The following is a 144,179-nucleotide window of genomic DNA, read 5'->3' as shown; positions in this document are numbered from 1 at the left end:
ATTTAGTATTCTATGGCATCCATTGATTGCAATGTAATTAAGACCACTTGGTAGAATTTAAATCGTCCGGGTTTTGAAACTCATGACCTTGACATAGCCTGCTTCCTGTTAGAGTAAAACTCAATAAAGGGATTGCTCGATTTTCTAGTAAATTCAATGTCATCATCAATCTAACAACTGCACATTCTATTGTATTGGTTGAAACTCTCGCTTTTTACACCCACATTTAACCTTTGTAACCGACAACGATGACGAAGTATGATTATTAGCGAATTGCTTTTCAAGTTGTCTGGAAAAGTCGGACGAAGGTCAACACGTGCTGAATTATAACCTCGCACAACTTGATACGGAGGAGAATTGGGGATATTTGAATCTAGATCTTGAAACGTACTGTCATAAAAATGTGTCAATTGGTATAAAAACACTTCAAGTTTCCATATTTTTTTTAATTTTTACTCCTTACAGTTAAACAATGCGACAACCAAACTCTTTAGTATATATAGAGATATAAAAACGAGAGTTATGTTATAAATATATGCATTTGTGAATAAATGCATGTGAATCGAGCATAGAATTAACTCGATTGGAGAAGTCTCTTTTACAAAAGTGTGGAGGGGAAAATCGGTTAAGGACATGAATTATTCATAAGATCCAAACAAATTCTCGAGGTGAACTATGGTCAAAAGGGTATTGGGAAGGGGGGGGGGGTACCAAACATGAAACAATCAGAAAAAAGATGAATCAAGATTTATCATTCATCCAGTTTATATAAGATTTATCAAATATGGAAATGAAATTCTTTCTCCAACCTTACAAAAAATCGTAATTATTAATATATAACCATGTCCATGTTAGGCAACATCAAGACAGAATGAATTTAATCAGAATAGGTATGCCATGTATACCCATATTTCAGGATAGGTAGGCTTAATTTCCCAATGGATAACTGATGATGTCAAGCCAAAATTCTCCTGCAACCATATGTACATGTCTTAATTTCATAGGTTACTTGTTTGCCTTTCGGCCAATTACAAAGGGAAATTGGACATATATACATGTAACTTATTAGAGTTTGGAGAAGGTGGCAGGCTTGTAGGCGTTTATAAAAGTTAGGACCTTTTTAGGATTATAGTATTCATTAAGATTTGTAGTATCAAGTATAATCATAAAACTTAAATCATTAAAAGTTCATGCTTTGAAGGTCCACTGTTGGTTCGATAGCGCTGTTTTGAAAAATGTTGTTTAACTTATGCTAATTACAGTTTTTTCCCCCAAATATCTGTTACCATTAGCAAACAAAAGTTTTTCTCAAATATGTTAACATAACTAATGTTTAAAAACAAATGGGACCCCAGATAAAACCCAAGAACATGCAAAGACGGCATAATAATGGCGTCAACAATCCGTTTATTCAATGTTCAGACTTGCTATGAAAGAGAAATATTCATTTGGTAAACGTAGAATGGCTTTTTCTTCCACATATTCCATCACCCCTTTCTATATTTTCCATCATCGTAGATTAATTTGAATGTCTTGGGACAGCCGAATAAAATCCCGATTTTCATCTTTGTAGGTCACTAATGGAATTTTTCATGCATTTTACACTTTGCACAACTTTTAACTTTCCGAATTCGGAATATCAAAATGGAGTAGATGATTACAGAAACCCGAGTTTTATGACGTGAGCAGTTTGATTCATTCGTGCTAATTACATTACAAAAACAATTTAGTTACACCGAGCTCGAAGGTAGAAAAAACTAAATTGTTTACGAATGTAGATGTACAAAAATATCTCCGAAATGGCTCTGCATTTTGATAAAAATTAAACGATTTTTATAAATCAAAATAATTTACTTAAACTACATTTTATTTCATTATACCCCCGCTCCGAAGGAGAAGTGGTATACTGTTTTACCCTTGTCTGTCTGTCCGTCCGTCCGTCCGTCCGTCCGTCCGTCTGTCTGTCCGTCCGTAACAAAATTTTCTGTCGCATTTATCTCAGCAACTATTTATCGCAGATACTTGAAATTTTTACACACTGTTTGTTAAGGCATGCAATATCGTGGGATAAATTTTTGTACCAATCAGACGTCAACTTCCTGTTAAATGACAACTCCGCTTATTTTTTAACCAAAATTTTCAAACAAATTTTCGTCAAAGATTTCTAAGCAACTATTTATCGCAGATGCTTGAAATTTTTACACAATATTTGTATAGGCATGCCATATCGTGGGATATATTTTTGTACCCTTGTGTGTCTGTCTGTCTGTCTGTCTGTCTGTCTGTCTGTCCGTCCGTCTGTCTGTCTGTCTAGCCGTCCGTAACAAAAATTTCTGTCGCATTCATCTCAGCAACTATTTATCGCAGATGCTTGAAATTTTACACAGTGTTTGTTAAGGCATGCCATATCGTGGGATATATTTTTGTACCAATCAGACGTCAACTTCCTGTTAAATGACGACTTTGTTTATTTTTAGCAAAAATTTTTAAACAAATTTTTGTCAAAGATTTCTCAGCAACTGTTAATTGCTGATGCTTGAAATTTTTACACAGTATTTGTATAGGCATGCCTTATCGTGGGATATATTTTTGTACCAATCAGACATCAACTTCCTGTTAAATGACGACTTTGTTTATTTTTAGCAAAGATTTTCAAACAAATTTTTGTCAAAGAATTCTCAGCAACTGTTTATTGCAGATGCTTCAAATTTTTACACAGTATTTTTATAGGCATGCTATATCGTGGGATGTATTTTTGTACCAATCGGACATCAACTTCCTGTTTAATGAGTACTTTGTTTATTTTAAGCCAAAATTTTCAAACAAATTTTCCTCAAAGATTTCTCAGCAGCTATTTATCGCAGATGCTTGAAATTTTTACACAATATTTGTATAGGCATGCCATATTGTGGGAAATATTTTTGTACCAATCGGGCGTCAACTTCCTGTTAAATGACAACTTTGTTTATTTTTAGCCAAAATTTTCAAACAAATTTCCTCAAAGATTTCTCAGCAACTATTTATCGCAGATGCTTGAAATTTTTACACACTATTTGTTTTGGCATGCCATATTGTTGGATATATTTCTGTATCAATCGGATGTCAACTTCATGTTAAATAATGACTTTGTTTATTTTTAGCCAAAATTTTCAAACAAATTTTCCTCAAAGATTTCTCAGCAGCTATTTATCGCAGATGCTTGAAATTTTTACACAATATTTGTATAGGCATGCCATATTGTGGGAAATATTTTTGTACCAATCGGGCGTCAACTTCCTGTTAAATGACAACTTTGTTTATTTTTAGCCAAAATTTTCAAACAAATTTTCCTCAAAGATTTCTCAGCAGCTATTTATCGCAGATGCTTGAAATTTTTACACACTATTTGTTAAGGCATGCCATATTGTTGGATATATTTCTGTATCAATCGGATGTCAACTTCCTGTTAAATAATGACTTTGTTTATTTTTAGCCAAAATTTTCAAACAAATTTTCCTCAAAGATTTCTCAGCAGCTATTTATTGCAGAAGCTTGAAATTTTTACACACTGTTTGTTAAGGCATGCCATATTGTGGGATATATTTTTGTACCAATCGGACGTCAACTTCCTGTTAAATGACGACTTTGTTTATTTTAGCCAAAATTTTCAAACAAATTTTCCTCAAAGATTTCTCAGCAGCTATTTATCGCAGAAGCTTGAAATTTTTACACACTGTTTGTTAAGGCATGTCATATTGTGGGATGTATTTTTGTACCAATCGGACGTCAACTTCCTGTTAAATGACGAATTTGTTTATTTTAGCCAAAATTTTCAAACAAATTTTCCTCAAAGATTTCTCAGCAGCTATTTATCGCAGATGCTTGAAATTTTAAGACACTATTTGTCTAGGCATGCCATATTGTGGGATATATTTCTGTACCTATCGGAAGCCAGCTTTCTGTTAAATGTCGACTTTGCTTATTTTGCATATTCACATCAGAGCGGGGGTATCACTAGTGAGCATTGGCTCACAGATATCTTGTTTTCTTAGTTTTAGCCACTACTGATTCAGTTAATTATAAGCCAACTTACTTTTGAAAAATATTTGTTATGTATGCTAATACAAGCCGATAGAATTCATAAAAATAGTAAAATTATGTTAAAGGTGTGTATAGTGTAATCTTTAAAAAAATTGAATCATATGAAAACTTCTCTCAAAGGCATATGTACAAAGTAATTACAGAATGTAAATAGATGTACATGTAGATGCTTTAATAACATATAAAATTTGCGTGTAAAATTATATATATATATATATATATATATGTGTATATATATATATATATATATATATATATATATATATATATATATATATATATATATATATATATATATATATATATATGCCATAAATTTAGGGGGATACATATTGGTGTTAAAGTTTTACAAATGTAATGTATTTAATAATACATCGGAGCCTCATAACTTTATTTAGCGTCTAATTCAATTCCTTTATGATCGACTGCCTCTGTTCTAGATACACGATAAAAAAGTTACAAAAACTCTGAAACTGTCTATTAATGGAATAAATACCATTTTATCGTACTAATGATTTATTAGTTTTTGTCTATTTTCTAATTCAAATTAAATATGACTGTCCATAATTATAACTCTGCAGAAACACCCAACATTTAATGAAAACTCGACCTACCGCCTAATGACGCCCGGAAATAGCATGATCACGTGACAACAATCGACGTATCATATACAAGTACTTTGGGAAAATAAGATACTATAAAAATATGAAATATTTCAGAAGGGAGCCTGTAGGTGGTAAAATCAGGTCAATGGTCAACAATTCTCAAGGCAGTTCTTTGATATGAAGGTCAATACAAGTTATCGGTAATATTGTTCAGCAGATTCTACTGCTGACTGCGCTGCTGTTATGTAGGCAAGTTTTTTAACTGACAAGAGCCAACACCTAACAACTTTTTGCTGCAGTTAAGAAAAGGGTTATTTATTGGCATCACCGTGTCCGTAAGCGTTTTTTCTGTAGACGTAATTTTGCCGAACCATTTTCAAACTACAAGTGCATGGACTTTTCAGTGTTCTTAATCTGGGTTTGAATATCTGATCCTGCTATTTTATAACAAGTGCCTATTAATTTTAGAACTTTACACGTAACATACGTTTAAAAAATGTAATGATACTGTCATTAACATAGACAAATACATTAGTTTTGAGTGGGAAATTGTTGAGACATTGTGACAATTTGTTTGTCTGTTTGCCCATTTATCTACCCGTCCAATTTGAATGTCTGATACTTTACTTACAGGAGAACAAAATATTATAGCCTCATACAATGTACGTATCAAACGTTTGCTTTTGACATGAGTGTGTCATTATTGTTACATGTATCTGATACCATTGTATTTGTTTCTTACAAGCTCAATACTATTGATGAAAAACAATAGTCACAGTTTCTATGTATACACAAATCATGTATTGGGAGCATTTATAATATATTACAGCAAGAGTGTAAATTTCAAATACGTTTTATTATTGCTAAGAAACTTCCACAATAATTACAATTAAAGCAAAACAAAACGAGTATAATACAAACTGTTAAATGAACATATATATAGTAAATGATTCATATAGTAAATGATTCACAAATGGTTCAAATTCTTAGAAGACATGTATATAGCTGCCTCCCGAACTAAACGATATAAAAATTATGCAATATAAATGTAATACCGAATCAAAACGAGCATCTCTTCGAAGCATTTTACATAGATTTCCCAAAGGTAACATAATGATCTTTGTACTTCTCTGAGACCAACATCACACTCACTTCGTAGATCACGTGACTTTTCTGTGAATCGGATGAATTGAAAGCACTCTTTGTTATCTTAAGAAAACACATAATGTAATCAATGAAGATATCGCGTAGTCGAGATGTCGCTCGCGAAAGCCATTCACCCAAAGTGTAAGGACAGACACGCATGCACCAAAGGAACTTCAATATTTGCATATAGAAGTGTGAAAACATCACGATTTTAATTCATTTACATAATCACTCAACTCCTTATCAACCATCCAAAGCAGTATTCCGAAGAGATATCATTGAAAGAATGAGCTCTATTCCACACAAACACTAAACAACATAATGATTGTGGGATAAGGATACAGATGATCATCAAGTCTTGTTGTTGGCCACTGGTGATTTTGAGGTACATTCCTTCCAATAAAATTTCAGCTAACCATAATAAATAAATACAAATAAACAATGTGAAATTAAGTCTGACAAAATAAGGAAATAAATAGCTTTCAATTGCAAAAGTACATGTTGTCTCTCTTTATGTGACCCTTTACGTGAATATTCTATTATGCTTTCAGTGAATTAATGAGAGACACTTACCGGAATAAATGTCAACAAAATGCATAGAAGAAAATAAATGAATAGAGCATCACGTAGATAGTGTTTAGTATTGACTCTGCCCCGTTTCGCACGCCGCCCTCTTGATTCGGAATCCCTGCTGAAACAAACAAATGTTGGCGATTTCTATAAAATGACTATGGGGGTGGAATTGCCATGAGTTGTAGAGTACAATTAATACAGTCTCACAATTTCATGTTTGGTATGTTTTCTTTTCGAATGTAAATTTTATTTTTCACTACATCTGGTTTTATTTGAAATATAGATAGAATATAGGATTTTTACAGGCGATGGATTCACTTTTAAAATGTACATGTAGTTCTTCTGCTTAAAACTCTTAAATCAAAATATATAATTCATTCTTAGAAAGTTATATAAATTGAGATTGAATGATGAAAATAGCTTGGAGATATGATCCAAAAACATTATGCTGATTTTGAGCTGCTACTTAAATAGTATAAACTGAAGAAAGACCTCTTTGTAAATGACCTTTACATTAAAAATCATGGTCAAGTTCAATTAATTACACATGGAAAATAATTGCTTTGATGTGGAATTTAGTTTGATGTACCATATGAATTTAAAAAAATGGAAATTGCTAAGTGCATCGTTAACAAAGTTTCAGAAAGGCAGGTGTTCATTTAGAAAATACAATGCTATGTCTTTCTTTGGACGGGATAATGCAAACAAATTGGTTTGCAATGGTCGTAAAAAATAACAAAAAGAACGAGCTACATGTTTTATAATTAAAAGAAAACAGTCATATCTTTATACCTTTCGATATATTATCCAAAAGAAGAGTTTTTGACCAGTTTGGAACACTGATGTAAAAGCAAGTAAACTTTTGACTTCTGACACGTTCACATTCATTTTCAATTATGAAATACAATTTTGCATTTTAACAGGATGTATTCAGTTGGACACGACGTATTACTCTAACTGAACGAATGCAAATGCATCAATGAATTTGAATTTGAATATAATGTTAAAAAGGCAGTTAGTTAGATTTTCAAACAAACTTGATATTAGGGAACACCACATGTAAAATTATTAAACTTTTCAATTTGAAAGTTAAATGTGTTGAATACAATGATGAATTTGAGATTTATATATTTCCCCATTTATATCAATCAGTACCATAAATGTAATTATTAATAAACAGCACTTATATTTGCTGTTATTTATACTTGCATATATTTAAGTGCCAGTAGATGTCAATATTTATATACTGTCACCACATAATTATAATATTATATTAATTAATATATAAAATTATATTCTGCAAATGTAAAAAAAAAAAACACTCCAAAAAACAGTAAGATATTCTACAGTGTTAAATGTCCACCGAACATCGAGTTTCCATCAATTTTGCATCAAATGAATTTAGTACCTTTCTCATATTACTGTAAAATGTACCATAGTCTATTAAAAATTTGAAATTCCTTAAGAATGTCTATGCAGTGTCGTGCAATTGGTCTGAAATAAATTCTCCTTCTATATGATGATCCCATCAGAAATAAAATCTGACAGAAACCTTGTGAATCATTGAAAGGCTGTCCATAAACCCGGGGTCAGCTTCAGGTGACAGCCCCTCCCGGGTTTCTGGAGTGATAACTGTAAGTCCAAACTCAGTACCGTGCGGAATCAATAGACACAGAAAATTATTATTTCATTACGATCCCGACAGCTCGCCTAGCTCTTAAATCTGATGCCACTGATGAGGTAATTCACAAATGTGAAATGCCAGAGTGCTATAGTCAGGGCATCAATTTTAAGTCCAGCAATGTAGTTAGATTACATTTACTTTGGTACTGTCTTCCCGAAAGTTTTTATTAAAAATAGAATTTGGTGCTATGACTTAGTTTTAATTTTGGTAATTTTATAGTAAGGAAATAGTTATCTCTGAAAAGGTACCACTATGCATACGAAAGCAGGCCATACATAGATCAAAATTAGTTTTGTTTTAAATTAAAATTCTTATAAGATCTTATCATAAATATATTTACCATATGTATTCCTTTGAGGAGGAGTGCGAGCTGTAAAACAAAAGACTGTTTAAAAATGTATTTTAGAAGTTGAAAATGGTCTGTGTGTATTTTCATTTCTTGCAATTAGTTGTCTTTATCTTTGTTTATATACGTAATTTACAATAGTTTGATAACCCAATGTGTGTTTATTAAAATCAATAGATGTTAAGAATCGTGCGTTTCAGTGCATTGACATCTTCTTCAGTAGTGTAAATATATAGATTTAGAATGCATTTGCAGTCTGATGATATTATCAATTATATCATCGATGTTCTTCCTAGTTTGATAAACTGATTGGTTAATTTTTTTCTAAAAACCAAAGATTAATATTTACCTGGACGGTTCGTGGCAACTTTTCCCATTCTTAAGTTTTCCATTTTAATTGTTGAAACTTTCAAAGAAATAAATGATTTGTTACTGATAGTCAAACAAACTTACTTACATATACTATTATGCAAAATCCAAGCTTAATAAAATCTGTACATCTACCAAAGCCTAACATTGTTGATGGTACTGGTATACTTATTGAGATATTGGCTTAAAATATATAAATTATCACAGTGCTAAAAGCCATTTTTGGATAAATGCGAATTGTTGAGATTGGATTTTTCAAGAGAACTGTTTGATATAAAAATGTGCGGTTTTTTGTTTTTTGTTTTTCTTGTTGCATAAAGAATTATTGTAAATGTCGCATTAAAATACACTGTGTACATGCAATTATTTCTTTCGGGAAAAAAAATTGGAAGGAAAAGTGTAATTCTGAGTTGAAGTGTGCTTCCATATTTCAAGTACGATATTCTTGTAAGAATCGCTTTGTTCTATGTTGAGAATTGTCTTTACCTTGACATTCTCCCTTTTGTCCCTTGGGTCCCGGTAACCCCATTGGTCCGGGGTATCCTGGGTAACCTAAACATAACAATATAGAGGTTGATCATTATATGAAAATGTAACATAAGACTACATTTAATATAAAAGAGACCAATGAGTGGGTATCCGATTATATCTGCGTTCGGGAAATTTAGCGGAATTCAAAATTCAAGATACATTGTATGCATAATCTCAAACCTTACATGCGAAAACACGCACGTTTATTTTTTTTTAAAGCATAAACCCTGTTTTGTGTTCAACTCTTTTTAACTCTCTACAAACTTCATTTACACAAGGTCGCGATTTTTTTGGTTTGATTTACAGGTACGGAAATAAAATGAACTTATTAGGTGTTCTTAGGTTTCGCATACATTTTGTATCAATTCGATTTTTTGGAGACAATTTTTGGCACAAATTACCCGGATGTCGATGCTTTATGCATGATTTAAGACCAGATACAAATTGTTACGTGATAGAGTGTATAGCTCTACGACTTACAAAGAGAAAATACGCAAAAAATGTATATTTTTAGTATTTTCTCGTCTCGAGCAGCTAGATTGTATATAAAACGAATTTGCCCGCTCGAAATATATATTCCTCAATGCCTTTTATTAAATTTTGTTTGAATTAACAGCTTTATTTGACGCGTTGATGAGCCGGAAAGCCTTCCGATGCTGATGTGAATATCGATTCTAATTTACTCTGAGACAGGCCAAATTTCATTAATGGATGCATGATTACCTCTCTCGCCTTTCTCACCAACCTCTCCTACAAATAAAATAAGAAACCTCTGTTTATACGCGGTCCTGACCTGAATTGAAATCGACAAAACATGGATACAGTTCTTAAAAGGAAAGAACTCTTGAACATGGTAAAACAAAATTAATCAAAAATAGTTGTTCACATGCCCTTTTGAAAAGGTTACTAATAAAGTGCACCGAAGAAAAATGTGAAGTTTGACTACATTCCAACCGTAAAAAGAATATTATTTAATTTATTCACGTTTCATAGTTCCTTACCTTTGTCTCCGGGGTAACCATTGATGCCAGTTGGTCCTTTGTCACCTTTATATCCTTTTGGTCCGGCTGGACCTGAAATCCAAAATAGTTATGACTGCAACACAACGTATTTTTAGACACAAATAATTTGCGATTGCAACATCTGATGCAAGGTTAAAGAACAGTACGAAAATTTGTTTGTTTGCGTTATCTTTGAACAGTTTTAGAACTTTAAATTAAATCTTATTTTCTTTTAAATCACGATGCTGAAGTTTGACTTTTAATCTGAGGTTGTTTATCCATGGGTACTAACCAGGTGGGCCAGAGGGTCCATCGAATCCCATGGGACCAATGAGGCCTCTCTCACCGGTAGATCCCTTGTCACCCCGGGGCCCTGAGAGGGGATTGAAATATATATACATATACATTAAGTTACCGAAAAGAAATAGTTTTTCCAAACAATTTTTTATCCAACGAAACGTGTTTGACATAAAAAAGAATAATTGAAGAGGTCTGGACGGGTTCGGTTATTTTAAAACTACATATTAATCTTCCTAGAAGCGCAGCTCTGTGTAAGAATTGGGAAAATATTAAAAGTTTTTAATCTAAAATATTTTGAGTTTTTCTTCTAAATAGAAGAACCATGTCTTCTGGTACATGTAGATCTGACGGATAATTTGTTTATCACCCAGCCTTCTTAATACGCATATTCTCAAGTTTTAATAGAAAACGTTATTACATAATTATCTAAGTTACGCATAACGAAAGTGTAGAGCATACTAGTAAATGATTACTTTTTCTAAATAACAGTATAACAAAAAGTCGCAACGTGTTAAGTTTACAGACCTGGCTCCCCGATTTTCCCGGGAAATCCCAGAATGCCCTGTTTTCCTTTATCTCCTTTGGCACCTGTTAATCCTGGAAGTCCGGGACGTCCTTAATGTTGTAAACTCACGGTATCATACATGGTTATTTTCAGATAATACGCGTCACACATGCAAGGCCGAATTCTTAAATCCCAAATGTATTTTATTGCTTAGTTTTACAGAAAGACTTTGAACTATTTACAGTTATAAGCCGTATTACTGTACCTTCTCCCCCTTGGGGTCCTCTCTCTCCAGGTAGACCTCGCAGCCCAGGTAGACCTTCTTCTCCCTTAGGACCCATAGGACCTTCAAGCCCCGGGATTCCCATATCTCCTATAAATCAAAAGTTTAAATCATTTAATATAATTTCTTTCTAAGGTTGGTACAAGTTATAAAACTTGATTCACATTAAAGAATTTTATGCATTAAAGTCATAACAAAGCTTAACTTCAGGTACTGAAAGAAATCTTACAACCCTCCTTCCGAACAACATTACGTAATGTGATGGATGGACGGGCAGACAAAGTTATATCTACGTTCTTCCTAAATACTTATTTGCAGAGATTTTTTATATACTGGTAGTCATTGTCAAAACAAAATGTTATCCATTAATCCGCTTATTTCGATACGGCTTTGTTTTATTATCAATATAAAGATTGAATTATTGATTCAACATAAAAAAGAAAATTGTAGGTATCCCATGTAGGAACATAGTAAATATCTATTGATATTTTTAATTCTATTGTTACATATGCATGTTTATTTTTAAGAGTTCATTGGAAGTAACCATAGAAACAAACGAATAATTAATTTTTTTAAGTTGTCAAAATTATGAGTTGTGTTTTACAAATACCACTGAGTGAGTCGTGACCATTATACCCAGTGACTGAAGAAACTAGTGGGTATTGTTTTTTTGTTTTTGTTTTTACAAAAAAATACATGTCTCCCCTTCTCCCCAAGGATTGTAATATGGGGCAAATTTAACAATTGAAAAAAAAGGATGTCAGCTATATGTTACCCAGACCTAGAAAATCTTATTATCTTTTTCTTAATTTGACCTTGATTAAAACATAGTCAAGGTCATATATAAATCAATAGTACACCTAAGTGTATTATTATTGTTCTTTGTTTAAAGTTTGAAGTCCTTCTGTCAAAGTATATTGAGGAGTTTAACAATTAAGTTTTTTCTAATTTGACCTTGAAATAAAAATTCTAGGTCAAGGTCAAAAATGTTGGTAAGGTTCAACTTGGTTATATACCAACTATCTATGATACAACTTTAAAGTCTGTATGTGAAAGGAGTCTTGTGTTATGGTCCGGACAATATTTTTTATGAAAAGCTTGACCTTGAAAAAAAAAAGGTCAAGGTCAAAATGTTTGGTGGCGTGCACTCCTTCTCAATACTATCTAACTTTGTTCCGAGTTTGAAGTCTTAATGTCAAAGGGTATTTAAGTTACGGCCTGGACAAATTTGGAAGAAGAAGAAGAAGAAGAAGAAGAAGAAGAAGAAGAAGAAGAAGAAGAAGAAGAAGAAGAAAGTCGACAAAAACAATATGTCTCCCCTTTGAAAGGGGAGACATAATAAAAGATGATCATCTTCTACAAAAAGGGGGGGGGAGGGTACACGTTTTCCAAGTTTGATTTAGGAGGTTAACATGGTGCAAGTATAGAACAAAATTATCTTTTACGGGAGATATTACACTTTAGAAGGTTCTAGTATTCTAAGTTTGATGTCTGTCACTCAAGGGGTCCAAAAGGTATTGAGTAAAAATATCTTTTTCAGCTATTCTATCCATAGGTTTGCCTTTAGCGAGAGGGGCGAAAATAAATTAATTAAATTTGAAAAATACGACAATGTACATTCCCCCTTAATAATTAATCTTTCTGCCGCTGTATTACGCACCTTTGGGTCCAGTTTGCCCTGGATTGCCCGGGGCTCCAGAAAATCCATTGTACCCTCGATCACCTTTGTTACCTTTTATTAAGAAAGAGTCTGAAAAACAAGCAAGCATTAAAATAAATCGCACCACAAAGCTTTATCAAAGTTTAAAGTGTGTGTGAGGACAATGATGAAGGCTTTTCAAAATAGATGTACATGTACTTACTCCCTAGTGAACTGCGGCAAACCCGGAGAAATGTTTCACAATTTTCGTCCTGTAGAAGCTATAAACATAACAAGCCGTCATTAATCTTACTCACAACGAAGTCACAGATGGACTTGGAGTTTGGTGCATTCGATTTCAATACTGGTGATGAATGGGCTGAAAATTCTCGAAGGGACGTATATCAGCAATATATCAAGCAGTGTTAAACGTAATGAGATTCCATGACCAGAAAAATCGACACATATATATGGTCTACAGGTCTTGTATCGGGGGATTTCGAACACAAAACCCTTTAAGAAATCTATTAAAAGTATTTTCTTATTGAATCAAGGCCACATTTTGTAGGATTTTGTTTCAGTTCTGATCTTAATGTTACAGATGACTATTTTAAATGCATTAGTTCTTTAAACGAACAAGAAATTGCAATATTTGCATTAAATTCAAATTGCAAGCAGACAAGAAACAATAAAGTACATTCATAATATATATTTAAGGCTTTATACAGACGGTTCTGAAATCTAGATAGCGTTCGTAGCGGTCAATCACTCGTTAAATACTGTATGAAATTAATGTATAAAAGTCGGTGGATTTATTTAATGAAATGGTATAAGGATGGGACGAACATAAAGTGTTCATTTTTCCCTACAGTACAGAAATGGTTTGGCACAAAGCCCGTTGATATGAATTATTGACGCGGAGCAGGGTTTGATTGCGTCAGCAAATAGTCTGACACTGCGCGCACCTGTTGGCATACAATGTTCACTTCCGCTTTCACGCCGATCCGAGCTTAAAACAAGCAGTAGTTTAACATTGTATTGTCTTTTTACATTTCAAACCTTTTTTTCTTAAAAGCTTTATCTGCAAAAGTGTAAATTATGTTTGGTTGGTATTGCTTTACCGAGCCTTTTATTTCATGGCCACATAAAATCACAATGAGTTTAAGATAACTTTGTTTATCTGCTATAGTTTTCAAATAGAGAAGTAAAATAGCTGATCATGAATAAAGTGAAATAAAATTATTATCGTTGTTTCAAAACTCACATATCTATGCGTTATATCTTACAGTTGCTCATTTAGAACATATGCCTTTTATGTATTATATTGTTGGGAATCTTTTTTCATGACGGGAAATCACCGACAAATGCGGTAACCCTTCTGTGACGAATCTGCTTACAAGATCTTCAGGCATGAGCATATATGCGTCCAGCCATTTTCCCATGCTGTAAGTAATTACCGATATTCTGTATTGACGAGGCATTCTTGTAGATTAAACAAAGCACACTAGGGAATTTTTCAGCTCAAATAATTTTGGCGAAACGTTGCCTCTCGCTCAAGACTGAAAAATTATTTCTTTTCAGGTTGAGGTCTGCTGACACGTTGATAATCGATATAAGTTTGTAAGAACATAGCCAGAAACTCATTTGATCCGACGAAATTAATTCGATGTTACACGCAAAGAACTGTGAATGTCCACACTTCTGATGGTGGGCAATTGTAATTGGTCTTTGCCAGTTTTTTTTATTAAACTTTTTGGGATGGCGTTCTTGCTGAGCAACTCAATGTTTTTATGCGACATTCTGGACTGTATAAATATCACCTTTACGTTGAATTGAATGTTATTCGATGTGTGAAAACAGACTGGAGTCCATTAGCTTGCGAGTACGAGGGTTTAGCGTCCATCTATCACGAAAAATTAGCCCTAATATCCGGAGATCGGATATAAAGAAACTACCAGTGGTCTAATGTTTACTCATGTGATTAACCATAAATATTCTCCCTGTCAAAATACTCTTTTCCTTGTCTTTATCCTCTATAACATGAAATAAAATGCCACCATCTCGTACTGCTATGGTTTCCTAAGTTCTATCTCTTTTTGGAGTTAAAGGCCACACATGGGGGGATTTCATTTGTTATTAAGTTTTTGGCTGCAAGCACATTGGAATTTTTTGCAATTCTTTTTAAGACAATTAAAACTATTCTAATAAAGAGATTGTTATAACGTAGGTCTTGCGAGTTCCTCCCCCAATAAAACCATTCCAAAAGAATGGAATTTAATTAGGCATCACTTTCTAATGAATAGCTTATACGGTGTACGTAAAACATTTTAATTTGTAAATTTTAAATTATCTATCCCCATATGTTACATTTTAAATGCCATCTCGTCTATATCACATATCACACACACAATATATATATATATATATATATATATATATATATATATATATATATATATATATATATATATATATATATATATATATATATATATATACACGTGTTTGTGTGTGTATCACATATCTGTGTTGTTAATAAAGCTCAATTTTTAACGCAATGTAAGATTTTTGGATCAGCAACGGATGTTTATAACATTAATACAGAATTATAAGATTGTTGTATGATTTCAGTGATTGCAGACAAACTACGCACGTATATATATCCTTAACTGTGTTATCCTTACACAAGGCATCTTGATTTTACTGGAGCCGACTTGGATTCTTGTTCCAGAAAATGCGCTCCCACGAGCTAGAAGATTAGTTAAAGATTAGGTTTGATTAAATAATTCTTGAATTTACACGGTACTCGACGAACGAAAGCTAATCAACCTCATTAATTATTGATTTTGTTGCATTTTCATTGGTCTGATGTACGATGGTATTCGATTAGTCTAATTGCGGTCTACTTAGGTGAACATTTCTGCAACTCTCGGTCAAGTTGCAAAAATATGTACCACGATGATCCAGACAATCAAAAGTCCACTTAGGTCATCGCTTTTTCCAAGCAAATTTGGAAGTACTTCTCTAAATTATGAACAGTACTGTTAATATAGGCAAATATATATAAACCTCGTAAGTTTATTCTTATAGTAGGGTGAAAACGCAGCGAAACTTCATTTTCTTAAGTTCAAATTAATTTATCCTGATTCAACAACACCAGATGAACTGTTTTATACATGTAACAAAAACAAATATACCCCCCTGGAAAATGAAAATTTATTAAATTTACATAGTAAAATTATCGCGAAAATATGCCTCGGACCCCCCCCCCTGGCAAACACAATTATCCTTCGGACCCCCCCTGGAAAAATTTTCTGGATCCGCGCATGGTAAATACTAGTGTGCCCGTTTTCTAAGTTGTGCAATACTGATGAGAAGAATAAACGGACAGGCACACAAAAAAAGATAGGACACAGAAAAACAAAAGCATTATATTTCATAAGGGCATTATAAATAGGGCATTAACGACGGGCATTAAGATGGCGGTGTACTTAGAAAGAATATTTTGTTAAAAAAAGAGCTCCCAGAACGAGTTTTAAATGCATGTCAATAACTACAACACTTGCTTTTATACTGGAAATATACAAATTTTCTTTTAAATACTGGTAATGATCAGAACAGTGAAAGGCGAACTTGATGAAATTGACAGTTTCATTGATTGAAAAATGACTGTAAATAATAATTTACTAGAGTATATTAAAAATAAAACCATTTTAATGTTGTTAAGCCAAGGTTTTTTGCCGTTATTCAATTCGGAATCTAAAAGGTCGTAAAAAAATCCCTCATAGTAAATTCTAGCTTAGCTAAAGGGAACAAAACGGTAATCCCGAAGGGACCGTATGCACTGCGTCTAGCTTAAGAATGACTTTAGATTTGTAAAGGAGAAAATAGGACGTCTCTTGTAATAATTTAGTCCTCTTTCTACCATTGCATTGCCTTAGAAATCCAAACTCATCATACAATGCATCTAATCAGTCTCTCTTGAACACTCAAACAATTTAAAAAGCAATCTGAAAAATCCTGACTGATGGAATACCTTGAATGCAACATTTACAACAATTCCTTTCATAATAAGCTAATGGGAGTTCAGATTTTGCCTGAAAGTCAATTATCTGATGAAATATCAATACAAGAAAAAGAAGTATGATGGAATAAAAAATATATATAAGATAATATAACAAAATGTATATACACGAGTTTTCAATTCATTAAAGCGTGATTTCTGGCAACTTGGGAGTAGCCGTAAACAATATTTTTTCATACATAATGCTTAAACATGAAAGTTTATGAAAGTTACTGGTTACTTACATAATACGACCTCCGAAATCGATGGACCCAATGAAGGTTTTCTTCTGTATTCTCACTATAAGTATTTTTGGTCCTATGTGAAGCATGGAACCCTTTCTGGTCAGTGGAATTCCCGACGTTAGGAGTCTGGTCACAATCCCGACTTCTGAACAAGGTAACTGCCATAAACACGGACACCGAAAAGTGAACAATCAAACATCCATACAGGACTTTGACATGGAACGCTATCCTTGTAACTTCCAATATCTCACGGCTTTTCTCCATTCTTTCATTTTGCAGACGACATTTACAATACTTAAGGTAAATTTGTTTTGATTTTAAAGCATGTTTTTGAAAATTCTAATGCTCCTCGTATGTTGATGAGTTTTAAAAAAAAATGATTATAGCGATATTTCCGTGTTGTCGTTCATTACAGATGAAGGTGCCCGGATCTCTTTACGCCTTCGGAAGTCCATTATCTAACACACCCAGAAAGTCACGGAATAACCCTTACCTCAGACTAAGAGGTCCATCTTAGAGCGCAGCCAATATGCCTCCGAAGTCATTCCCGTTATACGTACATATTCTGCACAATAAATGAAATCAGACGGTGCCCGCTACAATCGATAGTTTGGGATGTCGGTGTAGGCATTTAAAGTTAAAACAATAAGAGTTGGAACAAAATTCTAAAAGAATGACAGGGGTAGTTTATCCAATTAATGTGATTTGGTTCAACTGTATGCGAAATCAGCTTTCGAGTTTGAATTCGATTTGTGGTCATCAAAGTACTCACTAGATCCACCAACAGTTAAAAGTTAAAGTAGTCATTGTTTTTTAGCCATATTATTATTTAATATTAAAAAAAACTTGAAAGATTATTATTGGAATTTGATTGTTGAATATTTATCTGGATATTCAATCAGAGCTCTTTTTCAGTCACCTCAAGGTCTTTTTAAACTATATGTACAAATTCTTTGCCCCCAATAACTGTTCTGTAAAGTAAGTTACCGTCAAGAATAAAAAAAAATCCTTCTTTCAACAGTTAATTAATATTTTACTTGTAGTTATATGGAGCTCGTGATATGCATGTATACAAAACGCAATATCCATCAATTTTCGCGTTACTTTTAAATATTTAATTACCATTAACGTAGAGGGGTTAAAAGAAAACTTTAAAGATGAATAGAAAATACAAAAATTAGGGATCGATGTGTTTATTTCGATAAACTTTGTAATAGGGCTTTCATCAAAATTTCATTATAAATAATTCTAATAGTGGCGTGCCCACGATAACAGCTAAGAATTTTCAAATTTTAATATTTTTTATGTTAATTGTCTAGAATAGTGGGTTTTTTTCTATGATCAAAGTTTGATTTTAGAAAATCGAGTCACAACGATATACAAAGCCCAGATTTTTTTTCGCTGAACTTTCGCTTAAAGTTTTCTACACTGTACCACATCGATATCATTTAACGTGAAACTTGGACCTATTTAATCACATTTTTAAAAAGTTATGATGTATATTGTATCAGATAAAAAGGCCATGGCATCAGAATTGTCAATATTGTGGTACCAACATATAGCAACACTTTAGGGTATGCAAATTGCGAACTATTTGCAGAATTAATTGAATACATCTGTGCCTATCATTCTGTATAGATATCTGTTACAGAAAAGCTCAAATTAACCATGTTCACACTTCTATATAAGCAGCAATACTAGACTAAACTCGGTAACTAGTACATAAATTTCCAATTCTTAAGATCCATTCAAATTGCATTCAGATTAAAGTATGAATGCAAATACATGACTGTGATCAGAGAGGAAAAAATTCGTTAACAGATCACGTCAACATCAAAATTACAGACTTTGTTTTTCTTACAAAATTGGAAAAAGACAAATACCCCAATTCCGGAAATTCATATTCCATTACTTCCTTTATGCTGTATAACAAAGCTGTTTGTTTTTGCTAAACATGCGTTAACTACTTTGAAGCTCTACTTAATTGTCATGAACAAATGATGAATCCTTTGTAAGAGGTCTGTTGGGCCCATCCTCTGAGATTTCTTCTTTTTTGTATTAATTTTCGAAATGCAAAACGAATGCACGCATTTAGTGGTGACAGCACATAATCAATATAAACTGAATTAATCAACTACCAACTTCTTTGTTCACAAGCCATCAAAAATTATATTTGCAGGGCTATGAGGATTTTATTTAAATGTTATGCAATTTTATTATACGCATCTTTTGCAGACAGCCTCACAGTTATTAAATTAAATAAAATGTATTAGTTATAGACTTGATAAAAATGTCGATGAAGTATACACATTATTATACAAATCACAGCATCGAATACTCGAATAGGTAGGTGTCTTCCAGGGGTTAAAGGGGCATGGTCACGATTTTGGTCAAAAATATTTTGTCCTATTTTAATGTTTTCAATGCTTCGGTAATTCATTTTAATAGACAACCAACACTTGAGTGTCATTCACTGAGTTATAAGGTAGTTACAGAGCTTACAGTTCTTTGGTATGCAAACAAATTTAAAGCTTTTGTTTACATTTTGAATGTTGAAGTGAAAATTCCACTTTTAGACCTAAAATGAATGTGTTAAACGTTAGGAACTGTTTATGCATGCTTAAAATGAATAAGAAGATTTTTACAGGTATATTGAACCTACGTAAGCAAAACAGGGCACAAGCCTTGTTTACATGAGAAAGAACTGTGAGCCTTGTATCTTGCTCACAACTCTACGCCTGATTCTTAAATTTGATGATCATTAGAAATACATTCCTAAAGCATTGTAAATCATAAAAACAGTAAAACTGAATTTGACCAAAATCGTGATCATGTCGTGGTCATTTTGGACTTTCTTAATCTTCTTAGGAATAAGAGATCTACATAAATATGTAAAAAAAAAAATCGAATTTTAATGCCAAACTATTTGTTATTCTCTACTAAATAACAGCTTATTGCTAAAATATACCTAAAATTTCAAGAAAGGTCTGATTGATATTTTATAAAATTAGTTGAACATCGACCATCCTTAAATATACAAACTTAAAACAAACTTAGTAACAATTAAACAGCTGATTTGAATTCATTGACCTTAACACTTTTATCATCCCGCATTATCTATCGCCATGGCTTTGATTAGGAGCAGTTACGTACATGTAAAACTTAAAGTGATTGGATTACATGAAATTCTAACGATGAATCGGAATACAATTTGTTTTGGAGAAATGCATTTGATTAAAGTCTGCAGGTTAAAGTACTTAGAAAGTTATAGCTGTGTTTAATAAAATCATTTGCAAACAAGAAAATCGATGATTACAGCATCTAGAGGCCATAACTTTTAACACTGAGACAACGCTTTAGTCAGGAACTCTGGTCAATTCCAATAGAAGAACTGTTTATCTAACCGGAATTCACTGCAATAATATCACAAAAACCATGTTAAAGGAATACGGGACTACATTTTTATGGCCAATTATTCTCAACTACACGATTTCTCACAGCAAAAACAACGTACATGATAGCACACAATAATCAGCAAGGTTGCTTTGTTACCTTTACAACAAGCCAATAGAAATATTATATTGATAACATCTATTTTTTTACAGTCTCGATGCTGTGTAAAGTTACAAAGTTTTATTTTGTAGTGATGCGAAAAACCTGGAACATCTTACATTACTGTGTCCAAGTCAGAAGATTTTTGACATTTTCAAAACACTGATTAGGATGCAGGGAAAGAAAATATTTTCAGGGCTTCTCAGTACTTTGATTCTTTCACTTAAATAAATCTTCAGATATACAATAGATACTGAATAGAATAGTTACTTGGTGAATAATCCTATTCCATTTTCTCGATACAAGTATTTAATGGTTGTATTAATCATGGTTTGAAGTAACTAATCAGGTTAATGATCTCAGCTCAATTAGTAAAACATAATGTTACAAATATTATAAATAGAAACGATTCCATGATTTGCCCATATTATATAATGAAAAGATGCCGATTTTTCAAGTTATATGGCCTTTTGTACAATTTCATGCAAACGGTTCATCGTAATTAACTTTCTGATGTCTATCATGCTTCACTATAGGCAAATGCTCTTTGTTAGGGTATCACATGTTTGCAATGATAATCCCCTTATAGTCCAAATAAAGAATTGCATAAATGCAAGGCTAAGCTAATGTTGCTAAAGTAAAGTTTCCAGAATACCTCTTTTCTTATCTGAAGCAATCAGCAACAGAGCTCTTCTCGATGCATTAGCCATTGTTGATTACCCTATCACTTTAATATTACAGTACGCTTTCTACGTAATTGAAAAGCCCAGGCGCCGCGTCCGCAGTGCTGATTAAAACTTTCATCCCTTACTTCTGATAGATATAGTTTCTCTACTCTGACAAAACATGTAGATTCATTTATAAAGATTCGTTTCTCCTTCTACTTTTATTTCCCAGGGTTCCATTTATCAGTCTCTTTTCCAGATACGGACCAATCCTCAATCGCTGTCAAGCTAAAACTCGTTTACAAAAACTTCCAGAGTCAGCAATTTGTGTGACATGCCAACTAATTCTAATTCATATGGATCAAGGAGCTAAATGTTTGCTTTGCTTTAATGCGACTGAAAACAACAAATAGACGATAAAATAAAAATTCAAATCGTATACTTATTAATTGTATTTCAGGGGAAGGGTTCTCGATTCAATTATTTTGCAATTTATTTTCATCATTATACCGTTCATGGATCTATGAAGAATTGCCTTCATGAATACAATAGATATTTCTCTTCAAAATTCCGTATTTCTTACAGTATGCTATAATGCTCTTTCAAGTAAATAAGAAGCAAGAAGAACCAATTGACACCTTGCATAGTTTTCTTTCTCTGACTTTACGCCTGAACCTTAATAATAAAAGTATTTTTCGATCCACTGCATCTTGTGGTCATACCTCCAACACCTTTGTAACAATAAAAAGATCAAACCCAAACATCGCATTGCATTAGCATTCTGCATTTAATGCTTCCAGAATTGCAACAAGTTATTTAGAGGTTGACGGAAGTTCATATCATTACGTCATTATTTATGTAATGCCTTTCAAACATAGCATGTTCAAAAGGCGTCGAATTTGAATTCAATAAAAAACATACATTGTACAAGCTAAAATTAAGGAAGTAGATTTTATTAACCGATAATTTTCCTCGACAGCAGGGTAGATAACTTAGATGGCGTCGACCATGAAGAAATCAATGTTCTAAAATCTGCAAATGTAGTACCTCTTGACCAATATGATTTTTAACAGCAGTGTTACGTCTTCAAAGTTCTATACTCTGATTCCTATTTCCATTACTATTTGACAATATAGAAAAATACACCTACCACCAACAAATCGGTATGAGGTACAAAATCCAAAATTTCTTCATTTAGTCCTTCCTTAGTGAAACCCAAATATATTGACAAAACGAATACGGATTTTTTTATCATGATGTATAATACATGTAGAAATATGACACCATTTAAGATTAATTTTGTTCTATTTTGTTTTTTACTCTTTTAATTTTTTTTAATATTCTCCCTCAAAGAAGATGGGTGGATAGGGCATGTAAAATGCCTTATAATAATAATAATAATAATAACAAATAATAATAATAAATGCCTTATAAAGAAGGATACAATACTGAAAAATTTAAAAGTCAACAGATTTGATGATTTTTTTTAAAAATCATTCAAAAACATTGTATATTTAACATATTTACATCTATTTGTAATCCTTAAACATGTTAAATCTGTTCAATACTTGGAGTATGCTGGCTTTAACTGGTGTATGCATATCAAATCCTCCAAATAGAGTCATTTTTAGAACTTCAATGCCTTATCTTTCATAAAATGGATCTACAAATGTATGCTCCATATTTTTGTCATAGTCTAAATACGGGAAAACAAACAGATTCTAATCAACAAAACACGTGAAGAGATGACCCACTCTACATTAAAAATATCATTTCCCAACAATTGAATCCGTAAATTCGTGGCCAAAGTCGCTTATAGGTTTCAAACAACACATGTTGTTTTGAATGAAATGGCTGAGTGGTTAAAGCACCATTCCTTACGTAACCTTGAATGTTGTGGGTTCGATGCTACCAAAATGAACACTATATTTTTTTCTTATCGTTTGTGAAAGTATTTTAACTGAATATTGTTAGAAATTGTGCTTACAAACTTGTATTACTAGTATAACATTATCAAATAGATTGGATTGGGATTGGAAACTGTATTTTACGACTAAACCAAAAGGGCATTTTTGCTATCTTATTCCCCAACTTCTTTTTGTGTTAATACTACAGTCCATTCTAGTCTTCCTACAGGATAATATTTTTTTTAAATTAATTATGTTCTGCATTCGTACGCGTCCCACTAACTAACGCACAGAAAAGTATCCGAGTTCAAATCTTCTGATATTCTTGTACTTTGACCATGCATGAATTCGGCAAAAAGCAAAGAAAAAAATTATTTATTTTGATTTTTGTAGACACAATACAACAATTTCAACTAATAACTATGATAAATGATGTATGTTTTATGCAAAAATCTATGATTTAATCTTTATTTATAACCAGCCAACAGCATTTATCAGTGGATGTAGCACACTTTTGGATTGGCACTACTGACACGGACACTATCCATCAACGTCTTACCACTACTTCGACACCTCCATATTCTTTAAAAAATTTAACTTGTATGGGTTAAAATATCTTTCCAACGAGCATTTTTTTTCCTTTTCACTTCATGGAATGTTCTTTATGTATTGTCTATTCCTAGGCACAGGAACAAATTTAGGAAGTTTAGTAAAAAGACTCATGAAAAAATGAGTTTAAAGACTCGTGTAAATCATACCACAGAATGAGCTACCATCAGACATCTACCTGAATTATGAGAAGAGGGGATTTCATAAAGAATTTTAATATCAAGATGTGTTTTGCTATCAAGGTACAGTCATCTTTATACAAAACCAATATGTTTGTGTAAGTTAAAGTCTTTGAACAGTGTAGTTAAAAAAGGTAAGTCTTGGAGCTGGTTGCGTGTATTGAAGAAAATGCTGTTAGAACCCATTAAGACAGTTTCAAGTTTTTTGTCATACGGTGGTAGCTTTAGATACATAGCATGGTATCGATTATCCAGATGCTAGCAAGAGTTGGGCAAACTAGTATTTGATACCAATAAGTTAACAAATAAGTTGTTTTAAGTAACCAGAAAAATATAGTTTCATTTAATACCCGTCTCAGTATTGATATTTAGTTACTTTTAGAAAATTTATATGTATTTCATATATAGTATTTGGACATGAAATAAGCGATTTCAGTTAATCTTTAGAATGTTAATTTTTATATTCTTTTTTATCGAGTTAAATTCGGTAATTTAGTAAAACATTCCACAAAATTATGTTTGAGCTCAAGCATTGAACAGAAGGATTGCTTGCGACATTATCCTCTTTCTTTAACATGATGTCATGGTTTCAAATAAGTTCTTCTTTCTTAATGTCATCTTAGGAAAGATGGCATTAAGACATTTTTGCAGACAGGTCACTGATCATTTATGCCTTATCATTTTATGAAATTGTATTGAATTGTGCAATGGCTGCTCCATGCATCCATCCTTTATTGTTTAATAAGCAATTTTGGACACCAACTTGCATGCTGCAATACCCATGAGAATCATTTAACTATCAAAAGGACCTTTGATCGTTGCCAAAAGTATTTACGTTACCCATGTGGTTTCCATATATACTTCTAAAATGAAATACTGGTGGCACACTTTGCCATGTGTTTATCTTGCAAATAAATTTTGTTGTCTCGAAAATAATCCTTCGTAAACAACGGATAGGTTCATGTCTAACCGCAATTCTTTACGTTGTCTTGCCATCTATTCCCTGCTTTCATTCATTAACGTCTGTCTAATTTCTGCCAAATCAATTTCCCAGCTCCAGATCTCTCACCACGGCAGTGTATTCGTGCACCGTATCATTAACACCCCACCGACGCATTCTGAGACGACAAAAAAGAGATCTCGACTGAAGATGCACAAAATAGGGAAACAGTAATGTGTTACTTCTTTATTAATTCTCTTTCATGTAACACATTTTCCACCAATATATATTTCGTTCGTACATGTTTATCTACAAAATATATATTTGTCCTTTATATTGAATGCGGGTCATTTTTTTCTTCTTGCTAAGTTTCTGTCAAAATTCCGACAAATGTTCTAGACCCTATAAATTTTAATTGATTTTAATGTTATGGCTGGATCTTATGTGTACGGTCTCTTGTTTATTCGCAGTGTTAAACATGATTAGTTTTATACAAAGCCAAATATTCTGAGAAATTTGTGATCTACAGATGCAGGTTTTTTTTTTAAAAATAAGATCAGATACTGTTCTTTTAAAGATATAACGATAGACTTCGTTCGGTAGGACCATACTGTCCTTAAAATGGACAGTAAACTTTTTTTTATGAATTTTATTCTGATTTCTTCAACAAAATTACAAGATTACCTCTTGTCGTTCATGGGTTCCTGTGACGAGACGATTTAACATCAGAGTTGTTTTAATGATCAAAGGTGGTAGTTATTCCTTTGAAAATTCATTACCTGGAAAGTTTTTAGGCAAGAAGTAAGTATACTGTTATCGTAACAGCATAAACATAGTACATTTAGAGGTAAGCATTATATGTACTAAGTGTTATGATATGGAGGAAGCATATTCAATTCATTTTTTCTAGATGTTCGACCTTTTGTATCATGCCCCATGTTTATAACTCTTTTTACTATAGCCAACAGGAGGAGCAACTGTGAATTTGAGCTTTGAATGCTTATTTTTGGATGTCGTTGATCCTATGACACACCAAGCGGTGCAGACAAATTGAATACCGCGATAACGCGCGGTGTTCAATTTGTCTGCACCGACATGGTAAGTTATAGGACTGACGACATCCAAAATAAGCATTCAGTGCTTATATTTGTATTTTCATACTGATGTCTATTTGTATGAAATATTGTGTATGGCCGCTATAAAGCCATTGTTTGCGTTTTAAGTCAGGTATTTGAAACATACATGGAACAGCTATGGTAACATGTTATTTAGTTAGCTTCCGCGACAAAAATATAGTGCCAAACATTTGTGGAGAAAAGTCTTTTTTATTAAGGAGTAGATATATATTAATGATTGTTTTTTTCAAAAGTAAATAACAAATTGGTTATGTAAGATTAAAAGTTTCATTTAATCTAACAAAAATAAATATATTCAAAACACGGAAAGACGTATTCATAGAAAATTGAATGTCGCAGATTTCCAATGCAAAGACAAGGGGAAATATCTATACTACTATATTGTAACCCTATCGTGATTTATTTTATTGCAACATTTAGATTTGTTATTTATAGTAAGTCTTCACGCAAAATCATTTAAAAAGTACTCGGTAATTTCCTATAGTTACATGACATAATTTAACGAAACATGTGCATGAGGAACAAGTAATTTGTTTACATTTATATAAAGTTTACAGACTATATGACACACATACGGTTGTGGTTTAACACTAAAATCACATAAATTACCTTGTTAACTTTCATTTAGGGCATTTCTTTCGGCGATAAACGCAGTTTGTTAGGGAATATTTACATTTTAACTTTCTGGCTATCATCATCTTTTCGTGTAGTCTTCGTCACTTCCGGTTATCGATGTTTGCTAATTAAATGTTTTGATTAATTTAATTCACTATTGAGCGTGTTTATTTATCATCATGTGATGTCTTAGGAATGGAAATTAATGTTAATTTGTTGATTATTTGCTAATATTCAGTCTTACTCGTGGAACTATATTTGTTTACCCTATCGTCGATAGTTACGATATTCATGCGCAGATTTTCTACAGAGAAACTATAATTATACAGATGATTTTATTATAAGTCCTGTTCATTAAAGTACTTAATTTATTGCATATTTATTGCTTAAAAACTGATTTTTACATGGTTGCTATAATTATTTACCATTTGCCTTTGTAACGTAGCCCTGTGTGGTAGAAATAGTTCTGTGTGGGAACTTGTGTGGGAACTCAGCTTCCCGTACAGGTCGCTGATTGGTCAATAGCTTGTACGGCGTATTTTTATTGGTTAGCTTAGTTCACGTGACGAATAATGGGAGGTTATATAAGCGCGCGAGTACTACGTTATGTCAGATTTCTGCTAGTTGTACGGCGGTAACATTTGAAAAGTACAAAAAGGTGAGAAAACTCTACTATGTAATTTATAGCTTAGTTAGAAATCTCCTACCACACTGGACAACCTAAACTTGTGTTTCTGAATTGTCAGCTGTATTTATATGAATTTATACTAGAAGAACCTGTTGATATTTGTGTGCCATACACTGTTTACGCCATTATGCCATACTGATGTGTGACAATAAATGAGTAAGACTGATCATCTATCTTGAGTATTATTGAATAAAAAGATAAAGTGTAATGGAGCCTGGCCAACTTGAATTTAAGAAGTAATATCTATTAATCCATCCTGATGAGACGAGTTATTGAGACAAGCAATAGATGATTTGTATATATGCTGAGGATTCAGAAATTCTAGCCAACCCCCCCCCCCCCAGATGGCTTACAATATTAAAATAATAGACTCGAATTTTTGGTCTTTCATTCTATGGATTAAAAGGTTTGTTGTGATGAATTTGACTGTTAATTTCAAGGCAACTTCATTAACTTTCTCCAAAATCGTTCCAGGGCGATTCTGCAATTTTCTGCGACATTACGGGTATATGGGAGGCATTCTATCTGTGGTGAGTGCTTTTTTCCGAGACACAGTTAGATTAATCAAACTAAGGAAAGTGTAGTGAAATTAATTAAGAATGTAAATATATTAAAATGACAAAGCGTAAATAGTATTTTTTTGCATCGGTTTGCATCGGTATCTATATACACAGACAAAAATGTGTCAAATTTGACGTTATTTAACTTCTTACTCATAGGCAGTCTTAGTGTGGGCGGATGTAATTGATTTTGATTTATCTTTCTTGCACAATAAGCCTAACCTTTATCATTGCTCTGACTACAATAATAAAAGACGACTTATTTATACAGTTTTAAAAGGATGGCTATAAAAAAACATCCAATAACCATTGAGAATAACATGAGCTCAAATAAAAAACCATTGATTTTGACAAAAGAGATAATTTCTAGACACAATTAATAAGCAAATTGCTATAATTATTTATTATAATATTTTTGTTTACACATTTCCGGTTGGGTGTGACCAAGTTAAATGTATATTCAGCAAAACCATCAAATAGTTGGATATATAGCGTTTAATTAAACGGTAGTGTTTAGGTTAGAATGAAATTAAATTCTTATGCTTTAAAATAAACAAGTGATTGTTGCTGCTCAATGCTAACCATAGCTCATTCCTCTCAAATATTAGATAAAAAGAAAAGGTTGTCTTATGTCAATAACAACGTTAAACTCTATTCACCAAGAACTTGCTAGAGCTGTGGATCTATATTTGGATATCAGATCCAGCTTACTGCAAGCGAAAAGGCTTTTAAAGTTTTTGCTTTTCGTTGTCTATAACAGTGCTGTACCTGACCTTTTTGGCTGGTCAAAAAGAACTATAAACTTCACAACGTCTTTCCTATTGTAATATACTATAAAAATGGAATGTCACACATATTTTAAGATGAAATTTTCATCAGGTGCTTTCGTTGAGCCTTGAAGACTGTGGAGGGAATGAGTGTTGCGGACTAACTGGCGGAATTTGGTGCATTAATATATTGTCTTCGTCAAAGTTTTACTAACAAAAAGAATCTGTTCAATTGGGCTTCATATTAACGTATTTGTGATCAGATTTTGCTCTTCTTTGATGTACATGCTAGAAGATGGTACTATTTGTGTATGAATGATTCGCCAAAACACGTACATACACATTTGTATAGTTTTAACCAGTTCTCCACTTCAAGGCGTGTGTCTGATGCATGATGAATTCACCTCAATATTTACAAATGTTTTCACTGCATTAACAGTGAACCATGAGATAAAACCAGAGGTCATGAATTTCTCATTTGGTTGACCTCATAGATTTGAACATATTTTATTATTCAAAAATACATTTACATAAATGGATTAGGCAGGAGGCAATGCCTATGTAAGCCTTCTCCATGGATGACTTGATGCTGGTCTTGATCGACTACTCTCCAAACAAGGTCTTTCGTCGTCTCCAACTCTCTTTTCTCTGAAGGTCTCAAGTTAGATTGTGGCAGCTAAGCATAACGAAACTGTGAACGAATCATTTTTCGAACACAGTTTAGTATGTTTCATTTGCTAGTGCATATTGAAGAGAAGTATGTTACATTCTATTAGCAGAAATTTTGGATATCGTTTTGGAGTTATTTAGTTTCACGAATATATACATACATGTAAACGTGCCACTCATATCTTGAACTAGATAATGCATTAAGCACTGTGATGCCTAGAACCCTAAGCTCTGGTCAAACGACGCAATTTGGGATTATGGTGGGTCGCAACCGTATTATGAGTAAATAACTATGTCCTTAATGTGAAGTACATCTTTATTGTCATGCATTGACACCAACAAAAGGATACAATGGACAGTATTTAACAAATTATATGCCGTTCTATAGATCATTTACAATGATGTTCTATGCTTGTTTTCAGGTGAATCGTTAAGGTCAAGGTGCCTCATTATAAAAGCAAACATTTGTAAATAAATGACAATTAAAATGATTATTGTCTTTTTCAACTATTGTTTTAGAATCGTAAAGAACTCTTTCAGTATCCATTATAACGCAAAAATGTTCTAAACGTGTTTATTGAAAACAAAAAGAACAGATAAAAAGCAAATAAAGAAAATCTGCCCATTGTGAGATTTTTTGAAGTGTATTGATGTTTCCATAATTAATGTAAATCGACAGAATACGGTGAACTTTCTGAATAATAGAAATTTATGTTAACAATAAAATCACGAAATCCGGGGTACACGAATAGGAATGATTTGTTTTACTACCGATTTAGTGTCGGAATTTCCGTCAACAAAACTGATATTTTTAATAACCAATATCAAAATTACTAAGATGATTTAAATACTTCAGTGAGTGTCAAACATATTCTTTAAACTAACGACACCTGAGTACTACAGACATTTCTGTCTAAGTTTTAATGATAAAAATGACACTAATTAAACTTCTTATAAGATGCACTTTTTAGGTATCTTGCTAGCTGCCGAACTGTAGCTCTCCGGGGAAAAAAATATTGACAGACCGGAGAGCTACAGGGCCACCCATTGAAAAAACTGTATATTTATTGCGCAGAAAAACGTGCGCTAGTTTTCGACTAATTTGCCTTATTTATTATTATTATTTATTAGTCCCATTAAATTCTTCATGCAATTTACTACTGATATCGTCTCTTCACTTGCCTCGGATAGTCTTTAAAACACCATCACCAGTCCCGTAAATTCATGTGGTGCACTTTGTTTACATGTAAAAATGGCGACTCTCGATCTCGATATAAATTCAACATACTTGATTTTCCGAGATCGGTAGCGTGTTTCGGAGAAAGTCTGAGCCAAATAAAGAGGCGATATCAGTAGTAGTTTAATGGTACTTATTGTTTTCACAGAATTTGAGTATTTAATTATATTTGAGTATAATTAAGGTAAATCAGTCCAAAACTAGCGCACGTTTTTCTGCGCAATAAATATACAATTTTTTCAATGTGTGGCCCTGTAGCTCTCTGGTCTGTCAATATTTTTTTCCCGGAGAGCTACAGTTATGCAGCTAGTACCTTGCAAGTATTTTCAGGTCAACTGGGTCACTCAGATGATCTATTGCAAATGGTCGTCGTGCGTCGTCCGTTAACAATATTACATTTCTAACCTCTTGTTGAAAACCACAAAGTAATTTGTCACTTAGCCGTTTTAAATTAAATGTGTTCTGTTAGAAAATCTACATTGATTCCCTGTGCATTGTAATTATGCTTGTTGAAATAAACCGTTTACATATTTAAAAAAATGTTGATCATTAATGGTATCTTTTAATCAAAGTTTACTATGCTTGGTCTCTGGAGCTAGGGTATAGTTAATCCAAGATTCCTCCGACTTTTGCCCCCCCCCCCCCCTTTTTTTTAAAAATAATTTTAAAGGGGTTTTCCAACGGAAAAATCCGGTTATTGAAATGGTGAAAATGGCGGGCGGGCGGGCGACTGCCAATAGGGTAACCTCATTGTAAGGATAACTCCTCCTACAGTTTTAAAGATAGGAAGTTGTTCTTTTGCAGATCATTGTTCATATATCAGAGGTGTGCATATTGCAAGGATTTTGATTTCTAATATTTTTTGAAAAAAATACCAGCTTTGGTAAATATTGCATTAAGGTACCCTCATTGTACGGATAACTTCTCCTACAGTTTTCAAGATAGGAAGTTGTTCTTTTGCAGATCAATTGTTCATATATCAGAGGTGTGCATATTGCTTGGATTTTGATTTCTGATAATTTTTGGAAAAAAAATACCAGCTTTTGAATTTAGTCATTTTTGGCAAAATTTTGCATATAGGGTACTCCATTTCACTGGATACGGTAGGTAGTGTTTATCAATTCAGGGTTGACATGGATTATGGATACAGTTCACATAAAAGAAAACCCAGTTTGCTGTCACATTGATAGCTTTTCACTTGTTCAAACATCAAATAATAAAATGCGGGGTAACAGGTCAGAGGAGTCTCGAATTAGGGTTTACAGTCCGAAAGGAAGCTAACAAAATGAGATGTGAGATCATCTGATAGGTCAGTCTAGGGGCTGTTATTATAGCATTGAATCATGATTTATTGAAGTATACACTCTCATAACTGCAGCGGTGTGTGCATACAAATTGAGTAACGCGCGTTAGCGCGTTATGGAAATTTGTATGCACACACCGCTGCTGTTATGAGAGTGTATACTTCAAAAAATCATGATTTAATGCTTATATTTACATTTTTTTTATCTTCTTGCCTTGTCTGCAAATGTGATTTATACCTTAAAATTCCTATCTTATCCTGAGGGTAAGTTAATATTAATGGAAGAGCCACAGTAACAGCCACAAGCGTGAACTTTGATTTTCGCTTGTGACGTTGCAGTTTACAGCGTTCAACGTTTGTGACGTCATAATAAAACTCGTCAATTTGACCTTTGACTACTTGTTGCATTTAGAGGCATTTGAAGATCACAGAATTTAATGGAAAAACACAGTAAAGTGTAAATATACTCAGGTAACCGACAAGGCCTGTAGGCCTCTTGCTTAGTATATCTTTATCACTAGTACTGTTACTGATTATTTTTTTCAAACGTGGTACTTAAATATATATTTTTGTTCCTGTTGGGTTTCCCCACAATATTATTTTTTGCCCTCTAGCGGGGTGACTGTCAATCATACAAACCTTTGATTTCGGTGGTGTTCACGTCTAAACTCGTGTTATTGCTAGGCATACATTTGCTATTTTCCCCTGAGTATTGCCGCACGACTAATTAAAAAGGGGGTCAAGTCTTTTTGTCGCCAAATATCGCCGACACTTCTGAAACGTTGGTTTAAATGAGTAACATGGTGTCATGATGATGAACACAAGCATTATATTATAATTATATTATGGGGAATTTCCTTTTGGCGAGTATAAATTTAAATTCTCCATGGAAATCCTTTTTTAAAAGCATTTTACTTAGAGTCATGCTCTCTACAGTTTTTTAAAACTTTCGTAAATCCTTTCGCCGAAATTTTGTCTACGGGAATTTTAAAAGGCCACTTTTTTATAATTTGTTTTCCAAGACGGACCGAAATTGGAAAAAAAATGAAATTTTGTGTGTGAATCAGGTGAATGAATTTATCAAAACTTTCACGCTGATAGGAAAAATCAGGATATATAAAATAAGATTTGAACGAGTTTTCAAACAGAGAATTTACAATTTTTTATCAAATCTTTGGGAAAAAAGTTTTGAAAAAAAATACAACTTATATGGCATAAATAACAACTAATACGTACATGTATTAAAGTTTGCCGTGTCTTTTACATCAGAAGTAATCGTAAAGTAAAGACATGTATTAGCGCATATTAAAGGAGCATGGTCATGATTTGGGTCAAATTTTATTTTTATTTTTTTATTATTTGCAATGCTTTAGGAATGCATTTCTAATGATCAAATGAAATTTGGGTGCTAGTCGTTGAGTTTTAAGCAAGATACAGGGCTTACAATTCTTCGTCATGTAAACTTGGCTCGTGTCCTGTTTTTGTTTACATAGGTTCAATATACCAGTAAAAAATCTTTTCAAAGCTGGTTTGTCTATCTTATTATTCATTTTATGCTTAAATAAACATTTCCTAACGATTAACACATTCATTTTAGTTCTAAAACTGGAATTTTTACTTCAACATTCAAAATGTAAACAAACGCTTTGTTTACATAGCAATGAATTGTAAGCTCTGTAACTCGCTTATGACTCATCAAATGACACCCAAATTTTGGTTGCCTATTAAAAATGCCTTACTGAAGCATTGTAAACATTAAAATCTAAAATATAAATTTGACCAAAATCGTTACCATGCCCCTTTTAAGCGCAGTCTCAGAATATGCGCATTTATCTCAGTATACCTTCCATGCTCATTCCGAATTATCCGGGTTGCGCAAATAGTTTATTACTAAGCGCTTTTCTGTATTAAGTCATATCTTCCTTTTTAATCTTCACGTCATACAAACTGGTAAAATAAAATTTTCTCTGTTAAATTATCATTATTTGGCTAAAAATTTCTAAAAAATAACATTCAAAATTTGTCTATTTGTATACGCTAACTTTAAATTATTATTCGTTGTTGGGATATGCAGATGTCAGTTAATTTTATCGGATTGTTGTCTTTTATCCAAACTTGTTTTACCGTGACCTGTACACAAGCATCACAACAGCTGTAGACAACATACTTCGACAAGAGCAGGCCGGATGTAGAAAGGGGAAATCCTGTGTTGACCATATATTCGTACTAAGACAGATACTGGAACAGTCATGTGAGTGGAACAGCACACTGTATGCTGTATTTGTCGATTTCGAGAAGGCTTTTGACAGCTTACACCGTGAGTCTCTCTAGAAGATCTTGCGTCACTACGGCATACCTCAGAAACTGGTTCACATCATCCAGTCCCTTTATGAAAACTTTGAGTGCCGAGTGATTTATAACAACCAGCTCACAGAGCCCTTTGCAGTGAACACCGGAGTGAAGCAAGGGTGCATTCTGTCACCTGTGCTATTTTCCCTCGCAATTGACTGGATCATGAAGAACACCACAGAAGGCAAGAGACAGGGATTACAATGGACACTGACCTCAATCCTAGAGGACCTGGATTATGCTGATGACCTGAGTCTCTTATCAAGCAGACACCAGGACATCCAACAGAAGACAGAGCTGCTTGGAGCAACAGCGGGCAAAATCGGATTGAAAGTCAACACCAAAAAGACACAGGTTCTTCGAGTAAACACTACAAACAGAAATCCAGTACTTATCGATAGCAAACAAATAGAGGATGTTGAGGAGTTTACCTACCTGGGCAGCAAAGTCACCACAACGGGAGACTGCAACAAAGAAATCGACACCAGGATCAGCAAGGCAAACCAAGCTTTTGCAATGTTGAAAACTATATGGAGATCTACTGCACATAACAGCCTCACCAAGATCAAGATCTTCAATAGTAATGTACTCAGCGTCCTTCTATATGGTTCAGAGTGCTGGAAAACCTCTCTACTGATTGAAAGAAAACTTGAAGTCTTCCAAACCAAATCCCTCAGACGCATCTTAAAGATCTTTTGGCCTAATACCATCTCAAATGAAGACCTATTGAAAAGAAGTGGGATGACTAACATATCAGAGATCATCCAAGCAAGACGCTGGCGATGGCTTGGTCATGTCCTGCGCATGCCCCCAACTCACTGCCCAGGGTCGCCCTTAGATGGACACCCCAGGGAAAAAGAAATAGAGGCCGGCCAAAGGAGACCTGGAGAAGAACTGCCCTTAAAGATCTTAAAAGCAGAGGCCTGTCCATGGAGACAGCACCTAGAGTTGCTGCAGACCGAGCCAGGTGGAAAGCCTTGTAGACGCCTCAAGCACCTGATGGCGCAGAGAGGATTGAGTGAGTGAGTGAATACACAAGCCATATTCTTTGTTACAACGTGGGCTATCGGGCCACGCTTCTTTTTGATTACGTGTCAGTAGTTTATTTACTTGTTTAAATAGACACCTTTTCATTTAAAATAATTTAACAATTGTTTCTATATTTTTATGGTAATACCATCAACGCAAACTATGCCTAAGACTATATCAAGGCCAGCCCCCACGGAGCGGACGTCCAGGCGACCTCGACTTCACGCCGCGGCTAGGGATGAGCCCCAGACAGTAGTGCAGGCGGCAACCCCACTGGCACTTACAAGCCCAGTTGAACAGTCAGAGCCACAGGCGCCCACAACCAGCGTTTGCACAGTACTGGTCACTGAGCCAACTGTGCCCACAGGTAATTTACCTCTTGTTCCTCTTGACTCAAACCACACAATCCTGCCCCTACCTGTTGGGTCTACACACTTTTCGCTGGGATACTTTGTTGACCCTAGCACTAGGGATAAGATCATATCTGGTAAATACATTAACTTGGGGATGTTGCTCTTTAGGGACCAATACAAACCTCATGTTTCCTCCACTCTTGCAATATATGCAACCGGCCAATTAATTGTCCAACCTAAACTTCAGCACAAAATTCAAAACATTGATCGTTTGACAGATGCATTCATTATCTTTATGAGGATTTACACAGCAGCACATCCAGAAAAAATACAACAATTCTTAAAGTACATGCATGACATTAGGCTAGGAAGCCAGAGATCACAGGGCTGGCTCACATACGACGAACAGTACCGCCTTAGGGCCTCCATTAACCAAAACACAGATTGGGGTGTAGTTGATCCTGAGTTATGGATGATTTACATGACACCCACTGCACCCCAGACCCACACATACAACCAGACTTACACCTCAAACAAAAGGGTAAACAGTGACAAATGCTTTGACTACAACTTCAAAGGTGCATGCACCAGACCAAACTGCCAATATGTACACAGATGCCTTAGGTGCAATAATGCACACTCCTGTAACACCTGTTCTTCGGGTACACCTACACAAGCAACCAAAGTTAACAGACCATTTCGCTTCAACACATCAAACCAAGGTCAACCCCCTACCATTACAACAACAACCCCACGACCAATTTCCCTCGACACCCCAAACAATAATAGCCTTTGGTCTCTGGGATTCACCCCAATCCTCATTAAGTCCATTTCACAGTATTTACAACATTACCCAGATAGGCAAGCCGCATAAACTTTGATACAGGTTTTAAGGAAGGATTTAAATTGAGTTACGCAGGACCCAGACTTCCTATTTTTTCCCACAACTTAGTATCAGCCAATCAATACCCAGATATATTGCAAACAACAATCTCTAAGGAGTTGGATTAGGGCCACATGGCCGGCCCCTTCCTACAACCACCTATGCCCAACATTCATGTCTCGCCAATCGGTTTAGTTCCCAAAAGCGACGGCGGTTGGAGAATGATAACACATTTATCTTACCCACCGTCGTCCAGCATAAATACATACATAGACCCTAAATATACAACAGTAACCTACACTTCCTTCGACACAGTCGCAAATACCATTAGCAAATTGGGAAGGGGGGCCTTGTTAGCAAAAGAGGATATAAAAAGCGCTTTTAGGCTAATACGCGTACACCCTGGGGACTTTGAATTGCTAGGACTTTTCTTTTTGGGTGCTTACTATTTCGATAAAATGTTGCCCTTTGGCTGCTCGATTTCGTGTAAAAATTTTGAAACATTTTCTACATTCGTCGAATGGTTGGTCAGAAGGCAATCTGGTTTAGAAACCACCCACTATTACCTAGATGATTTTATTTTTGCCGGTAGGTCTGATACTAACCACTGCCATATGCTAGTCGACACATTTCATAGCATATGTACAGATATGGGGATTCCACTTAATAAGGACAACGCACATGGGCCTACAACATCACTGGTGTTCTTGGGTCTGGTCATAGATACAGTTCAAATGCAAATTCGCATACCACCACCAAAGATTCAAGAAATGTTGTCAATTCTCACATCATATTCAGAAAAGAACAACTACCATCAATTTACTGCAGAGCATTGTAGGCAAACTTAATGTTTTGGCCAGGGCCATACCAGGTAGTCGAGCATTCAAGAAATGTTTTTATAATGCTATGACTGGTAAGGTTCAACCCTTTCACCATGTTAACGTTACCTCTGCAATGAAATTAGATATGCAAAGGTAACTCGACCTCCTGACCAATTTCAATGGGGTTGTATATTTCCCGGATTCCGAATGGAGTTCTCAAGAAACACTTCACCTTTTTACAGATAGCTCTGGGACAGCTTTATTAGGATGCGGTTCATATTTTCAAGGGCAGTGGGCCTATCTCCAGTGGCCATCGTCATGGGCAAACAAACCAATCATTCATGACATTACATTTTTAGAATTAGTCCCCATTGTTTTGGCATTCACTATTTGTGCTAAAGCACTCGGAAACAAAAAAAATATCTTACATATAGACAACATAGCTCTTGTACACATCATTAACAAACAATCATCCTCATCTGATTAGATAGAGTAATGTTTCTCATTAGGCCACTCATGCTTGTCACTATAAAACACAACATTCAGTTCAAAGTTGAGCATATTCCTGGCAATCAAAATGGTATAGCAGATGCAATATCTCGTCAACAGTGTGACAGATTCAGGGAACTCGCTCCAGCAGCAGACCAGCTACCCCAGCCCATACCAACCTCCTTCTACAACGTGCTCTTGAAGATGAATTGAACCGTCTTCTCATGTCATCTCTAGCCAGTAACACTACCAAAGCTAACGCTGTGGGTCTGCAAGCTTTCGACCAGTTTAGATTAAATCAACAGTTGTCCATCCTTTTACCACCATCAAATCACATTTTAATGTTCATAGCTCACTTGTCTATACAAGGCTGCAAACAAACCACTGATAGGGCCTATACATCTGCAATTGCATTTAAATGTAAAGTATTAGAAAATAGTGACCCAACAAAGCATTTCCGTGTTGGTAAAGTATTAGAAGGCATGAAAAGGCAAAATTACAACAGGGATGTGCGCATGCCCATAACACTAGACATTTTGAATCAAATTCTTCATAAGTTGCCTGTGGTATGCCAGGATACATATGAAACTTCACTGTTTTCTGCTGCGTTTACCTTAGCATATTATGCACTATTAAGAGTGGGGAATTGGCATTATCTAAAGGTAACTCACCCGATAAAATTATCCAGGTTCAGGATATTTCAATTCAACACTCTATTATCAATCTGCTTATTAAATACTCCAAGACCGATCAACTAGGCAAAGGAACTCCCTTGCGCATCAATGCCAATGACACCTAATTTTGTCCGGTGAAAATAATGAACAAATATTTACAAGTCTGGCCAAATGTTACAGGCCCCCTGTTTTGCCACTACTCCGGCCAACTACTAACCCGCTATCAGTACTGGCAAAAGCCCTACAAGTTTTGGGAATCAACAGTAAGTATTACAAATCTCATTCATTCAGGATAGGGACAGCTTTGTCTACGGGAATTTTAAAAGGCCACTTTTTTATAATTTGTTTTCCAAGACGGACCGACCCAAATTTTCAGAAATTGGAAAGTAAATGAAAATTTTGTGTGTGAAGTCAGGTGAATGAATTTATCAAAACTTTCACGCTGATAGGAAAAATCAGCATATATAAAATAAAATTTGAACAAAATTTTAAACAGGGAATTTACATTGGATTTGTTTTCAATCTGTTTGGGTGTGTGAAAGGAATCGTTGATGGTATTACTATTATATACATGTAATTGATCAATCAATAAACAAATCAATTTGTGTCTTTAATTTTTTTAACAAATCTTTGGGGGAAAAGTTTTGGAAAAAAAATACAACTAATATGGCAAAAATGACACCTAATACATGTATTAAAGTTTGCCGTGTCTTTTACATCAGAAGTAATCGTAAAGTAAATATTATAGAATAACTTATTGATATATCAGAGAAAAACAATGTTTTCTTTTTTTGCAAAAATATCTCGCATCAGAACCGATTGTGCGTTATTTTTAATTTCCTTGAAAAATTAAATATGCACACAAAATGCAGTGAAAGAAAAGTAACTCTTGTTTACTCTTTTTAAATACAAAAAAGACTTTATTTTATCATTTAAAGATTGTGAATATCTGTCTCATTGATTTGTGATTTGAATAATAAATTCCGTAAAGTGTGCCGGTATTGGAATACAATAACATACATGTACATGTTTATGGCATCTTAAACGTTGCAAAATTTGATCTTGTCCATTTGTAATGTAAAAGTTTTCATTTTTATTATAAAATGTTTATTTGTATTGTATAATATTTCATTTACATAGTATAATTTTCCATTTTTAGTTTTTTTAATTTTCATGTGTATTGTATAATTTTACATTGTTTGATTTTCGTTTGTATAATTTTTCAACTGTATTGTAGGGATTCTTTTTGTATCGTATAATTTCCATTTGTATTGTAAAAAAATTTATTTGTATTGTAAAATATTTCATTTGTATAATTTAATTTTTATATTATAAACAATAATTGGTTTATTGTCTGGCAGTTATTGGGCACAGTGGTCAGGACTTTTACAACAATTGCAGGACCCCTGAAAAACAGAGCACACCATCCACCAACAAATTATGCGTCAAGTAGCATGCCAGGTTGATCTACAATTCAATTCAACTCAGATTATTCCATGAGATCAATCATTATATACAGTTCAAAAACATAGGTACATTTTATAAATGCATAGATAGGTAATAAATGAATAGTAATTAAGTATAAATATACAATATATACATGGAAATAGGATGAAGTAGAATTATTATAGGCTATTATATCCGACTGCATGGAAATAGGATGAAGTAAAATTATGGAGGACAGACTATTAAATCAGACTGTATATTTTGATAATAAAATAACATATTTTTTTCAGATTTGTAACATAAGTACAAGACATAAGTTCATAAAACTTAAAAGTATTTGGTGCTGAACAGTATTTATCATCAAGATATTTATGTCTAAACGTCAATAATTCTTTACATTAAAGGAATATTGTACAATCTCCTAGTCTAAATTTCATAAAAATCTTTCTGAGCTTATGTGGCAATATATTAATGTAATTTTCATAACTAAGATTTTTTTTTTAAATCTTGTAAATTTTCCCTTTTGGCGAGTTATTAATTTCACTAGACCACTTTTGGATATATTGGTTTTGTAACCTTTGTTTTACATTGGCAGAAATCCACTTTAGATTTACACAATTTTGTTCAGACCATGCATATATTTGAAAAACCACACATAGTTTGACATATTTCCCCTTTGATATTGCAAAGGCAAAAACTTATATAAAACGGATCGCAATGGTGTGTTCCCGTTTTGCTAGATAGAATGTTCTATCGTTAAAATGACAGATGTCCTACGGACCCGGTTTAAATAAGCGATGACACAAGAAGAATTTTGGGATTGTTTTAGAAGTGTTTTAGGGTTAATAATTAATAACTATCAGCATTTCTTCTCATTTTATTAAATAAAACTGTTATTTTTATCCGAATGTTTTGTGCCAGTTTAGTTTTGATTTGAAATACCAAAAAGTGACCAACAATATACTAAAGCGGTGATGTCATAAGAACTACTGTCAAAGTCGCTACTTAAAAGATTGAAATACATGTACTTTGTGACAAAGATCCATTTTCTTACATAATTTCCTTTCCGTTGACACCAAACAACCAATTACAAACATGCGTTTTGCATATATTGCATCTAAGTTGTAAAAGGAGATTCGGAGTACCCAAAACGACTGCACTTTTCCCCCTTTATCCTATACTTATTCAGCTTTCAATTGGCTTTGGAACAGCATTTATTTCCTCAATTCATTCAGTTTTATATTGGGCCAAAAATGTTAAAGTTGAATCATCTATCATTATTTTTCTTATCAATGAACGGAAATTTAAGGACAAAAATAATATTTCTAATATTGATTTGAAATACCCCAGACTGAGGAGGGATGAACATGCATAATTCAGTTTCACATTTGATAGGTTTTGTGGAAAAATCTTTACAGTTCTTGAAGCATGTAAAATTGCCAATTTATCATCATACAGTTTGGGCTGCCCAAAATTAATTCTACGTTAAACGTCACTTCAAAATACCAAATCAAAGAGGGGAGCGATAAAATTAAAACAAACAAAACTTTCAAAATACTTTTTTATTCATTTACATTAATACAAACACAGTGAGTGTTCAAACTACTTATACGTTATCCATAAATAATTCATCGTTAATAGTGATCTGAGAATCCCATTGAGTATCTGATTTATAGTCCATAATATGCTCTAAACATTTCAAATTTCACATTACAGTATTTAGCAAATCAAACTGGTAAAAATTAAATTCCAATAGGAATTAAAAAAAACACAATGTCTCCTAAACCTACGTTACGTTAAATGTAGAATTAACTTTAAACAGCCTCAAAACGGTCTGGTAATTCCATTTGTTGATGTTTTGAAAATGCTGTAATTAGGTCTACATTTCATAAGTTTTTTGAAAAAATCTTTACAGTTCTTGAAGCATATAAAATTGCCGATTTATCATCATACAGTTTGTTAATTTCTTCGATTATTCAAGCTACACCATAAATGAAAAATATTTAACAGCGTTTCATCCTAGATAAATCTCTCCTGTAATGTCAGCAAAACATTAAATATGTATTTGATATTTTATCTCCACACTTATGACTGTAAGGTAGTTTCATCTGTTGATTTTTTTTGTACATTGCATAGCGACGCTTCAAACGTCCGAAAACACGAAACGTGATGCGATTAATACAGGTACTACCAAAAGACTGAAAAAACTCCTCATCCAAGCTTGACATATTATCTTATATATAGAGTGTCCATCCTAATGTAATTATATGAATTATTATTTTTATTTATTTTTTGCATCAAGTATTAAGGCGTCAATATGTTGTAGCATAAACAACTATCATTATACAACAGTGTTAAAGGGGCATGGTCACGATTTTGGTCAAAAATTATTTTTCCAATTTTAATATTTACAATGATTAAGAAAGGCATTTTTAATAGGCAACCAAAATTTGAGTGTCATTCGTTGAGTTATAAGCAAGTTACAGAGCTTGCAATTCTTTGCTATGTGAACAAAGCTTAAAAAATTTGTTTACATTTTGAATGTGGATGTGAAAATTCCAGTTTTAGACCTAAAATGATTGTGTTAAACGTTAGAAACTGTTAATTTATGCTAAAAATGGATAAGAAGATAGACAATTCAGCTTGAAAAAGATTTTTCCTGGTCTATTGGATCTATGTAAACAAAAAAGGGCACGAGCCCTGTTTACATGACAAAGAATTGTGAGCCCTGTGTCTTGCTTATACATGTAACTTTACGACTGACTCTCAGATTTCATTTGATCATTAGAAATGCTTTTCTAAAGCATTGTAAATAAAGAAAACAGAAAAATAGAATTTGACCAAAATCGTGACTATGCCCCTTTGAATTGTACAAAATACACACTCAACACATATTTGCTCAATGCTAAATTGTCTAAATTGAAATTCATGTAATAGTTAACGTCCACAAATGAAACATTACTGGAACACATTTTCCTGATTAGTACACTTAATTAACTTTTGATAATTTAATAAACAACTATTTAATCTTTGGTAGAATTATGATGCTATGATAACGACATATTTACAGACAAGCTGATATATGTACAGTTATAAGTTATGCAGATGTTTAACTCTACTTTAGAGAATTCATGACGGTAACGGATGATTTTTACATTCTTAAAATTCTCCCCGATATTGTAGCAAGTACATGTATGTGAGTTAGGACCTTAATTCATGTACTGAGTGAATACAGGGAAATATTCGCCCCCGTTTCATTTTCGCTCCGTTCGCCCTTGTAGTCAGCGGGCGAATATAAGATAGGACAAATTCAAATGCAAATTATCTCTATTTTAGCACAACTGTTTCTGGGCGTATTGAAGACGGGCGAAACCGGTTGCAAGTTTAGAAGAGCGAAAAAAAATTGCCCTGTGTACTGATTTCGCAAAGAGTATCTTTAATTTCTATATTTAAGAGATGGGTTCTGTGGGTATAAAAAGTTATTATTAAGTTTTGAATGTTTGATGTAAGAATACATTATATCATTGTAATATCATCATCTACATTCACCCCCCCCCCCTTTTTTTTATTTACTCATTTGTATCTGTACCTACAATAGTGATTGAAGAGTTGACGTAATTGGAATTTGTAGAATGGACACCTCAATTAAACCATTCTCATTATAAAACTGTAAACAGTGACTTGAATGATGTATTCATCGAATTGATCTACACATTAATGAAAGCTGGCCTTTAAAATTTTTTCTCATTTGAAATCACCGGTCTTTTCCGGTAGTTAAATCCACATCGGATTATAAAACTGCACACTGTTTGATCCCTAGTATAAATCAGAGAGCGAATGGCCCCATGTAATCCATTCAACACTGAGTATACTTTTAAAAATGGAGAAATTACTTTGACTTAGAAAAGGGACAATGTTTTCGGCTCCTGACATTTAAATTCCACAAGACAAGAAGAAACAGAGATCAAATATGGTGTCTTCGAGGTTCTTACGGTCAGGCCGGTGTATAACGTACGGCCTATTTGTGCTTCTGGTGCTATCCGTTGTCTTCATTTTTCTGGATGAGAGTAAAGTGAGTCAGATACGCCAGAGACTTCGCATAAACGTTACGGGTAGTGGTAGTTTGATGATCCTTGGGCGAGTCAATCAAATGTTGGATGGCAGCGAGAAAGTCAAAGTTTTACAATGGAGCGGTCAGTGGGTTGAAAACTTTGAGGTGTGCGATTCCAGTCATCCTCCAGCTAGTGTAGTCTCCTACAGACTTTACTCCGGCAAACTTCCGTTTGTTTTGTACGGCGTTGGGAATAGCGAAGATGAAAGCCTGCACAGGAAAATGAGCGAGCTGAGTTACCGATTTTCGATGAAAGTTGATGACTTCATATCGATGTATTTAGAAAATTATCCACGAACAACTTTTGTTGACATAGGAGCTAGTGTAGGTGTGACATCATTACGTATGGCGCGAAAAGGTCATCACGTGATTTCTGTGGAATCGGACAGTGAGAATGTTCGTGGACTTTGCATGTCTGTGGCAGAAAATAAAGTCATGGAGAATATGACAATTGTTTACCATTCAGTAGGCATCGAAGACTTTACGAGTGTGTTGCCCGGCGAGCAGAAGGCTGAACCACATACTATAACGGTAGACAAGGTCTTGTCCTTGTCCAACCGAAATGTTCTAGTCAAAATTGACACTGATGGAAGTGAGCATACCGTGGTTCTAGGTAGCAAACTTCTTCTCATGAGTAAGAGGACGCGTGCAATAGTGGTAACATGGGAAACTCACAAAGGACAAAAAAGCGGCGAAGACATGTTATCTCTTTTTAATGCATGGGGATTTCATCCGCACGCCTTTCGTGGGTCGGGGTCTGTCCGGCTCGACACTAAAGCACGCGCCCCTTCTTTCTGGCCCAGTGATGTGATATTTCTTCCCGTGGAATAAACCGCTTAACTTATGCAGGGTTGCATTTAATATTTATATTTTGACAGTGTTAAATCTACCAGTATTTATATTTATTTGAGAAATCGAGTTTTGTTGTTCTACAGTTTTTAGTTGCAGACATATTTGTTCCTTATATGCTGTGCAAAATGCTTTGGTTTCCTGTTGAAACAACAATTTTGTAAACACATATATTTGCATTTTCCAGTGTCTTTGCCTGTGATAACACTACGTATCGATTTTGTACTATATAACCCATAATACAAATGACGCCAAAATGAGGCGCCAGCGGGGTTTGCTTATTTTTATTTAAGTATTTAATCGTACGATGGCTAAAAATTATATAAATATAAGTAATAAGGAATCATTCTTTGAATATTATGAGGTGATAATTTTGGTCGGGGCGTGATCAAATCTATCATAAAGCCCTTCGGGCTTTATTGGATTTGATCACGCCCCGACCAAAATTATTACCTCATAATACTCAAAGAATGATTCCTTATTCCTTATGTAGAAACAATACTTTATTAACAATATTTAAGTACTTATACCAAAATACGCTCTAAATAGCATATTAAGAAATCATAGCTATGGACGATTGTTTTTCTATGAATTAGGTTTCTTCATCAGTCCCTTGATATATTTTCCCACAAGGCATCAATCGGCTTCCCTAATATGTATGGAATAATTATTATTTGAGTATTATAAGGCTATAACTTTGGTCGGGACGTGATCAAATCAAATAAAGCTCGAAGGGTTTTATGATGGATTTGATCACTCCCCGACCACTATTATTACCTCAAAATATCAAAGAGTGTTATCTTATTACTTACATTTATGTAATTTTCAACAACTTCACGATTAGATATGAAATAATTGACATTTTTACGTGTTTTCCAATTCGTATAGCAATGCAAACCATGCTTAAGCCCCTTACTACGTCATTTGCGTTACTGATGAATTGTATTGAACTCGAGGTTACTATTTAAAAATAGATTCCTACCGATATCACAGACGAAGACACTGGTAAAAGTAAATATTATACAGGGAATACATTGTATCTTATGAAAATACTAGTACAGAGAAAAATTTAACCTTGCAGTATATATGTAGATGAGAAAATCAAAATAACAATATTAGAATCGTGTAGGGATTTGGCTTTTCTTAGATTTAAGTAGAACTATTTTGATACAAACAACCTAAGTGTCCTTGTTCTAATTATAGAAAGAACAACGCCTTACATTGACTAATAAATACGATTGTATAATTACTTGTAGATATGATAGAACAATATTATACAATCTTGCTGTTTTTGAGGTCAATACGATGATTTAGTACCTTCGAAGCACAATATTCACCGAGCCGGAGGCGAGGTGAATATCGTACTTCGAGGGTAGCTAAATCATTGTATTGATCGAAAAACAGCAATAATTATTTTATTATATGATATGCCGAACAAATTGAGAGACGCGATGTTTCATTGGACAATCTATTTTTCGTCCAATGTAGTAAAAATCAAATGTTATATTGACCTCATATGTCACGTGCAGGTGAATATTATACAATTATTTAATGCTTTAGCAGTCAATAGACCAGAATATTTTTCCCGAGGTGCAGGGAACAGCTCAGTATGATCTATTGCCCGAGGCCAACGGCCGAGGGCAATAGATCATACTGAGCTGCTCCCTGCACCAAGGGAAAAAATTCTGGTCTATTGACTGTTCAAGCGTTAAATAATTGTTTTATTACCTAATTCCTTTTTTAGTTTTCGGGGTTTACAATTTGCATATTGCAGTTGGTTTTCGTGCCATTATGCAATATACTAAGATTTTTTACATCTTTTACATGCACAAAACCTGTTGCATGCATTACAACATCTCAATTTAATATTAGTTTACACAAAGAAGGGGGAATCTTCAACCCATTAGATTTTAAATACATGTAGTCTTTTACCTTATATGAGGTTTTAAAACTATTGATTATTTGATACTCCATTTTGATAACATTGAATTTGGTTTCACCAAGTACTAAAAACAGCGTTTATGTAAAGTAATATACATTCCATGAGAACTATCGAAAGGATGTAACATTAACATACCCGCGTTCTGAAATACGTTGCCGGTCCAATAGATCGCAGTCTATTGACCGGCGGTCCAATAGATCGCAGTCTATTGACCGGCGGTCCAATAAATCGAAGTCTATTGACCGGCGGTCTAATAGATCGCAGTCTATTGACCGGCAGTTCAAAATAGACGCAAATATTTAATATAGAACAACAAAATCCTTTTGATTAGGTAATAAAACGTTCTGTTTGTTTTTTTTTTCGAGATAGTTGGATATGAGACAATCAGAGGGCTAGGGATTAATCAATCATATAATATACAATTATTGCTGTCTTTTATATCAATAAGATGATTTAGCTACCCGAGAAGAGCAATATTCACCGAGCCGAAGGCGAGGTGAATATTGTACTTCGACGAATTGATACAGACAAATATTAAATTGAGTGTTATCAAGCAACGTTTTCGTCTGAAGCCATAGCCGAAAAAATTGAGAAACGCGATGTTTCAATAGACGATCTATTTTTAGTCCAATGTAGAAAAAATTAAATGTTATGTTGACCTCCTAGGATTTGTTTGCTAAACACAAATGCCTCGTGACTTAGTCGTGGTGTTAATACTAATGTCCACTGTAAGTCTCTTTATATGGTTGAGTACTGAAATAAACAATAAAATGCTTTCTTTGAGTGATTCATTTGGGTTATGAAGGTGGCGACATTGAAGAAAAAATACATAACTCGCGTTAGCGTGTTATGTAATTTTTTTCTGCAATGGTCGCTACCTTCATAACCCAAATGAATCGTCAATGAAAGCATTTTATTGTTTATATTTACATCTTCTTTCTTTTAACAAATAATGAATTGATTGTAAAAAGTAAGTAAAATTTACTAAATTACTGTTAATGTACGTCGCTACGTTAGCTAAAAGAAACAGCTAAATCGTCTCCTATATGGGAATTTGAGTCTGACATCATCATGATTATTTCGTTCAGTCCTTGATTTTCCTAGGGTTGCAGTAGGTTTCGACCAATCGATAAACGGGGCGTGTAGATTTCAGTCTGGTTGTTTCTATTATACTATTGCATCACAGTGACGGAATCGATTCTTTATTTTGTTTCTAATTGGTTTGTATTTATTGTGCAATCAACGTCTTCCTTAGTGTATTCATCACAACAAATAGACAAGACACATGGTCATTTGAAATGACATTATGAGTTGAATATGCGATCATTGCAGAAAAAAATTACATAACCCAATAGCTCAGATTATGTATTTTTCTGCAATGTCGCTACTTTCATGTCTCGAATGAATCAATATGTCACAGAGAGTAGATCGGATATAATGCCCATGTGGTCATATCAAATCAGTCATTAAAAAAGGACTACCGGTATTTGCCCAATCCCACTCTTACGTATAGAAAACTTGTCAGGCTAAGGTTTAGTATTTCTGGGATTTTTTAATAATTGATTTCGGCACTGCTCAAAATATATTTCACAATAATAAAATTACATGTTTAAGTATGTTTCTATTGACGAAAATGGCGGTATCTTTTGCAGGAGGAAATATCAACACAATTAATTATTCCGAGTACTCTGTCGTCGGATTGATCGATTAGATTTTCATTATTTTTTTCATCGATTAATTCCATTGTCAGTATTTGGCCATTCTGAGATTTTAACAATCCTTTTTTTTTCTTTTTTACGATTGTACTTCAAAACTTACAAAATACATAGGAAATTGATATTTGGTCGCGTTATGTCAGCCCATTCCAGACATGTTCATTTTTTAAAGAGTACATGTATTAAGAACTATAATTAAATACTTTTTAAAGCATTTACTAGTTCTCATTACAGAAAGATTATTATTTCAGTTTTACACTCTCGTAGTCGAAATTTAACAAGTGATGGCCATAGTTGTAAGGCCAATTAAATGAATCGAACCTTGACGGGACATGAAACATCAATCAATAATCAATTTTCACGTGACGTCATGTATAGATTTCTATTGTTGTACTATAAGTCGGAATCTTTTTCGGCATGGTTCTAATTAAACAACCTTTCTATTCTTGATAAAAGAAAAATATACCTGTTTAGGTGGCTCATTTTACGAAGACTTATACTTTTTAAGACATGTTACAAGATGGTGATTCAAACGTTTGTTATAATCGTTTGCATGAACATCACCATAGCTCTGTGGTTAAAGTATCAGTGTTGTAAACCACAGATCAGTGATGTCAAATCACTTTAAAAAAAATAATTATTAGCATATATTCTAACCACCAAAAATATCTAATTGATTTCTTGGAGCACTAGTTCCCTGATACTTTACATTCCTTCTAAAGAAAACCACAGAAATCTGACCCACTGCTTTGTGTTTATTCCATTTTGTAACTCGTATACATAATATTCATGTTTAAAAACATGCATGAACAAATGTGTCAAAGAAGAAGCCGTTCAAGTACAACATCAAAATATAAGAAAAAAAATTCTCAACAAACATCAACAGTTGGAGTTAAATGTGTAAAAGGTCTTTAGACAGACCCTGGAGACTTATAATGACATAATAAACAATTTATGCCAAAAAATATTTTATTTGAAAAGCATTAAAAAATCAAGAAAGACAACTCCATTTATTTCCTGAAGTTTTTACTGGTTTAAGTTCTATTCTGCATTTTCTTTCTTTCTCTGAAATTTTGTTTCATAAATTCTGCAGCAACGTCCATGCAAATTGGCACACAAAAAAATGAACAAAATGGATTTCTCTAAATAACACTCTAGCACTCTATATAAACTTCCGCACACACACAAGCAAATGCCAATAGAGAGTCTAAACCAAAATGGAAAATTATTGAAGAATGTACAAATTCTGCGTGTCTGAAAAAAAAAGTCCAGATGCATTTCTTACCCGATTTTCGAACTACATGAAAGTTCAACATCATGCTGAATAAACTGAGAAAACTTGCAAAATAAATCATACAAATTAAGAATTACAAACTTATTATGAAATGCAAATACTACAATGGCATTGTGTTAAAAAATGTTACAGCAAAGAAGTTCTAGACCAGACAAGAACAGTATTAAGCCTCGGTTTGAGATCAGTTGGGGTATCCTGGGTAGAGGTAATGCCAGGGAGTTGCTAAAAATATCCGCCTTCTAACCAGACACCTGGCTGAAAAGGAAAATCACAGCCAAAGGTCAGAAAAAAAAGAGGCAGGGTTCCCTAAATAATCTCATCATTAATAACTGTGTTATTGTGCACACAAGTTTAACTGATTTACCCCAGGAAATACATAATATGAATGCCAATTAGATATTAAGAATCCCAGATAAAAAGCAAAACAGTTAAAATATTTAAACTGTATTTGTTCTTCCTTCTTAAGGCATGAAATTATAAATCATTAACCAACAAATATCTTTCACTGTAAAATTTCCTTTGAATTTTTACACATCCAATGTCTGACCTACTTTCAAATGAGTTTTCACTGCCCTATATTATGCAGAAACTTCTTCGATGTATCATTTACAGGATAACTTTTCTGTCACCAAATACTAATACATTTGTACATGTACTTCCCCTTTTTTCTTTAAACAAAATGCATATCTCTGGAAATTAATGGCATGCTCTACATAAGTTATTGTTTTTTCATTCATGCATTCTAACATTCAATCTCCATGCAAACAAATTAATATGAATGTCAAATTCTAGTTTTAAAATGAAACATTTCATCAACAAAACATTCTAATGACAAAAATATTGGGGATCAAATGGCTTCAAACGTTTGATATCCCCTTTTTTGCAAGATACATGGTGATAAAAACATGCAGTGATGAAAAATAATAACTGAGAAATGAGAAAAACAATAAATGTCATTATTAATACACGTATTAAACTTCACATAAAAACTCTATGATAAATCAATTCATTTTTCTATGACAGCAAAAAACTTCACATATATTATACATGTATGCTTGAAAAATATCAACACTCAATAAATCTGGCTATGGCCTAACTCTGTAACTATTCAGTTACCATTAATTTTTGTTCACTCCTAAATAGTTTCCTTTCAAAAAAATACCAAATTTATATTACAAAATCAGCATTTTATAAAACAATCATATACAGTTTATGCATTCATATATAACCAAATTTATTTGTTTAATACATGTGCATGCATGATGATGCCTACCCTAATTAGTCTTCATACGGAAAGACACGCTGTTTTGAACTCATCAACATAATACAAATTCATAAACAAACTTAAATTTCTTAATCTTTATAAACACAGGTATCACAGATATATAGTCCATAACAAATCTTGGACTAAATTGATTGTAACTTTCTAGTTAGCATCTGTTTCATCCTTTTTTTCTTTAAACATCAATTTAGTCCAATTAATTGCCAACGGTGATGTCAGTTCAGCACAAACATTAGCGTCTTTCGACAGTGTAAAAAAATATACATATCACCTTGCGGAGCTTGAGCATGTGTATTTCAGGTCAGCAGACAATGACCCCGTAATGTAAACTAAAAGCTTTACGGTGGAGAGGGGTCAAACATAATCTAGTTGTACTTCACACAAAAACTACGCTGGTGATCAAGCTTAGAAAACCAAATATTAAATGTTAACATATTTCTTGCAATTTTATCAATACTGTCCAGGTGGATACAAAATCTGTTAAAGGGTAACTCCTGAGGGGCTGAAAAAGGTAATCAGGGTCAGTTACAAAGACAGAGGGAGGAATTAAGAGGAAGAACTATGTGCTATATGTACATCACATGTATTTCTATCCCACTGTATTAAGTCTACATCTTCCTTTTGACAATATTTTTAATAAATCAAGAACAATCTCAGAACTGTTAAAGCAAGCCAGTGTAACCAATCTAAAATAATTCCATTCTAAAACTCAACAGTAATCACAAGTAGTCCAGCCTACTCTGTACACGTCATAAAACTCACAAGAATCTGTAAATGAATTGGTCGGTGACCAGCACACACACGTGTTTGAAACATGATAACAATTATCTATCAAAATAATTTGTAGAACATGATAGAAAGAAGAATGAAGGGAAAAACAGATGAAGATGAACATAACATTGCATATAACAACTCAAATCTAGATCATAAGGAGTTCTCTCCCTTGGTTTGGATGTTGTGATCCTCAGTGATCATTAAGAGTGGTATTAATAATGGAGACTGCGCATGTTTGTACTACATGAGTACAACTGGAATGTGCTGCCCTTTCTCTCTCTCGTTAATCCGCTGATGATTATCGTTTACCTGAGGACTCTTAGAGATTGCTATAAAAAGGAAAGACAACATAAATAAATACTGAGAAATTTGCGGAATCATGAAAAGAAATGCATCATTGATATTTCATAAAAGACCGATGCAATTGACACTTACAATGTCTTACATGATTTACCATATATCAAAGTTTTCTAAGATTTCCACATATTTTATATCTCATATGAAAGGATGAACTTTTTGAAAATTACAGTGTTTAAAAGTAAATAAATCCGGTTAAAAAGCAAACAAAGAATTATTCATTGGCCCAACACGTGAATATTGAGTTTCCTTCCACTTCATAGTCACACAAGGGCAAAGGAATGCAAGTACTGCAGCACAGCATAGAGTATGAGCAAGCAGGCTCTTAGTGACACCAGACGTTTTCAAGAACTAATATTATTTGTACATTTATTAAGATGTACCCTCTATGAATGCATATTTTTTTACTATAGACGTCGAAGAACTTCAAATTCAAATTCTTTTCTCATTGTGTCAATACCACTGTACCTATTTTTAGACAGCAATTGCAATTGTGTGACACTCAAATCAATGTCCAACTCTGCTTAGTTTGTTTACATGTATAATTCCAGATAATTTTTAATGACTTAACTGATATGTGAAGACTTGGAAAAGGCGAAACTTTCTGTATGATAATGTTTTTTTATATATATTTTTTCTTATTTCTGTTGTCATAATCAAAAAGTAAAAAAAGTTTTCTGAGTCACTGTGTCACTTTAAAAATCAATAAATCCTTTGTATTGCCAACTTCTGTAGATAAGAAATTTGTATTAAAAGAATGATTCTTGTTGCCTATTTAAATACATGTATTAAGTAATACCAAAGTAAATAAAGATAAAATACAGTGTTTTTAAATAATCACCTACCCTGCCTCATCTAAAGGTCCTCCTGCAGCAATGGACTGTAATGTATGCCTTTCTCACTCTCATTTCCTCTAGACCACCAGCTCGATTTTTTGAGGACCATGTAAACGACGACCAACACAACGAGGACAATGAGAACGGAGCATAGACCCACTAGCACGGTCACCAGCATCCCCGACTGTAGCGCCATTGCTGATTTGGTCTGGGGTAGAATGCACATGCCTAAAAGCATAAATAGTTACTTAACCGCTTCGTGTCCCACTAGTCAAGCAAGGGTTGTTTTAATATGCTGCTGAAACCCTTTTCGTCCCCAAAATTCATTAGGCAGCCAAATTTGTTTTAACTGCTAAATGCAATATCTTATAAGCTGTGTTAGTTTATGTTAACGCACAAAACCACAACTAGATTTCAATCAAGTTATTAAAATCTACCAAACTCTATACAAGTATTTGGTGAGTTTGCATACAAATACGTGAGAGTGATATTTGTATATTTGTCGTGACTTTATTACTGTATATTTACTAGGATATACGTCTTCAGCTATTCAACATTCTCTCCTGTTAGTGCCATTCTTGGATACTGTAGAGCTTCTTACCGTGACCATCACACTTGCAGCATGACCCCTCCTTTTCGTTGTCTTTACAGCACATAACACAGGTTTGTAGATAAGAGTGATAGGCATACGGCGGCTCACAGGACAAACATTCATGTGATCCAGGCCCGTAACACGTCTTGCATCGGTAATGACAATTTCGGCACTCCTATTAAAAGCATTTATTACAATGCATAGATCATAGGACAATTCACAGGTATTTAATACAGTAATCAGAAAAATTTCAAATTCAGCTACAGTAAACTATGGTTAGAGTATCAAAACATTATAACAAATTCTCAGCAAAGTCAGTTTCATTCTCCTATACTCTGTCCCCAGTTTTTGCTTCCACCACTTTTTGCATGATATTTCAATAATAGTAAATACCTTTGTGCTCAAACTACGTTCATTCACTAATATAAAAAATGTCCAGATTATCTGTTTTGAAACGCCCCCTCTACTGCTTCAGTTTTCAATACACATCCCGAAATTGAAAGTCTACAGAGATTTTGCATTGCAACAGCCATTAATAAGCCCGTATGATAACGTTAAGAAATTGCGCGATGTAATCCGAGTGTATTCTGACAGGTATTTGTAATTAGGTCTTTCCACCTTTCAGGTGAAAGACCTCTTGTTTTCATTATGTTTTTTATTCTTCTTCTTTTTTTCTATTTAGCTCAGGGTGACTTTTTTGTTATTAGAGTTATCCAAACAATTTAAGCTTTATGTAATTGCTCATTAAAAGTTATGGTACCAATTGACCCTGTGTCAAAGAACTCCGAGAACTTACAGAGTTATTGCCCTTTGAGAAGGAAATGCTTGTTATCGCTACTCCTCTGAAACCATAAGAGATAGAGATTTGGAACTTTTACCAATGTCTTCATCACACTTAGAGGGTTCTTCAATCTATTCATACCAAAAGGATCTGAGGCCCCCTTGTAGTAGTTATTGCCCCTGAAAGTATTTCCATAAAATCACTTCCAACTTTTTGATTATTTATCCTATAGAGACTTCGGACCACTTGGGATGGAAGCGTCTACCTTGGCCAAACAAAATGACATAAAGGTCAAAGGTTAAGGTCATTTGAGAAGCTGTTAATTAATGAGTTTTTATATCTCTTTTGTTTAGGGTGGTAGAGAAAAACTTTTTTATGGATGTAGTAGGACATCTTAAGACATTTTAAAATATAGCCCCTTGGCTCATACCTTTGAATAATTACAGAGTTTTAGCCCCTATTGTACGAAATGCTTGTTATCGCTACTCCTCTGAAACCATAAGAGATAGAGATATGGAACTTTTACCATTGTCTTCAGTACACTTCTTCAATCTATTCATACCGAAAAGATCTAGGGCCCCCTTCTAGCAATTATTGCCCCTGAAAGTATTGAAACTTTAATATAATCACTTCCAACTGTTTTACTATCTATCATAGAGAATTCGGACCACTTGGAATAGAAGCGTCTACCTTGGCTGAACAAAATGACATAAAGGTCAAAGGTTATGGTCATTTGGAAGTCGGTTAATTAATGAAATTTCATATAATTTGATATACAGAATTATAGTCATGGTTTCAATAGCTTGCTGGATTGCGCAATAAGGTATTCAATTGGGTCAGCCAGGTATCACATCAAGTCCTGTGGTTACTCAAGTGGAACTTGTTTTTACAGTTAACTCATTCATTTTGTACAAAGACAGCTAGCCTGTAGAACACTCTCTTCTATTGTTAGGTTTACTGTTTATATGATTGTGTAAAGAATATTACCTTGGCTCAGTTTTGTTCATAGTGGAAAAAATTCAGAAAAGTAATTCAATAAATGTTAACGATATATACAACATGGAATTCTGAAATAAATGGCTTGAAAATTAAAAAAAATCTCTTTTAAAATCATTTATCATTTTATGGCTTAGTAGTTTCCCCATTTTATAGTACAACATGTATCATAGGTATAATAATTTTTTGTATACCTTATTGAGCAATCTAGCAATTCATTAAAAATATTAAGGTGGAAAGACCTCTAATTGTTCGAGAACAATTAGCCTACTAGTTTTATTAAAAATCATCAAAAATTGATGGAAGCAATAACCTGGGACAGACTATAATCTTAAAACTGTCTTTAGATATTTATGTACTGTCTTTGGATAAAACAATTTATGTTGATAACAAATCAAAATTGCTCAGCTTATCCCTGGCCTTTATTGTAATCCTGTTTAACTGTATGTGTACGTACCATATTGATGAAATCATAATACTGTTCTCTGAAGCAAGAGCTCTGCTGATGGCAGGTGCCCTCTCGCTTCAAAAAGTCACCGATGCAGTTGTTACAGTTCCCTGGAAGCAAATGATTCATGCAAGTAACAGAGAAACAGAGCATGTGTATGTAAAGGATAAAACAATCCATATATAAAATGAAATACATATACAATTTAATTCATTGTTTGTACATGTATTAAGAAACACAAAATGGTAATGATATGTGACAAAAACAAGATGGAGATATGTGTCTATAGAATAATCTTAAAAAAAAAAATAATCTTATAAAAATAAAAATATATCTATAAAAATATAAATATAAAAATATATATAAATATATAAAATAATCTTATTGTCAAGAAAACTCTTTGTACATGTGAGATATGTCCTTTACAATTTTGTACACTGTGTGTTTCAGTGTATACTGTTCATTTTCTATAGGGTATTCAACATTCCTTTTATATATCTATAAGTGTCAGTTTTTTCTTGTTCATTGCTTATGCAGTAAGTACAAATAAAAACACACATAAACTGGCTGACTACTAAATGGGTTTTTTTTAGTGAATTACAGCTATGAACTAATTACCGTGTTGACAGGCGTGGCACTCTGTATGAGATGTTGATTGGTCCATCTTAACAACATATGGTAAAAATCCATTGGGACAGTTTGGGAGACATTTACCATTATGAAAATAGCTGTAACAAAGAAAAAATGATGAACTGCTAACTGCCTAGATTTTGCTGCAATTAGTAGTGACAGAGCAAACTAAGTGCAGAATTTGTAAAAATACAAAACTTTGTTTTTTAAATGAAAACTATAAAAGCAATATGAGAGCGATTGTTAAATTGGTTTCATAAATATTAATGGATATAAGTTTTCAAAAATTTTAGGAAAAAATCACAATATTTTAAGCAGTATGGATTTTATCATCTTTTTTACTTTGATGAACAATCAATTTGAAGAACTGACTCAACAACAAAACCCACAAGATTTGGTGCTCAACAAATAAACTATGACACTGCAGAAAGCATTATCATATGTTGTTCTCTTGCTTTAAAAATGGTCTACATACATTTATAGTGACTATTTCAAGAGATTGGTCAGTTACTGCGTACCTTCCTGGATCACAGAGAACACATTTGTCATTGTCCTGACACTGTAGGCAGTTCTCGTCACACTTGACACACTGCTTCCTGAACCTGTAGTAACCCTTGGAGCAGACGTTCTCGGGGAGGTAGCACTTGTTGGACAGGAGGGTCAGGGTCTTGGGACAGCTGGAACACTTGTCCTGATTCTCCTCGCATGTCTCACACATGTTGTTACACTTCTGGCAGATTCTATGACCTGAACTCTCTGTAAAAGTTTTTAAAAATGTTAGTTTTTACAATCACAGAAACAGAGAGAGAGAGAGAGAGAGAGAGAGAGAGAGCCAAACAGACAGGCTGGATGAATACCTAAGAAATATCCTTCAGGACATTCCACTGAACATTTTCCTTCTTCCGGTAACAGGAAGTACCCGTCCCGGCATGCGTAACAGTGAGAGCGATAGCCATACTTAGATGTACAGTTCTGACACTTGGGGTCGCATGGAAGACACTTCCTCTGGAACTCCATGGTTCCATGGGGACACTCCTTCACACAAGCACTGAAAATTTTTGTTGTCATTCAATTAACACATGTAAAATACACATGTAGAATGCTTGGCATCAGTTTAAAATATTTCAACAACTATAGTACATACTTCTTACTAAGCTAATTAAAATCAATTTCTACAAGATCCATAAAATACAAAAATCATCATTCAATGAAGAACATTTGATAAAAGAAATTTTGATCACTGATGTCAGATGGCAGAATAATGATGTCCTAAATATATATATATTTTATAACAATCTATAGTCTAAGAAATTTTTGATACAATTTAGATTAAAGTAAAATAACTTTCAATCTTTTGATAAAACATACAGTGTTTTTATCTTTCTTCACAGTTTAGACCTGACTGACAACTTACCCAGCGTCCCCCATCCGTAGATTTTTACAGAGTCTGCAATCCTCCGGCCGACTTCCTGAACACGTGTCTGCACACTCATCGTCACATTTCTAAAAACCACATGTGCAGTAAATGTAGACCAAATATGCAGCCATTTGTGCCTTTTGTAAAAGTCACATGAAAAGGGCATCAAGAAAATCTCACTTAAAACATGAATTTCACATAAAGTTAAAACATTGTTGCAATTTTATTTCATGTAAAATTCATGTTTGACAAAATTGCTTTTGTATTTCCTAAATACTTTGAAAGGAAATGTGTGTTTCAATTCCCTTCTTTTAATTTAATAACAATCTCTTTTAGATGAAACCTAGAGAAGTTTTCCCAGTAGGCTGACTTCTGACTTACAGGGGGGAGTGTAGTTCCTGTGAAGACTGGTGTTTCCGTCACCTCCGGTTGAGTATTAGAATCCGACTGCTTCAGCCGGATCGGATAGTCCTTTGTTCCATGCAGAATCAGTGACCAGGATACAAGCGTTCCTATAAGGTTCATATGTACATTAATCTCTTCAATTTCATTTTTATATCTATAAAAATATTTAAAAAATTTTATTTCAATGACAATGGTTCACTTTATTGAATATGAATGCAAGGTACTTGATTTGTATCCATAAATATACATGTAATTACCTACACTGTCTGCAGATATTACAGATAATTTATGATAAAGAATCTAGTATTGCCCATTCCCACTCAGAGTATTTACTTTAGCTTGGCCCTAACACCATACCTTTGGCCCCATTGGGGGGTCTCGGCCAGCTAGAGGCTGGGTGCTGATCCTCGATCTCCAATTTCCAGGTCCCCCTGGGATTCTCCTCCCAAAAGTGGACCGACAGAAAAGCCCACTGGTTGAAGCCCCCTTTGTTCATGTCCGAGGGCCGCTTAGGGAGTAAGGTTGATCTGGTGCCACTGGGTGAGGTCAGGTGGATGACCAGGTTACCACGGCGATAGTATGTCAGGGTTAACTTGGCTTGGACGTGTTCTAGGTAATTGACCTCATTTGCTGTGCCTTGGCACCCATCAGTATTGACTGAGCTTGAATATGGTGTCCCCATCAAATTTCTATAAAAATCAGATACATATATTTAAATTAAAAGAACTTCTGATCAATATAATTCATAACAAACCAGTGACATACATGTATGTAATTAAACTTTTGGTAAAATAGTATTATATAATTATCGTACAAAATGTATAATTTGTACATTTAACAAAAAACATAGCTTTCTTCCTTTTATGAAGAATTTAAGACTTTTGCTTATTCATGGGGATGTAGTTTTGTGGATAGGTCAGTTTTTAGTTTCAGTTAGAAAACTAAAACTTTCATAAATGGTTTTCATCGAGGATCTAAATTTTTGGGTGAGAGCTACCCACAAATACGACGAAAATTGAGCCACCACAAATTCTAATGATTCCACAGTATATATCTAGCGAGTAAAATGATTGAATAATCATTAACAGAAAACCCATTTTTAACAGCTGAACTTATAAAAAAAATATCTGCTTTTAACTGCTATCTGTTACATTGTATGATAAGCTTACACATTATTGTCCCCATTCAGAATTGTACAGATGTGTTTTGGTGGAAGATTGGTCCATCGTAGTCCATAGTCTACCATAGCTGTAGCATTCATCAGTCCGTAACCATACCTTAAGCTCACTGGAAACAGAATTAGTTTGTTTAGCCTATCATCCCTTTCAGCAGCTTTATGCTAAAAATTATGTACAGTTTTTCAATTTAATACTTACATAGTCCTTCTTTACTGTATCAAAATGGTTAAGTCATATACCGATCAATCAGATAAGCTTTACAAATTCTTTCTTCATTGAATCAAAATCATTAAGTCATAGATGAGGCTGACCTTTCCTGTTTTTGCCATTAGTAGTCCACATTCCGTCCTCCATTGGTTCAGGGTTAGAGGTCAACAAGGTTATATACTGAACATCTCTCCAGGTCAAGGATGGACTATCAAAAGAAATGATTATTTCTAATATCTGAAAGCAGTCACTAAAAGTTTCTTTAAAAAATAAAATCTTATTTTTCTATGCATGACTTGATGTTCTTATTTTGTCTGTATCCTAAAACAGTGGCCACTAAAGACTGTTGTCCTTCTTAAAATAAAAGAGATGTCGATGCAAGTACATTTTTGCCATGCTGATGCTATACCTTACAAAATGACACACAGTTTGTTACTAAAATCAAACTGTCAGAGACCCCCCCCCCCCCCCCCCCCCCCCATTTATCTAAATTTTCCTTTCTATCAGAACGTGAGGTTATCTTACTTGGCCTCTAGGAGCAGGGCCACTAGCCCCGCTGCTAGTGGTGCAGAGGCGGAGGTCCCCGTGTGGCTACTGGTGCACTGGTTGTGGAGATCTGTTGATATCTGGAACAGCAAGATGTGGGATATCAGCAATATCAGGACACACTGTACATGTATTTCTTACAAATTACATCAGGAATACATACTTCTTAATAAAAGCCTAGTTATTCCTCCTCAAGAAGGTAGGGAAAAAAATTGTATTGAAATAGAATGGTTGTATTATCAGTATATTATCAGAACATGTAATGCATCAGCCCGCCAATTGTTTAAATGTACCACCAGTACGTGTTCTACATTTTAAATCTTAAGGTCTCAAAAGGTTTGCTAAATGACCTCTCTAAGTACCATTTTAATACTGAATACATTGTGATTTTGTAACAATTCTTTTTGTACTGTTTTTTCAGGCACCTCAATGAACTAATGCAAAAGTAAATGCAATACCTGTGGTAATATAAATCATGATGCGACATCACATAGAAGAAATGTTGACACATCAACCAGTGCTATCTAGATTTAATATTTAATCAATATAGTTTTGTGTTGTTAATATGGCACTTAATTTCTGATGACCAGCATCAATATGATTAGCTTCTAGTGGGTGATAACTTTTAATATGATTCTGTGTATTTGCTTTACATGAACCTACAAATATCACATTGCTTATTTATTGCAAAAGGGATTAAATATAATTGTAATATAAGCCTACTTGACATATGCATAAAAAAGATAGGTCAAAATAAAAATAAAAACAACCCAAGAGAAAATACTTTATACGGTAATTCTTATCTCACTGACAAGAGGCAATAATTAAATTTCATGTGCCGGTAGTTAGCAAAGCGTAATTAAAACATTTAAGACTCATCTCTCCTAATACATAGATATTTTCCTCTTTTTTAAGAATCACAATTTTTTATTCAATTTAATTTCTAATTTTCAATATTTCACGCTTAAAAAGAACTAAATTTATGTCTACTTAATATTTCTGTAGCTGCAGCAAATGCCATTAATTGGCAAAAATAGAAGTTACACATTAGTGTACAAAACATGGCACACATGTACATGCATTAATAGCGTGTAGAAAATCCCACAGGTGCAGTATGCAACACAGTATTGATTATGGTAAAACCTGTGCTAACATTTTACTTTACGATCTTGATCTCTCTCTCTCTCTCTCTCCCAGTGCATCATCAATGTATAAATTTTCTTAATTGTTGAACAAGCACCTTTTAAAATTTCTTCATGATGTATTCTCTCTCTCTCTCTCTCTCTCTGAACAAATACATACACTGCAGAAAGATAAAATTCCAAAGACACAACAGAGAAGCACTATTGGATTTACTATTTGGAGTTAAAAGCGGCTTACGATTTGTTTTTCGTTGTAGGCGCCGCTGCTGTATGTGGTGGCGAGGGTGGAGGAGCACTCCTCCAGGTACCACGGTTTACGGCCGTGCTCCGACGTACTGCTGATGGACAGGGTATAGATACTGTTGGTGTATCCATCACAGTTACAGCTGTCAAAGGCACTGCCTCCATTACCTGAGGCCCACACAAAGATGTTACCCTTCCCGCCTCGACCCTACAGAAAGTCAACACAAACATTCATCTCAACAATAGTGCAACATGTACTATTTTACATGTGTATGAATAATAACTATCAATAAAATGATGTTCACGATTTTGTTTCATTTATATTTCCAATAAGAATATTGCACAACTACTACTTTCAATAGACTTGCAATGCAATACCTTTAAAACTTCAGTCTGAGAATAGAATTTCTAGAAACTTTGTACAACATAATGTGTAGGTGTCCATATTTACAGAAAATTTGGATTGCATTATTTTCCCAAGAATTTTGTCCCATATGAACATACTACATGTAACAATAAATGTTACCTAAACAATTCATAATGTTTTTCATTTATGTCACAGTAATTTTAGGATGCCTTTCTTTTACATGTGCATTACAGAGCATACAAGGTAGGCTAACTTGTTCTATGCCGGTGATGAAGGCTTTCTTGGCCAGGGGGCCCGGCCCGTCCACCACCCGACCGTCATCATCTGGCCCCCAGGAGGCCGAGTAGATGTCAATGTGGGTTCTGTTAAAGCTTAGGGAGGCAGCCTCCACTGCATCGGACACATCTCCGTCTAACATACGAACACCTGTATGCATAATTAACATAAAAGCATGATAACAAATAAAACAGGAAAAAAAAGAAACAAGAATAAACATCCAACAGATGCACGAAAGGTGATAAAATCTGTTTTGTTTGAAGCAAAAGTATTCTGGGGCCATGTGGGAATTTTTACGCATTTTTAAGTCTTTTCAAGCTTAAAAATAAATGTCAATGCAAGTAGATGTAGTAGACAATGTCAACATTAAATATTTTCTTGGAAGGTTGAAAAACACGCTAAAACAAATTAGGTTTTATATTTGGTCCATTATGCAGGTCTCTTTTGCACTGTTTATTAATAAAAGAAAATCAATAGCTTTCTAATCAAGATATTTATGATTCATCTACTCCCTCTCTTCAAAGGAAAATCTTAAGTTCTGTCTCATTCTAAGCATGAAAAGAACTATAGAGTTTTTCTTTAGAAAGAGCTAACATAAACACGGTACTTTAAATGCAACCTCAGCTTTTGTTTGCTGTTGATCAAGTCTTATAATTAAATACTCTGTAGACATAATCACTTCCTTTTCCAGAATTTAAAGAAAATGTTTTTTAAATCTCTTTTTATCCACTTTACACTTCCTTGGAGCATAAAATATGTTCACCAAAATGGACATGGAAATTTTCCTAATTCAAAATGACAAATCCTTCTAGTAGTAGTTGTATTATTATGTGCATGTACTTAAGATTCATACACCATATGCATGCACATTTTCCTTCTTCCTTCGCACTTTTTAAAATACAAACAAATAAATTTTCATAAACAGCTAATCAATATATATATATATAAATATTTTGAAATCTATATTTTAATTCATTTACTAGAACAATTCTCAAGGATTGTCAATTTTTTTTTAGGTTCATTTGGACGTTTTTTTTTAGGGATTATGTAGCCATAAAGAGAAAAATGACATTGTTTTATAAATTATTAGGTGTGTTCATTTCTGGAGGAGGAGTACCCCATAAAATCCATGAAAATTGAGCCATGATAAATTCTTATGATTCAACAGTACTTAAAAATTTGTGTGCCGAAGTCTCCTTCATCTGATTCTTGGTGATTCATAGTTCATATTTTCATATGTCATATAATTTTCCTTGAACCAATTAGGTGTTGTATGACATTATATCAAATAAACCTCCAAAGATATAACCCAATCAGCAATTCTGTTCCAAACCTTGACAGAGTCTGCAATATTTCTGTCATAAACAGTCATTTTCAATCTGAAGTTTAAGACTTCCATCACAAATGCCAGTAAGTTTTTGCCACGCAATACCTGACAAAATGACACACAGTTGGCTACTAAACAACAGCTCTTTGCAGCACGCCTCGTAAAACTCATTTCCTTTTCTCGTTGGTATGATATTGATTCAGTAGATGATGGACAGAGAATTAATGTCACAGCGTCGACACTAAGCTAACACGCGTTAAAAAAGTCTTCTAAGGCTTTACAATATTCTGCAATAAAGTGCACCAGTTTAATTTCATATTCAACGAATTACTATCCGTTTAATGTCACTATTAACATCTAATGGGAGAGAGCAATAAAGTTTCTGTACAAGCAATATGGCCCCCATTTCTATTCACATCACTCCAACTGCATATAGCTGTCACTCGGGACAGAGAGTATCTGAGAGTTCAGAGAAATATTTGTGATTATCGTGCTGATGACAGAAATATAAGGCTGATGTCTTATACTTTGTAGATACAATAAAACCATCATTCAAAATAACTCAGGGCATTCAAAGAGCAGACAGATGGGGCATACTGCCACTCAAAACCTACTTGATGTATCTCTATATCTATACATATTGTAGCTATATTTATATGTACAGGTTATTCTCAGCTATGAAGAAAGATTGGTAGCCTTTCACATATACATGTACAAATGACCTAAGTATTTGATCTAAATCAGCATTTATTTGACACGAGTCAATTTCTCTATTTCAAACATAGTAACTGATCATGAACTACACAACATACAGAAGGTAATGTGATAATTATCTGATGAAAGCCAAGGGCTATTCTCCTTAGTGTACTCACCCCCTATCCTGGAGTTGTAAGCTGCCCCCACCACACATTTGTTATTGTTGGCTTTTGCTGCTACCTCCCCAGCACAACGTGTTCCATGTCTATATACAAATACAAACAGAATTTACAGAATAAAATTACCAAACCTTGGATGTATAAAACATTACATTTTCTCTATGTCTTTGTGCAAAATATCACTATTTTGTAAGTTTCATGAACCGGTATAAATCTTGATGGACCAATATGTAGCACACTGCACTTATAAACATGCAAAAAAGTCGCAGTGTATAACGAAAAGAATAAGTTAATGACAACTGTCAATTAACCAAACTATAATCCACTGGGGTTTGGATACATACCAGTATACAATAAAAAAATACATGTATATCTAATATTTTCAATCATACAGTACCGGTAATAAAAAACCCATTTTGATACAGTAAATAACCAAATGTGAGGGAACATTCTAAGGTTTAGGGGGTTTATGACAGTAATTTATCAAATGTAACACATCATCAATAAAATACATAGACAGTTCTCCCTTAATTGTTGTAGAAAACATTAAATACTGCAAATAATACCGGTATATTTAAAAAGTTTTATTATAGCACTATGTCCAAAAATAAATTTACAATGTTAATTGGTATAAAAATGTGAGAATTAATTAATGTACTTAAGGTTAAAAAACTTCATAAGGTACAAATTAAAACAAACATGACAAATTTGTCAATCACAAGCATACTAATAAATGTTTCATTCTTAATTTCATTGATAAGTGGGTTTGGGAAACTTTGAATACTAGCTGACAAAAAAAAAAAACGAAGCATGATTTGCAACGTTTCATAGTTGTCAATGATAAGGGTAAAGAGTGCATATTGCCAAGAGGAGTAGATAAAAATATGTATTGCCTGTTAACATATGAATGTAGGGGGTTTTTGCTAGGATGTACATCTATCGTTTAAAGTTTTTCTAATGTTTTTCAAGTGTGAGCATAAGGCAACCTTAATTAGTCTGCAATTGCCGTCACTAGTGATACTAATCTTTTATTGATTGACAACTATTTAGTCTTTATCAGTTACATTAATACTTAAGGATTGGGGACTTGGAATTTCAAGGATTTTTTTTTTCCCTATACAATACTGTCTGTTATATCATTTATTTTGTCCATCACTGTCAGATCAACTAATGTAACAGCAGAACATAAATCACAGCATGTGCAGTTATTAAAGAGTTTCAAACATAATAGACACTAGATTTCTCATCAAAGACAACTAAACATTCAAGCTCATCAGGTTTCACAAAAAAAATCAGAGTGATGAACAAATAAGCAGAGCAAATGAGAAGTCCTTCAAGTTGTTATTGATAACTCTACATGTTTTATTAATTTACCTATTTTCGTTGGACGGGTCGTATCGAGGAATCGGATCTGGGTCATGGTTGTTGACATCGTAACTTGCGTATGGATCCTGAAATGACAAACGTTTTAGTGCTGTTGTATCATGATTCATCTAAATTCTTGTCCACAAATTTGTTTTTAATGCATTAAGTTTAAATGTTAATTGTTCTTGAGAAGTACTATCTGCCAAGATGCATGACTTTTAAAGGTTTTGTTTTTTATGCATGCAGTGTTAACTTTTGACATAAAACAGAAAATCAAGGGCTTATAAATCTAAGGAGAAAATTCTCTTCAGAAGCAAGATATCATCTTTTTTCTTGACATGGTTACCCTTAACAAAGATAAATCACCAGGCATTATGCATCTGACTGGCATTATCCTACATCAATATCGAAATGCTACTCAGTTGTAGGGCTGCAGACCAATCAGTTAGTTTAACTTCATGACATTTCCTTTCTGGAGAAACATTATGTCAAAGCTAATTATCAATTCTATTTTGAAAATCTCTCTCTCTCTTTCTCTCTCTCTCTCTCTCTCTCTCTCTGAGAGACTTACATAATTCTCCTTCAGGTCATCATGGGTGCGCTCAATCCCGTCATCAAGGATACTGACTACCACCCCCTTTCCTGTGTACCCCATCTGCCACGCCCCCTTGACTGACATATCGTAGTAACCACTGTTTCCCCTGTGGCCTCCTCCATTCTGAAATTGAAAATCACATCAATTATTCAAAAACTGAAATAAAAATTGGTCCTTCATTAGTACTAATTAGTGGTAGTACAACGATATTGCTTCAACTATGCTGTTTAAAAATTGCTGTCACACTAATGCTTTCTGGCTACGGTGGTCTTGTGGAAAAGAAAAAGTTGGGAAATTTACTATAGAGCAAGAACTACATAATAACCCCCTCCCCAACAACAAAACATGGTTTATGAACTACTAGTTAATGAATTGTTCTATAGATTTTTCGCTTTTGTCCTTTTCCATTTAACCCTTCTATCCTCTTCTTTGAATCTGTTAACAATTTTATTTATAAACCATTTGAATAAAAGTTTTGTGAACTAACAGTGGCATAAAGTTATTCTTAATACATGTAATTAAGCGAAAAAGCAGTCTCAGAAAGTTATCCGTAACACATATAATATGAATTAAATGCAGGCATCATTAATGTATATATAGATGATATACCCATATTTGAAGAGTTAGCCACACATATCAAGACACACTGATACATGACTCGTTTAATTCACAGGTTGCTTGACTGCTCATACCGCTTAAAATGCTTTTCCTTCCTTCTTCAATTTTCAAAATTTTCAGAAACGTATTCAATCATTTAATGCTGAATAATAAATAAATTCAACTTAATTTGAATTTGTTTAAATCACTTTTTGGGTTCACACTAACTTCTGTGTACTTTTAATAATTACCTAGACTAACCACTCCGATCAGGGAATGTGACTAATACCTTTATTTAGAAAATTACAGTATTTATTTAGAAAAATACAAATTGAATCAAATTACTGTTAGATTCATACTACGCTCAACTTGAGTTCAGGAAATGTAACTTAAGCTAATAAATCAATCACAATTACTAATAATTGTACAATATTTCTGGAGGACGATTACAGCTGAGATCGGTGTTTTCCCGCAGAGACTCGGGGAATAAGATTGTGCTAAATAAGGGTTATTCCATCAACTGTTAATTGAGGAGACACGGACGCACACAGGCCAGGCAATCAATGCGAATCTTTTCTGTATCAATTCTGGCAGATCTAATTTACATACGATGATGACCATGGCAAAGATGGGTTTCTAGGTTGTATGTGAAACTTCATGCTTTTCTGCTTAGCCATGATTTTTGAAATGAGAATAGACAGCTGTAGAAAGTGAAGATTAGGCAGATTGGTGAAGGAAAGTCAAAATCATACTGATACATTTGTTCAATTTTTCCTTAATCATTCCTAACCTTAACATTTGCAATAAAAAAAAATCATCATATAAAAGTACTGTATTAATTTACAATAAAAAATATCAAAAGGAATCCTGACAGAGATCTTTCTCTCGCACGTCTTACTAGAAGGTGTAAAATCTGGGCACATGTCACAAAAAAAATTGAAAAGACAGCCACATTTTTTTTTAATACCAATATGCTTCGAGTCTTGCCTGTCAATTGTCCCATCTTTCTATCAATTTATCTGTCTGTTAAACATTAGCTATGGTTTGTCCTGCAGGGGCTATGCACCTACAGCCCACACTTATAGTACATGTATAACCAAGCATCTTGTATACTGTCAGACTTCATTAACAGCTAGTCAAAAAGAGTGTTCAGGAAATTGTTTTGGAGGAATCCTGATTGCAAGTTTACAATCTTTTACCCTATCTATCTACAGAGGAATGTGTTTGTCACCGACTGCAGTGTTAGGACACGTCAAGGATCCCCTACGCCTTCATCATTACAAAGTGTCTGGGGGCAAATAAAACCGACCACATTTTGTCAGTTGAAACAACATCAAACTACTGTTTATGTTCCTGACTACACAGTCTAGAGATGGACACTGACTCCGGTGATCTGTGGTACCTGTTCTATGGGTTGTTATCATTGACATGTCTGATCAATTAATATACATACCAGATACCACTGCGATCTCCACAGGCGGTCATTAAAGTTATTGAAGTCATTGAAATCTCTCTTCACCCTGCTCTTTGCTCTCTGTTGTTCAAACCAGCGGATCTGAAATTTCAAAAGAAATAAGGGTTACTGTCCCCTATCTGAAACTACCAGTACTGGTATATATTGATTCCACACACAATACTTTTTATAAATGTTTCATGGCCATTCAGTACATAATTCATCCACTACATGTTATACCAACAACTATTTAGAAAAATAAAAATCAATCCATCAAAATAAATGTATTGTGTCCCACGAGAAAAATTGTTCTTATTAAATAATTTTACAAAGGAGCAAAACAGCTGTGTTATAAAATCTAATACATTAATGATGTTGAACCAAATTTTAAAGAATTATAAATAGTTGCATAGAATTTCTTCAAACAAAATTCATATACAAGTGATATGGAGGGAGAGACTTTTTTGCTTTATTTATTTGCTACCATCCCTTTTCAGAGAGTTACCGGTAATGTCTGATCTCAAAGATACTAGCTGATACAAGTGTAGTAAGATGTAATAAAACTTCTTGAAGGTTTCTGAACGCTGACTGTCTATTCCTGATACTTGGTGTTCAAAGAGAAAGATATGCTACAAGATTTAAAACCTCTGACAACCTCTGAACTGCCTACATGCAGGCTGCATGACAACCCTAAATTGTTAATGATAGTATGTGCCAATGCTGTAGATAAAAAGCCTTCTTTACCTCGGGTTCCTTCGATAACTGTTGATGGTGCTCCAGGCTTGGATTTGCAGATCTTTTACTAATGCGGGGATGGTGAAATAAATAATGGTCTTTTAAATCTCCTATCTGCAAAAAACAGAAAACACAAATAGGTTCAATTACAAAATATGTGTCACATTTTGTAAGCTAGGGCTGTAGCAAGAGAAGCAATGATTAAGCATTATTTCCTGGGGGTGCTGATGAAAGGGCTGATACCTGTAACATGTACTACATGTACAATCATTACTTGCCTCACTACATACCAGTACATGTCATACTTGCCAACCTCCAACATGTAAAAATCTGGTCATGACCAGATTTGGAAAGTAAAGAATCTGGTCATAGCGCGTATCAACATTCACGACATATTTACCATGCATTTCATAGGTATATACTGTGCAATAGAAATATGTGTTAAAACTTATGTGTAATACTTTATTGCAAAGAAGCATTTTAACTAACAGATGCTGATTTTGAATTTTGTAAAGTGATCTGACACAGAAAATGGTAGGTTGTGTTCAGCTAAAAAAGATGTAAAAAGAGTTTCTGCTACATTAACCTTGCTTTTGAACTCTGTAAATGATGGCATGAAAGTTGTAAGTGACTTGGAAGACTTTTGTGTATTAAAAAGGATTCTATACATGACTTAGCGTTTTTGAATGTTTAGTCAGATCATTTTGGGCACAAAATCCAATATTCAAATGTGCGTTACATAGAACACAAAAGCCTCGTTTTGTACTTGATTACTTTGTTTTACCTATGGGAATTCATTTTCTCAGATATGTTGATAGGTACAAAAATATCGTTTTCTTTTTGTTGGTTTTGATTCCGCTGGCCCCGATGAAGACCTTTCCTTATTGGAAGCCATCACACTTAATGATTTAAACCTTCGCTTAGTCAAAACAACTCACGATAATGATTACACTTAATGTGTCTGTTATAGCCATCGGCATTGTTTACGCGTTACATAATCCAAGCTCAGCTTGGGTTCATAACTGGAAGTCAAACGCGCAACGTAATTTACGAACCAAATCCGGAAATCGGGAGATTTTCGGGTTGTTCGACAAAAATCGGGTGAAAAGCATGACCCGCCGGGTCATAAAAAATAATCGGGTGAAGGGTTGAAAAATCGGGTGTGACCCGACGAAATCGGGTCAGTTGGCAAGTATGGTACATGTATTATTGTAAATACCTAGTTATTAGTTAGTATATGTACATGTACTCAGTACACCTGTACCTGACCAGATTATCCTCTCAGATAATCCTCAGTATTTATATACAATTCAACATTAGATTACAATGAAGTTATCTGTAAAACTTCCTTTTTGAAAATATTGAATTAATATTCCTGATCCTAATGTTCTCAAGTGTCAAGTACAACATTAATCATCTAATATTTTGAGTTTACTCTAACAATTCTGTAGTGTCAGTATTTTTACCATTTTAATGATGATCAAAATAAAACTTTTTTACCCATTAATGTGTAAAAGCATCCCAATCATTTTTTGAATCACTATGATAATCAAAAGATGACGTTACATGTATATTTGGAATCAGTATCATGTGATCCACAGATCAAATAGTCTTGAATTGATCTTTAAAAAGGTCTATCTACAGATATAATTTTAGACTGCAGAAAAGTTATGGGTACATTTAATCCCCATTTCCCTTTTATTTATTAAGTTAAGGGAAATGGTTTCTTAAGTTTTATTGATCTAAAACAAAATGAAAAATATTATTTTTCTGTTATAATAATCAATAAGAATTTTAAAGTAATTTTGTCATTCCAAGTATAATTCTTAACATACTTTTTTATCCAGAATGAATACAATAATGAGACAGAGTGAGCAAGGAGAGAGAGAGAGAAAGAGAGGTAGAGAGAGAGAGGTCTACAAATAATATTGCAGACATTAACAGAGTACATTCTTTATTTTGATTACATACATGTTATGACTGTGACCTTAAACAATCCAACATGAGTTGTGTGTATTAGCAATGGTACTGACAAATCATCATAAAACTTGTCAATACATTGTGATTTTACATCAATTGACCTAACTTGATCTACAACAGCCATAAAAAGGTCAATCACTCCAGTCATATAGGGATCATCAAATCATCATAAGGCAATCTTATGGGGCCACCATACAAATCCTAACAATATGTACTTAAATACTGTCTATACAGAGTTATGGCCCCTTGTGGAAGGTAATGACTCAATATGTGAGGTGCATTTCCTTAACAATGATTGCTATATTATCTGCTTTATTCATCGGTCATGTCTGAAATGCAGGAAATTCATGAGCTTGCTTAAGGAGATATGGGACAGCCTTGACTACTAATTAATGATAATTTTACTTCTTTTCTGATTAAGTAATCATCAAAACACATTATCTGGTGTGCAGAAAGTCCCAAGTCATTTCCTGAGGACTACTGTAACATTTACTAAAATGACTAGTTGCAGTATCATAAAAGATTCTGAATAAAATCACTGCTAATTACCACTAGTTTAGACTTAGTCTTTTTAACACAGATGTTAACTTAATTATTGTTAAAGAGGAAGAATGAAATAATGAATAATTGCTTGGTCGCAAATCACAGCTCTGACAATCATTAATTGATAAATCAGTCAAAATCTACCAGATCAAACAAACTCATTAACATTCAATACACATTTCTAACAAACTGTCTGTCTGGGTGTATAGTTTCATAATGTGTTGACTTTACTAGTGCTACGTGGAAAACATGACACAACCCCAGACTGCTTTAAGCTGCATCAGAGAGAACTCACTTAGAGAGGCAGTGAGGCATCACAGTACGGGAAATGATCCGTGAAAGTCTGGATAACCTTTGGATAAAATTTCAAATAAAACAGCCCACTAAGGCTGTTCTTGCTTTGATAGGCTCAAATGTTTCAAGTTAATTTCATCAACATTGCAATGGGAAAGAATTACACAAGTAAATGTATATTATAGACATTGTAATACGGCTCACATTGATAAGATAAGCCTATTCCCAGAATGGGATTTGCAATATGCATCGTGTAACCTATCCTACAGAGGAAGATAGTTACAGAAATAGAAAATTTCATGAAAAAAGAACATATTATTTGTATATATCTAAACATTAATAAATGATGATTTGGGCAACATGCTGGTAGTTATTGAGAATTGTGATCTTCAAAGTGCTAATATCAACTTCATTAAAAATTAATGCTTCATTCAATCTCAGATGATATGAAGATCTTGCACATATTGGTAAAAGCTGTACATGTATATATGCATGCATATTAAGACTCCAAATATCTTATTAAATTCATGTTGTAATCTTCTTTAGGTCTAACAGACAAACAATTTTTTTTTGACAATGAATTCTGCAGTTCATATGACTTGGAGTCATTAATTAATAATTAGCGGAAAATGGAAATTCATTTTTCAGAAATGAACAGCACAGAAAGTACACTTCGTTATATAATTGTGAAGCTATGGTTCATAAACATCAAATCGTTGAAGGAACTTCATCTATCAGTGTCGGTAACCAAGAAAATACAATTAATGTTAAATTAGTATTTTGTTTCTTAGCTACATTTTTCTACACAGGTGTTTAAATGCTTAGAGTTCAGGACTCTCTTATATTAAGATCTTTCACATATTCATAATTGATAAAAGCTGCATATACATAGACTCCAAATATCTAATCAAATTAATGCTGTAATTTAATTTCTTAAAGTTCAATAGACAAACAATTTTTTGGGATAATGAATCTTCAGTTTATAAGACTTGGAGTCATTAATTCATAATACATGTATGTGGAAATTCATTTTTCAGAAATTCAGCACAAACGTACACTTTACTTATACTTTGGTGAACCAATGGTTTGCAAACATCAAATCTGTGAAGGAACTACATCTATCAATGTCGAAAACTAGCAAAAAATCTGTTTTCTGTGGAAAATGCAATTTATGTTAAATTAGTATTTTGTTTCTAAACTTGATTTTTTTACACTGGTGTTCAAATGCTTAGAGTTTGAGTTTGTCTTAAATATTCATCAATCAAAGCTAAACAAAATGTCAATACAAGTACTAATTGTTCACTTTAGTCAAATATTCAAGTCCACTGGATTCACCAACTTTCAATTTATCATGACTTATAAAATGTGTATTGCAGATTTTGAGGGACACAATTGTATGCATATATTTTTAATCCTCTTAAATTGGAAGATTGATATTTTATCAAAGACATGCTCAATGGGTTGAAATATTCATGAGTTTCTAAAGATCCTACAGTTGTTGATAGTTCATCTTAGTCAGGCAAAGGCTTCCTCAATTATCATCAATACAAACTTAACTTTTATTTTTCCTATTTGCAATATAAATTTATATAATACAAAACATATCTACATTACAAAATAATTATTCACGTATTTGGGGTTTTTGTTTTCTGTATCAAAAATTCTTCTTTTCTTAAACACACTGGTACATATATCACATGTACTTCAAATCTTCAATGCTATGTTAAAACATAGAGAGATTTTACAAAAGAGAAGACTACTGCTTCAGCTGCTGTTAATTTTGACCATACATTATGAAATAATGTACGGTTAATTGCTACTGATTGATTTCTTAAAGAACAATCCAATAAATGTCATGCAGGATTTTATACATTAATACTCAACAAGTTCACCATAGGACATTTGTAAATCTTGATAGTCTCACTAATGGTAATACCAGTACTATTGATTTTATGGAAATTCACTTAAGTCTTTCACTAACACATGTAGTGATATATAATAATCCTAGTTCTCTTAAACTGACACCTGTCCATTATTATATTTACCATCAGAAAAGTGTATGTATTACTAAGATTTGTGCAAAGTGAAGTTATAAAAAAAAATTAAAATAATAAATACATTGTACATGTATATCTTATCACAAATGCTCTAAAATAAAACTCAAAGAAAATGCACAGCACCCAGTTCATAAAATATATCTGTGATTCAAGATTCTCTGTTACTTGTTTAGGAGAAAGAAACTAAAACTGTTTACTGCAAGAATATTACATAACAATGAAGAGCACCACCCTGGAATCAATTGACACTTAGAAAGGCAATGTTCATGCATAAGGCAAATTACAAAAGAGGACACTGTTAATATTGAATGCAGGACTGTGTTAACATCTCAAGCACTATTAACCACAGAGTTATCTCCGCAGATATCTATGATCCATATAAACACATGCATTATTCTAAAAAGTACTTTCTTCCTGTCGATCTTTCAAAAATATACACTGTGCAAATTTAGGGAGAAAAGTCTGTAACAACCAGGAATTTTTGATACAGAATAAATTGATGGCTATAGGAGCATGTACATCATATGCTCCACACTTATAACTACCGGTAAACAGTTAAATTTCATCTACAAAGAACAAGCCTGTATAATTGTACATATTTCCTGTACTTCCTGAGTGTCACTTTTTAACTACGGTAGATATTGTATAAAATAGTACAGGAAATTTTCCTGAAAAAAGTTCTTTATTAGGACAAAATTACTGTGGTTGAATATAAGGCCACTATAAAAAAAAGATATATTTTATGAAATAAACTGGTTGGGGCCAATTGCCCAAATGGGATATAAACTTAAAGTGCAAAAAAAAAAAATGAAAATTTTTCATTTTGTAATTTTTTGTATAAATCTGCATTCATGCCTATCAAATGCAATAACTTTTGGTTTTCAAGTTTTCCTATAAGCTTAGAGTTTGTAAGATTGATCCTAAAGAAGTTTTGGATATACCTAGGGATCAATCTCTGTAACAGTATAGAAAAAGCTGTTTACCAAAAGTTTTGCATATTTCATCTATTCTAATGCAGATTTATCATAATTTTAGCAAAATAATAATTTTACCAAATTTATATTCCATTTGAGAATTGGAATATTATATCCCAAACAGGCTATTATATATCACATTTGGGCTATTGGTCCCAACCTAATAAACAATAAAATAATGGCAAATTACAATAATTGGCACGGGCCCTGGAAGTTATTGTAAATATATTGCATGTGCATGTATAAAAAAGTAAGGGTAGGACACTCTTTTTGGGTTGAAATCGGGTTTGACGAAGTCTGGGCGTTCCTCAAAAGAAATTTCGCGATAAATCGTTCAAGTATACTTTACTTACGACATATGTATACATTCGTTCAGCTCCAATGCTGTTCCGTCGAAGAAAAAGGTGTTTTTATACATCCAAGTGCCTAAGAATTTCGCTAGACTGGTTTACATCCGGTTTAATCGCAGTAAATTAAAAGATAAGTTCTGATTGGTCATTTTTCTGCTCGTCAATAGCACTCGGCACACCTCGGCCGATTCGTGTCTCATCTAACGTACGTTTGATGTAGGTTACGGAATCGGCCGAGGTTTGCCGAATGCGTCAATAGGTGGCGAAACTGATGCTAAAAGAAAGTTTAAGCGGCATATTTAAATGTTATAGCATGTACACTGAAAAACAATTCATTTTGTCATGGTGAGTATGTATCAAGTGTTTGAAAGGAGTTATGCATATAGATACTGGGTAGTTTGGTCTTTCAACAATGAAAAAGATTGACAAATATTGATAAGAAAAGACATAGCCTAGGCCTATAAGATATATAGGCCTATCAAAGGTGATGACCAATCAGAACTTACCTTTTGATTTACTGCGATTAAACCGGATGTAAACCAGTCTAGCGAAATTCTTAGGCACTTGGATGTATAAAAACACCTTTTTCTACGACGGAACAGCATTGGAGCTGAACGAATGTATACATATGTCGTAAGTAAAGTATACTTGAACGATTCATCGCGAAATTTCGTTTGAGGAACGCCCAGACTTCGTCAAACCCGATTTCACCCCAAAAAGAGTGTCCTACCCTTACTTTTTTATACATGCACATGCAATATATTTACAATAACTTCCAGGGCCCGTGATAATTGGAATACATACCTGTCCCATATTTGTATATCCATGTTTTGTAGCTATTCTGTCTGCTATATGACTTCCCCCTTCTATATGGACGGCTATTTGATTCAAATAGGTGCACTTAGTATGCTGACACGAAATAATGACAAGTAAACAAAATAAACTGAATCCCCGACTGACATTCGACAAAAACAACGCTGAAAATTTCGTCTGTCCAATACCAGAAATGAAACCCATGGCGGATGAAATAAACAAAGAGTAAAGAGTTTTATCACTCAGTAATAAAGAGACATGTTCAAGAGAAGTTCCAACGTCGGCCCGTGTTAATTCACAGCCTACTTCAAAGTGAAACACGTCAATCGACAGATCAAATCAGGAAGTAGGCGACAGTAGCTCCGCCTAACGGGCTACGTCACTGGCTTTCGATCCCGATCAAATTAGCAGACAGCACGGTGAGCACGAAATCAAAACATTTTTTTAATTACATCTTTACTCTTATTGCGATGAGCACAAATGTATATCAGTCATATTGTTCTCTCTGTGTCAATGACGGAATTTGATTTTTGATTGCATTAATGATTTTATTGCTGTTCAAAATAAAGTCCATAACACGCTTTTTCAATATATATTTATATATTTACTTCGAAATGCAGATAATAACTTATTTAGGTTATAGTGAAATTTATAAGTTTTATATCATCGTGTTTATGTGCTGCAATATATTAATAAATCATCTTTTACTTATTTTACCTATTATGGATCCCGGGAGAGATGCAAACATATTAGGAGTTTCTTTTAACGTTTCCTAAAAATAAAAATATCCTAAAATTATTCATTCAGAGCCAGACAAAAAACCATATTTCATAATAACTACCTACTACAGAATAACCAAAATAAAATATTCATACTCTATGTTTGTTATGAAGGAACGACACACCTTGTTTCAGAGGATGTTAGTGGGACATATAAGTATATAGAAGTGGATCGAATTGGTCTTTTAAGTTGTGAATAGGGGTGAACTGCGCAAAAATTAAGTTTGAGAAATATAGATATACACAATTCTATTTGTATGTTTGCCATACAAAAAGGTTGTAACAACCTGGGCAATTGCCAAATGCATATACATGATTAAAAGAAAAAGAAATAATAAAGAGTCAAATACACTTAAATATTCAGTGTAAACTTTACAATTCTGATTCAAAACAAAACTTGCTAACTTTATTTTTTAATCATTGAATAAAAAGATGAACTTGAATTCTTTAGGTGAAAATAAAAAAAAAAAACCCAATCCTATTTGAAAAACTTTCGAGTTTAATCAATCCGATTTCCCGAGCTGCTGACTCGATCGATGATACTGGTCGTTTAAATTGTGCTTGCATTACTTAAGTTGCTATTGTTCCTCGGTTCCATTTTTAAAAATAAATCTATTGTGGTTGAAGTCTTATATTTGTCCTTTTTTTCAGGGGGGGGGGGGGGGGGTGGGGGTTCTTACACAAAAATTTCTGAACATGTAACATCTCTTCATAACGCACCATGCTTGTCATTGGGATATCGATCACTGCATGACTGCAAAGAATGATATTCTTAATGTTCTGAATTAAAAATATATTATCATATCTGATGAAAAACATCTATAAATCTACTGTAAAAGTTGACTGTAGCAAACTTTAACAAACTCAGTGACAGAAAAAAATACAAACTCAGTTGAGAATAGCCTCGAATTACACGCAATTTAAATTTATCTTAACTTTTCGAACATTCTGCATGATGTCGTTGATTTCATTGAAAAAAAGCTCGTAAATTTCAAAATTATTGCTAAGTGGAGTTGTTTACTTAAAAGTAAAAGCGACTTAACCCCACCCCCTCCCCAAGACGTCGAACATCGGGTTTGGGATTCTTTAAATATTTTTTGTAAGTTTTGTAAGCAGTCCGAGATGTTTTCGTCTGCGAAAAAGATTAATTTTCTCCGTCAAACCGTAAGTGCTATACAAAAAGTTACCAAATCATTTTTCTTTAAAAGAATAAATGTATCTAGTAGATATTAGCAACATGAAAAATTGTCTGAGCTAATGTAATTCTGAGAAAATTCGAGCTAGTTTTTGTGAATAACTTTGACACAAATTTCTTTGGAAGAAAGTACATCTATATTCATTCTAGTTTAACCCCTCTCAAATTGATACCATAAGAGACAAATGTTAAAGCTGTTTTATGCGATTCTATGGCGATTTCCTTAACGCTTAAGAATTCAAAAGGTGGACTTTGAACCTCTTGCACTGCACTGCACTGTTACCTGAAAAAAATTTATGTAACATTTAATCTGTTACAGTAGTTCAACTTCAGAACGCTTTATTAAGTAATTTGCTTACAATATGGCCATTACAAGAATGTGGTTTTCAGTATGTTGCATTTAACATGTTGTAACCAATTGTACAGCCCATTTGGGATATACACATTGGCCTAATATCCTAGATCATTATGAAATAATTTGAAGCGCAATTTTTTTTTACATAAATCCTCTTAAATGTATATCAAATGATTGGCTGTTCATTCGCTCTAAAACGCGTTCGCCCTTGACGCCCTTCGCTCTAATTTTTGTCGCCCTAGGTCCGTTCGCTCTTGACGCCGTTCGCACTGTGTCCGTTCGCCTTAATTTTATATAGGATTAATTAATTTATATATTTTTGTGTATGCTGGTAAATTTAAACATTTTGAAAGATACATATATAATTATTAAAAACAATACCGCCCTTTCTACTTCGACATAATAATCACCATGGTTGACAGTACATGTAGTTTGATACAGTTACATGTTCCATTTCCGTATATATCTCATTTACAGATCAAAGGATTGTGTTATATGTAAAGTCTTTAAAGATAGAAAAGGTGATTATCATCTGCTAAGCTTCTGAATGAGCCAATTAAAGTCTCAAATTCTTTAATTGTTTAAAAAACACCACGCGAATCATTTATTATTAATAATAACAAGAAGACAGTTATCGACAATTTACGGCAATAAAATCTTACAATTATACCAATTACCTCTTTTTTGATGTAGGAAAAACATATTATATACGAATAATTAATAAAAGTTAACAAGTTTTAAGCTAAAAGTAAATGAAATAACTTATAATATGGTTTATTTATAAACAAGGAGCGAACGAGGTTTAAGGCGAACGATTATTTGGGCGAACGATGATTAGAGCGAAGGGACCTAGAGCGAACGGACTAAGGCGAACATGTGGATGGGGTGAACGCACCCGATACCATATCAAATGCAATAACATTTGGTTGGCAAGTTTTCCTATAAGCCTTTAATTTGTAAGATTTCCCCAAGAAGGTTTGGATTCTGATAAACTGAGGGAATGAAAAATCTCTCTAGCTTTAATAAAGTTTTGTGTGATAAACATTTGGTTTTGCTTTCATAAGTTCTGTCCCTATTATAAACAATTACTATAAGAATAAAGGAAACTAAAATGCATTCAAAAATGTTTATTAAAAAATTCTATGCTCTAGATCATTCTTCTTATGCAAGCATTACTCTGTAGAACCCATTGCTCGCTCATGGCAATAAGTAAGCCTCTCTGACAGAAAATATGTATATCCCAAAATCAGCTAGGATACAAACTTGTTTGAAAAAGTATAATCTCAGATAAAATAATTCATTTTAATTATAAACCAAGCATGAGGAACACTCTGTAACACATCCATGGCTAATTTGATGAACTGCCAATAGATCCTTATTACATTAAATGCACTCCTTGTGTAAACTACATATCAAAGTTGAAAATATATGTTTATTGGCTTATGCATTTTCATTAAATTTTCATTTTCTACTTAACCTACCAAAACAATACATATAACAGCCCAATGAATATTAGGGGATCATTTGAGCATAGAGAAATGTGCAAGGTTTCATCGTGTTTAGTAATGTGTCCTACCTTTCATTGCAGCTTACTACACTATGTAGAAATAACAGTACCCTTGTGATAGCTGAGCATAATAACCAGAAGTTGATTCCCTCCACTCTGAATACAATCACAGCAGCCAGCAGTCTTGGGGAAGTCACCTGTCTCGTAGCAGGAACACAATGTGCACAGGTATGTGGTGATATTAATTAAAGCCTAAATTTACAGTTACTGAATTCTGAAGAAGTGTCCTTTGCATATCAAGGAGTGGAGTTCAAATGAAAATTTACTGAGACTATGAGAACTGAAGGCAGATCTTTTGAATTGCTCTCTTCATGGGATTGCCATAGTTTAAATAGCTATACATGTACAATGTGTTAGTGCCTGTGTAAAAAAAAAAAAGTTTGTCATGTGTTCCTGAGTTGAACTAAATCTTACAGGTTGCTGCTGAAGTGGCAAAAGTGAAAGGAGTTAAGAAAGTGATATTAGCTGACAATGAAGCATACAAAGGCTTTCTTCCAGGTTTGTTGAAGGTTTCATTGTCATTGCAAAAAGAAATTGTGTGTTTTCAAGACTAGCTGTTACATTTACTAGATCTCAACATTTAGTGGGTTTTCAAAAACTATAATTTAAAAAGTTGTATTAATTTTAGACAACACTGATCAGTATTATATATGATGCTTAAAAATGAATTTTACATGAATGTTTTTGTTTTTTTAGAGGCTTTGACTCCATTGCTGTTGGCAGCCCAGAAGCAGTTTAAATTTTCTCACATTGTGGCACCTGCAACAGCTTTTGGAAAGGTAGATTAGTTACAAAATCACTGATAAATATGGTTAAATGTATCAGTCTTAATGAATTATGGATACATAGGTCTTAATTCAGGTGTGATGGCACTGATGGCAAACAAGGAATGTCCTTTCCATTGATAACTGTCACAGATATCATACCTTTAAAATAAAATGCAGACCTATGTTATGTTTTACAGTGAAATTGTCTAGATAGATATGCAAATAGAATGATGTATATTCATGTTTTGTCCTTCAGAATGTAGCTCCTAGGTTGGCTGCAAAATTGGATGTGTCTCCCATATCAGACATTATTGGAATCAAGGATAAAGAAACCTTTGTCAGAACAATTTATGCAGGTACCTATTTTAGCATTACATTAACATGAATACAATCTTCAAGTGTGCATTACCATTACATATTCTAGATTGCAAAAGTTACCTGTGCATTACTGCTTGATCAAAGAATGAAGTGGGTAAATTAAAGTTGTTTTGCAGTATATGTATCTGAGAATACTTTCATTTTTATCCTTCAGGTAATGCTATCCAGACCCTGAAATCTAAGGATGATGTCAAGGTGATTACAGTACGAGGGACTGCTTTTGAGGCAGCAGAAGTTGAAGGGGGAGCGGGAGCAGTAGAAGATGGTCAGCTTCTTTTGCAATACATTATACCCTAGGATTTATAGTACATGAAAATTAGAATAGTTGTCCAAGTCAGCAGAAAAACTATGAAGTCAATCAGGCACTCAATATATAGCAATGTATTGGCATATGTAAATCTTAAGATACCCGTGTATTACATGCTGTATAAAGCGACAGACTGGATATATTGTACATAATGTATCAGAAGAACTTAAAGAAAATGAAATGAATGCAGAATGTCAGTATGTAGCAATGAACTGGATTATGTAGACCTATATATATATTTTTTTTTTACTGTAGCCCCAGCCTGTGATGCCAAGAATGACCTGAGTCAGTTTGTGGGCCAAGAGTTAAGTAAGAGTGACCGACCAGAACTAACCAGTGCCGGCACGGTCATCTCTGGAGGTGAGTGGGTGGGATGTGGGTTAAAATCAGGCATGAAAATGGAGGTTCAGGCAGGTGTTGGTTTCATATATAAAGTTATTTTATTTGATCCAATGTTGTGTTGTTTAAACAGTCTCAATATCAGTCTCAATATCAAAGTTCAACCTTCTCTGACAGGGATTTACTCTTGTTCTTCTCACAATAGTTTATTCCAGTGAGGGTTGTATGTTACTTGTAATATCAGTATGAATTTTATAATGGTACATGTACTACATGTATATATGAATATATATTTGTGAAATATTTAAATAGGTCGTGGAATGAAGAATGGAGAAAATTTCAAGCTTTTATATGACCTTGCTGATAAAATGGGGGCAGCGGTTGGAGCATCACGAGCTGCAGTTGATGCAGGCTTTGTTCCTAATGATATGCAGGTTGGCCAGACTGGCAAAATTGTAGCCCCGGTAAGTACAGAAGTATTGTTCATAGGGTTCTATGTATTCCCCTCTTGTTACATGTAATAAAAGAAGGGTTATGAATGAAAATTACAAAATTAATCCAGTCATTTGTTCTGGTTAAAAATGATTTAAATTTATCAGGGTTTTTTTTCATTAATCTGAGTTATGAATATCGGTAATAATTTTTGTGAATTTCATTTTTACAAAATGTTCATGATGAAACCAAAGTACGCACTTCATAAAAAAATATTTCTACTTCATACACATACAACATAAGTGAAAAGCAGATTATATTGCTCTTTGTATCTCAATATTCTCAAATATATTGGAGAAATTTATACATATTAGTGCCATTTGGAAGAAGTGTGTACATGTATTTTCATTTCGACAGCTATTTTATGTATTTTTTCCTGATACTTGTCTTGCCCTCTGTAGGACCTGTATGTGGCGGTTGGAATCTCCGGAGCCATCCAACATCTAGCAGGCATGAAGGACAGTAAAGTGATTGTGGCCATTAACAAGGACCCCGAGGCCCCCATCTTCCAGGTGGCCGATTACGGAATCGTGCAGGATTTATTCAAGGTCAAGATAATCAATTAAATTATGCCTTAAAAATTTTATTTTGTGTAGATATATCAATACTCCTGACATAGAGTAAATTGCATAAGCTAGCATTCATGGAAAAGTCCAAAGTCTGAGGAACTATTCCTTGTCTCTATCTCGATAACATTATTTCATTTAAAAAAGTGCATTGCAAAAGCTTTAGATGTTGAAAGAATATTTTCTCTTTTGAATTTTGTAAATATATAAAAATTTTGTCCAATTTTTATCTTATTTTTTCAATAGGTTTGTTTCAATTGTAATTGTACACTTGTATATTGCTTTTCAGGCTGTTCCGGAAATGACTGACCTCGTGAGCAAGAAGTGAAAGAAGTCCTGATGATTGAAGAATTCTAGAAATATGAATGTGATATAAACAGAAAAAGCAAGGGAACATATCCATATATAATTCTCTTACTTTTTGTCGTTTTAGAACTATTTTGTAAGTTGTAAAATGAAAGAAAGTTAAATTTAAAAAATAAAAATGAATTTTTTTTTGTTGAATTGATTTTAATACCTGCAGAGCTTATAGCCAGAGTGGGTGTGTAGGCTGTTACTTGAATTATAGACCCAACTGCTGTAAAATCTTTATTTTACATGCTGTTTTTCATCAAATCGTGAGAATATAAAATCGCGGGCACCAATTATTTGTTATGATTTCATATAGCACAAAACTGTCAGAAAAATAAGAGCGATATTTTAAAATCCGCGAGGACTGATTCTCGTGATTTTACGCGGAAATTAACTTACAGTGGTGCAAAAGGTAGGACATGCCATTACTCACATATACAAAAAAAAGTTGCAATTTATAGGACATAAAAATTTGTGCTAGTGTTGATGGTTAATTATTTCCTAACGAATTCTGTGCAAATATAGGATATAAAAATATTCTTCCAAAAGAAGATTGGGGAATAAGATAGCGTAATGCTCATTCAGTTTAGTCCTAAAATACAAATTTTTATTAATTTTTTTCAAATTGCATCTATTCAAATATAATACAAGTTTGCCAAAGCACAATTTCTAAGTATATTCAGTTTTTAATATATTCAACAAATGATAAGAGAAAAAATATTGCCTTAAATTTTTGTGGTATCGAACCCACATCATAAATACCCTTTATATATAAGGTTAGCTTATGTCTTGTGCTCAACCTACTAAGACAATTCAGACAAAACAAAGTAGGTTGTTTGAATACCGTGTGATACTTTCGCCCCCAACTTTAAGGACTTGTATTACTTTTTCAAAACACTAAATTGTTGGGATACAAAATGATATTTTTAATACATGTATAAAGTGGTGAAACTCTCCACGTTTTTAACCGGGTTTTCCAACGGAAAAATCCGGTTATGAAAATGGTGAAAATGGCGGGCGGGAAGGCGGCTGCCAAAAGGGTACCCTCATTGTACAAATAACTCCTCCTACAGTTCTCAAATCAAATCAATTGTACATATATCAGAGGTGTGCATAAATTGTTAGGATTTTGATTTCCGATAATTTATGAATAAAGTACCAGCTTTTGAACTTAGTCATTTTTTGGCAAAATATTGCATATAGGGTACCCTCATTGTACGGATAACTCCTCCTACAGTTTTCAAGATAAGAAGTTGTTCTTTTGCAGATCAATTGTACATATATCAGAGGTGTGCATACTGCTAGTCATTTTTTGGCAAAATATTGCATATAGGGTACTCCAATTTCACTGGATACGGGTTGACATGGATTATGGATACAGTTCACATAAATGAAAACCCGGTTTGCTGTCACATTGACAGCTTTTCACTTGTTGTTGATTGAAATCGGTTTGTTTTCCATTAGACCTTACTCAGACTTCGAGAAAAATATGGAGAAGACCCACTCTATAAAAGAAAAGACCTTGAAGTTTGAAAAAATGACACTATTTGGAGGTTCTAATACTTAAACGCCTGCTTGAGTCAAAATATTATAAGTATTGAAGACATTTAATGGTAAAAAAATCGATGACATGTTACATACATATTGTTTTAAATAATTTTTGAAAAAAATATCAGATTTATTGATATTTTATTTTTTCAGTATCTTACCCGTCCGTGTATACTAGGCATTTTACATGCCTTATTCACCCATCTTCTTTACTATGGCTCCACACTCCAGCCTGATATATAAAGGGCATTGTTGTAATTTGGTTACATGAAGAATGTGTCTTTCAATCTACATTTTGATTTATAAATGTATACATGGTAATTTCCGCCTATTTTTTCGCCCGTCTACACATGCAAACAATTCCGCCTCGTCTTGTATTCACCTAAACACAGAAACAAATATTCTTTTACGTAAGCATTAATTTGAAAAACTGTTTTGAATTTGCCCTGTTTTAAATAAGGCTAAAATAAAATGGGGGTAAATGTTTCCCTGTATACAGTACACTTGGCACTAAATGGTTCAGTCTTTAAAAGAGAATATTTAATTGATAAATGCACATCCTTGTAATTGATTAACAGAAGACAAATTATGCGTTATTTACTGTAATATCGGTTGTTAAATGCCTGAAGATATTTTTGGTAAGTATTTTTACAGAATGTATTTAAAAACTAGATGTTTCGTAACGCCAGGAATGCCCCCGCAGGTGACCAAAATTTCAAATGCCAAAAGTATAGCATTAAAGTTATCAATCCCTGAAAATTACGTATACTCATTTTCTTGTAAGTTCAAGAAGCATAGCTTTGTCAAAAACCTCGAACTGGAACCAATTTGAAACTTGATCTGTATTTCCTAATAAATTAACCTTATTTTAAAATTAGAGAGCAGAAACTACGAATTTCCCATTTTTTCAAAGTTCAAGAGGCATAACTCTGTCATAAGTCATCCGACCGGAACCACATTCAAACTCAACCTGTATAGTCATAAGATACATCCATATATTAATTTTGAGTTGAATGTTTGCAACGGTTGTTGAGATAAAGATAGAAAGTGAATTTCCAATTTTTTTTCAAAGTTCAAGAGGCATAACTCTTTCAAAAATCATCGGACCGGTGTTATATAGTGCTTTTTCCCCCTAGCCATCTTTCCCCCCGGAAAAATGGCTATATAGCAGTTCTTCCCCCCGGAAAAATGGCTATATAGCAGTTTTTCCCCCAGGGAAAGCTGACTATATAGTGGGCTTTCCCCCTTTTTATAGCCAGATTACCCCCACGGCAAACCTACTATATAGTGGATTTTCCCCCTTTTTTACATTCCGGCCATGTATATGGTGGACCATTCGTGGCAAGAATTTGCAATAATTGATATGATACTAATTTTTCATAAAAAGGATAACTATAGCATTTATTAATACATAGAATAAAATAGTATTACATGTTTTTTTAACCCCAAATATGAACTAAGGCACGCGCCTCCATAACATTCATGTGTCATCATCGTTTATTTCACCTGTTTTTACACCTTTTTGGAACACCTTTTACACGGATTTCGGAATACCTCGAATCTTTTTCATCTAATCGATGCTTATCTACAGTTTCGACTTTGACGTTAAGAACACGTGAGAACATATTTGAGTAAAAATACGCTGGTTTGGAACTTTAATTTTCCAATGTATTACCATCTCTGTATAAGCTTCTCCGAGGGAACTAACTGTACAATCTTGACTTAATTTTGTAGAGGAAGGGGAAACAAATTGGAAATGTATTACTCCCTTCGTCCAAAAGGCTATCAATTTTAAAGTACATGTACTAGTAATACCGTTCGAATTGACGATCTTAAAAACAATTATATATTTCTTCTTCTAAATATCAAACGGGAGACAGGGTGCAATGATATGATGAGAACTGAAATGTTTTAGTTTTATTTTGATTGATGGGGTTCTAAATCATGGGTAAGGGGTATTTCAATTGATTTAATATTAAAAGCACGTGAAAAGTTAGTGATTACAATTTGGTTTTAAAGTTACGCATATTCGTATTTTTTAGCACATTTTTTACAAAACGCGAGATTCTATGATGTAAACATTTTGTTAAAAAAAAAGGAAATGTCTTCACAACCAGAACAATGTCGGTATCTTTGCTGGTTACTTTGGAAAATGTGAAATGGAGCCTGAACTAACCTTATGTATATATTTACACTCAGTATTTGCTAATTTTCCACTTTTAAGTTTGCAACGTGATTTATAAATATACAATTTTGAAAACGATGCCATATAAATCAAGATATACGATCCACTTACCTAAAAATCGTATATTACTATTTGTTCCATATTTTTGCAATAAAGATTTACTTGTGCACCATATTATTTCTTCGAACAATGAAACAAGGGTAATTAAAAAAAAACCCAAACCCCCCAAAAACCCAACACATCTATTGTGATGAGCTGACTTATTTTCTTTAAATATAAGCTTGGTCTTCTAATCAACTCACAAGTTAAAAAAGTCGTATGTACATGTATGCGCTTAGGTTGGTTATTTATTTTTGATTTTCGGTTGCTCCTTTTATGTATAAAAGTTAATTGATTTATTTATCTAGTTATTTATTATATCATTAGTCATCTTATGAATTGATTAAATGTTTTGAAGAATAATGAATTTACCTGCGTACCTTTTTAAAAAAAATTGTTCGTAAACTTTCGACTATATATGATATGGGCGCCTTAGATGGCCCCCTTAAATGAACATCGTCGTTTTACTTCAATTCTTTTTATTCTTTGTATAGATATATATGTGATGATTATACATAATGTTCATTATGATTCAAGTGCTCACATTTAAGAAATATGACATCGTAAAGACAACCTTTTCCCGCCATTTTTGCAATTTTAGCATAAACAGCTTGTTTTCAAGCAGTTTTTCTTTCAGACAACATAGAGCGCATGCTTGAACAAACAAAATATTTTAATCAGAGATATAAATAGTCAAGACTAATAAGTAACAAAAAATATCTTTGTTCAAGCATGCGTTCTATAATTTCCATTCGTAAACGGATAAGAAAAATGTCAATGTTTTACCGATTTTGATTGAATTGTAGTAATAGCGTTACTTCTGACGTCATATACTGCAAGTGAGTGCAAATAAATCAAATGAATAGGTAAACAATATATTTTAAATCAACTCTTCTATAAAATAACATAAAATTTTACTGTACCCGAAACACTTTAAAAAATTGCGAATTATGGGGGCCAAATTTAAATCATATTATATATAGTTCTTAAAAAAGAAAAGCAGAATCATAATTTTCAATCATTTTGATAAGGAAATATATGCGTAAAAATATGTGTTTATGTGGTCATCTTTAGTTTTTGAGATATGGGGCCCTAAAAAATACATTTTCTTTATAATTGGATTTCAAACATCGGGCTCGAAAACAACACAGGCCCCTACCCTGCATGGGGGCTAACATTTTCAGTGTCATCTACTAGTGGTATAACACTATCACTGTGAAAATATGGTTACGTGGTCATCTCTAGAATATGAGATTCGGATCCCCACTTATAGAACATTATTCAATCATTATAATGGGGTTTTAAACATCGGGCCCTGAAACATCAATGGCCCCTACCCTGAGGGCTGAAATTTTCAGAGTCATCTACAAGTGGTAAACCACTGCCACTATGAAAATATGGTGATATGGTCATATCTAGTTTATGAGACATTGGCCCCTTAAGAATATGCACTATAATCATTATAATAGGATTTTAAAAATCGGGCTCTGAAACATTGAAAACAAAATCTCTTTAAAACAGAGGTTTAGCCTGGATGAAATTTTCAAAAACAGACAGACAGTCTGATAGATTTATCAAAAAATTCTTAAAACATTCTCGCTTAGTACAATTTCAGAACACAGAATTATGCATATAAGTGTATAACTTGTAAAACCAAGTATTTTTTTTCAATTAACTACCTAAATTAAGTTTTATGTGTAATTCCATTTCACACATGTTCAATTTTCAGCATAGTCTATAAAAATAATAAATCGGCAAAACAAAACTTAGCCTTTATAGATGAATGCAGTTGTACATGTATACAACCTGGGAGTGTAGAAACATTAATTTTAATCCTTACTGGATTTCCATCAATATTTTTTATAAAATCTGAACCAAAAACGTGAGGGAGAAACCCTACTATGGGGGAAAAGCTACTATATAGTAGCTTTTCCCCCCAGGGGGAAAGGCTACTATATAGTAGGTTTTCCGGGGGGAGAAGCTACTATGGGGGAAAAACTGCTATACAACACCGGAACCAAATTCGAACTTAGCCTGTATATTTATAAGATATATCCATATATATGTATCACATTTGAGTTGAATGTGTGCAATTAATGGTAGTTGAGATAATGATCGAAAAGTGATTGATGATGGAATGACAGAAGGATGGAATGATGAAGTGAAGGAACGGGGTAACAATTTATGCCCCAGCCATTTCATGGCGGTGGCAAAAACTTGTGTAAACTATAAGTTAATCAGTCTAAAACTACTGTAAAATTTTATAACAATTTGATGAAAGAAAACTATTGGTACTTAGATTGATGCACAGCTGACCAGCAATGTGGCCCAAGAGCCTCATAAAAAACAATATAATCTGCAACCAATCATATAGAAATGTTCATCTTTTAATGGTTATTGCTAATAAATAGATATTAATACATGTACACTTGCATATGATTTTTTTTTTAAAATCCATTGACTAAACCATTCCGATTCTATAACATGTACATTACACATAGCATAAAATTATGAATAAAATCATTATTTAATAAAAAAAACCCTGATATTTATAATGAGTAGTAAAATTGATAATATAATTCATAGAAATTTTTTGAATAAAAATCAAAAAATTGAGAATGTACATACGTACATCAACAAAATTCAGTATTTGCAATCATCAGACCTACAAATAAAATCAGACAATGCATTCTCAGCGCAGACCCATGTCTTTGGGGAGCAATGGCTCTCCCCCAAAGTTATAATATATAAAAGTCGGCTGAAACTTCTGTTTTTTCTTCTTCCCTTCATTTTTCTCCGTCACAATGGTTCCTGTGAAGTTCACACTTTCATGGAACGAAGGAGGGGCTGTAACAGAAAAGTTACACACATTTTATATTTAGCGGTTTACAGTTTTGTTTTGTTGACAATAATATTTTAGACTGACGCCTTTATTTTTTTTTTAAATCAGTCTAAATTTTATTGAATTATTGAATCTATTTTGCAATAATCTTTGACAATGATATATACCCAGGTAGTTGGTCGTTAGGAAAATGTTGAAAGGGTGTGATGAATAGATATTAGGGGAACAACAAAAGTTATTATATATGTATGTGGAATCAAAAAAGTAAATACTCCCGTATTGTAGGTATTCATGAATTACCTGTAGGCGACAAGTCTCTTAAGTTTTATATCAAAGCAAATTCATTAATACTATATATACTGGTAATGAATAGAGAATTTTTGACATAAAAAATAGAGAAACATCAACTTGACATTGTACTAGGTACGGTACATGTATTTTGATATGGTTAACAGAATTATTATATTTACACAAAAAAATTGTCTTTTATCCATTTCTTTTGAGTGTTGCTTGACAATCTTGACATAAAATTTCAAAAATGTGAAGATGAAGACGCACAAATAAGAGGTTATATTTTTTTGTGCATAATAATTCTTAGTTACTAACTTCGCCAACTTAAAAACACTATTTGAATGTAATAAAACATTTTACACATTGTATGTAATAAAAATACATTCTATTAACACTTATTAAGGAGACTACGGTAGTTGGTAAACAAATTAACCATCAGATCTACCTTAAATTTTTAGATGTTTTTTTTTTCTAAGCTATGAACATTGCTTTGTCTGAAAGTTTACTATTATTATTATCTGGAGGCTTTATCTCACAAACATGCGCATGCATTTATTTCTAATTTTCTTGTAAAAAATGTCTTTTTTGTCCAAACGTCACTTACGTGCCGATGGCAGGGTGCCAGGTTGTGACGTAATAGGATTGAGGGATATATCCGCTGGATCGGTAATCGTACCGGAAGCTGGTAGGGGCGGGTAGAAAGAGCTGAATGGGCTGGGCATGGAGCTCCAGTTACTGGGCATGGAGTAAACACTGGTCAAGGGGATGGTTCCGATAGTCACAGGGACGGTGTGATTGACCCCCAGGAAGCCAATGTCGCCGATAAACTAAAAACGATACATAATGTTATTACAGTCAAACTTCGTTATCTCTAACTAGATTGGACTGTTTAAAAACTTCGAGATATATGAGTGTTCGAGATATCGAGGGTTAAATACTTAAAAAACAAGTAGTTGGGGCTTACAAATCACTTCGACATATCCATTGTATTCGAGATATCAGTGTTCGAGACTTCGAAGTTCAACTGTGTTTAGTAGACTACTGATACAGGTATCTGGTTAAAGCATTGTAAGCTGTCAATATTATTAATTTGGGGTCACATGAGCTTGTTTCTGTAATAACAGTTCACCATAAAGTATAATAATTCAATGTGACACCTTGTGTTATTATACTATGGGGTACAGTTTACCACGGAAACAAGTGCATGCTTTGGGGGACCTTTAACGTTAATCCAGAATTTGGTAAATCTGTCTTCATATTACATTAATTCTATGCTTTAATTTTAGTTCTCTTTTCAGAGACATTATATGAATTTTGTTTAATATATCCAGTCTATTGGGGCTGTTTTAACAGTGTCATTCCAATCAGGATTTCGTCCGTCTGTAACAGTTCATCTCGACTTCAACTATATGGATGCTGACTGACCCTCCTATGGTTTCGATGATCTTTGTTCAGAATTGGCATTATATAAATAGTGCCTGTTTGGGAGGGTAACTGTTGAAATTGACACCCCGAGAAAACCACTGTCAACCGACGCGAAGCGAAGGTAACCCTCCTAAACAGGCACTATTTATTTTATTATACTGAATGTCTTAATTTTAAAGAAAATTTTACTGCTTTTATACAGAAATAAAGTGAATTCTACGGCGAACTGTAAGCGCATAATTTACGCGCATGTAACAATTCGTTGTGTTACCCGTTGCCAAGTGTGTTGCTTACGCTGAGGGTAATAGAACGGATTACCAACTGCATCTAAACCAATCAGATTTCATTATTTAACATGAAAGTATAATAATAATAAATGGCTAACTTTGTTTCATCCTATTTTTGTGTTTGTCTTTTATTGTATTAGGACAGGAAAAGTTTTATGTTCGGCTTAGCGAAGCGAAAGATAACAAAACAACAAAGAGGTTAATGTTGGCGTACCCACCTGTAAACTATATGTCAGCTGCATGATGGAACTCGATTCCATCGTTGGGGGACACGGAGGGATATGAAGTCTCTCGGTACTCCATATATCCTGACCCCCGGCCTGAGTTTCCCCGTGTCTTAGTTCAGCTATCATTTTTTTATCTGTATGCGAATAGCTTTTATATACCAGTTTTTCTTTCTGGAAGAATAAATATCAATTCAGTACATACATTTAATGCCCCATGCACTAACACTCTGAAACTGAAAACTCTTACTATGTGTATTATTCAATATTTACGTTACATTTTCATGTGTCTTTGCGGTGATACTACGGTCAAATTTTGAAACGTATATGGTTCGATAAAGTTCACCAATGAAGCTAGCAAATGGCGCATTATTATGGCGCAAGCGGGGTTTGCATATTGATTATAAAAAAATTCAAATAATGTAAAAATCATTTTCAAATATCAATGATTTTTAAATATTTGATAGTAAAGTTGCTGAAAATCAAATTATCTTAACTTAATAAATGAATCAATCTTAAAGCCATTTGGACTTCATTGTATTTGATCACGCCCCCTATTTTAACATTACTATTTTAAAATTACGGTATATATACACCTACAAGCAGAGGACAAAAATATGCACATTGAAGAAAACTTGTAATTTATCATCTTTAATTTATCCCGATACTTAGAAATTTTACCATCCAGAGTTCCACCCTGGAGCCGCTCATCTTCTTGGAGGTTTTGTTGTCAATCAGTGCCCGTATGTTGATGAACTCCCCTGGCACATAGCAGGTTCTCTCCAGCTTGAACTCCGAGACAATCGGTCCTTCAGCACAGCAGCAGCATCCAACCGTGTCCGTATCGGTTGAATTGACCGGTTGCTATTAGTAAAAATACCAAGGTCACAAAGCAATAATTCAGGGCAAAAATGTAATAATGAAATTACCGGACTGTTTCAAATGAGCTTCTTTGCTTCAAATTATTATTTATTTCAATCATCCATCGGTTGTGACTGTCTTTGAAATGACAATGAATTTGATGTTTAAACTTGTATCTTTTAGACCGGTCAATTTTCTTTTGAAACGCCCCATTTTCGCCCATGTTTTAAAATGAAGCAATGAGTTTAAGGAGATTTTTCATTGCTGATAAAATTAAAGTGATGGTACCCCGATGATGATGTTGAAAATATTGTTTTGGGTGTTTGGTTTTGAGAATGGATTCGCATTATTAATCACTGTTAGTAATTTGTTTTCACTCGAGTGAAAAGAGGGAACATTTGAGTAGAGGAGATTTATTGGTAATTTTCCCTTATAAATTAAAGCGATCGATTCCAAATGTTCTTTGGCAAAAGGTACATGTATTACTATTTATTTTAAAGAAATTCAACAAAACCTGGTAGGAATGGGAACATGACATAGCCAATGGAGTATTGTTTATGCAGTAAGATGGAGGGTTTTCCGTCGTTGACATTAAATTGGAAATTAGATTTTTTTTTTTATATATTTTGTGATGGTTGTTTTAGTGAAAGACCATGGTGCGGAGTGTTCCCTGAATTTTGAAAACAAAGTTTCTTGATATATAAGATTTCAAAGACATACAATAATCTTACCATGGCCTTACAAAGTTTTCACAGAGATACATGAACGATAATCTTACCATGGCCTTATAAGTTTTTCCCTAAGATACAATCATTTTAGTTTTATCTTACGAAGGTTTCACAGAGATACAGTGTATGGTAATCTTACCATAGCCTTACGAGGTTTTCACAGAGATACGATAATCTTACTTTGATTTTACGTAGGTTTCACAGAGATATGATAATCTTATCATGACCTTAAGAAGTTTTCAGAGATATAGAGGTACGATAATCTTACCATGACCTTGGACGTTTTCAGAGATAGGATAATCTTACCATTGTCATACGAAATTTTCACAGAGGGACGATATCTTAATGTGGCCTTACAAAGTTTTCTAGGAGATATGATAATATTACTTATGCCTTATGAAGTTTTCACACAGATACGATAATCTTACCATGGCCTTACGATCTCCGTTAAGATCAATAAGACCGATCACAGTGAAGTGTTCCTTGAACTCATAGTTAGTTTTCGTCCACTCTGGTCTGTAAAACTTTGCCTTCAGGTAATAGCGTACATAGGCATGCTTGTTTTCATAAGATGTTGGCAGATTCTCCGGTAACTTGAACGAGAACTCATGTCTATGCTCCCCAACATATAAATCTTGACGAAAATTTTTGTCATACTCTACAAAAAAATCCAATGAGAACCAGAAATTATTGCCTATAAACACTGTTCATGATGTATAGTTTGGTTAATGATAAGCACCGTTTCACATGTGTTCATGTAACAAATGCTACAATACAAACTGATGTTTTTCTTATAAAATACATGTATGTGATAAAGATATTAATTTTATTCGAAATCAGAGGCATTGTTATGATATGAAACGACTATGATGTAAAGTTGGGTTTGTAAGATACATATACATGTAGTACAATATTTTTACAGAAATAAACTCAATGTCTACCCAAGTAATACGAGTATAACTGAGGTATATATTGAGTTCATTCCATATAATTTATTTTTCTGTAATTTACTGTACAAATTAAGTGCGTTTTACTTTTAAAAATGATATTAATCTGTTCAAAAATCAAACGTAACGTCAAGCGAATTAGTACGTTTTTGACGTTGGTGCATGGTGATGTGTCTTGTGACGTGTAACCAAGTTATACAAATTTAACAAAATTTTCCTATCCAATCAAATGCCGCGTCGCAACCAGAATTAAATTATTAAATCTGGATAACTAGTATGTATTACAAAAGGACTATATGCGGTATTATGCATTTTTCGCCCCCAAAGAAGATGGGGGAACAAGATAGCGGAAATGCCCATTTGGTTTTGTCGTAAAAAACAATTTCAAATTAATTTTTTTTCCAACCAAATATACTAGATGATGTTATATTACAAGTTTATAAAAGCACGATTTCTTACTATATTCAGTTTTGAATATTTTAACAAACGATAAGAAAAAAAAATAAGTTCTAAAGTTTTGGTGGTATCGAACCCACAACCTAAAAACCTTAGCTCTACAATGTTACCTCATGTCTGGTGCTCTAACCACTGAGCCATTTCAGTCACAACAAACATCATTGTTAAATGCTAAATGCAACTTCAACCACGAATTGACGGACTTGTAGTATTTCTCTAAAACGTTCAATTGTTGGGATACAAAATGACATTTTTAAAGCATAGTGGGTCATCTCTCCACGTTTTTGTTGATTGAAATCGGTTTGATTTCCTTTAAACCTCATATAGACTATGACAAAAATATGGAGCCCAGACCCACTCTATAAAAGAAAAGGAATTGAAGTCCTAAAAATGACACTATTTGGAGGTTTTGACTCGCACACGCCAGTTTAAATTCTAAATATTTAACATATTTAAAGGTTATAAATCGATGTTATGGTATATATACATTGTTTTCAATAATTGAGAAAGAAATTATGCGATTTGTTCATATTTTAATTTTATAGTATCTTATCTATCCTCATATGGGCAGTTTACACGCCTTATTCACCCATCTTCTTATTAAGTTTTATAAAGAGCTATAACAATAAGGTGAAAGATAGTTGAATTCATATTAAAAACAAGTGTGTAAAATTTTATCACCAAAGTGACGTCATCGTGTAGAAATGAGATTGTCTTATTTGATAAATTAATGTTTTGGAGCAAAATATGGGTGTTTTCCGATGGTTTTTCGACTGAGAAAAATCGAGTGCATGCTTGCTTAAGTACCATTAAGTATGATGTGTAATTATAAGAACAAAAACATATGCAAAAATCGTACTTGAAAAGATTTTCGCTCTATACTCCCAAATGCAAAATATAAAGAAAAAATATGACAATATTTTTATTTGTTTGCAAAATTGCGTGAATTAGATATTTTATGTGACGTAATAGATAAAATTGGGGCAGGTATTCGACCATATCAAATATTGCCCGTTTGAGGTTCACATATTATTAAATTACATCTAAATACAAATTTTTAAATATCATCGTGTTATGAAGAACATGTAACACGATTTATTGTAAGATTATAGTGTAATAGAAAATTACGAATCCAATCCCTCTTTCGGTATTCTCAGTATTTTTATTTGGGAAACATTGCCATGAAACACCCTTACCAATTAAGCTGCGTTAAAATCATAACATTAAGAACTCTCATGATTTGCGATGGCATATGATTTTTATCAAACTTGTTGTGTGTTTGAAAAATTACTTGTAGAAACCACACAATGAGTTGGATAAAATTCATATACCATTGCAAATCATGGGAGATTCTTTTTATCATGTTTTACCACGTCTTTGTTACACCTCAATCTTTTGTGTAAAAATTATAACTGCAAACTGCACAACACATATACTACAACACGTAAACAACTTTACGCATTGAAAAAGTGAGAATTGACAAACATTTAATTTTCGAACATATTTTCATCAATTAATATTAATGTAAAAAAAAAAAACAGCATTAATGCTTTACATTTACAACTTAAAACATTTCAAATGAGATATCTTTTACTTTTTCAATCAATTGATTCAATGTGTATTGTTAATTGCGACGTCACGTTTGGTTACAGTAATATCAAAAATTTATCACATGAGTGATAACCACCACATATTAAGCTAAACATGTAATAAACTCCATATGTCTTAATTTTTAAAAATTGTTTTTAACATCATGCTATTCATGCCCCTGACATTACAGCTCTATACCTGATCCTATCAAATATTGGACATCTTCTAAATGCATCTCATCAACGTCGATTTCTTTATCATCGCCTTTAGAGTCTGTATCCGTCCATTCCACGTGAGTTTTCCCCTTGCATTTCATAACAACACCTTTTAAATTAGATGGAAATGCAGATGGAGAGTGTTTATGAGAAATATTGAAAAGAGCATCAAATATACATCAATATCTTAAAGTACCTAGAGTTATCAAAGCTTGTAATCTTGTGAATCAAATCTTCAGTCTTTCACAGAGCTCAAAGTTTTTATTTTTTTATTTTTGTTGTTTTTCTTTCGGGGGGGGGGGGCTCTAGCCACCCCTAAAACCTTCATAACTCAAAGTTTTTAAATTCACATAATAAACATACTGCAAAAGGCCTCGGACTCCCCCTTCCACGGCAAACAAAACTATAAATTAGGATCCCCGAGTACCACGTAAAGGGGAAACATCAATTGTAGCAAACACACTGCCGCCTGGCGTCATAAATGCAGCAGTTAATTCAAATTGTAAAATTAATACAACTTGCATTCGTCTTTATTAAATTCGCTTTATGATTTGCGTGATGCCATCTTCGCTAGCCAAGGGTGCTTGCCATCTTCGCTAGCCAAGGGTTTTCGGTCCGCTTTGCTCCCCATAAACCCTTTGCCATCTTCGCTAGCCAAGGGTTTTCGGTCCGCTTTGCTCCTCATAAACCCAAGGGTTTCGGTCCACTTTGCTCCCCATAAACCCAAGGGTTTATGGGGAGCAAAGCGGACCGAAAACCCTTGGCTAGCGAAGATGTAAAGAACCGGTATGAATATAAACGTAATAAGTAAGAATTTACACGGATAAAAAGAAAATATTGCAACAAAGTATTAAGGAAAACATAAAGAATGAAATTGAATAAAAGTGAAATTTGATAAGCATGGATATGAAAACAACAAAGTGACATACATGTACATGTGTAAATATACTGAAGATTAAAGAAGTAAGCATAATTAGAATAAAAGCTAGATGCATAGACTTTTGGCGATAATTTCCTTCCATATATTTAAAGCACGGACAACATGAAAAGTGCATTACATGCAACTTACATGTAGAATAAGAATTCGCGATCGTCTTAATTAATCCATAATCGGTTCATAATTGATTGCGTAATGTATATGCATGAATATTATTTCAGTTGCAATCAATTTTTAAAAGGCATGCGTATGCAGCTTCGGTAATACACTTGTACGTGTATTATGGCCAGTATCCCAGTACAGGGGGGTCAACGAGCGGTCACTGTTTAGCGTTGTCGATGGGGATAGGAATGCACTGATTACACACTGTCATACTTACTGTTTACTGTAAATGTCTCGGTCACTCGGAAGCTAAAAGTCCCACTGACAGTCTGGCCCGGAAAGTACAGCCTTCTTTGTTGAGAATAGTCATCTCTAAAACTCACTTCCACAGATTCTATCTTCATTGCTATTGAATTTTGGTTACGGTTCACTGAGAAATTGTCCAGACAATTTATTTACATGCACGTACATATGACGGACAGATGCATACAGTAATTGGTATGGTGGCGATAAAGGCACTTCGGTGTACACAGTAATGTACATGGACCCCTTGTACATAGAAGAACGCTGGGCAGCTTGAAGCTCCCAGGATAAAAATGTTTCTACGGAAGCCGAGAAGGTGTAAAATTATGTTGATCAATGCATTGTATATTGTCAGAAGATATAACAATTTTATAGCTATCAAACTACATTATTTTAAAAGTTTCCATTGATTATAATAGAATTACATATATTCTATTAAGAACAGTCTGCATGTTGTATCTTATAAGCTCTTAACCATTCTTCGCATCTTCATGCTTGTTCTTGGCCCCCGTAGCTCCAACGTATGCATATATTATGGCGGCATGAGGCGTAGAGAAAGATGCGCCATTGAATGTACGTAGACATTCAAGGCTAGGAGCGGATGGCACCTCTGCCCTTCCCTCACACCGGCGAACGGCCTTGTAAAATACAAACACCGCAGTGATTTGTGTAGCCACACCTTTTTGTCCGTATAAAGCTTTTAAATTGTTCAGCACCTCAGTGGCAAATCTGTTCTCTCTAAATTTTAAAATGCTGATTGGATAGGTTTTGTAACAACAAAAATTATATACTCATGATTGAGGGATGCGAAGTACATGTATTTCCATAAGCGATCCCATTACCAACTTACGGGGAAATCAATATATCAAAGGTATTTTATTGATCAAGATCGATTTGTTAAACATATATATTTAACCAAGCGTGCAAAGGATAGTCAGAGATTACAAAAGGCATATTCAGAATTGAAATGGGAAAAAAATACCACCAAGTAGAGCAATATGAGCTGCATTTTTCATTAGGGATTTTTTTCTTTTGCATTTAATCTATGAATTTTAGTTCTAAAAATAAAATTTTAAAAAGTTACAGCTCAGATTGCTTTAAACATTCAGACAAATAAGTAACAGGGAGCTTTCGGACAGAGAAATTAAGGGTTGTTTGTAATACGTATAAAAGTTGCAGATCAAGAATTTTACATACCGGTAATAACGATTTTTCCGAATATTTGCCTTGTCGGGATGGTGTCCTTCAGGAAGAAAAAATCGTCTTCGTTTCTTATTGCATTATATCTAAACGACATTGAAAATTTTTCTTTGACACTTGAAAATGCCATAAGACTGAAAAGCCTCTCTGAAGAAATTGATCAAAACTAAATTGTCACCAAAAAATCATGATTACGCATTATGTGGATGACACTGTGTTAATGTCTGAAACAGAAGATGATCTACAATATCAGCTTCATTGTTTTCAAATGTACTGTGAAAATGGAAAATATAAGTGAATGTTGAGAATACTAAAATTATAATTTTTGGTAAAGGAAGACAAACTTCGAATGTATCATTTCTATACAATAATGACAAGAGTTACCATAGTTACATATGTATGCAATAATTAAAATGTCAATTAAGAGAAATAAATTTATTGATTGATTGTCAATTTGATATTTTTGATAAAATGATTGTTTCAATTTTACTACATGTATATATGGTTCTGAGTTGCGGGGTTTTGAAAATTTACACACCATTGAAAAATTGCATCTTAAATTTTGTAAACGTATATGCTTAGACATCCACACCGAATTTTATGATCTATGGCGAACTTGCTAGACATCCATTGTGTGTGTGAATGTTAAAATGAGAACATTGAGTTTTTGGATAAGTTTGTTGAAAGGTAAAGAATTAAAATTGTCACATATATTGTATAACCTCTTACATACCGGTTTACCTGTACTACGCGTAGAATTCTTTATTTATCCTGTAATTCTTAAAAAGTTAAAGGTTGTTGAGGAGACTAGGAGTTGTGCATTTTTAATGGTTTTTTCTTGTGTCTTGGGTCTTATTGTGATATCAATGTGTATTCTTATTTTAAAGAAACCACGCTGAGAACATTTCAATACTCAGTTGCAAGCACTTCGAAGAATTTTATTGTCATTATTTTGCAAGGTGCAGATCCAATACTTCCGATAAAAAAAAACCAAGACTTTGTAATATTAACAGTTTCCAGATCATTTCATCATTGTATTGTAATCTTAATGATGGAATTATTGGGTTTTTTTGCCTTACATACTAGTATTGGTCATAATTGATACCTTGGCTCTTTCATAATTTGAGTCATTTGGGAAAATATTAATGTACCCATACCGCTTGTAAATATTTTTTTTAAATAATACTTGCTATAATCATCTTCTTCATTTATATGTTTCATGAAGATTTCTGCATGTTTGATTTAACATGCTCTTAAAAACTGGAAAGAAATAAATACGCTAGACAATTCAACACAGTTATAATATGTATTTAAGTGATCATTCCAACCAGACCCCACCCACCCACCTTGAAAGTCACTGGAAAACCTTGATGTTTATTTTTATCCAGAACCCCTCCTCAGGAAATCCTGTATTGATATCTTTTAGTTGTTGCACTTTGATCCTTTTTAGTTGTTGCACTCTGAATCATGTTTGGTGTTGGCTGTTTAGCTATATTAACTATGCTCTTTATTGAGTTACATGACATTAAATGCGTTGTATTCCCGTTTGACATGTTCATGGATAGAAATATACACGGTTTCCGCATTTGCTGTAAATAGGAAAATTCATAAGATGTTTTGGGAATTAAAGAGATTATAATCATTTTTACATTTAAGTACGTTAATCACATCGATTAGAGTCAGTTGCAATTAAAGAATGATACATAGCTTTATTGATTATTAATGACTAAAAATTGAATATCTATAGATTGGTATCAATCTATTTAAAATTTAGCTTGAGATAGTAGCGAACATTTCTCTCATATTCCATACCAATGATTTTTCTATTTTCTATTAGATATTGCAAATCACATCTAAAAAGAGTTAGGCATAAGATCTGAAGGGTTTTTTTTATTTTATGATATCGCTTTTATTTTCCTTTCATTTAACTCTCCGATCCTCACCCTCAAAGTATTTATTTCATCATAAAAATGTTATTTATCCTTCAAACTACAATTCATAGATGAAATAAAATAAAAAGAATTTTTTTATGATACCCATGTATTTTATGAAGTTACTGCAATTTTGGCCACGATGAATATAATGGAATAAATAACGTGTACATTGTTTTTAAGATATCGGAGATATTGAGTTTATATTGTCTCATAACTGCACTAATTGTTCTATGTGTAACACTGTTTTCATTTAATATTCTACCTGTCCATGACGCTTTGGCAGCGTGGAATTTGCTTTCAATATTAATAACACCTATTTTAAGAGAAAACAAAAATCGGTTGTTTCGGTGCATCGGTGGATCGAACCCCTTTATCTCTATGTAGTGGGTCTCTGTGGAGCCACTAAGCTAAGCAATTTGCGTACTAATAACACTACAAGACTAATTTTTTAAAAGGCATATTCATGGTACGAATAGAAAAATTCCGGATAATATAGAGTTATCGAGCATTGCTGAGGATCGGAGATCGTTAAAAATCATAGTCATAGATGCATATGGGCTTCCAACCGAGCTATTTCCCCAATCATTCACTTTAAGTGTGTGAAATGTTTTTTTAAAGACTGGGTGTTTAGAATGTACCTGAATACGAAGCTTTAAGCGTTACATTTTGAACACTTTCTATTTCTTACAACTTTATACAGGGCTATATAATTCTTATAGAGACTGTAATTTGGTCCAAAAATTGTCAAAACCCTCTTCAGCAATGCCCATGTCATTTTTTGTTTACATACTGAGAGTGCAATGCTTTCCCTGATTAAAAACACAATTGAATGTCACAAATACTCGAAACTGTAAAATTTCTATATTCAAAACAAACTAGCAGATAGTAAAAGTCTGTTTGAAACAGTACTTTTGCTAGTGCATTTAACCATCGTAAACAGGGGAAAAAAATGATGCGAGCGTTATTTACAATTTACAAAGAATTGTGAGTTTTGTACGTCGCTTATAGTTTGACATCTACAGCAATGTAAGTTGGGTTGAGCAGTAGAATTACCCCGGTGAAGCACTGTAAACATTAAAATTAAAAAAAAAATAAAAGCTCAAAATGCGACCATGCAAGTTCGTTTTCCAAAACTTCCATTCTGACTATAGTTTCCAACACTTTCTCTACAGTTAAGGATTGCATTACATAATACCAAAGGTCGTCAAAAATTTGGCAGCCTACATTCAGAGGCATTATGGGGGATTTTTTAAAGTATATTGAAAGGTTTAAACTAAAGGGTAATTTTAGTACCAGACAGATAAGGTTATGACTTATGAAAAATGATTTTCAATGCGCAATTTTTGCGCGAAAAAAAATACACGTACATGTAAACGATTTTTGTTAGGGCGGAACTACGTGTGATATTATAAGCTAATTATTTCGATCCAATGACAGTCGTCTAATAATGATAGAAAGGATTTTTATTAATTAATTAAATCCGATGACGACAAATACAAGTGTAACAGCTTCCTTTTTTAAAAAAAATATTACTTTATGAACCAATTTATCTGAATTATCACCGCTCCTGTTCTCTTTGATTCCAAATATTGTGACATCGCCTGTTACTGAGGTAATTATCCAATTAAGCTGTTAGTCACAGAATGGTTTGTTTCCACCTTCCCATCATATATTGCAATTGTTTACAGTTTATCCCGAGTTCTTTACATTCAACAATATAATATAGCAGTAGATATTTTTTTAATTTCATCTAAGACGTCATGTAATCCTGCAGTACACGTGCAGTTGCTGTTTACTGAAACTTTCCATTTCAAGCGCTTCGCTCTTTTGCCAGATGGAACTTTTCATTTGCAGTTTGACAGTAGAACTGCCCCGGGGCAGTCATAGGTTCCGTTACAGTTGCAGAGACAGGACAGGCGGTAGCAATTGAGGTGGAAGAAAAACGTAGAGTACGGGTCAATCCCCATTCCCGTGATTGGATGAGTGCACTGTGTACAGTCTCCGCACGTGCGGATACGTAGGCCAGGCGGACACACTGCGGTGCCGTTACACTTGCAATAGCAGACCTCGCGCATGCACGCGTCCACCTCTGCCTCAAATCTGGACAGGAACGGGTAGTTTTTTCCCTTGTAGTTACAGTTGCTGCAGGTTGACTGTGTAGCTGCATCAACGGCAAAGGCAATGAGAATCAAACTTGCCAAAACCTACAAAAATCATTTAGAGTTCCTTTAATTATACAATCAACAAAAGAGTAATCGTTTCTGAAGTTACGACGGATATTAGTTTGCTATTTTCCATTTCATTTTCTCACAGCATGTAATAAAATAATAACTTATAGACTTGCAAATTGCGGAATTTTATGTAAAAAAACAAATTACTACGTTAATTCAAAAGCTATTTTGATATAAATCATACTGTCGATATTATTTAAAACAAATACACGTACCTTCATCTTTCTATGAAATTCCACTTCTAAACGGTCAGAACTCTGATTGATATTGACTTTTCCTGAATTGTCCACGTGCGTGAAGTGAATCAACAAATTAATTTTATAGGAGATAAATAAGATAATAAATCCACGTGACCCAGCTCCTCATCACGTCCATCGACTCTGATTTTCAATAACATCCCGAGGGAACCGACCAATTATCCTGTCTCTATAGTCAACACCGTTGCTGCACCTCCAGTTGACATACTCTGAACATTTAAGGTCATTTTTCCAATTGTGAAACAAATCTGCCTTAAACGCGACTATGTTTGAGCAATTATATGGAAATTGCTTCATACAGGAAACAAGAATGTCGTTTTCTGCGAAAAACGTTTGGTTGTCTTTATTATACTCACATCCAATACATTTGGTCAGTCAAAGGAAAATTCAAAAGAACCTGTATGGCATTTTTCCCAAATTTTATGCATAAATAAAGACAGATAACAATAAATCCACCGAGATTTCCTGGAACTTCGCCAAAACGCGTACCAAGGTTCTGGTAGCCCTTATGTTTCATGTTTCCAAAGTTGCTCGAAAAAAAAAGGCCTGGTCCGTCGGGGATAAAGAGTGTTATAACCATAGGGTAAAACAATATCTAAAGTGGAACAATATCTAAAGTGGAATGAAACTATTCCATTCTGTTGATTATAAGCAATCTATGTCTACGATCCAAACAATCTTTGATTAATATTTGATGTTTTATACTCCCAAACATAAAAAATGTGAGCGTTTTGTTATATCTTCAGGGCTTTTTTGGAGGTTAAATGCAAGATTTTAATGTTCTGTTAAAAAAGGGATTTTGTGTCATAGTTGGTGAAAATCCAGCTCTATTTTGTATAAATTCTAAGCGAAGGACACATTAAACTTGTCGCAAATACCATTTCTGTTATCTAGACTATCGTTGTAACAATAGTCATGTACATAAAGTGTGTAAAGAATGTGAGCCAATCGTCGTGTATTGCTCTTTATTTTGCTCTAACAGTTGTACTCACACTGTTAAAATGGGAACAGCTTATATTGAAAGGAAATTATTGCATGTCAGCTATTGAAAGACATACAAATTAAAAAGTTTATTAGAATTTCTAATTGCATATATGTGTACACTGTATTGTAAAAGTTAGTATACATGCACAACCTTATTGGCGTACCGTATTTCATTACTTTCGAATTCCCTACCGCTTTTAAATGCACTATCTGAAGAGAGATTCAAGTGTCCAGTTGTGCGACATTCTGGCGATGTCCTCAGAATTTTTCTTAGGTGAGAAAATGATTCATATCTCCATCAATGAGCTTCAGATCTGTAGCTAACTGGTCTGAAAAAAAGGATGGACGACTAAAGAGCTACAGTGCCACCCATTAAAAAAGAGTGAAAGTTTATTGCGCACAAAAAAGTGCGCGGTTTCTCAATTCAATATTGAAAATTCATTTATTTTTTTTCCAGACCAGTGAGCTACAGATAAGCCTATATCAATCACTATCATGCAATAAATGAAAAGCAAACAGTTTACTTCCATCTCTTTTAAAAGCAATAAAATCATATGCTTCTCTGATCCTTCTGAATAAGATAAGCAAGTTTGCAATTGGCACCGGTATGATCTTATACAACAGAACACTTTGCTTTAAAAAAAAACAACAAATCAAATAAATGTTCAAAAACATGTTTTAATGCACTGAAAGGAAATAAGTTATATTAATTAAGTCAATTTCAGTCTTGCCCATCTTCGCTAACCAAGGTTTTTCGGTCCACTCTGCACTCTTATGGGGAGAGAGTATACCGAAAACCCTTGGCTAGCAAAGATGAGTCTTGCTAAACATGGCCGATTTTGCTACGTTTATCTTAGCTAGTTGTTATCCATCCTCACAATGTCAGGGTCCTGAGTCCACTCATGGACGTGGGACCATATCCATCCTCACAATGTCAGGGTCCTGAGTCCACTCGTGGCCGTGGGACCATATCCATCCTCACAATGTCAAGGGTCCTGATTCAACTCGTGGCCGTTGGACCATATCCATCCTCACAATGTCAGGGGTCCCGAGTCAACTCGTGGCCGTGGGACCATGTCCATCCTCACAATGTCAGGGGTCCTGAGTCAACTCGTGGCCGTGGGACCATATCCATCCTCACAATGTCAGGGGTCCTGAGTCAACTCGTAGCCGTGGGACCATATCCATCCTCACAATGTCAAGGGTCCTGAGTCCACTCATGGCCGTGGGACCATATCCATCCTCACAATGTCATGGGTCCTGATCCCACTCGTGGCCGTGGGACATCCTCGCAATATCAGGGGTCCTGAGTCCACTCGTGGTCGTGGGACATCGTCACAATATCTGGGGTCCTGAGTCCACTCGCAGTCGTGGGACATCCTCACAATGTCTGGGGTCCGGAGTCCACTCGCGGTCATGGGACCGTATCCATCCTCACAATATCAGGGGTCCCGAGTCCACTCGTGGTCGTGGGACCGTATCCATCCTCACAATGTCAGGGGTCCTGAGTCCACTCGTGGCCGTGGGACATCCTCACAATGTCAGGGGTCCCGAGTCCACTCGTGGTCGTGGGACATCCTCACAATGTCAGGGGTCCTGAGTCAACTCGTGGTCGTAGGACCATATCCATCCTCACAATGTCAGGGGTCCTGAGTCCACTCGCGGTCGTGGGACATCCTCACAATGTCAGGGGTCCCGAGACCACTCGTGGTCGTGGGACCGTATCCATCCTCACAATGTCAGGGGTCCTGAGTCCACTCGCGGCCGTAGGACATCCTCACAATGTCAGGGGTCCTGAGTCCACTCGTGGCCGTGGGACCATATCCACTTCAAATTGTCAAGGGTCCCGAGTCCACTCGTGGCCGTGGGACCATATCCATTCACACAATGTCAAGGGTCCTGAGTCAATTCGTGGCCGTGGGACCATATCCATCCTCACAATGTCAGGGGTCCTGAGTTAACTCGTGGCCGTGGGACCATATCCATCCTCACAATGTCAAGGGTCCTGAGTCCACTCATGGCCGTGGGACCATATCCATCCTCACAATGTCAAGGGTCCTGAGTCCACTCGTGGCCGTACGACATCCTCGCAATATCAGGGGTCCTGAGTCCACTCGTGGTCGTGGGACATCGTCAGAATATCTGGGGTCCTGAGTCCACTCGCGGTCGTGGGACATCCTTACAATGTCTGGGGTCCGGAGTCCACTCGCGGTCGTGGGACATCCTCACAATGTCAGGGGTCCCGAGACCACTCGTGGTCGTGGGACCGTATCCATCCTCACAATGTCAGGGGTCCTGAGTCCACTCGTTGCCGTAGGACGTCCTCACAATGTCAGGGGTCCTGAGTCCACTCGTGGCCGTGGGACCATATCCACTTCAAATTGTCAAGGGTCCCGAGTCCACTCGTGGCCGTGGGACCATATCCATTCACACAATGTCAAGGGTCCTGAGTCAATTCGTGGCCGTGGGACCATATCCATCCTCACAATGTCAGGGGTCCTGAGTTAACTCGTGGCCGTGGGACCATATCCATCCTCACAATGTCAAGGGTCCTGAGTCCACTCATGGCCGTGGGACCATATCCATCCTCACAATGTCAAGGGTCCTGAGTCCACTCGTGGCCGTACGACATCCTCGCAATATCAGGGGTCCTGAGTCCACTCGTGGTCGTGGGACATCGTCAGAATATCTGGGGTCCTGAGTCCACTCGCGGTCGTGGGACATCCTTACAATGTCTAGGGTCCGGAGTCCACTCGTGGTCGTGGGACATCCTCACAATATCAGGGGTCCCGAGTCCACTCGTGGCCGTGGGACCATATCCATCCTCACAATGTCAGGGGTCATGAGTCCACTCGTGGCCGTGGGACTATATCCATCTTCACAATATCAGGGGTCCAGAGTCCACTCGTGGCCGTGGGACCATATCCATCCTCACAATGTCAAGGGTCCTGAGTCCCCTCGTGGTTGTGGGACATCCTCACGATGTCTGGGGTCCCAAGTCCACTCGTTGCCGTGGGACCATATCCACTTCACAATATCAGGGGTCCTGAGTCCACTCGCGGTCGTGGGACATCCTTACAATGTCTGGGGTCCGGAGTCCACTCGTGGTCGTGGGACATCCTCACAATATCAGGGGTCGCGAGTCCACTCGTGGCCGTGGGACCATATCCATCCTCACAATGTCAGGGGTCATGAGTCCACTCGTGGCCGTGGGACTATATCCATCTTCACAATGTCAGGGGTCCTGAGTCAACTCGTGGCCGTGGGACCAAATCCATCCTCACAATGTCTAGGGTCCTGAGTCCACTCGTGGCCGTGGGACCATATCCATCCTCACAATGTCAGGGGTCCTGAGTCAACTCGTGGCCGTGGGACATCCTCACAATGTCAGGGGTCCCGAGTCCACTCGTGGTCGTGGGACATCCTCACAATGTCAAGGGTCCTGAGTCCCCTCGTGGTCGTAGGACCATATCCATCCTCACAATGTCAGGGGTCCTGAGTCCACTCACGGTCGTGGGACATCCTCACAATGTCAGGGGTCCCGAGACTACTCGTGGTCGTGGGACCGTATCCATCCTCACAATGTCAGGGGTCCTGAGTCCACTCGTGGCCGTAGGACATCCTCACAATGTCAGGGGTCCCGAGTCCACTCGTGGTCGTGGGACATCCTCACAATGTCAGGGGTCCCGAGTCCACGCGTTGCCGTGGGACAATATCCATCTTCACAATGTCAGGGGTCCCGAGTCCACTCGTGGCCGTGGGACCGTATCCATCCTCACAATGTCAGGGGTCCCGAGTCTACTCGTTGCCGTGGGACCATATCCATCTTCACAATGTCAGGGGTCCCGAGTCCACTCGTTGTCGTGGGACATTCTCTTCATATCAGGGGTCCCCGAGTCCACTCGTGGTCGTAGGACATTATGAGGATGGTTGTTACTAGTCGTCACAATACAGCCATTAATATCTCACTCGTGGCCGTGGGACTATATCCATCTTCACAATATCAGGGGTCCCGAGTCCACTCGTTGTCGTGGGACATCCTCACAATGTCAGGGGTCCTAAGTCCACTCGTGGCCGTGGGACATTCTCTTCATATCAGGGGTCCCCGAGTCCACTCGTGGTCGTAGGACATTATGAGGATGGTTGTTACTAGTCGTCACAATACAGCCATTAATATCTCACTCGTGGCCGTGGGACTATATCCATCTTCACAATATCAGGGGTCCCGAGTCCACTCGTTGTCGTGGGACATCCTCACAATGTCAGGGGTCCTGAGTCCACTCGTGGCCGTGGGACCATATCCATCCTCACAATGTCAAGGGTCCTGAGTCCCCTCGTGGTTGTGGGACATCCTCACAATGTCTGGGGTCCCAAGTCCACTCGTTGCCGTGGGACCATATCCACTTCACAATATCAGGGGTCCTGAGTCCACTCGCGGTCGTGGGACATCCTTACAATGTCTGGGGTCCGGAGTCCACTCGTGGTCGTTGGACATCCTCACAATATCAGGGGTCCCGAGTCCACTCGTGGCCGTGGGACCATATCCATCCTCACAATGTCAGGGGTCATGAGTCCACTCGTGGCCGTGGGACTATATCCATCTTCACAATGTCAGGGGTCCTGAGTCAACTCGTGGCCGTGGGACCAAATCCATCCTCACAATGTCTAGGGTCCTGAGTCCACTCGTGGCCGTGGGACCATATCCATCCTCACAATGTCAGGGGTCCTGAGTCAACTCGTGGCCGTGGGACATCCTCACAATGTCAGGGGTCCCGAGTCCACTCGTGGTCGTGGGACATCCTCACAATGTCAAGGGTCCTGAGTCCCCTCGTGGTCGTAGGACCATATCCATCCTCACAATGTCAGGGGTCCTGAGTCCACTCGCGGTCGTGGGACATCCTCACAATGTCAGGGGTCCCGAGACTACTCGTGGTCGTGGGACCGTATCCATCCTCACAATGTCAGGGGTCCTGAGTCCACTCGTGGCCGTAGGACATCCTCACAATGTCAGGGGTCCCGAGTCCACTCGTGGTCGTGGGACATCCTCACAATGTCAGGGGTCCCGAGTCCACGCGTTGCCGTGGGACAATATCCATCTTCACAATGTCAGGGGTCCCGAGTCCACTCGTGGCCGTGGGACCGTATCCATCCTCACAATGTCAGGGGTCCCGAGTCTACTCGTTGCCGTGGGACCATATCCATCTTCACAATGTCAGGGGTCCCGAGTCCACTCGTTGTCGTGGGACATTCTCTTCATATCAGGGGTCCCCGAGTCCACTCGTGGTCGTAGGACATTATGAGGATGGTTGTTACTAGTCGTCACAATACAGCCATTAATATCTCACTCGTGGCCGTGGGACTATATCCATCTTCACAATATCAGGGGTCCCGAGTCCACTCGTTGTCGTGGGACATCCTCACAATGTCAGGGGTCCTAAGTCCACTCGTGGCCGTGGGACATTCTCTTCATATCAGGGGTCCCCGAGTCCACTCGTGGTCGTAGGACATTATGAGGATGGTTGTTACTAGTCGTCACAATACAGCCATTAATATCTCACTCGTGGCCGTGGGACTATATCCATCTTCACAATATCAGGGGTCCCGAGTCCACTCGTTGTCGTGGGACATCCTCACAATGTCAGGGGTCCTGAGTCCACTCGTGGCCGTGGGACATTCTCTTAATATCAGGGGTCCCGAGTCCACTCGTGGTCGTAGGACATTATGAGGATAGTTGTTATTAGTCGTCACAATACAGCCATTAATATCGTCAGTGTTAGATATGCTTACTGACGATCATGTTGAACTTTTTCCACTTCTGGATAAGTATATTTTTGCTCCCACTCCACCAATGAAGAAACGCAACTATTCATTCTATAGGGGAATTTAATGTAATTTTGGTAAAAACTTTAACAAAAAAATGAGAAGTAGCCAATCGGACTAGGGCATGTTATTGCGCCGACATTGACGAACCCCCCCCCCTCCCGAAAAAAAATGAAATCGACAGGTACTCCATTTTGACATTTGTGTTATTTCCTTTGGTAGTATCCTTTACAAAAATCAGATTGGGAATCAAAATTTGTACGTGACAATAATTGTCATGTACAAATTTTGATTCCCAATAATCTTAATTTTTGGAAAGGACAGTAGGCAGAGTCAAGCCATCAACATCAGTTGTGTATATCTCCATCTTGTTTCAAAATAGATGTAAAGAATATTTATTCACGAAAATGTATTTATTTATTCTTCTAGGCCACAGATATCGGTATTTATATAAATTTATAACAAATAGTGTTCCAAGCAGGGAGATCTATGCATATTTTGTATTGAAAGAGGGTAATAACGACAAGATTTGTACCCCAGAATAATTTAAGCGTCAGAAAGGATTAAAAGCGTTGTCATATTAACCACATTAGGTTGGTGTGAACTGACAATCGAGAGAGAACAATTTCAATTTTTATTTAAATCATCCGAGTACATTAATATAATGGCATAAAATAGATAGTACTAAAATCATAACATGCATTAATCCACTGTTTTCCCCCTACTAGGGTCAGAGGTATAATGCATATGTCGTTTGCTCTGGGAGTGGGGCTTCAAACCCTATATTTTGGGTTCCCTCAAGATCTGCATGTATACTAGACATTTTTATGCTGAATAATGAAAAATATAAAATTTTATTTTAAAAATATAAATATTTTTAAATTGTAGCTAATCTACATTCCTCTGCAATACTTAGAATGTTCCTATCATTGCAGAGGTTGTAGATTAGCTAAAATTTTATTAAATTGTATACAAAAGTAAAATCTTTTTTTTTTTAAACAAAGCATCCGAATAAATAAAATAGAGATCTATAAAATACACAGCATCACTTTTATCTTAATCTGGTGGGAGTTTATCAAGTATCCATCGTTGTAATATTTGTAATTCTTTCTTGTTGAATTCATGGAAAATGTTAAATTCATGAAATTCTCCACAAACACCCAATTCTGTCAAAGTTTTGAAGGTCGTTTTTCCCCAGTCAAATAACACCAGCTCATCCCTGGTCCCGTGGCACTGAAGTAATGAAGGTAAGGCTGTTCTGTCCTCTAATTTTTCAAGTTCCTTTGATTAAAAAATCAAAGCAATATTATTTATTACTGTCAGATTATTAAAAATAATGCAAGATGCAAAATATTTATCAATACTTTTATTTGCCTAAGATTTAAATTTATCTTCAATCAATTTATCATTGTTGTTAATCATCATAAATGTAACTCTGTAAATGTTCCGTGTGTGATTTTTGCATGATGCAACATATTTATACAACCTATAGATTTATGTTAAATTAAATATAAACTCCAAATGATAGTTTGCAAAATTTACTCCTAAAATATGAAAGGCATTCACACCAGGACAGGTTCCCATAATTTGATAAATACCTATACAAAATAAGTCTCATTTAAGGCAGTATATTGCCAGTTTTATTGTATACGGCATTGTCAAAATCACAAAAAAACATGCTGGCAATTTTTCTGATTTGAAATAACAAGAAATTATTCAAAGAAAACAAATCTAATTAGAGCGTATATCAGGTATTTTCTTAGTTATCCTTACCTTTTTAAATAAGATTAGAGCATATGACTTCAGTATAATCCTCACCTTGTAAACTACAGAATCATTATTCAGGAAACTTGACAGTGCAAAACAACCTGCTACCTCTCTCCGATATCTGTATGCCATGTGGAATGCCATTCCTCCACCCATGGAATACCCACCTTTAAGATCAAAGTCATATAATTCATGTTAAAACAAATTCACAAATATTATCTCAGCTCATACATTTCAACAATAATGATGCAAAACATTTTAACAACAATGGTGGGTAGTCAATGTACAGACCTATTATGATCCTAGACAGTGGTATTCCAGAATCGACTTCATTTTGAACTAAGTCATTTAATTTTGCAGCTGAAGCATCTACAGATGACAAAATTTCTGGAATCATGGGTGAAATTTGTTGCCTGTCATACCAAACCGTTGTCAGTTGGCGAGCATTAGGAGTGTAGGGACTTGAAATGTGAAAAATTAATGAATATGAATTATAACCTGACCTTTAAAAAAAAGTGTCACATACCAACACCAACACCCCCCCCCCCCACAAAAAAAAGCGACGCAATAAATATTTATTTTAAACACAGGAAACATGTTCATTACATGGGATCTGCAGTAGGAAATATCAGTGTTATATGTTGGAATTGAAACTCTTCTTTCCAGACCATCTTGATCCATTCCAACACGCCTAGCCCAGTGTCACCTAAAATAAAACACATATAAAGATATGATTAAAGATGAAAATATGGTGGCATACAATAAAGTTATCATATTAGGAAAAAAATTCTGAAAGGACTTTGGTTCTTAATAAACAGATGAATGCAATGCAATAGCACCTGAACCATGCAGCCATATCACAGTGGCACTGTGTTTGGCTCCTGACGGTGCAACAATTCGAGGCAGAATTTCCCATTTGCTCGCCATGAGAATTCATACAAGAAACTGCAACACGCAGTATTAAAAGTGTGATAGATAATTCCGGAATAATGCGCTACACACTGGGGCTCGGTTGTCGGATAATGTAGTTCTGTATTATTCGTTTCAGATGACAAAACAGATTAAAATTGGCAATCTTATATGCTTCTGTGTATTGCAATAAAACATCCACTATCCCCCCCCCCCCCCCCCCCTCCCCCGTATTTATAAAGTGAAAAAGAAAATGAAATCTACATGTACACCATTTTAACATTTGTGTTATTCCGTTGGTAGTGTCTTTTTGTCATGTACGAATTTTGATTCCCAATAATCTTAAGTTTTGGAAAGGACAGTAGGCAGAGTCAAGCCATGAACGGCAATTGTGTTGTATATCCCTCTTTATCGTTTCCGAAATATATGTAAAGAAAAGTTATTTGCGAAAATATATATATTTATTCTTCTAGACCACAGATATCAGTATATATACAATAAATAATATTCCAAGCAGGGATATTTCATACTAGTACTTTGTATTAACACATGGTAATAACGACGGGATTTGAACCCCAGAATAATGTGTCAGAAAGGATTGAAAGCATTGTCGTATTGAGAACATAAGGTTGGTGTGAACAGACAATCGAGAGAGAACAAATCCAATTTTTATTTAAATCATCCGAGTAGATTAATATAATAGCATCAGAAAATATTGTACTAAAAACATAACACGCATGAATCAACTGCCCCCCCCCTACTACAGTACTGATCAGACCCAACCTAACACCAGAGTAAACCCCAACTAAACCCCGGGTTTACTCTTTTGGTTTACTTGGGGTTTACTCTGGGTTTACTTTTTGAAAATTTGGGTCTACTCGGGGTTTACTTTGAAATTACTTTTGAGGTCAACTTACATATGTATTGCACTGAAGTGTGAAGCAGACTAGTATTTTATCTTACCATCCTACTTGCCTGTAATTCCTACCCTTTGTATATTCCAAATACACAGTTAGCGTCTGCTTTCATGGGTATACTTCTGACTGGGTTTACTCTCAGTGTCCACTCTGGGTTTACTTTGGGTTTACTCTGGGTCCACTCTAGTAAACCCGAAGTAAACCCAGAGTAAACCCAGGAAGAAAACCCAGGGTTTAGTTGGGGTTTACTTTCTGTTAGGTTGGGTCTGATCGGTACAGTAAGGGTCAGAGGTATAATGTAGTTTGCTCTGGGAGTGGGGCTTCAAACCCTATATTTTCACTTCCTTCACGATTTGCATCTGTAGACATTTTTATGTTGAATGATGAAAAATAAAATTTTGTTTTAAAAATCTAAATATCTTAAAATTTTAGCTAATCTACATTTCTCTGCAATAATAAAAATGTTCTTATTATTGAAGAGGTTGTAGATTCGCTAAAATTGTACAACATTTATATCTATAAAAACGTTACATGTTCTAATTCATACGAACATGGAGATATATACAAAAGTAAAATCATTTAATCAATGCATCCGAATAAATAAAGTAGAGATCTATAAAACACACAGCATCACTTTTATTTTAATCCGGTGGGAGCTTGTCAAGTATCCATCGTTGTAATATTTGTAATTCTTTCTTATTGAATTCATGGAAAATGTTAAATTCATGAAATTCTCCACAAACGCCCAAGTCTGTCAAAGTTTTGAAGGTCGTTTTTCCCCAGTCAAATAACACCAGTTCATCCCTGGTCCCGTGGCACTGAAGTAATGGCGGTAAGGCCGATCTGTCCTCAACGTTTCTAAGCTTCTTTAATTACAAATCAAAGCATTAATTTAATTACTGTCAAACTATTAAAACAATTCAAGATACCAAGATTTTAAGACCAGCCTAATTTTCAGAATAAAGTTATCATCAATCAATTTATCATTTATTGTTAATCATCATAATTCTGTAAACATTGTGGACTGATTTTTGTCTGATGTAAAATATCTTTATTATATGGCCCATAATTTACATTAAATTAAACATTTTTAATCTCCAAATGATAATTTGCCCAAATATACTCCTAAATATCAAAGGCATTCAAACTAGAACAAGTAATAGTAATTTGATTAATATGCAGGGTAATATATTGCCAGTTTTACAGTATATAATATCTTTAATTAAACCGAAGTCAGACTGCAGATTTTTTAATTTGAGATAAGAAATTATACAAAGAAGGTAAATTCAATTAGAGCATATACTTTCATAGTTATCCTTATCCTGATTTGAAATAACAAGAAATTATACTAAGAAAATAAATCTAATTAGAGCATATACTTTAATAGTTATCCTTACCTTGTAGACTACAGACTCATTATTCAGGAAACTTGACAGTGCAAAACAACCTGCTACCTCTCTCTGATATCTGTATGCCATGTGGAATGCCATTCCTCCACCCATGGAAAACCCACCTTTAAACATCATAGTCATTTAATGAATGTGAAATTTCAAATCATATTAATCTCTGTTGTTTAAACAATAATGATGTGCAGTCATTGTACAGACCTATTATGATCCTAGACAGTGGAATTCCAGAATCAACTTCATTTTGAACTAAATCATTTAATTTTGCAGCTGAAGCATCTACAGATGACAAAATTTCTGGAACCATGGGAGATATTTGTTGCCTGTCAAACCAAACTGTTGACGGTTGGCAGGCATTTGGAGTGTATGGACTTCAAATAAGAAAATAATGAAAATAAATGAATACGAATTGTCAAATCACGACTTTAAAAGTGTCATACACGAAAAATAAAAAAATATAAAAATCTACTACAACATTAACAACAACAAACAACAACAAATCATACATAATAAACATATATAGGCACAAGGAACACATTTATTACATTAGGTCTGCAGTAGGATATATCAGTTTTATATGTGGGAATTGAAACTCCTCTTTCCAGACCATGTTGATCCATTCTAACACGCCTGGTCCAGTGTCACCTAAAATAAACACAATTTTTTTTTAAGATTACAGTTATCATTGACACCTTATGTCGATGAACTTTGCATCCTATTGAAAGCACTGTTAAACATAAAAGAATAATCTGAAGTGTTATATAACAGTACCTGAGCCATGCAGCCATATCACAGAGGCACTGTGTTTGGGTCCTGACTGTGCAACAATCCGAGGCAGAATTTTCCATCTGCTTGCCATGATAATATTTATACAGGAAACAACAGCACGCAGTGTTACATATAAAATGACATACGTACGAAAGAAAATTCCGGAATAATGTGACACACACGGGGCTTGATTATCGAACAATATAGTTCTTTATTATTTCTTCCCGACGACAAAAAAGATTAAAAGTGGTAATCTAACATCATTCTGTGTGTTGTAATAAAAACGTCAAATACCCCCTCGCTCATTTCACTATATCGTGTCTATATATACTGAGTACAGTGTTTTCAATGTAACGTTACATTACATAAAAAGTACTTTAATTTTTACTTTTGTCTTTTCAATGTAAATTGAACACACACGGTTAATCGATTCCCTGTGATGTGACAAACAAAGGAAATTGTTGACCATTTTGGACTTTTAGACTTAGAAAGATATTAGAATTATCCAGCAGTTTCAGAAAAGACTACCTATATAGAATATGTAATTCTCTTATTTAACGTTAAAAGTTTTCAACTACGCTTTTTAGAATTATAAATTGTTTTCAAACAAAGATCTGACAATTTTATGATAATATACAATGTATGTACTATGTCAAGAAATATGTTGAATATCGATAAATCAGCTTGAAATTTGACTACCTCCGTTCGAGATAAAATAAACCAAAACAAAAAAGTTATAGGCCTTGTAGATTTTATGATATACAAGGGATGCATATTTTATTGAATATAGAAACACAAGGGCCAAACCCGTTTTAACATTACTTTCAATGTAACCATAAATAAAGGAATGGGTCGAACTATGACCCAAATAAAAAACTACCAGCTTGCTTCGAAAGCCTAAAAAATCAATTAATTCTTAAAACATTTGCAATATGCATGTAGTTTTCAGAATAGTAATGTCTGAGATACACTCATGCCGAATTTCAAGTCGATTGATCTTTAAAAAAAGCGGAGATATACGTCATTATTCTCTTGAAGTCGCAAGTTTATTTTTACTCGGACATTTACCGGTCCAGGTCACCCGATGGGTCTTTGCCTATGACAACAATAGTATCTCGACAAATGAAAAAACATTCGCACCAATCTTTTAAAATCTTACATCAATAAGATAATAATAAAATACATCATAAAATTAACTGATTTACAAGACTTTTAATGCGAGCTGGTAGATTTTCTTTATTTATAGTTACATTGAAATTAAAGTTAAAACGGGCTAGGTCCCTGTGTATAGGACGTCTGAAAAAGATGGAAAGAAAAAGATGCATAACTATTTCAATATCTTTTGCTACTAAGAGTTGTCGTTCGTACTACATCTGTGATCTTCGAAAAAAGAAAAAAAGAAAAAAACGAATAAAAATTTGCATCAGTACTGTCAAAAATATGCTTCAATGATTCCAATGAGATTTATCACGAAAAAAATCATCTTATCGAATAATTTATATACGGTAAAACACGGTTATGTCGAACACGCTTACTTATTTTGAACTGACGCCTACAGCGAAGTGATTTTCATTCCGGGTGACTTTATCACACGTTTTAAACTTGACAGACATAACGAATTACGCTTATTCGATTGAAGATGGAAAAACATTTTATTTTTCAAAGCAAATTTTATGAAAATAATAGAATCTCTTTCTTTCACTGTATAAACTTAGATAAATATCTAGATGAAACTGTCAAATTAAATATCATCATGGGAAAAAATCAAAGACAAACTGCCAAATATCTCAATTTGATTTATTCAGTTAGACAAATTTATCTGTACAAATCAAAGTAAACTCATGCGCTCAAATCAAATGTATATACTATATTTGTATATTATAAGATTTCAAAGTGACATATAGGTCCAATGAGCCGGGTGTAACTCGATAATGTATAATATTGTATTGTACTATACTCATGACATACACATGTCACTATAATAAAATATTTACTTACTTACTTACTTACTTACTTACTTATAACGAAGTAAAATCGCCCGTCCCTGGCACTCCGTTACATATATAAGCGTGTTTTTCTGTAATTCTTATTTTTATTTAATTTTTGATAAAACGAATTTTGGTTTACATTTATGAAGCATTTTTAAGATAGAAAATAAATAATGCAGCAGTCTGACTAAAGCCGGCTCATACTCATTCACTTCAATGCAGCAGTTGTCTATAAATAGAAACTCTGGGCATTTTCAGTTACTGGACAATTTTTTTGATAAAGTCTAATTAATATTCAGTGTAAAAATTAATATTTTGTTGACAACATAACGCCTATCTGTTTCCACAATACACTTCTTCTAAATAAAACGTTTAGCCCGAATATAACAGAAAACCATCCATACTAGTATTTTTCAAGACTCCAGAACAGAATTAACACACATATATAAGAGGAAGCTTTAAAATCTATATATACGTCTTTTAAATCCATGCATTGCAGCTAGTCTTTGTTGACCGAGACATGGAATATTTAATTTTAGAACACAGTTTGCCGAGGAATCAATTTACAAGTAATTGGAAATTAATATAAATCTTGTCGTGCATTTTCCGTAAATGAATGTCATCAGAGGCGGATTTTCTTCCCTTGCGTGGTATATTAATTTACCCGTGGTACTCTAGAAATTAACCCGCGTGTCGTTAAATCATTTATTGGAAAAGATTAAAGTAAAAGGAATCGGTTGAAGTTTTTGTTACAACGTCATCGTTACTATCGCTAATTCAGTTCCCGGATGTAAACGCTAAATGAACCAGATTCAAAGATAATGAAGTTTAGTATAAATTTTACCAGGAGTCAAGAACAATTGACAAACGGACAATCTATCTAATACATGTATCTGTGGAATCTTAGTTAACGTCCTTTTTTTTAATAAAGAGCAGAGGAAAATGCTCACCTTTCCTCGTAACTCTACATGAAAAATGAAGAAATAAGGCAAGATTTCATGTTTAACGTTTACGAGGAGTTTGGTCAGTGTCGTGTCGCAACTAAACCTGTTTCAATTTTATTTTCTACCATAACAGATGTAATGATGCCTTGTTTACATAACAACGATTTCTGAACTATTACTCCACTACATTTAATGTACATATACACTCTGATAAGAGAGATAACTTCCTTAAAAATGCTTTACACATACAATCCAGACACACTGCACATGATTTACTTGAGGACTGCAAAGTGTTGCAGCGGTTCATAGAAAATACATATTCATTTTAAAACAAATATTTACTACCGAAAGTTCCTTTGGTATTCGTAGTCTTCAGTGTGACAGGAAATTGAATTTTGATACTTTGATAACCCGTGTTTCAAACAACGTCGTTTCCAAAAAAAAGGCAGATAAAATTTCTTCATCCGGTAATTCTTTTCATCATTTAAAAAAAAGCATCCCTTAGATATGGCAAAGATAGTAGTATTCAGTCTTTTTATGAGAAAATAAAAATGGTCATATAATGGAAAATTATGGTGTCCGGACAGGGCCATTTGCGTTTGCGCGACGTTGCGTTGTGCAAAGTTGTGTTAGCGCGACGGCGTGTTGTGTGTTAGCGCGATGTCTCGTTTATCTGAACGCGATGTCGCGCTAACGCAAATGGCCCTATCCGGACACCGTAGAAAATTCATTATATATATGATGTATCTTTGTTTTTCATGAAAGATAACTCTTGCAAATCATGGACTTTTAGTACTATATACGTCCCCAATATTATAGTTTTTGTTGTTTGTTTTTAGAAATTTATTGTTGCAAAAGAAGCACCGCTTCCCTACATTTTATATCTTGTTTTATATTCTCTTGATGCGATCCTTTGTGTTATATATTATGGTAAATATTATTGATTTTATTTTCAGATAAAAAAACATAGTATTTTTTGTAGAGAGTGTGATCTCTTCATATAATATGTTCTGTTCATCATCATATTTTGAGAATATGAGCACCGCACGATGGATTCAAATAAAAAAATTTATATCACAATGCATAGTGCTTTATGAAAATGTACATTAGAAGATTATAAAAAAATCTTTGAAATATTTCGTAGCAGAGGGTTTTTGAAGCTTAAACGGTGTTCCATATTCAGATCACTACCGCCATAAACAACTTTATAATACATAATTTGCCTTAGTTTAATTTCTTGATAGGCCCGATGAAAGAATTAAAGTCGCAAATGAAAGACTTTTTGAGCAACCGCTAATTAATTCAACAATGTAGATTATGCTCCAAACTAGGCGGAAGACCCAACCAAAGGTACACTACATAGAGAGAAAACAATATAGCAGGGGACCTCTCAGTCATGCCAAGATTTCACCTATGCAAATGAGCATTCTAACACTTCTTATAACTTTGCTTTGATTGACAAGACTGTTAAATCGCGGTCTAATCAACTCTCTATGTTATGCCTCTTTGTTAATTTATAATGTAGACCTAATTCAGACAAGACTTGCATTTGTCTTCATGGATGCTGTCAGACTGTGCAAGGTGCTAGGCGAGATCTCGCGTTGTATCGTCTCGCCGCTGTGTCAACACGATGCTTTCTGGGTTCTACGAGAGTGGTAGGTCTAAGATATGATGTTTATTTTAATATGGTAATATTTAAGTATTATTATCGATACAAAAAATTATACCTAAATATTTTCATTTTCAAGTGTCTTTGTCTATGACAACACTACAAATCGATTTTGTAATATATGGTCCGATACATTTCGTCAAATACTATCTTCAGTATTTAAGGCTGAACATTATACAAATAAAAGTAATGAGGAATCATTATTTGAGTATTATGAGGTAATCAAATAAGATAGGGTGATTAAATCTGTCATAAATTCCTTCGGGCTTTATTATATTACATCATCCATTTTGATCACCTCATAATACTCAAAGAATGTTTCCTTATTTCTTACATAGAATAAATGTCCCCATGTTTTTGAGTATTGTATATACGCTCAGTTCGAAATGATACTAGCATGCAATTTGTGCCTAATTGTGAAGTATCAAGTATCAAGACATACCTTGGGTTGTTTTACTACAAACCGTTTCCAGTACCAAATTACTTGTACAGTTGCAGTGGCAATAATTATGTTCATTTCTGAAATTGATGCTCTTAATTTTTCAGTTAAATTTTGAAAACACCTGCAGCATTATACAAGTATCTTTCTTGTACATGTATGTACCAGCGTACATATATTCTGCTTATTCGGGTCATTCTTTTCATATCGTTTAACTCTGTAAACTTAACTTCTATTACATTGTAATGATACGAAACATTCAGCACCGCCATCAAAAATCAACATGTGCATGTTTTTCGTTCAGTATAGGCTACTAGTATTGGTTTGTTTTTCTTTTATTGGCAACCCTGAGATTGACTCCATGATATTCCGCAGATTTCTGCGAGATCTTCTGTAATTCTAATGATCCTTTCTCACCATGAGCTAATCCCATTCTTCTACGATGTAAAGTCATTGAATGGTCTCCACAAATCGTCGCCATTCCTTTGAATTATCAGTTCTTGTTGTAATCATGCCAAGCACCTCACCGTGCTCTTTCTCGCATGTATCTAATGACTTCGTTTTCGATATTCCATAGTCTGTTAGACGACTGTGGTGTTGTAAAACGTTTTGTCTAAAATCAGTAAAATGTCAATACCAAAAAAATGTCTAAGAATTTTAATCTTTTTATTTAATTAATTATCAGACTCCACTTGTAAGCTAAAACATTTGTCATTACAAGCGCAGAAAGCAATGCACGGTATTATCATTTTTAAAATTAAAATTAAAATAATACAATTCAAAACAGCCATCTGAAATTCGACTGGATTAAAAAAATGTTTATATCACCCAATTTTATATTAAGCAGTGGAAGAGAAATAATTGTGTATGTTATTGGGATAATTTATTCTTTTTTTTTTAATTATCATTATTTGTATTTAAAAGATTTAAATAATATCAAAATAGTACAAACTAGTGAAGAATTCTGTTTAAAATATCAGAAATGATGAGTTGGATCTCATCAAAATGTTTGACGAATTACCAAACGTATGCAGTCTATTATTGTTAAATGGGTTACAAATGTAAACATTGAGGAACAAATATATACACAGGTGGATGGTCCACTAAAGTACTTCATTCATCAAAAAAGGGCAAAATGCATAGAGCATAGAAGTTTGTTTTAAACAATCTTTTGATATTTTTCCTTTGAACCAATACTTGTCAAGACCGCACGGCATTTATTCCTTTAAAGTTATGAACATATTGTCACATATCACGAACACATCATTGAATCTCATTTTATTTTACAACAAATAAAAAAATAACAATAAAATAAAAGGAAATAATTCAAAATGACAGATATTGTCACAGACCAAATGTAAGTACATTTTTTTTCATCGTAATACCGTTATTGTACATTTCTTGTGTAAATATTCACTACATAAATTTGCCAGGATTGAACAATAATGATGTATTGTATGCCGTGTATACCACTTAATGCGGTCTGCGTAAATCTTATTAGAATATAAAACAAAACACCAGTTTGTATTATCATTAATTCGGTCCAGGCTTAATTAATATGAAAATGATGTTTTTACATGTTAATATATTTTTGACTTGGAAGACATCTTCAAAAGAAATATATTTTGGACGGCTGGCGAATGCTACGCTTCAGTTACGGTAGAGAGCCCCACTGAGCGGCTCTGAGACAATCAATGGTAAGAAATATCATGAGCCCAGCTCTACTGTCAAATCCAGCGAACGGTCCCCTCATTATTTATCCCTCTAATTATAAATGCTAATTTGTCTGGAATTAAAATTGTTTTGATTAATTATTTACCACGAACAACAGCAAATCACTAGTATGGCAAAATTCTCTTGTATTTCGATTTTAATTCTAAGTCAGGACTTAACTTATGTGCTGAGATTAAGATTGAATTTTTTGTTTCCCTTTTTTCGAGAATGTGCTTTTGTTTATAGCAAAAGGATCACAAATACACCGCATTGATGCTATAGGCATCATAGATAACGTTCCTTGTCCTCCACATGGCTCCCCTTAAGAAATCAAACAAAATCAATTGCTACGTTTAACAATAAGGCATCGAGACAGTCTGTCAATAAGCGACTTGTTTGGGCGCATTGCATATGACGTCAGATACGCGCTATGAATTCGAACCAAGAACCCCTTATCATATAAGTCCTGTTATGTAGTCGAACATCATGTTCTTATATCTCCCCTTTACGTCATATCACATTTTCTGCTTAAAGATTATTAGACAAACAAAATAAACAAAGACGATTTGGTAAAAAAAAAAAAAAAACCCAAACAACAAGAGCTGTAAATATTTATGCAAAATGATAATTTAGTACGTACTTAATATTTTATAAGTTTAACTGGATAAAATCTCGTACTGAGTGACTATAATTTTTTGCATTTTGTTCATCTTAATGTTGTTTTCTGCAGAATAACATTTAGAAAGAGTGTCCAATCTGCCTTAGTTGGATAATTTTCCTTAGCTTCATGTGGTGGGAAGTAGAAACAGGGATAAATGTTTTTTGGTTCAGTATTTTAATTGTTGCACCTTGCTGATGTATTCGGAATATACTAACTATGTAGATTTCATGTTCTAAAGATTATAGCACAAATAGTGTCTATTTGGTCAAGTTAGTTTTTTTACTACCGCATTGCTTTTTAGATTCTACTTATTACGGAAGTTTGACATTTAAAACCACATGTAGTACTGACTTACCTTTGCCAAAACTTTTAAGGAGGTGTGATCGTTTTATTTTTATCAAATTAACTATCATATGACAATGTACAGTTGGAATGCTTTTATTGCCAGTAATTTCCTCACATTTACTTCTACATGATATGTCTTTATATTTTACCAGCTGTTTTAAATAAATACAAACAAAATCACTTAAAGAATTGAAATTTAACCAAGCAGACAAAAAGAGACTGGGGTTTTGAAGGTTGCTTAATAATTTTATTGTAGAGAGGTAACAGCTCTATCATAGTCATCCAACCAACAATTTTAACAAACAACACTAAGAAGAAATTATTTTTAATACTATGTAAGATTAAGTGCTTTCGTCCCTAAAAGCTTCAAATCAAAGACAACCGCGATTATAGTAAGTTCATAGTAAGCTGGCAGATCAACCGAAATTTATTGTACATCTTCACAGTCATAAACAGATCTCTTGGTATTGGACAACAAGGTACCTTATGTCAGGGTGCTTCCAATTCTGGATTAGAAGTGGGGAAATACCGCCTGTCTAGTGCTTCTGTTATGGTATCACAACACTATTTTTTCGGAGGTTCACGTCAAAACATGGCTGAGTGAAAATAATTCCCGAATTCCCCTTCGTTTTTAGGAGTTTTCCGCCAGAGACAGGGACTGTACTTTTTTATGAGATAAAAAACAACATGTAAAATGCCTGATTTTCCCACCTTTGTAAAAATACGAGGTCACTTGAATTTTTGATGCCAGTTGTTTAGGCAGGGGTGTGAAAGGGCTCGGACATGATTTTCAAGCACATGTGTAACTTTGATGTAAACAAACTCTCGTGCCTTTGTGGATGGCTGTGTGTTTTTTGCTACTAAATTGGTTAGGAACAATTGTTTTAAAAGTTGTAAAGAGGAATTTACCCAGAAGTTTGTTTTAAACTTGCTACCCGTATCTAAAGTTGCGTAATTTTGGTAAGAATATATAGTAAAAATTAATAGTGTTGTGCAACCTGAAGGAAAATTGTTATGATGTGTTTTAAGTCATAAAGTGGAGTTTTTTGGCGTTCTATCGATGTGTGTAGATTATAAATCACCAACAATGAGCCTTTGTGGCCGGCACCTCTCTTATTTTGCTGTCAATGGCGCATACAAAATTAGCCCAGATTTCCTCTGAAATTTCGTATAACATCAAACAGCGACCCGATTATAGTGTATCGGACCGTCCAAACTGCCCCAAAATTATACAGCAGCTTATCAAGAAAGTTGGTTTTATCGTCGTAAACAAAAAAAGCTTTTATGTAATACGAATTTTGTGTAAAATGGGTTATTTAGACGCTTGTATGGTATACAGAATCTATAAAATTATGCCCATAAAACGCCAATATTAAAGTAAAATATGAATTTAGCTATGATTCAACACCTGCATTAGTTTTATTAGAACCTGACAATGCTAATTTACATGAAAATGCACGCCAGTTCTTTAAAATTGAATAATATAACGGCAGTTTTTCAACCCCTCCCCCCAAAGGCAGGGTTCGCTAAACTTGTACATGTATATATTCTCGGGTCGTCATGATATAAACAAGTTTGCATTGTCTTGTGAATAGACATGCATATTTGCACAAATTAGAACCAAGAAAATCATTCAAAATTAACACGCCGTGAAATTACATACAGTATAACTTTTAACATATTTTCATAAATCAGAGGCCACCGCGAGCACCATGGTTTTAATAATCGCTCATAACTTTTTGATATAGCTACAGAATTCAGTAAAACTTTCCACATGTGTTCCACAATAAATGTTTTTGTGTTTTCAGATTTTATTTTTGCGAGTGTAAAATAATAGATTAGTTGCAGGTATCACAACACTATTTTTTCGGAGGTTCACGTCAAAACATGGCTGAGTGAAAATAATTCCCGAATTCCCCTTCGTTTTTAGGAGTTTTCCGCCAGAGACAGGGACTGTACTTTTTTATGAGATAAAAAACAACATGTAAAATGCCTGATTTTCCCACCTTTGTAAAAATACGAGGTCACTTGAATTTTTGATGCCAGTTGTTTAGGCAGGGGTGTGAAAGGGCTCGGACATGATTTTCAAGCACATGTGTAACTTTGATGTAAACAAACTCTCGTGCCTTTGTGGATGGCTGTGTGTTTTTTGCTACTAAATTGGTTAGGAACAATTGTTTTAAAAGTTGTAAAGAGGAATTTACCCAGAAGTTTGTTTTAAACTTGCTACCCGTATCTAAAGTTGCGTAATTTTGGTAAGAATATATAGTAAAAATTAATAGTGTTGTGCAACCTTATCACAGAAGACTCTTCGGGCCAGCCGCTTAACAATTTGTCAACTACCTATTGCATACTTGTCAGAAAGAAAGCAAACGGTGCGAAAAGTGTGCAACATTTTCAGTTTACACAACAACAACTGTCATTGCAGACAGAACTAGAGACAACTGGAGGTAGGTAGTACCAGTTTGTTTTTGTTTGCAAAAATGTGTCAGTTCAACAAGGAACAGTTTTTATTTGAATTCCGCAAGAACCTTTTTTATTCGGTAACTAACAAATAGCAGAACGGTCTTTTTAGGATGGAACTTCTTTCGGGATTTAGATTTCGTAGTCAAGTGTCAGTTCATTCATCAATTGCAGAGATATACTAACAATTATAAAAAAAATGAATACGTAATGTTCGTTTCCTGAAAAGGCCAATATCAAATGCGATTAAACGGAATATGGAAATGGGTCTTCAACTTGTTTTGGAGCATGGAATGTTTAATTAGTTATACAAAGAGTATCTATTAATTTGGACGTGTTATTAATTGACCTGGTATATTTGTTACGTCGATGATTAAGGTAAGGCATAGCTCAGCAAGAGTGTAAATAGACATGTGGAGTTCTGATAATATTAGCTTTGTTAACGCTTCACGGGCAAAAATATATTAGTACTCTTATAAATTATTTATCCTGGGGATTGATTATGGGAGACAAATAATTTCTATTCTTTGTTCATTCGTTATTTGTTTTGTCATTAGTTTGTTATGTCTCCAAAATGTTTTGTTATTTTTTCAATTGATTTTTAACACTCAATTTTTTCAAATGAAGACCACGTTGTTAATATATCAAATTATCCCGTAACATTCATGTAATTATGTTAAAACGTCCCGTTACATTCATGTTATTATATAACGCTAAATCGTATTGTAACATATTCATGTAATTACGTCGACTTCATATTATCTACTTGGCAACAGTAGCTTGATGTAGTAGTTTATTGCAGAATAACATGTATATAATTATACATGATAGATTAATTTACCTGTATAAAAAGTCGTTATCGACAAAAAAGTGGTTGCACAAGACGTGGTATTTTAGTGACACAGAGACGATGAAACCAGACCGCATTCAACAGCGTGATTCTAAGTCAGAAAGGGCTGCTATTAATAATCTCTCCAGAGGCAGTGCATTATTAAATAAATAATGTACTTATGTGGTCCCGATTTCTTATTGAGAGAGAGTGTTTTATAAAGAATAAAAAGACCACACTGTCATCATTTGTCACTTGTCAATCAGGACGTCAGTTCACAGATGACATCTCTGAATCATTTGAATTTCACTCAGCTAAAGAGCACTGATCCAGGGTTTTTTTTAAATTTACGACAGAATATCATAAGGAAAGCGAGGAAAGCTCTTTTAAGTATCTATGGGAATTCGCAATTAAAGAAAAATATTTTATGTAAATTAAAAATTGGCTGCATAACATGGTACATGTTTTTCGGTCGCCATTTTTATCTCCATAGATATTCATCAACCAAGAGGGCACGTATAATTCTCAAATGAACAAATTTCTATTACTTTCTTTTCTCAGTGTTTTGCATTTGTATTGCTGTCTGTATTCTTAATCAAATGGAATGCTCGAATGGCCCCGTATTCAAGGCCGACTTTGTATTTGGTAATAACAGTGGCTGATTACGACCGTCCGCCCGCATCCCTTGGGCAAATTTAGATATTCACGACTTTACGAAAATCCAAGATACTTAATCGGGTTCATAAAAGACCCGTAAACAATTTGTGGACTATTTTTGGTTTCGTTTATCCACATACACAGAGAAATATTGTTTTTCTGACTGTTATTAAAGATGTGATGATATATAACTTTTTTTTATTTCATCCGGAAATTCGTTAATCCAGAGTAATTTCATGAAAGTGCTGTGCATGACAAACTAAAAAAAAAAATATTGGGCTAGAATGGAAAACTACTTATACAGAGTAATTTCATCAAATACTTAATACAAATTGAAATAACCAGTTCTGAACGCTAGAGAATTCAGTAATCCCCACTTAATCAGCGAAGTTTTACAAGTTGCTGTCCAAAAGTAACGATTTCTAGCTGTTTTAGACTGCAACAAAATCAAAGACCAGATCACGTGGTTCAAAGTCATGTGTTTGACCTTTCAGGATTTATGTTCGTTCACAATCCGGATAACGTGTGACTTAAGACTTTTTCTTGGAACACGGACGGGCGTGGTGACAGAACTTTGCCTTGCGATTGTACTGCACGTTAAATACATTACTAAAATTTATCACAGAAAGAGTAAGCTTTTAATTTCTTGTCATTCATTAATATTTATAAGCAAAAATGTAGAATTTTAAAAAAACACTTACTTATTATATATTATTTTTATATTATGTGCAACCCAAGAAATTAATATAAAAAACGAGGATGGATAACATCATTAAAGTTCAATATTAAGTTCCTACTTAAAAAACTTTTGCATATGCACTTTAACGTGTATTTTAATGAAATTCTCTGATAAATATTTTTAATAAAATTGTATGAAACCATTTATCAATCAAAATTGTTTTTGACTTTAATAACACACCTGTGTGAGTTGGAAGTTAACGCGGCTGTTTGATACGGGAAGTCAAGTCGTGCTCTCTCCAATACACTGCTCGCCATCAACAATCGATGGGGGAAAGTTGATTTTCAGATTGCGACCTTTACACACTCGGTTGCGCTTTCTAATAAGTTACTAATCTTTCTACTAGATAAGACTTATCTTAATTTTACTTTATTATTCAATGTAGATAAGTAAGAGAAATTTAATCGAATCTCAGCTGAATGATCGGGTTCTTTGTTGATTCATGTTATTATAGCAAGTTTTACTTGTATATTTACATTTGCAAATATGTTCCTTATATGAACCTAAAGAATAGCGGAAACGTTCAATTCTGTATGAACTTAAATATAAGTAATAAACAGCAATGTTAAAAAGTTCAGCGGGATATGAACTTGGTTGGTATGTAATCAAATCTTCTGAGAAGCCCTTCGGGCTTCACAGGATTTGATCAACGTGATCAACCAAGTTCATATCCCGTTGAACTTTTCAAATTGCTTGCCTATTTCTTTAATATATATGTGTATATAACCGTTTACAAAGAGGAATATACAATTATAGATATTGTTATTCTTTTTTTTTCCGGTGTGACAAAAAATAACCCCATCTCTGTCAAAGTGTTTGTTTTATGATTATCTCAATATCTGCTCCAATAGTCCTTGACCTTTTGATTGCATTATTTAGCACAGTGGAACAATATTTGAAAAGTGTAGACTTAATACCCGTCCGTGGTGATTTGTTTGATTCTGGCAGTTGACTCGACCTGCCTTGATTTCTATTGCAACCAGGCAAAGGTTTGAAGAACTGTGTAATCGAATTGGGGATATTTCATTTCTATTTCTTAAATACCCAAGGTACAAAGAGCACGATTTCAATTAAAACTATAATCTCAACAAGTCGTACAAAGCCATAAATAAATATTCACGACGATCGAACTGGTTTGCAAGACGACCATAGACCAGTCGTACAACATTCCTCTCATTAATCGTAGGGAAATCTTGATAAAATCTACGTCTATGAAACACTAATGAACCATAAATCATACAATCATCAGGAAAAAATTGATATACATAATAAACACACATCTTTCCTATACTTTCTTATCAATACGGACTATTGCAGAAATTCCTGCTTTATCAGTTGGATTGCGTGCTGAGTTTCCTAAGACCATTTGAGACTACCATGACGATAATTTGTAGAACGTACTCAATCTCTGATACACTTTAATGACTGTATAGTTTATTTATGATGGAAAATTAATTGGTACATCTCCTGCTGACGTGAACAAATTGAGTAACAAGAAATCATGGTCGAGAGCATTGATCACAACTTAACACGAAATTATAAAACTCAGACCTGAGACGGTAGAGTTAATTCCGTTATTGAGGATCTGTCGGACCAAGCATATGTTGCATGGACGAGAAGAGGGAGCGCTTGGTTAATTATTTCTTTGGTGAGGAATAGTAGCTTTGTGAAATGATATTATTTTTTTATTTATTGTGTTGACTATATCATTATCTGAGAAGGACATAAATCCATACATATTCTCTGCCTGTTGAACAAGCAGGCCGCACTCGATCGAGAATACAGAGCTGAAAAGCGGCGATGAGTTATACCGGAGAGGCGAGCATTGAGAGGAATTCTCCCCATTGCATTGTGTAATTGGTAAAAAGATAGTGCTTTTAATACGTCCCCTGCAGATTTTATTATGCTTTTACAGGTAGATGTGTTGTGTTCAGACGGAAGTTATATTTTCGTTTGATAATTAAAATCTGTTCTTTGAATAAAGAAAGATTTGACCTGGTGCAGAACTAGAAATATATACGCTGATGCACCTTATGGTTTTCGATGTTGTTTTCTTTAAGTGCATTTTTATCCAATCAGCATACAGAGAAGTGTTTCGTGTTAAGCTTCGCTATTAGGGAGTGATTAAAATTTGATCCTATTTATTACGGAACATCTGTAAAAGTAAATCTATAATATAGATATCTCACTGGACTTCTTAATATCTGATACAAAAATACGGTTCAAGTAAGTCTGCAGCTGCAGTATTTTTTTTATATCTTGATTGATGTACTTTATATTTTAAATACATTTCAGCTTCCAAATATTTACTCAACCTTCATTATACTGTATTCACATTATTTTACAATTTTTTGTAGTGCTTGTTAAAGTATAAAGTAACGTTATTTTTTTTTTTTACATGTAGCTTATTTTGATAAATCTTTATTTTAATAAAGAGAAAATATTTGCATTATTAAGAAATGAAGTCCATATTTAATCTCTTAATAAATTTTAGAGATGCATTATCATTAGAGAGCAGTTTCCGGAATATAAGTTGTGATTGACGATTTCTTAATTAACTGTTGAGTTTGCGAGTAATCTCACACCTGAAGCTAAACAAATCTCGCCGAAAGAGTGAACCCTTTCCTTTTGATCAAAAGGACTTTTGGGCATTTTCTCAACTTGATGACAAGACACTGACTGTTCGGAAATAAAAACTTTGGAATTCCGAGTTTGATTGACTGATTCTCCCCAAGAGAAGCAAGATAGGGTGCTCGCTCAATAGAGACGCACTCCCTTTGCTTAGTTTATTAGAATGGTTTCGACAATAAACAGTTTACCTCGACAGGACAGTGTATTTACTTAAACGATCGGCAGAGGAAAAAAGTCCGGACTAATTTCATGTAAACAATACTCATTTCAGACATATTTATTGATAAGTTAAAACCTTGTCTTGTAGATGGCGAGTTTTCTTGGAGAGAAATGGATGCAACTAATCCGCACGGTCTGTTGAACCTCACAAAGACCGAGCCGTTTGGCTACAACTGGACTGAAACAACAAGCAACAGTAGCAGCATGGAGAATGTGACAGGGATATTTAGCTCGCCTGGGGATTCCGCAGATCCACCCGTCGCCCTGGGAACTATCATCATTCTTAGCATCTTATTTATCTTTATCGGTGTCTTGGGAATTGTGGGTAATTCCTTGGTCATCACGGTTATTTTGATCGACAGAAAAATGAGACAATCAGTGACAAATGTTTTCATTATGAACTTGGCCATTGCTGACTTGCTTATTATGATTTCCTTCATTCCTGACATTATCCAGTTTATTCTCAATCGAGGCTGGTTGCTCGGGGTTGGAATGTGTAAATTCAACAGATACATTCTAGTGACATGCCTATATGTTTCTGTTCTTTCTCTCGTATCTGTCTGCATTGAAAGGTATGTTTTTTTGTTACCTCTCTCTCTCTCTCTCTCTCTCTCTCTCTCTCTCTCTCTCTCTCTCTCTCTCTCTCTCTCTGAGGTACAATTTATCTTTCCTCGGTTGAGCTATTATAATCATCGCGCCGTTATAGATATCGAGAACAATGTCGGACGTTACAATGGAAATTAAAAAGTAATTTGTTTATAGCACTCATATCTGGTGGCTTCCCCATAAGATAAATATTTGTCTTGTAACGCACTAGAGGTTGATTAATTTCCAATATCAATAAATAACGGCATCGCTGTAAAGTTTTGTCTATACATTTTCTGTCTTTAACACTAATCCTGACTTTTATGTTCTATACTAATGTCTTATCGGTATTAGATCGTTACCAAAATATCTCTCAGATATTTTTAACATCAATAAACTACAATTATGGAAGCGGGCTTAAATAAAACGATAGAAATTTACTTCAGGGAAGTTTGAATCCTTGGACTTTTGATTCACGATATCCATTTATCCATCATCACAAAATTTGTAAAACTATCTGAATATCATAATTATATTGCGCATTCAAAAACATTATTTTCTCCTATAGTAAATTAAGGTTTTCTGTCATATATAAATCAATTCAGAACTTGTTTCTTTTCCTCGTGTTCTGGCTTATTTAGTGACCCAAGCTTTAGCATTAGAGTGTTTGATTGGCCTTACTCGAGTAGTACTTATATTTCGCATTGCAAATAAATTGACACTCGTCAAATTGATCTCCATTCCACATTTAACTTATCTAATATCAAGTCTTAACTAGGAATGAATTGCCTTTGTATCTCTGAAATACGTTCTGTCAAGCTTCTTTTACCAGAAAGTGTATAACTCTATACAAGATCTAATGAGAGCATACGTAGTCCATTAACTTCTTTGAGACGTTTGTTATCTGAGCTTAATTTATCGCCGAGGCGGCCTTCTCAATATTCCTTATAAATCATCAAACTTTCCTCTAGATTGTTGATTTTTTATTAATCGAGAGAGCTTCGCCTTCAGTCAAATGTGTATCGAGTAGCTCCTTACAATTTTACTTGAGTTTCTGGATTTGAAAATCAATTAGTATGCTATTGTACAGACCCATGCAAAAATGTGGCTTTAATTCAATTCTGAAACCTTTCGCACACAAATCGGTTTATCCCATTTGTTAAGATTAGAATATGTTTATTTTCGGTGTTCGTGTTAAATTTAATTTCAATTTGTCCTACATGTATTATTTATTGTTTTAACCTTCATACATTTTCAAGCAATTTGGAAATGCATCCGAAAACCTTTAAGATATAGTAGATAGGAATCTTATCAACATTATTTCTCTGCCAAGAAATCGCAAAGTCAGATCAGTTTGTTCTAATCGGCACTCGAAATGAAATGACCGGCAGCCAGCCACTCTTTTAAAGCCAGAAATGTGTCAGAAACAATTACTGCTTCATGAATTTTAACGTCCAGCTGTCTATATAGAATTCTTGGAGGTCCATTTTTTGAAAGTACGTAATACGATCCTAGTAATTAAGATTTTTAGTTTTTGAAGATACAATAACAATAGATAAAAGATCACATTTATTTTATATTTCAACAGCTGCTTTTTTTGCGGGGGGGGGGGGGGGGGGGGGTCTTTGTTGATTTATTGTTTGAATTGGGAAATTAGAGAAATTAAGTGATTTTAATTTTTTTTGGAAAGTGATAAAGAATTGTCCTTAACAAAAAAAACGCGTTTCTGTGTACAAGCCAAAATGTTCACTACCAACCCAACCCATCTTCATATCTCAGAAATTGTACTTGTCAAAAATCACAAAGAGTAATTACTTGGTGCTCTCCTATTGAGCAAGCAGTTCCGAGTCCATAAAACAATCAGGCCTCGTTAGATAGCAGTCCGTCTGAACGCAGTACTAACCGAAGTATAAATATCAGCATAATGGTCAATCATGCTCTTTTATTATAGAAAATTTGATTGACGGATTGAGATAGAGAAAGTGCATGTCGTTATCATTTTTTGCGAGTTCATTTATGTTTTAAAAAACCCCGCTTTTTATCGTTTGTAAATCATTATATAATGTTTATAGGTACACATGGTGATATGGCCATTAGAAATTATACTTTATTTCAGTATATTTCGCATGAAAGGAAAAATGCTATGTTATAAGATAGTATATATATATATATATATATATATATATGTTTCTAGCTCGAATCGCAATTGTGCAGAATTTGACGTAATTGTCACCAAAAAATTTTTTTTTTAATGAAAAATCATAACAAATGCAAAAGACAGTAAGAAAGCATCAGGTTTGAGTAAAAGTGTTTCTCTATGAAACTACTTTGTCAGAATGGTTGTCAAATTCAATGTGTGTAAAGACAACCGTGTTAAGAATTTGGCGCGTTTTGTGCTTTAAATAATTTTAGAGGGAGAGTTCACGTGCCTCGCAAAACTATTGATGACACCGAGTTCTGTGTTGATTGGGGAAAAAAATTCCCTCTTTTCTTCGCCGTTTATTTGTCCCTTCATTATTAAAAAAATCTCGACTCACAAACAGGAAAATTATTCCTAATCGGACATCATTAAGCCACGTTGACGTCCGTTTTGAAATCCGACTTTCGTGGACCTGTGCGTGCAATGTTCGTATTCGTATTCTTTTCTTCTGGCGCATTGTTATTATGACTAAGTTAGTCTCGCCACGCGCTCGGTTTACTTCCGCTCCTAATTATCTTAATTAAATCAAGATTTGACAAAACTAAAGTTGCTAAAACGCACAGTGGAAAACCAAAGGGTTAGAGATAAGAATAAAAGTAAATACAGTACATGACTTGAACGATAAAATGTCTGGAAAAGGACTGCTCTTATTTGGAAACAAATAAAAATAATTCCAGCACATTCCAGCAGCGATTGCTAAAACGTATGAATTTCACATTCATATTTTGCAACATCCATTTGGTTGTGATGAAATAATTGCATTTAAAAAAAAAAATAAAAAAAAAAATGACAAATCAAATTTTGCAACGGGTTTCACACAGCCATTAAAAATGCCTTGCACGATAATAAAATTAATAGTCTGCAAATGTATGACAAATAAAACAATTAGCCTATGACGTCATTTCTCATATGATCAACGTCTTCAGTTTTCTTTTATTCATATTTATCTATGTCATAACCAGAATCCCTTTGTGTGTTGACAATCTGACTACCCGCGGCCGATATCTATAAAACACGTGTGTCGGGCTCCTGTCGAATACTACTGTATGCACAATCATGATAATATATTTGATCAAATGTAAAAATTCTTTTAACTTAAAAAAAAATGATGAAAAATGACATTTTCTCGGTGTCTTACAGAAGATTATAAAAAACAATCAAAAGAATCATAAAAAAAAAGATTGAATCTTTTATATGTAAAATTCTGAGGTATTCTTTCGTTCATATCAAAGATTTAACGGACGAGTTAGTGGTTTGTAAGTGCCTCAAGTTGTGTAGTATTGCATACTTGGAAGTCGCTTCAATTTGTACTTGCAAAAAAAAAAAACTTTCGCGACGCTGCCCTTTTTTTTTCAAATAAAACGAATTTTTAAATTACCATCGCGTTGCAACAGGTGATTAATAAAGTATTGATTATGATTCTTGTGATGAATGAAGGCATGGGCAAACTCGCCGGGGAATCCGAACGTTTAACCGACACATCTTGGAGATTAAAACAGAGCAGCATTTGATAGTGGGTAGTGCTTCGGTCGATTAACGCTAATCCCATTTAATTGGGTGATGCAGAAAAGTAAACACGCTTCAAATGATCTGAGAGAACTTCTGCATAAAAAACAGCGTTAACTAACTAAATTGTTATAAATTGGTTAGGCTGAAATTTGATTAATCATAAATTATATTCTAGGGCGTTTCCGACAAGTTATGTAACTAAAAAAAACAACGTTTTGTATTGCTTTATATTTAATATTTGTGAGTTGGTAGTACAGTAAGATTCGTTCCCGATGACTATTTTTAAAGATACATCTGTTAAAAGCGGCAAATCGTGGACTTTTCTGACAATAAAAAGATGATTTCAAATTGATAGCTTATTGTGCTAAAGAAAAATTTCATATTTTGCATTTTTCTTTCTTGTTTCATTTCTTTTGAAAGAATAACTATGATAATAAAACCTTACTCTCACAACTAATGTCACCCCCTGTTGCACTACTAAGATTTCTCCTCTGTGTAATCAAAGCTCTACATAGCGTGCTGTGAGAAAACACAAACCAAAATAATTCTCTTTGCATCAAAATTTCTATAAAAAAGCCCCATAGTATTAAGATGTCGTTATAGTTTCGTGAAAAGGACACATTTGATCTAAAGACATTGATACATCTGTGCACTTTCATGGGTTCAGCGCTCGAAAACTAACGCAGGCAGACAAATATACACAGCAGAGATCAAAAAGTTATCCGATTATTATGCTTTTGCTATTTTCTTAAAAGCAATCTCCTCTGCGCTCCTTAATTGAACATAAGTAATAAATAATACGAACGACAGCGCTCGCTTACGTCACGCAGTAGATTTTTCCGTTCAATGTTCATAATTTAAATTTAATTTAAATGGGATGAAATAGTTGAATCATTGATTTTCACGTATTTCAAGCTAGAAAAATGGGAGATAAAGTTGGTTAAAAAATAAAGATAGATTTACAAGAATGTGGTTAAAGCGGCGGATAGATCTTGACAGTTCTCCTCCATCCAATCTTATTAATATCCATCGTCAATTTTCCTCTGTAACACATAGATTCGTTCCGAACAAAAAAGCAAGACCTTGAGATACTCCGCATACAAAGTAGTATACAAACCCTTAGAAAGAATGTTTATTTTCCCCGTTTTACCCTGGAGAGCAAGAATCACAAAAATCATTGTTTTGTGAGATCTATGCATTAAATGTAACAATTTTTACAGATCGTATCAACTGTAGAAATTCCCTCACTGAGACATTAACAAATACCCCGTGATATATTGCAATAAGATAATGGTGCACTTTCTGTTCGTTATAGAATGTAGGTCAGGTGAATTCCTACCAAATTGCTAAGCCTGTCTAACCTTCAATCAAATTACCCAAAAATCTAACATTACTCCGAGGAGGCGATTGTTTGGCGCGCTGGAATGACCAAGTGTTGTTTTTATCACTCTGACTCGTCCAGACTCTTGAGTATTGACGGGTATCCAGATCGAGGCTTCGTGCCTCTCGGAAAACAATAGCGCACGATTATTGCTCTCTCGATGTTTGTTACTGACGAGTAATTAAAGCTGATTCGTACCATTTTCCTTGGATCAAAGATATACACAAACTATTGGCTCGGCGGGTTTTCTCAAATACAACAAATTGTAGCAAATGTATTGTAGTTAAATCAGGCGTTTGTTACTTAATGTACGGTAACAAAACCCATATCCCAGAAATAATATCATTCTATGTTAATAATTATGTTAATGGAAGTTTGAATTTATTTTCGTTTTCAAATTGAATCTTATCGCACTAATTGCAAAAAATGCTCAGAGAAAAAGTCGGTGAACATTTAGTTTATTTAACAAAACTCCACAGGGATTAACTTGTATTTCATATAACCAAAGGTTGAGCAAGAATTAGTGGGTAATAACCCTAATTCAGAATACACTCTGTACTTTGCTAAATGGAAGCACAAATTATATAAAAAAAAAAAACCTTTTATCTAAAAGCATGTATACATCACGAACGATTTAACATCAATTTCTTGAGTGACAAAAAAACTATTGCAAGCTGACTGCGACATTTGGAAAATACTTTATGAATGGAACTAAATTGCCATAACAATGAACAGAGCGGTCGTTTCCTTGGTGTCATTTACATATTTTTTTGGTTTCTTTCCGTCACAAGATAGAAAGTTCATGTTTTGTAAAAGCCGATTGAAGCTTTAATGCGACTTCATGGTGTAATAAATCACTTCAGTGTCGGCGACAATTATATTTTATATGGTTATCTCTTATTCAGTCTTGTCTGAAAACTTAAAGTAATATTGAAACAGCTTTTTTGCCTCTTTTAATCATGAAAATTGTTTTTGTTTTCGTCTTAACTACATGTATTAAAGTACTTAACACGAATATTAAAATTTTGTCACAGGGCAAAGCGAGATTTCTAGAAGAGGATTTCATAGAAAAAAATATTATTTGTACTGGAGAATTTAAAGTTTTCAAAGGCTTTTAGATGAACACATGATCTAGAGACAGTTAAGCAAAGCATCTCGTCAAATTAAGATGGATATCAAATTAAAAAAATAAAAATAATACAGGAAGACTCTCGTCCGAAACTATGCCAAACCTACTTTTCATCATTAAACTTCTCGAAGAAGGACGAGATTTAAATAACAGGAAATGTCGGAAGAGAGGTGGGTTAATCAACGAAGCTATGAATCATTGATGATCTGAGCAATGACAACACATAGCTGAGGCTGATTTACTTGGATTCAGGAACAGAGTAATAAATATTTACAGAATGCCGAGCTCGAAGCTTTGGAAATAAGATTTTTTTTAGTAATTGGTGAAACGAATGCGACAAACAGGTGTCTATGTTGACTAAATCCACCTTAATGCACGAATTGAATAGTGAATATTTACATAAATATTGATTCTAAAAATGCAATATACCGGGTATAAGATTAGATAAATCATAAATAATTTTGTTTTTCAGTAGAAGATTTCTTACGTTTTTCCTTCGGAAAATCAATAATAGTACAAAGTAATCTGTTAATTTATAGGAGCTCTTTATTGACTTTTAATATAATGGATACTCTCAATCTGGTGCTTTCAGTGCACTAAACATGTGCAAATAGGTCAATAAAACTAATATGAAGTTGATACAGCCTTTATATTTCGAAACCTTATCAATCTTAAAGAACTGCACTTTCCTGATTAGCTGTGATGTAGTAGTATAAAGTGATTGATTCTTCAACTACGATTGAAAATGAAGGGAAAATTAGTGAAAAAAAATACATTATGTAAATAGTGGTCTCGATTTTGCCTTTCGATTTTCGAGAGTAGAAATCAATTTATCAAAGAAGTTTAAACGAAAGGAATTTTATGAAGACTAAATGAATATCGCAGAAAGACAGAAAAAGGATACAGCTTAAAATGCAAGAAATTGATCTGAACAATGTACAGTGAAAAAATGGCATGAAAATGGTATGTCCTAAAAGAGTACCGGATCATTGCGTTGCGTTCTAATGGATAAACCTAATTAGTGATCTAATACCCTGCAAACCTTTTTTTTTTTTTTAATAATTTCCTGTTCGTTTTGAACATTAAACCTCTTTACTTCCTTTCTCAAGTCAAACAATTTAAACAAGGAGTTGGCTTTATTTAGGCGCTGCGATTTTCACAGTAGTATTTTGCAGTATAATTGTTCGCGGAACATTACAGGCTGTGTTAAATGTCAGATTTAATGCTAATCGTTTTGAGAAAGTGTCATCCTTTTGTGTGCATAAGTTTATTTGGTTGACTATATATAATACCAAAACAATTTGACGTCAAACAGTTTAGTAAAGGTAAAAACGGAAATGTTTTAGCTTAAAGATTGAATTGGAGTTTAAAACTTTTCTCTTTAATTCTATACAGAGCTATTTTTTCCAAAGTTTAAATTGTTTAAAAATGGCTTTGACAACATCCCGGGCCTCTTTTATTGGTCCGATTTTTCTTCTTATGTAAATATTTAATGTCTATTCTCAAATGACCGATTTAGAATTGTTAGGAACAAGTCCTTCATACCAAGACGTAAAAATAAAGTTGTAATGTTCCATTATTAATCTATAATGTAGTATTAAGAATTGTTCTTACACCAGATGATACTTATATACATCACTACAATTTCGATAATCGAAGTAGGAATTGCAGCAGCACGTAAGAGGGGCTGTCTTGATGAAGGGTATCAGAACATTATAATACTTTAGCCTCGTTATCAAGAGTCCTCTTATTGGGATCTGCGTCACATCAGCCTCTTTTTAACTCGTTTTAACTGTCCAGATCTAATTTCCATCGAGCTCCATTGATCCGCGCCCTTTGATCTCCTGCCGCTGACATGTGGTAAATTAGCCGTGTATTGAAAAGCTTTCTAAACCTCCGACCAGGAGGGTAGGTCGGTGCCAATAATGTTTTACATTTTATAGAGAAGCGTATGGACGAGGTATCAACTGAATGATAAAGAACGTTCAAAGCAACAGCCGTTGAGACTCTCCATATGCATCACGTTTATTGTATATGTGAGAACGGGGATAGCCGTTTCCAATCAGAACCGAATTTCCCGTAAGGATAGGAAAAAATATTTCTGAACAATTGATTGACGGATTCTGTATTTTGAATGAAAATTTATATGAAGAACGTCAGGGACAGATATTAAGGACGTGTATTTATATAATCGTAACGCAGTATGAGACTTGGCTAACGTTGTTTTGTAGGCCGTGGTGGATTATTTGCTGAATTTTACACCTTTGTTTACGGTGTTTCCGCGGTCTATCTCAAACATTCGCTAAGGGAATTTTAACTGACAAAGAAATTAGGTTGAATATTCCGTTGCAATGATTTAGAATGCATTCTCTGCTGTATACGAGCGTATTTTTTGACAATGGCTCGAATTAGTCTGTCGCAGATTTAAGTAGGTGACAACTCCTAGCTCAGATCTAATTCACTCCTGTGCTAAGTGATGTCATTTTGTTCAATTAAAAACTACGAACCACTTAATGACACTACTTGCATCTGCTGACAGACATAATCTCTAAACTATAGAGGAGAGTTTATCGGAACAGTAACAGTAAAGTTTTTCGGAACAGTGCTTTGTATGCTATTGGAATCTTGAAACATTTTTAAAATATGCAAATTAATTATGACATTGTCAAATGATGTGTGGTCTTTTTAAATAAAACACAAACCACTCTGAACATTTTGTTCAACTGTTTTTCAGAGATATTATATTTTTTATGTTTAAAAAGGTCACAATGCACAAAAAAATGAACGAAGCCCTAGCAGAGATTTTATAATTTTCTGAACCTCTTTTATTTTTTTCCAGATTTGTGGCAATTGTGTTTCCCATTAAGGCTCAAATTCTGTGCAACCGGAGAAAAAACTTCATAGTTGTGTCATTGATATGGTATGTGGGCTTCATGTGCGCTTTGCCAACTGCCCTCTACAACCAAGTTATTCTTGTCAATCCTCTTCAGAACTTTTCGTTGTGTTTGACGTCATTTCCGACCATGCTCGGTCAGCATGTTTACAAGTTTTCCGAATTTGCCCTGTTTTACTTTATTCCCGTCTGCATTCAAATAATACTTTACGCGATCATAGGAAAACGTCTGTATGTCAGCACAAGTGAACTTCACACCAAGTTTCAGATGAGAAAAGACACAAACTGCAAAACGGATCGAACAAGCGACACAATAAAAGCCAGAAAGGGCGTGGTGAAAATGCTGGTGGCAAGCGTAATAGTGTACACAGGATGCTACGCTCCTCCCCAAGTATTGCTGTTTTACAATGCTATATCCAACACGAGGTTTCAAGAGACATGGGAATTCGTAGCCATTGTACACGTTATCGCATACATAAACTCTGCCGCGAATCCTATTCTTTATAGCATATTTAGCCAGAATTTCAGGAAGAATTTTAAGAAATGTCTTAAATGTATTTGTTTAAAGAGCAAAGACAAATATCGTCGGGTTATGTTTGATTCCACGATGGAGTCATCTCGGATGCTATCGGGAAAAGGCAGTCAGAAGACCACGATTTCTCGCTTATAATTTTTTTGAATCATCTGTAATTTTATATTTTTACCGATGGTGTTTTTCGTCCTGTTATTAACGTAAACGTATAACTTTTATCTAGTTCTTGACCCATTTGTTTAGAAAATCTTGGCTAAATTTTTCTTCATTTTTGGCATCGCCGACATTACACCAAAGTGACAAATCATAGCTGTTTTCTAGCATATGACATTTATCATTAGACGAACAAAAACATTACAACCCCTCGCATTCTAAATGTACGTGTATTGTTTTCATGCAGTGTATCATGTTTTATAAATGATTATTCTTTTTGTTGTTTGTCCACCTCACCAAAGCACATTTATTCAAAATCTTTGTTGTTGCCCTATTTATGTAATAAAATAAGTTGAAATAAAAATTCACAAGTCTTTTTTATTTGACAATGTTATTAATGAATAGGCATAGTAAGTCTTCCAACATCATGGACAATCTAACGTATGAAATGGCACCTCACCAAAGCACATTAATTGAATATCTATATTGTTGCGCATGCCCTATTTATGTAATAATATTAGATGAAATGAAAATTCACAAGTCCTTTTCTGTTTTATTATGTTATTGATGGTTTGCCATAGTAAAGGGTCTTCCAACAGCATGGACGACCTAACATATGAAAAGGCACCCCGACAACCAGACATTTAAACGACGTTTATGTATCTATTGTCACCAATGGTAAACGAACATCCATACTTTACATTCACGACAGTGTGTATGAATGGATAATAAAGGACACTTAATCCTTTAAATCTTTATTGTAAAATACACGTGTTTCGATTAATTTTCTGTTAAAAAAAAATTATTGTGCAAACTTCTGATTCTGTTTAAGTCCTACTAGACTTTGATTACGAAATAGGTACATCGACACACCTAATTATTATTGGCATTTACATAACATAGCTGTAAGCCTACAATAATGCTATGAATTTCACTACACTTTTCTTAGTTTGAATAATCTAACTGTGTCTCGGGAAAAGCCCTCACCACAGTTAGAATGCCTCCCTTATACCCGTAGTGTAGCAAAAAATTGCAGAATCGCTCCGGAACGATTTTGGAGAAAGTTAATGAAGTTGCCTTGAAAATAACAGTCAAATTCATCGCAAAAAACCTTTTTGAGATTGCAAATAACTTTAAACTAAAAATTTTAATCCACAGAATGGAAGAATTCAACACCTTTTCACCAACTTGCACGTATTTTCTTTGTAAAACTGGGTCCGTAGGACATTATTCATTTTTACGATAAAACATATTCTATCTTCACTCTCCTAACAAATATAATGTAACTTTTTTGGATGTAATCCAATAAAATTTAAAAAAAATTTTCATCACGAAGACAAAAGTAAGTACCTAGCTGAAATGTATATTTGTTATTTTATACTTTCTCTCATAAGAAATCATTAAAGAGACAGTACGGCGCATCTTATCAAAAACCCGACTTGAAAAAAATTTCCGATCGGGTTTGGTATTTTTGTACTACTCATGAATGTATAAACTTTCAGAAAATTACAAAGTTCTCCGTGCAATTAATCTAATTCTATCATTAAAATTAATAATTACGTAAAACCTATCACATAAATACAT

General features: G+C 34.3%; 8 protein-coding genes and 1 pseudogene across 17 annotated transcripts; 4 read left to right on the top strand and 5 right to left on the bottom strand.

Moving 5' to 3' along the window:
• Window positions 1-5,520: 5,520 nt before the first annotated feature.
• On the bottom strand, window positions 5,521-18,053 carry LOC128178941 (collagen alpha-2(IX) chain-like). Of its 4 annotated transcripts, none has more exons than XM_052846378.1 (13): window positions 17,371-18,053; window positions 13,286-13,343; window positions 13,084-13,173; window positions 11,406-11,513; window positions 11,161-11,250; window positions 10,628-10,708; window positions 10,336-10,407; window positions 10,058-10,084; window positions 9,290-9,355; window positions 8,784-8,840; window positions 8,429-8,458; window positions 6,405-6,519; window positions 5,521-6,242 (listed from the first exon to the last, which is right to left on the bottom strand). In XM_052846378.1, the coding sequence occupies exons 1-12, from the start codon at window positions 17,632-17,634 to the stop codon at window positions 6,416-6,418; spliced, it is 1,047 nt and encodes a 348-aa protein (XP_052702338.1). In that variant the 5' UTR covers window positions 17,635-18,053; the 3' UTR covers window positions 5,521-6,242; window positions 6,405-6,415. The 4 variants fall into 4 exon arrangements, with proteins under 4 accessions (XP_052702338.1, XP_052702339.1, XP_052702336.1 ...); XM_052846379.1 differs by having other exon boundaries at window positions 5,521-6,224; XM_052846376.1 differs by having other exon boundaries at window positions 6,405-6,522; window positions 17,371-18,052.
• Window positions 18,054-35,737: 17,684 nt separating this feature from the next.
• Window positions 35,738-38,920, top strand: LOC128176937 (uncharacterized; annotated as a pseudogene).
• A 5,118-nt stretch (window positions 38,921-44,038) lies between these two features.
• Window positions 44,039-46,327, top strand: LOC128177070 (uncharacterized). Its single transcript, XM_052843592.1, has one exon. It carries the CDS (start codon window positions 44,212-44,214, stop codon window positions 45,181-45,183), a length of 972 nt encoding a protein of 323 aa, XP_052699552.1. The 5' UTR covers window positions 44,039-44,211; the 3' UTR covers window positions 45,184-46,327.
• A 3,273-nt stretch (window positions 46,328-49,600) lies between these two features.
• On the bottom strand, window positions 49,601-76,944 carry LOC128175103 (furin-like protease kpc-1). Of its 2 annotated transcripts, XM_052840514.1 has the most exons (21): window positions 76,579-76,944; window positions 69,586-69,690; window positions 68,842-68,943; window positions 66,768-66,914; window positions 66,206-66,282; window positions 64,829-64,917; window positions 62,607-62,779; window positions 61,982-62,194; window positions 60,581-60,681; window positions 60,160-60,263; window positions 59,840-59,957; window positions 59,028-59,359; window positions 58,647-58,777; window positions 58,263-58,351; window positions 57,706-57,896; window positions 57,367-57,604; window positions 56,837-56,946; window positions 56,228-56,328; window positions 54,003-54,168; window positions 53,411-53,629; window positions 49,601-52,537 (listed from the first exon to the last, which is right to left on the bottom strand). In XM_052840514.1, exons 1-20 carry the CDS (start codon window positions 76,789-76,791, stop codon window positions 53,421-53,423), a joined length of 3,009 nt encoding a protein of 1,002 aa, XP_052696474.1. In that variant the 5' UTR covers window positions 76,792-76,944; the 3' UTR covers window positions 49,601-52,537; window positions 53,411-53,420. The 2 variants fall into 2 exon arrangements, with proteins under 2 accessions (XP_052696474.1, XP_052696475.1); XM_052840515.1 differs by lacking the exon at window positions 53,411-53,629 and having other exon boundaries at window positions 49,601-50,407.
• A 1,474-nt stretch (window positions 76,945-78,418) lies between these two features.
• Window positions 78,419-83,826, top strand: LOC128175105 (electron transfer flavoprotein subunit alpha, mitochondrial-like). Its single transcript, XM_052840518.1, has 10 exons — window positions 78,419-78,530; window positions 80,505-80,651; window positions 80,900-80,981; window positions 81,180-81,262; window positions 81,507-81,606; window positions 81,783-81,893; window positions 82,191-82,295; window positions 82,587-82,738; window positions 83,168-83,314; window positions 83,622-83,826. Exons 1-10 carry the CDS (start codon window positions 78,489-78,491, stop codon window positions 83,658-83,660), a joined length of 1,008 nt encoding a protein of 335 aa, XP_052696478.1. The 5' UTR covers window positions 78,419-78,488; the 3' UTR covers window positions 83,661-83,826.
• Window positions 83,827-89,391: 5,565 nt separating this feature from the next.
• Window positions 89,392-98,999, bottom strand: LOC128175104 (arrestin domain-containing protein 3-like). The gene is made up of 7 exons (XM_052840517.1): window positions 98,698-98,999; window positions 97,365-97,490; window positions 94,602-94,831; window positions 93,266-93,448; window positions 92,579-92,758; window positions 91,253-91,475; window positions 89,392-90,362 (listed from the first exon to the last, which is right to left on the bottom strand). The coding sequence occupies exons 1-7, from the start codon at window positions 98,822-98,824 to the stop codon at window positions 90,208-90,210; spliced, it is 1,224 nt and encodes a 407-aa protein (XP_052696477.1). The 5' UTR covers window positions 98,825-98,999; the 3' UTR covers window positions 89,392-90,207.
• Window positions 99,000-103,381: 4,382 nt separating this feature from the next.
• LOC128177562 (uncharacterized) lies at window positions 103,382-104,421 on the bottom strand. Its single transcript, XM_052844312.1, has 2 exons — window positions 104,304-104,421; window positions 103,382-104,061 (listed from the first exon to the last, which is right to left on the bottom strand). Exons 1-2 carry the CDS (start codon window positions 104,307-104,309, stop codon window positions 103,702-103,704), a joined length of 366 nt encoding a protein of 121 aa, XP_052700272.1. The 5' UTR covers window positions 104,310-104,421; the 3' UTR covers window positions 103,382-103,701.
• Window positions 104,422-111,893: 7,472 nt separating this feature from the next.
• LOC128175028 (lysophospholipase-like protein 1) lies at window positions 111,894-117,045 on the bottom strand. The gene is made up of 9 exons (XM_052840402.1): window positions 116,920-117,045; window positions 116,694-116,793; window positions 116,350-116,519; window positions 116,140-116,255; window positions 115,488-115,608; window positions 113,523-113,622; window positions 113,208-113,377; window positions 112,968-113,083; window positions 111,894-112,430 (listed from the first exon to the last, which is right to left on the bottom strand). The coding sequence occupies exons 1-9, from the start codon at window positions 117,005-117,007 to the stop codon at window positions 112,206-112,208; spliced, it is 1,206 nt and encodes a 401-aa protein (XP_052696362.1). The 5' UTR covers window positions 117,008-117,045; the 3' UTR covers window positions 111,894-112,205.
• A 4,340-nt stretch (window positions 117,046-121,385) lies between these two features.
• Window positions 121,386-142,961, top strand: LOC128178644 (neuropeptide receptor 15-like). 6 transcript variants are annotated; one of them, XM_052845889.1, is made up of 3 exons: window positions 121,386-121,503; window positions 132,302-132,785; window positions 141,857-142,961. In XM_052845889.1, exons 1-3 carry the CDS (start codon window positions 121,479-121,481, stop codon window positions 142,578-142,580), a joined length of 1,233 nt encoding a protein of 410 aa, XP_052701849.1. In that variant the 5' UTR covers window positions 121,386-121,478; the 3' UTR covers window positions 142,581-142,961. The 6 variants fall into 6 exon arrangements, with proteins under 6 accessions (XP_052701849.1, XP_052701853.1, XP_052701847.1 ...); XM_052845893.1 differs by lacking the exon at window positions 121,386-121,503 and adding an exon at window positions 127,289-127,516; XM_052845887.1 differs by lacking the exon at window positions 121,386-121,503 and adding an exon at window positions 130,816-131,011.
• Window positions 142,962-144,179: the final 1,218 nt, after the last annotated feature.

The sequence above is a fragment of the Crassostrea angulata genome, chromosome 3, assembly GCF_025612915.1.
Source record: "Crassostrea angulata isolate pt1a10 chromosome 3, ASM2561291v2, whole genome shotgun sequence".
NCBI lineage: Eukaryota > Metazoa > Mollusca > Bivalvia > Ostreida > Ostreidae > Magallana > Magallana angulata.
The sequence above is the reverse complement of the archived record's forward strand: the minus strand, read 5'-3'. Positions and strand labels throughout refer to the sequence as shown.

Excerpts from the sequence above, each read along its gene's own strand:
- LOC128177070 (XM_052843592.1), top strand. The coding sequence starts at position 44,212 with ATGGTGTCTTCGAGGTTCTTACGGTCAGGCCGGTGTATAACGTACGGC.
- LOC128178644 (XM_052845887.1), top strand. The coding sequence starts at position 130,972 with ATGGACGAGAAGAGGGAGCGCTTGGTTAATTATTTCTTTG. Across the intron at positions 131,012-132,301 it reads CTTGGTTAATTATTTCTTTG|ATGGCGAGTTTTCTTGGAGA; the intron begins GTGAGGAATAGT and ends CTTGTCTTGTAG. Across the intron at positions 132,786-141,856 it reads GTATCTGTCTGCATTGAAAG|ATTTGTGGCAATTGTGTTTC; the intron begins GTATGTTTTTTT and ends ATTTTTTTCCAG.
- LOC128175105 (XM_052840518.1), top strand. The coding sequence starts at position 78,489 with ATGTTTTCGTCTGCGAAAAAGATTAATTTTCTCCGTCAAACC. Across the intron at positions 81,894-82,190 it reads AGCGGGAGCAGTAGAAGATG|CCCCAGCCTGTGATGCCAAG; the intron begins GTCAGCTTCTTT and ends TTTTTACTGTAG. Across the intron at positions 82,739-83,167 it reads CTGGCAAAATTGTAGCCCCG|GACCTGTATGTGGCGGTTGG; the intron begins GTAAGTACAGAA and ends TGCCCTCTGTAG.
- LOC128178941 (XM_052846376.1), bottom strand. The coding sequence starts at position 17,634 with ATGGAGAAAAGCCGTGAGATATTGGAAGTTACAAGGATAGCGTTCCAT. Across the intron at positions 11,251-11,405 it reads AGGACCCCAAGGGGGAGAAG|GACGTCCCGGACTTCCAGGA; the intron begins GTACAGTAATAC and ends TACAACATTAAG. Across the intron at positions 10,709-11,160 it reads CGGGAAAATCGGGGAGCCAG|GGCCCCGGGGTGACAAGGGA; the intron begins GTCTGTAAACTT and ends ATCCCCTCTCAG.
- LOC128175028 (XM_052840402.1), bottom strand. The coding sequence starts at position 117,007 with ATGGCAAGCAGATGGAAAATTCTGCCTCGGATTGTTGCACAGTCAGGA. Across the intron at positions 116,520-116,693 it reads TATCCTACTGCAGACCTAAT|TCCATACACTCCAAATGCCT; the intron begins GTAATAAATGTG and ends TCTTATTTGAAG. Across the intron at positions 113,623-115,487 it reads CAAAACTTTGACAGACTTGG|GTGACACTGGGCTAGGCGTG; the intron begins GCGTTTGTGGAG and ends GTTTTATTTTAG.
- LOC128175103 (XM_052840514.1), bottom strand. The coding sequence starts at position 76,791 with ATGGGTTTCATTTCTGGTATTGGACAGACGAAATTTTCAGCGTTGTTT. Across the intron at positions 60,264-60,580 it reads GCCCTGCTCCTAGAGGCCAA|TCCATCCTTGACCTGGAGAG; the intron begins GTAAGATAACCT and ends TTCTTTTGATAG. Across the intron at positions 56,947-57,366 it reads GTTCTCTGTGATCCAGGAAG|CTATTTTCATAATGGTAAAT; the intron begins GTACGCAGTAAC and ends TCTTTGTTACAG.
- LOC128175104 (XM_052840517.1), bottom strand. The coding sequence starts at position 98,824 with ATGAAGATAGAATCTGTGGAAGTGAGTTTTAGAGATGACTATTCTCAA. Across the intron at positions 97,491-98,697 it reads CGAGACATTTACAGTAAACA|GTGTTGTTATGAAATGCAAG; the intron begins GTAAGTATGACA and ends CTAATTTAAAAG. Across the intron at positions 91,476-92,578 it reads AGCTGACATATAGTTTACAG|TTTATCGGCGACATTGGCTT; the intron begins GTGGGTACGCCA and ends TATCGTTTTTAG.